The following is a 127,350-nucleotide window of genomic DNA, read 5'->3' as shown; positions in this document are numbered from 1 at the left end:
CCATCTAGATAGATAGATGGATGGATGGATGGATGGATAGATAGATAGATAGATAGATAGATAGATAGATAGATAGATAGATAGATAGATGGATGGATGATACCGTTAGCTCCGAAGATCTGCTGAGAGTGAATCAGTTCTCTCTGTCCTTCAGGTGGGTACGCCCGACCCCCAGGTGACACTTACCTTTATTTCCTTGTTTTTGAGCCCAGCTGATTAGCGCGGCAGAGTGGATTGCTGCGCTCAGCTGTTTTCCATCAACTGCACATGCATGCATGCAAAGTGCGCATGAAGCGAACCGGTTGTTCAACTGGTAGGATGCCACCGGTTTATAGGTATGTTTCCATCCACAGTTTTCACTGCTGGGTAGAATGTTTAAAGCTGTTGATGAGCCGAGGTGGCGCAGTGGTTAGAGTGCTGTACTGCAGCCACTTCAGCTGACTGTTATCTGCAGTTCAGCGGTTCAAATCACACCGGGTCAGGGTTGACTCAGCCTTCCATCCTTCCGAGGTGGGTGAAATGGACCCAGACTGTGGGGGCGATATGCTGACTCTGTAAACCGCTTAGAGAGGGCTGAAAAGCCCTATGAAGCGGTATATAAGTCTAATGCTATTGCTATTGATTACTAAAACACCACCATCCTCTGAATAAGGATTCTCCAATGAAATATTTATTGGCTGCTTGTTTGTATCTTCCCCTTCTGAAGCCATCCCAATTTAATTCTCTAGTTTTGTGATGGTGGTGCAAACATGATTATACTTCTGGATCTGGCCCACTGAGGCAGATGGCATTTAGCATCACAAGACTAGTCTAAGAATATTCCTGAGAGAAGCAATCAAGGATTGAAGCGTTTTATCCTACTGTGCAAACAGCTCTTCGGGGACTTGATTATTGTGTTTGTCTTGGGACAACATGACTGCCAAGAAGACTCAACGAAGCAGATCTTTCCATGGTTGCTTGGTGTGTTGTGACAGATGCCATCTGTGGAGCAGCATCATCATCTTGAGCAACTCCAGAAAGAACTGCCAAGAGACTTACACTGAGAGCCAGAACAGGGAAAAAAAATTAAAGCATTTCCAATTTACTAGCAGAATTTGTAGATGTACATGTTCCTTTTAGAGAGATCTGGCTTGGAATTCTCAGTGATAGTTAAAACTCCTTCCTATGAATATGAATTACTGATTTCCAAATTCAAAAGGAAGGATTGCAAGAAGATGTGTGTTTTCAGTGGAAAACTGTGACAGGCCTTGTCATAGATTAACAGGAAGGATTTTCCATACAGATAGTCCTCGGCTTGTGACTACGTGCTTAATGACCGTTTGAAGTTACTATGGACTCCAAAATAAAGGATTTACAACCCAGGAATCAAAGTTCTGATGTCTGTCGCTGTCCCCCCAGGTGGTCATGTGATCACATTTGGACACTCATCCATATTTAGGGCGTTTGCAAGATCCCAGAGCCTCATGACTGTGACTTACGGCGGTTTTTTTATTGCCAGAAATAAGCATTTACTTCCAATTTCCAGCAAAAAAAATGTCAATTGTGGACAATAGGTTTGCTTAATGATTATGGCTTAATGATTGCGGTCTTTGCTTATAACTGCTGCATCGCTTAAGGGCCACAAAGAAGTGCTCTAAAATTGGCCCATCACACGATGACTTGCTTAATGACTGGCATGAATCATGACTGTAATCCAGTCTCAATTATGGTTGCAATTCAGGGATTACTCAGTGGTGGGATTCAGCTAGCTCGCACTATTCGGGAGAACCGGTTGTAACTTGATAAGCAGTTCGGAGAACCGGTTGTTGGAAGAAATCTTTTGTTTTTCTCACTTACAGGGCTCATCCTGTAAGGAAGGCAGGAAGGAAATATTCTGATGTTGTTTCTAGTTTAATCTTTATTGACCCTGCTTACAGAAACTGCCTCTCCGGTTAACCCTTACTACATTGTAACAACTAAGACGAAGCGCCCATCGACCTGAGTGACCTTGAGTTGGCCACACCCACCCAGTCACATGACCACCGAGCCCCTCCTACCCAGCTGGTCATTAGGGCAGAGAAGGTTGTTAAATTATTTGAATCCCAGCACTGGATTACCTGTACCTGAATGACTTGCTAGTAGCTGGTAGAAAAGTCTCAAATAAGGTCAAAAAATTTTCTGCTTGCAGAGTTTTGCCTGGGAAATAGCATCTGAACTAAAGAGATTTCATGCAATGGAGACCTGAAGCCAAGGAGAGCTGGAATCAGTACAGGAAAGTTGGCATGGAATGGATAGAATTATTTTTTTAATTGTTTGGGGCTGCATCCTCAAATCTGGGTGATTTTATATCGTCCAGTACAAATTCTGTCTCTCTGTTTCCTCAGCTTATTTGGCAGATGGAGTGTTAGATTTGGAGTGCTGATCCCACCTCATTAACTGGTGGCAGTTACACATTGTTTTGTTTTTTGTGTGTGTGCTTTTATGAAAATATATAGCCTTTTCTCTTGATTACTCCAGTGTCTTTTGTAATTTAGCACACATGCACTCCTAAATTACTTGAAGTTACTTGGAAACTGTGATTAAAAGCAAAATGTGAGAGTTGTGATTTTAAAAACTAATTTTCTAATTTTCTGCTTTGTCTCACCAAGAATCCAGGTGAGTAGAGGGCTGCTCCTTGTTTAAGAACAAGTGGTGGCCGTAACACTTCTTAGCTGGGCAAACTCTTTTATCTGGGGAACTGACCATAACAAAGCCTCTGGAATTCAGGTAGAGCAGATATCAAAATGGAGATCCCAAAGAGAGATCTTCTCCGGGTGCCTTCTCCGGGTGCCATCGACTGCACAATGTCGTCTGGCGGCTCCTCGGAGGAGAGCCTTCTCTGTAGCTGCCCCGGCCCTCTGGAACGACCTACCCCTGAAATCTGGATCCTCCCCACTTTCTCGGCCTTCCGGAAGTCTGTTAAGACCTGGCTGTTCCAGCAGGCCTGGGGCTGCTGATCTTGATTGACCTTCAGCCCCACTAAGATCGAGTGCATGTTGTGTCCTTTTTAATTCGTTCTGTCTTATATTTTAAATTTTTAATATCTTCTCTTTTAAACTGTTTTATGTAAGCCGCCCAGAGTCCTCCGGGATTGGGCGGCATACAAATCCATTAAATTGAAATTGAGATGCTCCTAGCACCAGTTTAGCTATCATATTGGGTGGAGTGCTGATCTATGTACCTCATTGGCATTGTAATTGTTTTGTAAATGGAATCAGGTAAAGTAAATTATGGAGCCATTAGTACTATATTTATTTTTTTTATTTATTTTATTTATGATGTTTGTATGTCGCCCACTCCCTAGGGACTCTGGGTGGCTTACAGACAAAATAGGAGACATAAAAATTAAAAATAAGAATACAGTTAATTAAAAAATTCACATCATGCATACGCTTAGCGGCTGGATACTCATCAACAGCCCAGGCCTGCCGGAACAGCCAGGTCTTGTCAGCTTTGCGGAAGGCCGGGAGAGTAGTGAGGGTGGATCTCTACGGGGAGATCGTTCCACAGGGCCAGGGCAGCAACAGAGAAGGCCCTCCCCTGGGGAGTCGCCAACCGACATTGACCAGCCGATGGCACCCGGAGGAGGCCCAATCTGTGCGATCTTATTGGTCTTTGGGAGGTAAATGGCAGGAGGCGGTCTCTCAGGTAGCCAGGTCATACGCAGTTCTGTGTTCTGTGTTCTATACACAGAATCCAAACTCTATAGTTTATTTTCAAATATTGGCTTTAGAGATCTAAACCCAGTGATGGGATTCAAATAATTTAACAAGTTCTCTGCCCTAATGATTTCTTCCAAGCAACTGTTCACCAAACTGCTCGAAAATTAACAACCAATTCTCCCAAGTGGTGCGAACTGACTGAATCCCACCACTGCGTAAAACCCAATCTGAACTCAAAACATTATTAAGAATGCAAATGCTAGAACTTTCCTTGAGGATTTAAAAGACCACCGGCAAAAATAAGAAAGAATACAAACTTAATCTATTTGGCCAATGTTAAAATATTGGACTGTTATTTAGAGGAATCTTGGATAGCTTCTTGATTAGGACCGGATGAAAATGGTTTTATTTCAGGTAATGTTTCTCTTTTTTTTGATGGTGGGGGTGGGTGGGACTGGATTTTGATTATTTCAAAAGAGGAACTGGGCAGAGGGATTTTTTTTTTAAGAAAAGGGGGCTTGAGATTGGGTATAATAAATGTAATTTGTATACTTGTAGTCATTTCTGATAACCCTTTCTGGATTTTGGTTTAATAGGGAGTAAGAAAGTTTTAGAGATGGATTTATAAAAACTGTGGTAAGAAACGAAATGAAGAGATATTTTATTTTATTTTAAGTGGTAAGTTCTTAATGTTGATTATATTTTCTGGAGATGCAAGGGGAAATTTACTCAGAATGTCTTTGGAATTTAAAACAGGCTCAGGGCTATTCTTAGACTAATGCTTTGCAGATTCCCACTTAATGCATGTTTAAATTAAAACACAAAAAAGTATCCATTCCCACCCCAAAATAAATAATATGGAGCAAGAAGCTTGGAAGATGGCATGAGAAGTATATTTTGTGCTCCTAGTTTTTTATATTGCTCCAGCACCATGGAACAAGAGTAATCAAACCCATTTACCATTTTCCTAGACTAACCCAATCTGGATCTATGTTAAAATGACAGAATATAACTATCAATATCAGAAAGTTTTGTTTCTGAGCTGTTTACCTCAGGCAGATCAAGAAGATGAATAGCTACTTGCTCTGACCCCCCTCATCCCACACCAACACACTCCAAGCCAAGATATGTTACAGCATTAAGTAACAGACAGACAGGTCCTGGCAGCAAACTGGCACAGACAAGCTTGGGCAGCAATCAGCACGGATAAGCCCTGCAGCAATCCAGCCTACCAAGCTCACAATACTGTTCATCCAACATTAGTTCCTGCGTTGACTTCTGCAAGAGGGGCGTGTGCACAAGCAGTCTTTTTATAGTCTGGAGAGGAGCCTAATGACCACCAGCTGAGTGCAATTACCTCCTGTAACTGTGCAACTGTTCCTGATGCCTATTAGCCTCCTCGGTGACGGGCATCCAGGAACAACTCACTACTAGTGTCCCGGTTCACTCTCCCTTGTCTCCTACCCACTGGTCCAAGGCTCAGGTGCCTCCTGGTGGCCAACCAGCCTCTCGTGCCCCTGCTCGGAATTGGAACCCTGTCCAGGGTCCTCCACATCCTCCAGAGCCGACTCATAGGGCCCCTCGCTGTTGGAGTCTGGTGGCAGCTCCAACGGCTCCTGCTGGGTGATAACACTACTGAATCTGCTTTGTACCTAGCAAAAGTCTGCTTTCGTTATGCTGTAACTCTTGGTTTTCCATATGAATGTAGTCTACAATTCCTCCTATGTTGCAAGATGTAAAATTGGAGCCAGACATATCACTTTTCTCATGGCTGTGGGTTTCCCTTCCAGAAATATTGGGCACAAATATCATTGACATACCAGGCAAGACATCCTGATAATCAGTTCTCAGAGTCAGTTAGCTTTGGAAAATGCTAGGACCACACCTGGCACAGGGCACTATCCCAGTTTTTGATTCTGAAGTGAAGACTGAATTCTCTAATTTACATGATTAAAAGAACGGGCCATAATCAGGTTTTATGATTAAATTTCAATTGTATTTTATAAAAAATAATTAACTTTCACAGAAGTGAAGAGATACAGGTACACAGTGGCAGACACAATGGTATAAATACAGATCATTGAGAAACTGCTTGCAAGAGATTAAAAACAGACTGTACAGCACCGCATCTGAAATTGTGTAATAGCCAATGGGATTTTTACTCTTTCTACCTTTAAAGTAACCCAATCCATAACAGGTTAATTTTGGAACACTGCTTTAAAAATGCACACCTTTGCCCCAAAGAATTCTTCTCAATTTTCCCTTAGATGATTGCCCAAATATACTTTAACGTTGAGCAATTTATTTATTTATTTTTTAAAAAATGATGATGGTAGAAAAAGACATTCATGCAGTTTTACACCACCGTTAAGTCTCTGATTCTAATATAAGGCAGATCATTAATTTTGTTCGTGTTTCTTAAAACAATGTCTTTCCCCTGAAATAAGCATTTAATACTTCCCATGACAAAGTCACAGCAGGCTTTGTATACTGTTTAGAAAGATACCTGTAGGATGAACTAGGTCATTTTTTTTAAAAGAAAGACTTTGCCATATTCGGAATACATTACATTGTAGAAAAATCCTCCTCCATTCATTTTTACTGAGAAAGAAAGAAAGAAAAAAAGAATTGAAAAGAAACTCGGCAGGATGCTTTTGAGTTCGGCACAATGACACTCTTTCTTGGTGGTCGTGGTGACACCTATGTGTCATCTTCTGTTTTAATAATGTGGAAAAGAGTGACGTTGAATAGGACTTGGTGCCCATTATTCCAGGCATAGAGAGCTCTATCTCTGGAATTGTAGTCAAGCGTGATATATGGAAATACTGATTGTGAAAAGGTATGTCTGTATATTCATACGTGGAGGTTTTTGTCGAGTACGAATAGTAGACCTGGCTCCGGTTAAGTGGGAATTGGTGACGTACAAGGTGCCACAGATCATGAAAGACTCCCCGGCGCTTCGCTTGGGGTACCCGGTGCTCCAGGTTTTCATCACTTCTAAGGTATCCTGGTTCAGCTGACTGATGACAATGTTGCCGGCGTTCTGATTGGTTGCGTAGACAGCCACAGACCTATCTCGTCGGCCATCAGATCGATATCCGAGAAGCCCCCCAGGTGTAAGGGTAGACGTTGTGAAAGCCAGCGTACTCCAGGCTGCGCTGAGCAAGCACCTGCCCATATCAAAGCTTATACTTGATGATGATGTTGCTCTGATACTTGTTGAAATAGAGAGACCGTTGTAGACAACATGATTGGTTCCTGCCCATTGAAAGGGAGATTGTATGTCCTGGACTCTGCGCCGCTGACAAAATCTGCTATGGATTTGTATTCGCGGACAATTTTGTTGTTGGTGTAACTGTCCATATACCAGACCTGAAGTGAGAAGAAAACACGTGCTTTGGAAAAATCAAATCAATACACTATTTTTAAATACATATTACCCATCTCCCTGCCACACATATTTTGACTTATTTCCGTAGCAAAAGAAAGCCAAATTGTTCAAGAATGGATGCAAAAAGTTACCCAACGTTTCAGTCCTTTGTGCTATATGATCAATCCATTTCCATTCTCCCCCTCCTCTCCATCCCATCCATCCATCCATCCATCCATCCATCTATCATCTATCATCTATCTATCATCTATCATCTATCTATCTATCTGTCTGTCTATCTGTCTGTCTATCTATCTATCATCCATCCATCCATCCATCCATCCATCCATCTAACATCTATATATCTATCTATCTATCTATCTATCTATCTATCTATCTATCTATCTATCTATCTATCTATCTATCATCCATCCATCCATCCATCCATCCATCCATCCATCCATCCATCTATCTATCTGTTATATCAAAGCACCTGGTATACTCAAATAGGGAGGGAGCATACTGCTTCCCTTTTGCCTTTCAGCTCCACGCTAGGAGATTTCCAGGCAGGAAACCTTTATTTATTTATCAGCACAAATGCAACACAAAAATGGTTTCCTGCCTGGAAGAAGGCTCCTAGGATATATATATATATACACACACATACATATATATATACACATAGACATACACATACATATACATACATACATACATACATACATACATACATATATATTAGTGTCACAACCCTGGTAAGCCCCAATTATGGGAGGAAGCTAACAGCTTCCATTATCTGTCCATCGGCTCGTCACAAGAGTCCATCACGACAGAACCCAATATTTTTACGGTTGCCTTTGTTACACATTTTGTGTATATTGTGCTGATAAATAAATAAAGGGAGACTAGTATAGATCTATTTCAAGCTTGAAATAGATCTATACTAGTCTCCGCTTATTTATCAGCACAAATATAACACATATATACATATACATATACATATACATATACATATACATATACATATACATATACATATCATACATACATACATACATACATACATACATACATACATACATACATACTATATATATATATATATAGTATATATATATATATATATATATATATATATTATACACACACACACTAATGTAAATTCTCCTTGCTGAAATGGGGTAGTAAGAACTGAACATCACAGGATGTCCATAAATGTCAACTGGAACAGAAAAATGAAGAGACAGAAGGAGAGGTGGACTGATTGAATTCATTATGTATTGTAGAGGAGGCCACGACTGGCTCTTCTACTAAACAGGTCCACTCCAATGAGTAGGTGAGAATATATTGCAATGTTTTCCTGCAGATTTCTACTTTAGCATTCAAAGTTGAAATAAGAAGCCCCTCTCATCTGTCCCCCTCAATCAAGATTCCATTTCCATTTGGCATGATGATTATGGGTGTGAAAACTGCACCCCATTGCTAGACTTACAGATACAGAAAAGATTTATTTCTCTCTGGCAATCAAGCTGCACCGGGAAGGAAAACGAGATTAGATGTAGAAAGCATGCTTTGCATGCAGATGGCCTTAGTTCATCTCCAGTCAAATGGATCTCTGTAACCAGGGTTCGCCCGAGCTTTGGGGAACCTCGCTAGTCAGAATAAACTTTAAGTGTAGCAGGCATTAAAGTTTAAGACAAGCTTATTTGCCTGTTTATTTAAAAACACTTTCACACTGCCATTCATTCTATTTAGAATTTCAGGGATAATAAATCAGCCAGAAGAATCCCTTCACGGCTCCCAGCATGAGAGAATATAAGTCACCTACTCTGTTGTTTTTCTCGGATGCTAATGGATCTGTCATCCAAGCTCCAAATCGGGTTCCAGATGTCTTGACTGTAATGGGACCAGTGATTTTCATCAATTTGCCGCAGGCTGAAAAATATATATATAAAAAAGAAATCATGACATATGCTGACTGCTTCCATCGTCCAGGTGGAAGTGGGGATGGATTAAGAAATCAGTTTTTTTTTTCTTTAAGGGACTTCCACTCACATTTTTGTCCCATGCAAAGCAACACCTTGTTCAGCTTCTCTAAGGAAACAAATATTTATTTATTTATTTATTTATTTATTTATTTATTTATTTATTCATTCATTCATTCATTCATTCATTCATTCATTCATTAGACTTATATACCGCTTTATAGGGCTTTCAGCTCTCTCTAAGCAGTTTACAAATTATTTAGCAAATTGAGTCAGCAACTTGCCCCCACAGTCCAGGTCCTCATTTCACCCACCTCGGAAGGATGGAAGGCTGAGTCGAAATTGAGCCGGTGAGATTTGAACCGCTGAACTGCAGATCACAGTCAGCTAAAGTGGCCTGCAGTACTGCACCCTAACCACTGCGCCACCTCGGCTCATTTTAAATGTAGTCCTTGATTAAGGTTACATTGAGCCTCAAATTTCTGTTGCTAAGAGAGGCAGTTGTTAAGCGAGCTGTGCCTCGTTTTACGACATTTTCCATGATTTTTAAGTCAATCACTGCTGTTGTTAAGGGAATCATGCAGTCGTTAAGCAGATCTGGCTTCCCCCATTGACTTTGTTGGTTGGAAGCCAGCTGGGAAGATTACAAATGGAGATCAAGGGACCCTGAACCATGAAACTATCATAAATGTTAGTTGCAAAGATGCCCAAATTTTGATCAAGTGACCAATGGAGATACCACAAAGGTTTTAAGTGTGAAAACCAGTCTTAAGTCACTGTTTCTAGTGCTGTTGTAACTTTGAACCAGTGGTGGGTTTCAAAATTTTTTAGAACCTCTTCTGTAGGTGTGGCCTGCTTTGTGGGAGTGGCTTGCTGGCCATGTGACCAGGTGGGAGTGGCTTGCCAGCTATGTGACTGGGTGGGAGTGGCCAACTTGTAAACTGTGGTGAAACTCACTTAACAACGCTCTTGCTTAGCAACCAAAATGTTGGCTCAGAAACTCTGGCATTTGAAGCACGCAAGTCTTAAAGCTGTCAAGTTACAAGACCCTTGCACCCCAAACCCTTTAGAAAAAAAACCCGGGGGTGTTCAAACTTGACAGCTTTAAGACTTGTGGACTTCAACTCCCAGAATTCCTCCTCTCGCTCTTCATCTTGATGATGTGCAGAAGGGTGGGGGAGGGAGCGGGAACTGGTTCTAAACAGCACTGTAGATTTGTAGTACCTCTTCTATAGAAGAGGATAGAACTAGCAGGAACCCACCCCTGCTTTGAACGGTTATACAATGAGGACTACCTGTATTTAATCAACATATAAGTAAACTGTGGTCTCTGGATCACCCCTTCCAGAGGTGTTTTTCTTCCATTTTGAGCAGGAAACACAAAATTATAATGTAAACCTTACAAAAGGGATTTTTTTTAAAAAAAAATTGATAGTCCTATCAGAAGGATTGAAGGAAAATACTTATAGCAGAGCTCCCCAACCCTCAGCCTCTACTGGGCCGTGAGTTGTTCAGAACTGGGCTGCCCAAAGCAGTGGGGGGAGTGGGTGTGCATCCCACTTCTGGAATCAGAGGGTGAGCTTGTGGAATGGAATGGAAAATTTATTTATAGGCCGCCCTTTTCCCTGGGGGGACTCAGGGCGGCTTACAATTCATGGGGAGGGGAATACAAACAGTGAGACATAAAACAATACATAATTAAAAATAAAACACAACATTCATCATTCGGGTGGGGACGGATTACAATCTAACCCCAGGCCTGACGGGATAGCCAGATCTTAAGGGCTGTGCGGAAGGTCTGGAGGGTGGTGAGGGTACGGATCTCCACAGGGAGATCATTCCAAAGGGTCGGAGCTACTACTGAGAAGGCTCTCCTCCGCGTAGTCGCCAGTCGACACTGACTGGCAGATGGGATTCGGAGGAGGCCTAATCTGTGTGATCTAATTGGTCGCGAGGAGGTGATTGGCAGGATTGTGCACTCCATTTGCACAAGCCAATGGAGCTGCATGTGCCCGCTTGCCTGCCACTCATGTGGAACTGTTGTGGCCCAGCAGGAGCCATTGGAGCTGCCACCAGACTCAACAGCGAGGGGGCCCTATGAGTCGGCTCTGGAGGATGTGGAGGACCCTGGACAGGGTTCTGACTCTGAGCAGGGTGCAGAGAGGCTGGTTGCCACCAGGAGGCACCTGAGCCTTGGACCAGTGGAGAGGAGCCAAGGGAGTGTGATCCTGAATTCATGCATTGGAGCAGTGGGGAGGAGCCAAGGGAGTTGTTCCTGGATGCCCAGCAATGCCAGGCAGATCGATGTAGAGAGCAGCTATGTAGTTACCAAAGATAATTGGACCCAGGTGATTGTAATTAGGCTCCTCTCAAGATAGTATTTAAAGAGCGACTGGGAAGAGCCTGGTTTTGCAGGATTCAACGTCATTCCTAACGCTGGAGAAGCTGTTATCTGTCGAAGTCTGAGTTGCTGCCAAGGTTCTTATCTGTTTGTTATGCTTGGCTTTCAGCCACCGAGGTTTTGGTTTCTTGCTAATAAAGTGCTGTGACATTCCAGTTAAGCTTGTCTCGGCATTCGTTACTGGACGGAGGAGGGGGTCAGAACAGGAAACATTGCCTCTCCTCCCTCCCGCTGGTCCATAAGACGGAAAGGTTGGGGACTTTTGACCTAAAGTCTTCCGTTGCTCTGCTTCTACATGTTATGCAAAGAGGGTAAGGAGCAGTAGGGGGATTTTTGTTTAAAAAAGAGGAATGCATGTAAAAAGAGGGAAGCTTTGATCATGGAATTGCAGCTGTCATCTTGTGTTTTTTGACTGCTCCCTGAAGATGTCCTTGATCAAATAATCCTGACCTTTGAGGGCCCTTGCCTTTCCTGTGATGAATTTAGCTGTCAGTCACCAAAAGCTGTTCCTGCCTTCTTCCTTCACTCCTTCTGATTGTTTATAGGCAAGCTAAAGGTATGTAAAATGTTGTTTTTTCCGGGACACCTGTGGTGTGATGTATTGCTGGGGATCCTACTATACAAGGACTGTTGGTCCTTTCCTATTATACTGAAACTTGATAATGTGTTGCCTTGTTTACTGCAATTTAATCATGCATAATGGTTTTTGCCTTGCTCTTGGAAACCCTGAGCATCCTTACTTATACCGGATATAAATACTTTAAAGAAAGAAAAGAAAATGTAGTTTTATGCTCTTGTGTGGCTTTACTTGAGAGACCGCCTTCTGCCGATTACCTCCCTCCGACCGATAAGATCGCACAGACTGGGCCTCCTCCGAATCCCATCCGCCAAGTCAATGTCGACTGGCGACTACACGGAGGAGAGCCTTTTCTGTTGCAGCTCCGACCCTGTGGAACGATCTCCCCGTCGAGATACGCACCCTCACCACCGTCCAGGCCTTCCGCACAGCCCTCAAGACCTGGCTATCCCAACAGGCCTGGGGATAAGTCTCTAATTTGCCCCACCCGAGTGTTGAATGTTGAATGCAAGTTGTGTTTTTATTACTCTATTTTGTTCACATATTGTTTATTTTGAATTGCACCCCCTCCCTAATGATTGTGAGCCGCCCTGAGTCCCCTCAGGGAAAAGGGCGGCCTATAAATCCTAATAAAATACTAAAATACTAAATATCACACCCGAGTATATATATGGGTTCTCCAAGTGGAAGGCTTGTATAGAAATCTTATTTTGGGGGGGCTTTTTTTTGTTTGTTTAATGGGATACTTTAAAGAAGATGTGTAAATAGATATAAAAGGACAAGAAAAAGGAGAAACACAAACGAATAAATAAGAAATTTCAAAATATTAAGATTATGGTTTTCTATTACCCCATTATTTAATCATGAATAACCTAACGTATTATTTCATTTTAAAATATTAGAAATGGCTATTAAGCTCTAAGCCAAATATGAATATCAAGAACCATGGTCAACACACTATAAATCATGGAATAAGATTAGGTGCCACATTAAATTCAATTTATCTGATTAAAAAGTCTGTTCTAATTTAGAGAAATTGAAAAAAGGACGCTGGGCATACCGAAACATAAATTTTGAGTGTGGAATGAAGGAATGGTTTCTAGTTAGAATTGTATGATACAGCAGATTTACTTTCAAGACACAAAGTTATACTAAATATAGAAAATATCCCACAATTTAGCATTTCTCCTAATGAGTGGAGCCGAGGTGGCACAGTGGTTAAATGCAGCACTGCAGGCTACTTCAGCTGACTGCAGTTCTGCAGTTCGGCTGTTCAATCTCACTGGCTCAGGGTTGACTCAGCCTTCCATCCTTCCGAGGTGGGTGAAATTAGGACCCAGAATGTGGGGGCAATATGCTGACTCTGTAAACCGCTTAGAGAGGGCTGAAAGCCCTATGAAGTGGTATATAAGTCTAACTGCTATTGCTATTGCTAAATCATGTTTCCGGGAGAAAGCATTTAATATCCTTTCAACAAGTCACATGATTATATTTTGGATGCTCAGCAACTGGCTTGCATTTAAGGTCATTTGCAGTGTCCCATGGTCATGTGACCAAAATTAATCATGTTTTTGGTGAAAACTGCCTTTTACTTTCAGTTTTTGGCAAAAATGTCCTACAGTGAGCAATGGCTTCAATTTAACAACCACAGCGTTGTTTGACGATCACCACACTCACTTTATAACCATCACATTTCTGTAGTGACTATTGCAAAAAAGGCTATAAAATCAGATTGGCCCTGTGGCCATCACGATGTGCAAGTGTAGTGGGCAGCCTCCATTACGGTTCTGAATAGAGAACTACCTGTATATGGTTTTTGTAAAGTTCAGTAAAAATAGTTCAGTTTGAAATGGGAATTAATCTTTTAAGATGGTTGCATTTGAAAGAAACTGTTTTTCCAGAAGTGTTGGGCTTTACAACCTTGCCACCAAATGAAAGCTAATCTGTTATAGCAATAGCAATAGCAGTTAGACTTATATACCGCTTCACAGGGCTTTCAGCCCTCTCTAAGCGGTTTACAGAGTCAGCATATCGCCCCCACAGTCTGGGTCCTCATTTCACCCACCTCGGAAGGATGGAAGGCTGAGTCAACCTTGAGCCGGTGAGATTTGAACCGCCGAACTGCAGATAGCAGTCAGCTGAAGTGGCCTGCAGTACTGCACCCTAACCACTGCGCCACCTCGGCTCTTATCCTTCTTATCTTTTCCACTATCTTCCCCTACTGATATCTTATAATTAGAGTACTTCATTGTTTGTATGCACACTGAGAGCTTATGCACCAGAGACGAATTCCTTGTGTGTCTAGTCACATTTGGCCAATAAAGCTATTTATCTCTTCTCTCCTCTATTCTATTCCTACTATCATTACATTTCCAACGATTTTTGGATAATGAATTTCCAATTAGTTAAGAGAACTGGAGTAGACTGGCAACAATAAAACATCGGCTGAGATTTATTTTTTGTTAATTTAATATTCAGAGTAAATGTAATGTCCTTCTTCAACTGACTTTCCCACTGTTGTGTATCTATTACTCCATTCCAGTTCTGCATTCATTGTTTGATAGTTTTATAACCTGTCATTTATAAGAGATCTACAGCTAAAGCGAGATGAACTCTAGGCAAGAGTTATCCCTATCAGAAACACAGCCAACCTATTGGATGTAAATGAAATATAACACAAGGTTTTCAGTTGTAGAAGCATAAGAACAGAATGCAGCATTAAAAATTGAATTGATTTCTACCTTCATCTGACATCTCTCAAATTAACTATACTCCACAGATGTGGATTTTTGAATCTTCTTTTAAGTGAATGCTATGCTTCTTGTTAATCTTAAGAATGTGTGACTAGTGAAATGTGAAAAGGCCTTGGCTAGCAATGGATTGGCATGAGGTTGTCTGCTTTGGGCATTAAATAAGGCAATATTCTCCCATTTTTCTATTTTAATTTAAATTATTGTGTGATATTGTTTGTTGCCCAGAATCAATTGGATTGAGCTGGATGGTTATAGAAATCGAATACAATAATTAAACAAATATTTCCCCATTCTGCTTTACATTATTGCTATTCTCTTATTTACTCTACACATTTGACAAATTCTATTCAAAGGGAATAAAATATCCAGCTTAATTGGATTTATTTAGCAGTGAGAAATATATACAATTAGATTCAGGTCCAGGATTCATTTCTGACAGCATTTCTCACTACATTCAAATTGGATTTTTAAGAATTTCCATACAGATTGAACAAAATAGGGCTAATATGCCAATTGTAATTTATTACCAATTAGTTTTTAAATCTCCTGCATGTACTGTGTGTGTGTGTTGTGTGTGTGTGTAATTATTGTTTAAAAGGCATGTTTAAAATGCATTAAACTAGTTTTCAAATGAATATCTTGACGTAAATACAGAGGTCTTGCTTTTATATTGCAGATGAAAGTGAAAACCTAAGACAATGAACTCTAAAAATGTTAATCCTGAAACATTAAAGAATGCGTTCTTGGACATTTGCTGCATATATTTTTTAAGCAAGGTACAGTACAGGTTGTGATTATTTTTTCATTTGCTTATTGTACCTCATTATTTTTAGGTTCCCATGCCTAAGGCAGGACTAGAACTCACAGTCCCCTGGTTTTCAGGATGACACCTTAACCACTAAACCAAATGGAACAGATTCTCAATCAGCCATTTTCCTTTACTTACAATGAGAGAAATGCTTTAATAATTTGCCTTAAGACATCCCATTCGTTGCCAGACAAAACAGGTAGGAAATAAGTTGGAACTAAATAGACCTTGGAGATTAAAAATGAGGCAGGCAGGAAGCAAATGTCATGGAATTGTGTATATCATCTTTCCAGAAATGTGTAGCACTGCAAAAGGGACGTGTTTGCTCTAAAAGTATCCCTTCAAATGGCATTCAGAGAAGCGACGCAGAAACAGACAAATTTCCAGCATGCTGGCCCTTTGAGTCCCAAAAGAGATAGGATAGATAGAGGAAAAGTGTTCGGAGACTACAATTGGTCCAGAATGCAGCTGCGCGAGTGATATTGGGTGTACCACCCGGAGGGAGGCCTTCTCGGTGGCTGCTCCGTCCCTTTGGAACGAACTCCCCGTGGAGATTCGGACCCTCACCACCCTCCAATCCTTCCGCGCTGCTGTAAAGATCTGGCTGTCCCGGCTGGCCTGGGGTTAAGATTATAGCCCCACTCAAATGGTGTGATTGTTGCGTTTTTTCTCTTTTAATATGTTGTATTGTTTACTGTTTGTTGTTTCCCCCCTCCCTTTTGAATTGTGAGCCACCCTGAGTCCCCTTAGGGAAAAGGGCGGCATACAAATAAAGGCAAAAGTAAAAGTAAAAGTAAAGTACCAAGGTATACCCACACTACACCTATCCTCCGCGAGCTGCACTGGGTCCCTATTGGTCTCCGAGCACAATTCAAAGTGCTGGTTATTACCTTTAAAAGCCCTACATGGCTCATGACCCGGATATCTACGAGACCGTCTTCTGCCGCACACCTCCCTAAGACTGATAAGATCGCACAGGGTGGGCCTTCTCCAGGTCCCATCAGCTAGACAATGTCGGCTGGCGGCGCCTTGGTGGAGGGCCTTCTCTGTTGCCGCTCTGGCCCTATGGAATGAACTACCCCCAGAGATCCGGACCCTACCCACTCTCATGGCCTTCCGAAAAGCTATCAAAAACTGGCTATTCCGGCAGGCCTGGGGCTGTTGACCTCTTGTCCGAGGTCCAGCTCCGCTTAGACTGGGTGTATGGTGTGTTTCTTTTAATCTGTTTTCTTATGTTTGTCCTTTTACCTTTTTCTTAAATTTTATTTCTGTAAGCCGCCCGGAGTCCTTCGGGATTGGGCGGCCTATAAATTTAATAAATAGAAATAGAATAGAATAGAAATAGGAAGAGACCAGAGTAAGCTATTCACTTTGCCATTAACTCCACTCCCAGAGGGTGTAGTTTCAGCAACAGATTCTGAGGAGTTCAGTGAACTAATTGGATAACGTGTAAGCTTTACGTGAAGCTATGGCAGCGACTGGGATGACCACAGAGTAAAATCCACTATGGCTCCTGGTTCAGTTTTTCAGCTTTGCTTGAAATCCAATAATTCTGGTTTCATGAATACGGTTCTGTTTAGTAATATATTAATATAATATAATATAATTAATATAATATAATATAATATAATATAATATAATATAATATAATATAATATAATATAATATAATATAATATAATATAATATAATATAATATAATATAATATAAATATAATATAATATAATATAATATAATATAATATAATATATATAATATAATATAATATAATATAATATAATATAATTAATATAATATAATATAATATAATATAATATAATATAATATAATATAATATAATATAATATTACATTACATTACATTACATTATAATATATTATAATATAATATAATTATATAATGCTTGATACAAGCAGATGTAATCCACTAGTAAAAGTAAAATGGACAGAAGCGTTAATTTGTGAGTTTGGGGGGTGGGAAAGGGAGAGGGAATGTTAGATATCTTTTTAACAATGCCAGTAGGTGCCTGTGTCCTTAAAACTCTATTAAATGAAAATGGTGGTACAGTGATAGTAAAATAAATACATTCTAAAATGTACAATTTAAACTGAAAGAAATATATGTGATTGTGGAAGAAACGCACGAAATCTACCTGTAACCAATGGATACACTTTCTACAAGATGTAATGAAATATGATTTTTTTTGTGTGTTTTCCTTTAATAAAAACAACAAAAACTTTTTTTAAAAAATGAATGAAAATGAAAATCAACTACATGAATGAAAAAAGTGAATAAGTTAAGAATGCCAATTTAAACTAGTTCGACCAATTGTTATTCTCTGTTTCTTATCTCAGACTTTTATGCTCTTTGGCTTAGTATTTTTCCAAAATCTTCTTCCGCATTCCAAATAATGTTGCATATTTCAAAAGGGAGCAGGGCAATGTGCCCGTGTCTATGAAAAATTATGATTGTTAGCATCACATTAGAAAGCCGGCTGCAAAAATCCATACAACAAATCTAAAAGAAAATCCTTTAAGAAGGTCTTACTAGAGAGTCAGTTTTCATGGAGCAAGCTCATAAGACAATCATGTTTGGCCTAGTGCCTAAGTTGACAGTATGTGCTTAGCTAACCTGTGAACCTGACGAATGGATGCGGACAAGCTTGTTTTGATTATGGTGTGTTTGGGGCCCTGTCTTATATCCATCTGACACATCTTTCTGAGTTTGTACTGATGCTTGGCTGAAAAAGAAAGAGGCTGTAGCAGTCACAATTCAGCACATAAGGGAGGAATAAGCTTCATTAAACCAACAAAGGAGTCAACAGAGTTTGACAGGAGAAGTATCTCACCACAAGGAAAAGACCCAGAGGAACAAATCCAGTGGAAGACAATAATAATGTAAACCTAGAGACACACAAGACATTCTTTTTCATGGTCTCACAGAAGAAACAGTCTCTCTATCTCCAGAACAGTTCCATCAATAAATCTTGACTTCAGCAAGAAGTTGACAAGATATGTCATTAGAGTCCGATTACTAAGTTAATTAAAATATGGGCTGGATGGGGTGGCATTAAACTGATTAGATAGCCAGCTTAAAAACCAGACTAGACAAATTGTAATTTATTTATTACATTTATCGGCCGCCATCTTACCACAGGGTAACTCTGATCCATAACTGCAGGTAAGAATTAGTGAGGCATCACAAGATCCAATCTTTACTCCTATAGCCTTCAACATTTTTACAACAACTTGGATGAAAAGCTGAAAGGAATGCTGAGTAGATCTGAGATGACGTAAATAGGCAATAGCTTATTGCCTAAAATAAAGCAATTAAAAGAAGTTGAGCTTGACAGGGTAGCGTGGAAAGAACTTGCCTATAAAGTCATAAATATGGGATTAAGTGTTTAAAAACAAGGAAACAAAATTGTCTAAAATGAAAAAAATAAAATTCAAAACAATTTGTGGTGGGTTAGAAAATAAGAGTCTGAAGTTTAATGAAAATACCTTGGGAAAATCCCATTGGGGTTAAATGGAAAATCCATTTAGGGTTAAATGAATTCTCAATGAATTCGGAGCAAAATGGACATTGCCAATGGATTCGGAGTACATTGGTATGCTTAGGAGTGCGGTGACTTTTCGAGCCTGCCTTATCTACGTTTTGTAGTAAAATACATGGGAAAATCCCATTGTGGGGGGCAGATGTATTTAGGGTTAGGGTTAGGTCTCCATGAGTTCAGAGAGCAAAATGGAGATAGCAATAGCAGTTAGACTTGTATACCGCTTCATAGGGCTTTCAGCCCTCTCTAAGCGATTTACAGAGTCAGCATATCGCCCCCAACAACAATCCGGGCCCTCATTTTACCCACCTCGGAAGGATGGAAGGCTGAGTCAACCTTGAGCCGGTGAGATTTGAACAGCTGAATTGCAGAACTGAAGTAGCCTGCAGTGCTGCATTTAACCACTGCACCACCTCGGCTCTCCAATGGAGTCACAGCGTATGAGTATGTTTAGGATGGCGATGACTTTTCAATCCTCCCTGCCTGTGGAATGGCATCCCGGCAAAAATAAGATTGACTGTACTTTGACACACTTTCAAAAAGCCCTGAAGGGATGGTTTTTCCAATGGGCCTGGAGATCCCTGGGCAGGGGTGAAATCCAGTAGGTTCTGACAGGTTCTGGAGAACCAGTAGCAGAATTTTTGAGTAGTTCGGAGAACCGGTAGTGGAAATTTTGAGTAGTTCAGAGAACCGGCAAATGCCACCTCTGGCTGGCCCCAGAGTGGGGTGGGAATGGAGATTTTGCAGTATTATTCCCCTGCCATGCCCACCAAACCACACCATGACCCACCAAGCCATGCCCACAGAACCGGTAGCAAAAAATGAATTTCGCCATTGCCCCAGGATGACATGGAACCCATCAAATGATTGGTTTTACTGTTGTCGCCGGGGATAATGGGGATTTCTGATCTTTCGTATTGTGGTTTTATTTCTGTAAGTCACCTGGAGTATCTGGGGTGAGTGAGTTGGGCAGCTTTGTAATTTTTAAATAATGAATGAATAAATAATACATAAATTATAAGCAAATAAAATAAATTTGCCTTTATCTGAAATAGCCTGTCTTTCTGAATGACTGTGAATGTATTGAGGAAATGCCACTGAAGAGAGATCTAGTCGCATTAAGGATGTCTCAGTCCTTCCAGAGGACTGCTAAACGGGTGTCTCTAGTGTTTCCAGAAGTAATGTACAACAAAACCATCACCTTCTGAGATGAACCGCAAACATTAGAAACTATGAATGTGTTCTGGCATTTACTGATAATGCACCTTTGCAGTTTCTAATAAGCGCCCTCTCGCCACTATTTTCATAGTCAAGGATTGTCAGTAAGACAGATGTCTCCACTGCCTCTGTCCATTAAGGATATAATTTGGGATGTGAAGTGACCTGATTGCCAAATACATTTCCTGCAGCAGTGGAGATGGTTGGCAGGCATTCACAGGGGCTGTGTCTGAGCTTTGGGATCAATTTAAGTGCCAATTTAGTCTCAAAGCACACAACAGATCCGTGTTTTATTATCCAGCTAAAGAAGGAAAAGCCCTGCACGCATTTCCCCCAGACAGTGTGAGAATACAACTGATCCCACCTGTCGTTCCCGTCTACCTAGATAGGAGTGGCTATCTGACTGTCACAAGGAGGAGCATCAGAAGAAATAAATTTGATACTTAATTATTCAAGGCTCATACAGTGTTGTCAGGTTTCCGTTTCTGGGTGCGATATTTTCACCTTGAATAACTAGCACCTGCTGGCCATTCAAGGTGCTAGTCGTAACTTATGAAGCCCTTCATGGTATTGGATCTGGGTACTTGAGAGACCGCCTGCTGCCGATTACCTCCCAAAGACCCATTAGATCTCACAGGGTTGGCCTCCTCCGGGTGCCATCTACCAGCCAATGCCACCTGGCTATTACCCGGGGGAGGGCCTTCTCTGTGGCAGCTCCGGCCCTCTGTTATGAACTCCCTGCAGGGATTCGGACCCTCACCTCTCTCCAGGCCTTCCGAAAAGCCGTCAAAACCTGGCTTTGCCGGCAGGCCTGGGGGTGATGAGTTCCCTCCCCTCTCGACATGTATGGTTGTGCGACTGTTGTTTACTTTTACTATTTGTATTTTGTCTTTTTATGTTCCCCTTTTTTCCCCTTGAACTGTTCGCCGCCCTGAGTCCTCCCGGAGAAGGACGGCATACAAATAATAAAATTCAATTCGATTCGATTCGATTATGCTCCCAGATACAAATCCTGATTGCATTTTTAAAAATATGTGGACATGCCTTAGACCACCTACATCTTATTCCATCAATTCTGCATAATTCATACCTGTTGTGACTCAGCAGTTCTGCTGAGAGTTTTTTCGGGATCAAGATTCATTATGCAGCTGGGGCTTGTGGGAGGCAGGTTTGGAGATAAAAGGTCGGATACTGCCACACCCTAGTTGCAGGAGTCAACATACGTTCCTTCGTGCGTGCCTTGGTTTGTACAACACTGTTTGATCATCAGTCGTGGTTTATGTAAGATTCACTTGGATAAGTGCTCTGTATGTCTGTAACCGTGATTCATAGAGACTTTGGGAAGAAGTGTTTTGCTTTCGTTTTGTTCAAATTGAGTTGCCGTAAGAAAGATTTGTTTTCATTACGTTATCTTGTCAAAGACTGGTATTTATGTTATTTCTGGGCTTGAAGCCAGTTTGAACTGTGAACTGATAAAGAAGACTTCCTTTTAAGTTGCCTGCCTGCGTTTGTTAACGAGCCGTGAAGCGGGGGGGGGGGGAACAGAACACATACCCTATAAATTCCTTCAGGGGAAGTTTCATCATTCCCAATAGAATGCCATAAACGTTTCCTCTTATTCCCTCAGTCTCTTTGGCATATTTTTCATCAATGAAATGGAAAGTGATGAAGTATTTCTAGTGATAACTGGAAATTTCTCCAAAGGAAATACCACGTGCATAGATTATTTTTCATTCTGTTCATTTAGCCATAATCCTTAATCTAAATCTGGTTTCAAAGACATGTCAAGGATGTATTATTGAAAAGATAACTGAATCTAAAGGTCCTACTGGATAATTTCCAATTTACTACCTTGTCTTTAGGAAAAATCTTGCATAAATGAAGGGGAAAATATTACAAGGTAACATTTCTGTATTGGTATCCAGAGTTTATGGTTCAGTTTAACATTCAGAAGTCTGTAAAGGATTGGTATAGCTAACGCTGCTAGTTTCCCTTACTGATAAGGGAAGGTATTGCTTATGATTTTGTTGACAGAACTGAAGGATTTTGGTTTTTGAGTTCCCCTTCGTACAACTGTTTTCTATCCAGTTACTTTAGATTATTTGCCTTTTGCCTTTTTAGATGGATATAATTTAAGTAATATTTTCCCCCATTAATGTTTTCACTCCTTATTTAACACAATTCGTGGAAATTAACTACATTCTCTAGTGTACCGGATGTATTCTGAGCACTCTGTGGAAATAAACAAAAGCCACTCTTTCGAAGCTAATGTCAGACAAATGAGAATGAAGATGGTTTAGGGGGGGATGTCCTTAATGCACATACTTATTTGGAAATAGTTCAGGGAGACTTGCTTATAGTTAAGATGTCTGGCATTAGAAAAATGATCCATTACTTGCCTAATGAATGTAAACATTCATAAATTCAGTGAAATACTGTGTGCATTTCAACCGGATTTTTTCTGGTCCCTAGTACTGTAGACTGATTTAAATTTATTTTGTGTGCTTATACATTAACAAAACAACTAATTTGTGTTTTCTCAGAAGGGCAATTTGGCCTGGAATTACCTTTGGAGTGGGGAAAAGAAAGAACTGCTGGCAAAGCACCACTGAATTTATCATCCAGCTGTTTCATTATGCCAATATTTGTTTAGGGATATACTAGAATGGTGTTAACCAAGTCAAGTCTGGCTGTTGCACATGTCCTTCTTATCCCATGTATGTGTGCATGGAACAGAGGGTGGTAAAGCTAAGGATGTGTTGCATAGACTTTTGTATCAAAGACAGATGTTTCTCCTTCATGGTCAGTGGAATATTTCTATTTCTATTTATTAAATTTATAGGCCGCCCAATCCCAAAGGACTCCGGGCGGCTTACAGAAATAAAATTTTAAGAAAAAGGTTAAAAAACAGATAAAAGAAAGCAGATTAAAAAACACATCATGCACCCAGTCTAAGCGGGGCTGGCCCTTGACCAAGGGGTCAACAGCCCCAGGCCTGCCGGAATAGCCAGGTTTTGATAGCTTTTTGGAAGGCCATGAGGGTGGGTAGAGTCCGGATCTCTGGGGGTAGTTCATTCCATAGGGCCGGAGCGGCAACAGAGAAGGCCCTGCTCCGAGGCGCCGCCAACCGACATTGTCTAGCTACCTGAACTCATGGAATGATCCACTAGTATCCTGAAGATCTGGTAGAACATGAATGCCATCCGATTGGCAGACATTCATCTCTGTCAAAATTGATCAAGTTCAAAGCGCCTCCAGCATTTCAGTCATTTTTTTTTTAATATTTATAGTTCGCTTGTTTAACCACTTCCTATAGGACGTCATACATTCACTGACCCTTGTTTAATTTCTTCCATACCCATACTACTTTATCATTCCCTCTCACCCAATCCAAAATTGTTGTGACCCCCTCCTCCATCCTGTAACGAATGCCAAGAGAAGCTTAACTGCAATGTACTTTAATAGCAAGACACCAAAACCTCAGTGGCTGAAAGCCAAGCAGAACAAACAGATAAGGATTTTGGCAGCAATTCAGACAAACTCAGGCAGCAATAAACACAGAAAAGGCTTGGCAGCAATCCAGCCTGCCAAGCTCACAGTACTGTCCTCCGAAATTCAATCCTGCATTGACTTCTGCAAAGAGGGGTGTGTGCATAAGCAGTCTTTTAATAGTCTGGAGAGGAGCCTAATGACCACCAGCTGAGTACAATCACCTCCTGTAATTGCGTAATTGGTCCTGACGCCTAGTAGCTCTTCGATGGCATGCATCCAGGAACAACTCACTACTGGCCTCCGGCTCACTCTCCCTTGTCTCCTCCCCACTGGTCCAAGGCTCAGGCGCCTCCTGGTGGCCAACCAGCCTCTCTGTGCCCTGCTTGGAGTCGGAACCCTGTCCGGGGTCCTCCACATCCTCCAGAGCCGACTCATCGGGCCCCTCACTGTCGGAGTCTGGTGGCAGCTCCAACGGCTCCTGCTGGGCCACAATACAAAATAATCTTCCCTAAAGGCAAAGCTTTTTTTTTTTTTTTTTTTTAAACCAGTCTAGTTTAAAGCCTGGGATTTCCCTAATAAAATTAACCAGATCTGATCTTGTTTAATCTCCCCCCCCCCCACCCCACAAGGTCATTTAGATGTAGCTATCTGTAGCTTTGTAATCCACTTTCGGTATCGTTGAACAAATAAAACAAAATCAGACAAAGAACAATGTATAAATAATGTAGTAATCCTCAGTGGCCATGGCCAGCAACTTTGGGAGAGTGTCAAGATTCTTCCAAAGTTGCTGGGGATACTGTATCCTGATTGTAAAAAGAAAAATTTAAATGCATGATAAGCAATCACATTAACTGTAGTGAGGTAATTAAAATCTAATTACATTCCAATTAAGTTTTTTTTTTTTTTTTGGCTCAGCCCTGTCTGTAGCATGTCATTCAAACACCAAGGGTAGCTCTGTTCAGAAATGATTGTACATGCCTGGTCCAGCTAATGCATTATGAAGCAACACTTTCTAAGGCTGCAGTGAACTGCAATAGTCTAATTACCCCTGCAGATCTACTGCTTAACTGATATGGGTCACAAGAGGTAGCTCTAATTCGTTTTACTAGATCCAGCGTTAGATATAGCTCCTCACATAGTCACTAATTGCAACTATGATTTGGGGAAAGCCAACATAATTTGACATATGTTTATAGAGGCCAAATGGAATGTAACTCAGATTAGTGAGTTGGTCCACTGACTGCCAATTTGATTCAATCTCATAGTTGCTAGAGGATAGAGGCTTCAGAATAAAGTTAAAGGAAAGAAGGAATATCATTGTTATAAGTCCCGTCTATGAAGGAGTGTCATTTGATGTGACCCAGAAAGAAGACTTTTCTGCTGTGGCACCCACTCATTACATTATCCCCCCGGAGCTTAGGGTTGGCCTCAACCCAACTGGCCTTTAGGGAAGTCCTCAAGATATGGCTTTGGCATCGTGCTTGGAGGTCAGAGATCTTCTTTAGAAGTGATACACTGATTTTGATGTACTGACTTATTTGGCCGCTGGTTTTTTTAAAATCTGGTTTTTAATTGACAGTTTTGTAGATCAATTTAGCTTGTTTTCAATGTTGTTTTTAAATTGCCATGATCTGCCCCAAAAGATAAGATGGGTGGCTGTTGTGGCTCAGCAGGAGCCGTTGGAGCTGCCACCAGACTCCGACAGTGAGGGGCCTTATGAGTCGGCCCTGGAGGATGTGGAGGACCCTGGACAGGGTTCCGACTCCGAGCAGGGCGCAGAGAGACTGGTTGGCCACCAAGTGGCGCCTGAGCCTTGGATCAGTGGGGAGGAGACAAGGGAGAGTGATCCAGAAACCAACAGTGAGTTGTTCCGGGATGCATGCCGTCGAAGGACTACTCGGCGTCAAGAACAACTACATAATTACAGGAGATAATTACGCTCAGCTGATGGTCATTAAGCTCCTCTCCAGACTATAAAAAAGACTGCTTGTGCCATGCCCTTCTTGCAGAAGTCAACGCTTGGGCTAAAGAGAAACGAACTTGGCAGGCTGGATTGCTGCCAGAGTTTGTTTGCATTGCTGCCAAGGTTTGTCAGACTTGCTGCCAAGGTCCTTATCTGTTTGTTTACTTGGCTTTCAGCCACTGAGAGTCTGGACTTGCTATTAAAGGACATTCTCATTAAGCTTGTCTCGGCTTTCATTATTGGATAGAGGAGGGGGTCAGAACAGGTGGCCACACAAATCAAATGAATAACATAAAATATAAATTCAGAGGACAAGGGGGCATGGAAGAGTCCCAGGCAAAGCAGATACGAACGAAGCAACGAGGAATGAAAGTGTGAACTTACTTAGTTTTTTCATGCAATCCCGAAGCCTGGTTTCCAAACTGAGGACTCGCTGATGTAGCTCCTCATAATCGTAAGCGCCAATTTCCTCTTGGATTCCAGTAAGTACCGAAGACAGGTTTCTGATCTCCTCTTTGAACTGGGTGATTAACTTGGCATCCGTTTTGTACTGCTCCAGAACTGGTATCAGTGGTAGAAGATCATCCATCTTTTCCTTCAATTCCTGTGAAAAAACAGTTGAGTGGGCATTCAGGAACTCTAAAAAGTGCCCTGTCCTCTAAATTCCTTAATGAGACCTTGTTAGGCTTATCTTCACATCTACTCTTTATTGATCTTGGTATGAAAACGATGATTACTGTCCTGTGAGACAGTTAGGGAGCTAAGAATAAATGGCTTCAAGCTTGGAGTAGTAGAACGTATGAAGTACTCAATTTTCATCTTACTTAAAATAAATCACTTCCTTTTAAATCAAGACTTTCCCACTCCTATAAAATCCAAACCATTTTAAGGACAACTTGCCTGATCAGAAGTAGACCGTTTTGCCTGCTTAATAATTGGCACTGATCCATATATTTGTGTTATATTACTATGACTTTCCTCACATGACGGATTCCTTATGCCAGCATTTATTCTTGAACTAGATTGCAATTGCCATTCTACCGAAGTAAGACAAAAGACAGAAGAACTGCATCTTTTAAACAGCTCACAAGACTATTCCAATGAGAAAAAGCTTTGCAGTCAAGCATGCAGCTTGGTTTACTAATAAAGTATTTCGATTTTTCAATTTTCCGGATTAATTCCTACTTCTCAACTGCCATTAAAAGTAGTCTTCAAAGTATCCCATAGCTATTTTGCTGGTGCTTTGTAATTTGGGGTGTGTTTGTGTGTGGTGGCATTATAAACCTGCATTTAATGAGTTCCATCAATCATTTTGAAACTGTTTTTGTGAAGTGCTTCAGGAATATTCACACTGTTCTGTTTTGGCTCGGTGTAACTAATTCTAAGAGCCAAGGTGGCGCAGTGGCGCAGTGGTTAAATGCAGCACTGCAGGCTACTGCTAGATCAGCAGGTCAGCGGTTCAAATCTCACCGGCTCAGGGTTGACTCAGCCTTCCATCCTTCCGAGGTGGGTAAAATGAGGACCCAGATTGTTGGGGGCAATATGCTGACTCTCTGTAAACCGCTTAGAGAGGCCTGAAAGGCCTATGAAGCGGTATATAAGTCTACTGCTATTGCTATTGCTATTGTCAGCTTCAGCTGCTGTTGTGCTTTTTGAAATCCTATTTGGAATTGAGTTGCTAGAGAATGAGTGTGTTATGAACCTCAGTCCCGGTGCTTTTAGATCTGTCAATGACACTGCTTGCAGTACACATTTTATGGGTGCAAAATTAGCATTGATTAGAAAGACTGCCTTGGGATTACTGAATGAAATCCCTTTATCACTGTTAATATCTATGGAGGATTTTATGAATAGCATCTATAATTAAAGCAGCATCTCTGTGCTGTTGTTATAGTTACAATTTAAGAGAGTGGGAATTGGATGGGATTTCCACAACAGGGTATGTCAGAAGCACGGAAAGTAGCAGAGGTGGGTTCCTACCAGTTTGCACCAGTTCGGTAGAACCGGTTCTTCAAATCTACCCAACCGGTTAGAAGAGGTTCCACCAGTGGACTCTGAAAGCAGGCCACACCTACAGAAGAGGTTCCAATTTTTTTTGAAACCCACCACTGACACACACACACACAGAGAGACTCACACAGAGAGAGAATGAGAAAGAAAGGAAGAAAGAAAAAAAGAAAAAAAGAAAAAAGAAAAAAGAAAAAAAGAAAAAAAGAAAAAAGAAAAAAAGAAAAAAAGAAAAAAGAAAAAAAAGAAAAAAAGAAAAAAAGAAAAAAAGAAAAAAAGAAAAAAAGAAAAAAAGAAAAAAAGAAAAAAGAAAAAAAGAAAAAAGAAAAAAGAAAAGAGAGAGAGATGAAAGAAAAAGGAAAAAGGGACAGAGAGACAAAAGGAAGGAGAGAGAGAGAGAGAGAGAAAGAAAGAAAGAAAGAAAGAAGGAAGGAAAGAAAGAAAGAAAGAAAGAAAAGACATGGCCGGCAAGCCACTCCCACCAGGTCACATGGCTGGCAAGCCACTCCCACAAAGGAGGCCACACCCACAGAGTGGGTTCGAAAAATTTTGAAACCCACCACTGGAAAGTAGCTAAACATTTTGAATGACTTAGTGCTAATGATTTGAGGAGCACTTGAACATCTTTGTTTAGGATAGATGCTGAGATCTCTGAGATACATCTGAAAGAGCAAAACGATAATACGAAATTAGGTAAAACTAGCAAAACGCACACACACTCCTTTATTATGTTCAATTTTGCCATTATTTCATGTAAAGTGTCTGTTGAGGAAAAAGAGTATACCATTTTCAACACGTGTGTTCAAATAAAACACAGAAGTCATGTTTTTGGGGGAGAGGATGAGGAGATGAAGAAACAAATTCCTCCTTTGGCATCCAAATATTTAGAGAGAAATGGGATGGCTCGAGCAGACAGAGGTTGTGATTTTGTGATGGAAGGCCCACCCTTTTTTTCATATGCCTGCCATTTTTACTTTTATTTGCCTCCCTTGTGGTTGCCCCTGAAACAAAAAAGGATATGGGATACAAAGATCAAAACCCACCAGACAAGATTCATTTTTGGCCCCATCACTTGGCATGATGAGGCAGCTACCAGACGCAGTGAGACCTGAATTCTGTCTAATGTGACTTCTCTTACAATTCTTTCAGTCAGAATGCACAACTTTTTTGGTGTTGAGGTCAAAACTGGGCTTAACGTTCAGTAGCAAACCTGAATCTCTACAACAAAGAAGATTGAGATAAAGATGTGGGCAAAATCAGGGGGAAATCGCCCCCCCCCCCAAGTTAGATATGATTGAATTCACTTTTAAATGCCATTAACTAAATCCAGTTGATACCCTATTTCCCCCCAAAATAAGACCTCCCTGGATAATAAGCCCAATCGGGCCTTTGAGCACATGTGCTAAAATAAGCCCTCCCACCAAAATATTGCAACACAATAGCAGCCATGAGGTGACCACGCCTCCTGCACCTCAAAAATAATAAGACCTCCCTGAAAATAAGGCCAAGCACTTATTTCGGGGGTCAAAAGAAAATAAGACCCTGTCTTATTTTCGGGGAAACACGATGGTACTCCGTATGTATTTAAGAATTTGATCATGCTAAAAGTTATCGCTCAATGAGAATATTTAGAAGGGTTTTGGTACAGGCGAACAAGAGTTTTAGCAATAGCAATAGCAATAGCAGTTAGACTTATATACCGCTTCATAGGGCTTTCAGCCCTCTCTAAGCGGTTTACAGAGTCAGCATATCGCCCCCACAGTCTGGGTCCTCATTTCACCCACCTCGGAAGGATGGAAGGCTGAGTCAACCCTGAGCCGGTGAGATTAGAACCGCTGAACTGCAGATAATAGTCAGCTGAAGTGGCCTGCAGTACTGCACCCTAACCACTGAGCCACCTCGGCTCTGTGGGCTAGATGTGGCTGTCCCCCATGAGAACACTCTAAATTATTCTATCATTATGTCTCTGTTAGTCCACCACAGCCATTTAAGTTGTTATTATCAATCCAATGAGCTTTGGTTTATAGCTCAAAAGGCAGCTTGTATTTTGCCTCTCCAGCAAAATGCTGGTTATTGCCCCCCCCCAAAAGAGAAACACAGCCAAAAACCAGTTATTAAAACAGTTAATTCGGTGAGCTGATCTTCCGTTTTCTGCAGGAATAAGCACCCAAGGATTGGCTACAGGATATATGTGATGTTGGGTATCACTTTGTATTACAGATTGAATTCATCTCTTGCCTGCACAAACTTTCACCTAACGAAAGGTGACTTTTATGAAAGAAGCTATGGTATTTTACAGAAACTGTCATGGTAGAGAAAGGAAGAAGGGGAAGGAGGGAGGTGTTCAGTTATTGACTTTCTGCTTCTATATCAGAGACATCCTTGTCATCAAATCATACAGCACCTTGGCGGATTTTGAGTTCTCTTGTTTTGCCCTTATTTCTGTGTGGTTCAGTCTCATTTTTCCAGTCTGCAGCTGTATAATGTCATGTGAGCACATACATAAACTGGATTGCAACCTGCTGGCACTAGCCTAATTCAAAGAACTCTGGAGGCACCATTATTTTCATGGCCTCCTGTCCAATAAGGATAATAGAAAGCTTTATGAGAGAGAAAAAAATGACAATCACTTTCAGCTCAGATTCAGTAAACAGCTGCAGTGATGTGGGGAAAGGCATCAGTATTCCTTACAAAACTCCTTCCCCTTTCCATCTTCAAGGAACTGCTCCTGACAGCCCTAGAAGTTTCTTTCACTGCAAATTCCATCACTGCCTCTTGCCAAATAATGTATATTCCATCCAGGGTCATGAGTTCCATTTTTCCAAATTCTGTCCTAATTTTGAGGAGAAAGTTAAATCAGATTAACTTCGGAATTGGCCATATTGTAGAGATCTCTTTCCAAGGCCCTTAAATTACTTAAATGGCTTTTGCCCACTTTTAAAAGAAGCAGATATTGCCACAGAAGGGAGAAGAAAGATGGGAAGAGAGGGATAGGAGAGAGGGTAAGGGGGGAAGATGGGGAGGATAAGGAGGAGTGGAAGGTAGAGAGAGGAGAAGGAGAAAGGAAGGGGAAGTAGAATAGGAAAGGATGATGGAGGGAAGAAAGGAGGTAGGAGAGAGGTAGAAGAAAGAGGTATATGGAGAGCAGAAGAGCTAATAATGGGTTTTTATCTTTCTGGGCGTTGATGACAAGAGAAACTGATGTAATTACTACATAATACAATAGGATACTGGCTATGTATAGTATACATGTGATTGTATGTTATGAAAATGGAACACACACACACATTAGGCCACAGGCCTAATCCATTATCAGCCGAAGGACAGAGCCGAAGGACAAAGAATGGAAGTAGTGATCTTCCTCCCATATTTGGGCATACCGGGGGTTGTAAAAATCTAATACATACCTTTCATCCTGGCTTGGCTGATAATGGATAAGAGGTCTGCCTAGTATGTAATATAGCCCAGGTTCAAATCCCAGTAAGGGTATGGCTAGCTGATGAGAGCTAAATAGCTTGAAATAGATCTATACTAGTCTCCCTTTATTTATTTATCAGCACAAATACATACATACATACATACATACATACATACATACATACATACATACATACGTGTGTGTGTGTGTGTGTGTGTGTGTATGTATGTATATATTTGTATATATATATATATATATATATATATATATATATATATATATATATATATATATATATATATATATATTTGGCCATATTGTATAGATCTCTTTCCAAGGCCCTTAAATTACTTAAATGGCTTTTGCCCACTTTTAAAATAAGCAGATATTGTAAAATGCATATTGTATTCCCTGAAGAGATTTACCTTGTGAGGGTTGTTAGTACTGCTGCATCATATCGTATACTGATAGCGGTGACTGTATTAAAAGCACATTTAAATTAATTGTATTTACCTCTTTACCTTAATAAAATCTATTTTCTAAAATTCATTTGGGAAACATTAGCATCAGTGGGGAGTCCATAGGTAAAGCTGAAGTGGATGTATTTCACGCACCTAATTTAGAAAGACTGAAATTGCAGTGCTAAATTACAAGCAGAAATGTTATTATAATGAATGCATTAGAGGAAACTGCACTCCCTTTGCAACTTCCAATTTTATACTCACGAGGGGAAAAAAAAAACCATTTACTTTAGCTGCCCAGAAATTTTGAGCAAGAATGGTTTTGAAAGGATGAATTGGGAGAATGTTTTATTAGAGAGAGTATCATAAACTCAGACCTTTGCAAATGGACATTAAATTCTCTTTCTGTTCCATAGAACGTAATTTATGAATGCAGTACCACCGCTACATAAGTCAATGATTTTTCCCCCCAGTGTTGGCTTCAATATGTTTTCAGGATTTTTGTACAGATAAAAGGCAAGATTTATAGATTTTTATCTAATTCTCAGGCTGTTCTTTCTGGAATAAGTTAGGGTATCTCCATACAATAATGTGTTTAATCTTATATCTTTAAAAAAAACTGAACATGAAAGATATGGATCTATTCCTATAGATATTATCCTCGGGTTATAATGGCAATTGGGACCAGAATTTCGATTTCAAATCCCACAGCCCAACATCTGTCGCGCTGCTGCCTGACGTCTGTGGCTGCTCACAACCAGATGCTACATGGGGCATTGTGTCGGTGCCACTGCTTGCGGCAGGACGCCATGTGATGCATTGCGCCGGTGCCACTGCTCACAACAGCACAACACACCATGCAAACTTCTGCCATGAGCGGTGGCACCAGCATAATGAGCCATGCAGCATCCTGCTTTGAGTGGTGGCCCCAGATTGATGCCCCATGTGGCATCTGTCTGTGACCAGCTGCAGAAGTCAGACAGCGGCACGACAGATGTTGGTGCGTGGGAGACCTGGCTGCAGTGGTCCTAAGGTGAGCGGGTTAGACATCCCCCCAAATAAGACCTGGTGCTTATTTTGGGACCCAAAAGAAAATAAGACTGGGTCCTATTTTCTGGGAAACAAGGTATATACTTAAGTGAGTAAATAGATATAGGACTGGGGTGTTTTATTCTTCCTTTTTATTTAGTATAGAAACCAAACTGACTGCTTTCCCCTCCATATGAAGCCCACAATTTCATGAGCTCCTGGAGGAGAAGTGAAGGCTCTTGTATCTGGTTGGAAACAAACAAGCAGCGCAGGCTGGTAATGTTATGATTTTATTTACAAGGTTCAGATCAGTGCTGAGCAACGTTTGCCTCCTGTTGCCAGTAGAGGGACTGCAGTTCCAGTCTTCTAACCCTGCTAAAAAGAACAGCGGCTGATTTGCTGCTGAACTGGCCTCCTTAGTAAGCCAAAAACAAGATGGTGCTGCCTACAGCGCTGCCGGAAGAACCGGTTCGGGTGCATGGCAGGCCTAGCTTACTGCCGGTTCCAGCAACCTAGGCTGCCAAGCTACTACCAGTTTGGCTGAACCGGTAGGAACTCACCACTGGATGCAATGTTGGCTAAACTTGGCTGGTTTCAAAAAAGAGTTGGATCAACTCATGGAAGTCATCGGGATCAATGGCTATTAGCCTTGATGGCAACGTGACTCCCACTTGAAGGCCATTTGATGAGAGACTGGTTGGCTTCTCTGTCCAGCTGTTTGACCATTTCAAGAAAAGACTGCTGGATTAGATAGGCCAAGAATCCAATGCAATACGGTCATATTTATGCTCTTATTTATGAATTCCTAGACAAGATGGTACAAGAATATCCTTTTCTTGAGGAGGAGCCAATGTCGCAATGACACGGATGTGCAGTCTCTATGCTCCGAGACTGCAGCTGATACTTTTGCCGCTGGGTGGTCCAATCGGACCTAAACCATGCTGAAGAGACAGTGAACAGGAAGAATACGTCTTGCTGACCTCAGGGACATCGCCAAGTCCCTGATCGATGCAAGAGAAGTTCTTCAAGACAGCGACAAAAAATCCAGCCAAGGCTGACGAAGTCGGGGCGGCTCCAAAACGGAAGGATACAGAAAGAGAAAGTGTTTCCAGTTGGTGAGGAACTTTTACTGTTTTAAAAAGAGACCGCCTATAAAAAACTTAAAATTAATTTAAATTGGAGAAAAGAAGAATCAAGCAGCGGAATTAAATTAAATTTGGAATGGTTTTGGACAGTGGTTATCTTACTTTTTAAATGCTATCTTCATGGATGGAATTTATGCAAGCCTTATGAAATGGATGGATTAAGTTTCCTTGTTCTATTTTTTCTTTTATTGTTCTCTGTAATCTATGGATTAAAGTTTTCCTCTTTCATTGCTGTGGGTTTTTTTCTAACCCATTTAAAGATTGGACTCTTTTTTCTAATTTGAAATACAAAAAAGATACAAAAGAAATAAGGAAATTTGCAATGGTAACATTGCTGCTCGGCGGCTGGAGGGTTTGTGTATTGGAATTTGTGTATTGGAAATGTAACACTTTTTTCCTTCACTGGTTGTTTTGGCTTGGCACTGCAAGGTCCTATTGCTTGGTTATAGAGAGTGATAAGAAGGGAAGCATACAGATGTCCCTTTGAAGTATATCTCTAACCAGAGAAAAGTGAAAACAAACGTTTTTGTGAATCTATGTTTAATTTTTATTTTGGTTCAAAAGTTTTATTTCTTTTAAAACAAACATTTTATCATTCCTCAATCAGTAAGACATCGAAGTACAATTTTTTGTGTGTCAAAATAGTTCTAGTCTATGTTTAATTTTTTTAACCTTCCAAGCTAGAGCAGCTGTGTTTGTTAACTGGAGAGAATTGCACAATTTCAAAAGCAAACAGAAATCTTGAACTTGCAAAAGATATTTTCAGAAATACAGAAATTATCAAATATATATGAGAGGATAGAGAAGAAGCTGGAAGACTTAGAGCATACAACAGCAAAATATGATGAAGAAGTTGAAGATGTTTATCAAATGCAAAATATGGTGGTTAAAACTCAAAAAATCGAAGTGGAAAATGAATATAAAGAGATTAAATTTGCTGATATTTATGGTGATTGGCTGGTCTCCGAAAATAGGAAGAGTGGAATACTGAAAGAGGAATTAAAGGGAGGGGAAATTTACGCAAGAGGGCAAGATACAGAAGAAGAAAAAACCAAAGAATCTATGGATTTAAAGAGAGACATTTTATTAGCAACAGCATGCCTAACACTACTGACAATCAAAGGTAAGTTGATTAAGGAAACAGAAGAAGGGCATCAAGATTACATGAGAGATCTTATAAGCAAGGAGTTGCTAAGAGGAGTCCATACAAAATTGATCAAGGAGATGATTAGAGGACTGGCACCACAAATGGCAGAAGATACGAGACTGTTTTTCTATTGGAAAGATACAGGTTGATAGATGAAAGACTATAATTTAAAACTAGTTAAACTTAGTGAAATTTATTGACAATAGACATAGTTTAAATAAATAGTTGATAATGTTACTAATGTATACAATGTATGATGAGTATAATTGGATATGAATATTGAATGGTACCCATGTAAGGAAGATTAGAAATTCCTTTGGATTATACATAAAGGTTAATAAAAAAAGGAAACCAACTTAGATACAGTTAAAGTTTTGATTATTAGGGGGAAAATGTTATGATACAGATATAGTCAATTAGGGCTAATCCTGTAAGGAAGGCAGGAAGGAAACACTCTGGTGTTGTTTCTAGCCTAATCTTTGTTGACCTGCTTACAGAAACTGCCTCTCCAGTTAATCCTGATTACATTGTAAGAGCTAAGGCGAAGCACCCATCGACGGGAGTGATGTTGAGTTGTCCACACCTGCCCAGTCACGTGACCACTGAGTCCTCTGACCCAGATGGCCATTAGGGCAGAGAACCGGTTGTTAAATTATTTGAATCCCACCACTGCCAATGTTTCTAGGACTTGCTGCCAAGGTCCTTATCTATTTGTTTATTTGGCTTTCAGCCACCAAGAGTCTGGTCTTGTTATTAAAGGACATTCTCATTAAGCGTGTCTCGGCTTTCGTTACTGGATGGAGTAGGGGGTCAGAACAGTTATCCATCTGAAAGCAGGCTTCCTGTAACACATGCCTAATCCAAAAGGCAAATTAGCCAGGTCCTTTGCCATTTCAGAATGTGCACAGAGAAGGAAAACGTTTGGGGGTATGAAAAAACAAGGAAAACATCTTATTTCACTTTACAGAATCTGGAGAAATAACACCACCTCTCATTGAAAATTTTGTGGAGTCAGTCCGCATGCTTCAATTGCTGGACTATGCCTCCGCTGTGTAATATTCACATTGCCAGTCCTGTGACTGGTGGCTTCATCTACACTTGTTTAAAAAAGGTCAATGAGAGCTGAACCAGAGAAAGTGATAGGAATGAATGAATTCACTGCATTTTAACGGCATCAGTAAATATGGAGCTGTTACGGGATGGAAGGGGGCACTTAGGCATGCAATGCCTGTTTTCCCTCTGTTCCTTTGTCTCAATGCATGAAATACACGGCCTGAATTCTTGCAAATTGCTGCTCTGAAGAGAAGCAGACGGTCCATTATGCTGACCTTTTAAATTACTCAATAGCCTTACCGCCTTGCAATCCCTTTCAAAATGCCACTTGAAGTATCATATCAAATCAGTTAGCCCCGGCCAATCCAAATATCAGGTCTCTAAAAAGGTTACTGTGTTCAAACAGGCAGTTGCCTTGACAGACAGCTAGGACTGAGCAGCTGCTTACTGACATTATGTGCGGTCAATGAAAATATGTGAGCAACCCGGGACAAGTTTGTTATTAAGACCAATGATGATAACAACCACACAGAGCCAGGAGTGACCCTATTACCTATGTGGAGATATTGTGCATTGACACCCATTCTGAACCTTTCTTGAAGAGCTCAAAGGGAGAGTTTCTGGTTAGCTTCCCTTCCTGCGTGAATTAACCTGGTGGTGACCTCAGAGAAGGCTTTCTACTAATACCTGCTCTGGCTGGAGGAAAAGAGGAGGCATAATAAGACTGCCAGATGATCTTCAGGCCCAGGGCAATGATATTTCCTTTTGGGGGTAGAGGTCATATCCAGGGCCGGATTTTCCTATAGGCTAACTAGGCTTCAGCCTAGGGCCTCAAGATCAAGAGGGGCCTACATTCAAATTGTTAGCAAAATTAAAATTACACTATTCCAAAAACAGTGAACACTAAAATATTGAACCGAAAATAAGAAGAAATTCTACGCATATGACTTATAAACAAACATAAAAATGTATTGGTTAAGATCGTTCCAGCGCCATGGCAGTTGGGGAGCCCGCCCACGTTCCTGGCACCGGCGGTCGGGCGAGAGGCGTGGCCGCTCCCAGTAGCCGCCCCGTCGACGCGGAGCCCACCAGCAGCCAGGCAGGTGAGGGCGAGGGGGCCGAGCCGGGCAGCTGAGCGCAGCAGGGGAGGCAGCAGGTGTGGCTGCCTTTGCCTCAGAGCAGAGCCGCCCTCCGTCGGGAGGCCAGCTATATATATTGATATATATTGATATATATCACAGTAATGATGTATTTATTGTCTCTCATGTAATTTTCAAACTTAAAAATGGGAGGTGAAAGGGCCTCATAAGTGGAATAGCCTAGGGCCTCTTTTCATCTAAATCCAGCCCTGGTCCTTTCTATGCTCAGATCTAGTAATTGGAGACTTCTTTCAAGCCTAGGAAGAGGGGAGCATTCTCCCTACATTTGACGGCTTCAGGAGAGCCAAAGAAACACTGACCAGTTTGGTTAGCCAGGCAAGTTTCTCCTCCAGCTCACTCCTCCTCTTGTTTGGTGCCCGAGGCAGCCACAATCCTTTGCCTAAAGCGAGGTCTGGCTCTGCGCATTTGGTCAAAGACGCAGAAAGTGCCAGAGAGGCAGCATCATTCCCTGCTCATCTTTTATGGAACTGAGGCCACAACTGCAGAGTGGAATCAATCGACTGAAGCTCTTACTTTATGAGAAATTGCTATGAAGTTCATTGAGTTCCCTGGGTCAAGAATACATTGTTTCTGTTCTTTATTGTCCGGAATATTTATTTTTCCTCTCTCTTCTAAATTTGATTTCAGAAGAACTTGCCCACATTGCTTATCCCGCTGAAGAGTTGCATCTTGGTGCAATACTGGAAGAAGGAAGATTTGCCTACTATTCAAGAATGGACATTAAAAGTCACAAACCTAGCAGAGATGGCTAAAATATCAACATATCTCAAGGACCATTCCAATGAGAGATATAAACTGGAGGGGAGAAGATGGATTGACTATACTCAAAATAAATACGGGACTAAGACATTCCAGATAGTTTATGACTAAAGAAACAAGGAATGATATAATCTGTTTAGAGCTAGCCTAGCAAAGAGGAGTTAAAGCTCAAATGAAAGATGATATTTTTTTTTTTAAGTTTATCTTAGAATATCTTTGTTAAAGATTTATATACCCTGTATTGGTTCTGGGAAGCCGGGGGGGGGGGGGGGAGGAAGGTTGGGGGGGGGTTGGTGGGGAGGGTAGGGGGAGGGTGGTAAATATTTGTAAAAGTTTTTTTTTTCAAAATTTTCAATAAAAAAAAGAGTTGCATCTTTTTCCCTGTAATTGGTCAACATTTATGTATCTCAATCAATTTACTCTCCTTTGTTCCCCATGTGGATATCATCTTCAATTAACTATAGATGGCTGGCTGGGGAATTCTGGGAGTTGAAGTCCGGACATCTTCAAGTGACCAAGGTTGAGAAACACTGATAGCCTGGACGTCTAGATGCCAAATTAAAAATATTAAGTCAAATAAACCTACTAATAAAAGGGAGGAACCATAATGGGCCATCTTGGATATGCATTAGAATTTACATGAATATCATTCCAATATAATTCTGTTATTTAATGTCCTGAATGATTCAGTTAGCATCAGTGGAATCTGGCCATACATATATGTCCTCCCTCCCTCCCTCTTCTCTCCTGGTGGGAATCCCATCATGTAGGAAGTGGAAGTAAGTAAGTAAGTAAGTAAGTAAGTAAGTAAGTAAGTAAGTAAGTAAAATTTTATTACGGTCAAAGACCAGCAATACACATTAGTTTTTACACTATATTAAAAAAAATACTAACATTAAAATATAATTTAAAAAGTATTGACATTAAAAGTGGACAATAACATAATGGTCCAAAGATTGTTAGAGATATGTCCAGATAATTGGTACAAGATGACAACTATACTTCCGTAGCCAATTTTTTTCTTATGGACATTGTAGCAGCACAGAACTTTGCCACTGCATACGTGGTAACCGGGTTAGTGTCCTGGAGGAGGAAGCCTAGATAAAAATGGTCTGCCCTCCCTGGCAATCTCTCTAATAAATGGAGAATATGTGCAGACCTACAAGCTCTGTATAGCTCGCAGAGTAATAGAACATGTGAATTATCTTCCACTTCTCCTTCACCACATATACTGTATATACTCGAGTATAAGCCTAGTTTTTCAGCCCACTTTTTGGGCTGAAAAAAGCCGCCTCGGCTTATACTCGAGTCAGTGAAAAATTTGCCCGAAATGGAGGAGAAAAAGGGGCGGGGCCATGCCGCTGGGTGACACTCGTGAATGGCCCAGTGCCCCTGTGAGTTTCCCCTCCCTCTGTGTCAGTTTGCTGCGCAGCGCGCACCGCACCATCCCCCCTCCTCACGTTCTAATGTAATGCAGGGCTGTCTTACGATTCCACTTCCTCCCCCTCCTGCCGCTCTGCAACGATGTCCCACCTCCTCCTTGTTATGGCAAGCAGCCACATAGCGATGTCCCACCTCCTCTGGTACAGTGATCCAATGATAGGAATCACTGTGCCATGTGTCATAGGAGGCGGGACATCGCTCCCGCGGCTGCACGGGACATCATCATCACAGCGGGACATCAGCATCATGAGGTGAGTGAAGTATTTCATTGAATACACCGCTAGTTTACTGTTTTTCTTTGAAATAAATATTCAAAAACATTATTGGTATCTATTTTTATTTTTGAAATTTACCGGTAGCTGCTGCATTTCCCACCCTAGGCTTATACTCGAGTCAATAACTTTTCCAGTTTTTTGTGGTAAAATTAGGTGCCTCGGCTTATATTCGGGTCGGCCTATACTCGAGTATATACGGTACAAACCCGTTCTGCTATAGGTGTTCTCTTATACCTGCCCTGGAGGAGTGCTGAAGGAAGAATGTTAAATCAGGCTCTGAAGAAAGCTATTCTTTGTTTTGGGGAGATCAGGTCATTCAGATATCTTGCCGATTCCCACACACCCTGTTTGATTCTGTCCCTACTGTGGAGAGGCAACCTATTTAGTTCTTCTTGGAACTCCATGTCCCTCATTCTATTAATTACTACTTGCTTTGCTTGCTCAAAGCCTAGGAAGGAAGTGGCATAGAATTCCTTCACATTTTTGTTGCAGTAATTAATGACAACTACCGATCAGCATCAAACAGCATAGAGCAGTGATGGCACAGAGTACCCAAATCAGAAGGCTTCGGAAGCCCGATGACCAGCTGGCTGAGGTGGGGTGGTGGTGCATGTGCTCACAGAGAGGGCTCTGCGTGCCATAGGTTTGCCATCACGGGCATAGAGCAAGGACAATCCTTTTCAAAACAAGTGTTCATGAATTTACTAACAAGTATTTTAGGTTGATACAGTGGTGGGTTTCAATTTTTTTCTAGAACCTCTTCTGTAGGTGTGGCCTGCTTTGTGGAAGTGGCTTGCTGGCCATGTGACCAGGTGGGAGTGGCTTGCTGGCTATGTGACTGAGTGGGAGTGGCTTGGTAGTCATGTGACTAGGTGGGGGTGGCCAACTTGTAAAATGTGATGAAACTCACTTAACAACGCTCTTGCTTAGCAACCAAAATGTTGGCTCAGGAACTCTGGCATTTGAAGCACGCAAGTCTTAAAGCTGTCAAGTTACAAGACCCTTGTACCCCTAACCCTTTAGAAAAAAGCCTGCAGGGGTATTCAATCTTGACAGCTTTAAGACTTTAAGGTTTAGATAGGACTCTTAGAGGCGGGCGGGGCGATTGGTGAGCGAGCCAATCAGTGAGCGGTGGGCGGGGCAAGCATGGTGCGGATGGGTGGGGGGAGGGAGCTGGAACCGGTTCTAAACAGCACAGTAGATTTGTGGAACCTCTTCTATAGAAGAGGTTAGAACTGGCAGGAACCCACCCATTGTTTGATACCTAACCCATCTCATGCGGCCTTTTCCAATAGTGCTTCTGTGTCAGTCAGTCAAAACAATTGTTACAGAAAATTAAAAAGATGGGAATGCTTACTTGAAAATGCTTGGTCATTAAGGTCTTCCGGTCATCTTCAATTTGTCGGAACTTAGCCTTCAGTCCTTTCATTTGTGTTTCCATTCTCAAAACATACTGGAAATCCCTCTGAGTCCGTAGATTTAAAACTTCAATGGACTGAGACATATTCTGAACCTGTGAAAGAAGAACACTGCTTGTAACCTCATTTCTAAAAGTGCTCCCATCTTTCTTCTCCAAGACACTTAAATCAAACGCAGAGTGGTAGTTTGGCATGTGTCAGTTCTTGGATTGTTACCCATTTTTAAAGACCTCACCAAAACACTGCATTTCTCAATGCACACGAATCGAGCGTCTGGAGGGCAGATTGGATGCCACTCTCGTTCTTGAACAAATACAGCTTTTCTTCATTCATGAGATGGCGACAGTACTGAATTTGGATCTGTGCCTTTATCTAATAAGCATTACCCTGCTTATATAATCTCACGATGCAAATCAGGAGAATGCTACAATGCAAGCATTGCTTCCCAGGCACAGCTAAATTTCATTTCATTTCATTTCATTTATTGAATTTCTAGGCCGCCCAATCCCGAAGGACTCCGGGCGGCTTACAGAAATGAAAAATTATTAAAAAAAAAAGAATTAAAACAATGGGACACAACAAAGTTAAGAAAAAGCACAACATACACCCAATCAGAGAAGGGCCGGACCTCAATCAAGAGGTCAACGGCCCCAGGCCTGCCGGAAAAGCCAGGTTTTAATAGATTTGCGGAAGGCCATGAGAGTAGGTAGGGCCCGGATCTCTGGGGGCAGCTCATTCCATAGGGCTGGAGCGGCAACAGAGAAGGCCCTACTCCTAAGTGTCACCAGCCGGCATTGTCCCGCTGAAGGCACCCGGAGAAGGCCCATCCTGTGTGATCTTATTGGTCTAAGGGAGGTATGTGGCAGAAGACAGTCTCGCAGGTATCCAGGTCATAGGCCATGTAGGGCTTTAAAGGTGATAACCAGCACCTTGAATCGTGCTCGGAGACCAATGGGAAGCCAGTGCAGCTCGCGGAGGATAGGTGTAGTATGGGTGTACCTTGGTACACCCAATATTGCTCGCGCGGCTGCATTCTGGACTAATTGTAGTCTCCGAACACTTTTCAGGGGCAGCCCCAAGTAGAGCGCATTACAGTAATCCAGTCTTGAGATGACAAGGGCGTGAGTGACGGTCTGAAGTGCAAACAAGGAACATTTAGAAATTTTCTCCACACCATCCACAAAGAGGCACTTCGAGCTGTCGACATAGAACTGGTGGTTGAAAGAGATGAATAGCAATAGCAATTAGACTTATATACCGCTTCATAGGGCTTTCAGCCCTCTCTAAGCGGTTTACAGAGTCAGCATATCGCCCCTACAGTCTGGGTCCTCATTTCACCCACCTCGGAAGGATGGAAGGCTGAGTCAACCCTGAGCCGGTGAGATTTGAACCACTGAACTGCTGATAGCAGTCAGCTGAAGTGGCCTGCAGTGCTGCACTCTAACCACTGCGCCACCTCGGCTCCTTCCTCTGAAGGAATTTAAACAATGGCATGAACAGAATTCACATCTCAAGACACACCACTCAGCAGAATTCCCCCCATAATAGCTTTTTAGATTCTCCACAGTAATCCCACAAGTTCTTTCTATTCTTGTGTGTTTGTTTATCTCTTCCAATTCCCCTTGTCAGGGAGAAAGTCTCCCAGGAAGTCTGATTCAAGAGGGCACAGGCATCTGTGAGGGGTTGTGATAGCAATAGCAATAGCAATAGCAGTTAGACTTATATACCGCTTCACAGGGCTTTCAGCCCTCTCTAAGCGGTTTACAGAGTCAGCATATTGCCCCCAAAAAACAATCCGGGTCCTCATTTTACTCACCTCGGAAGGATGGAAGGCTGAGTCAACCCTGAGCCGGTGAGATTTGAACAGCCCAACTGCAGAACTGCAGTCAGCTGAAGTAGCTTGCCGTGCTGCATCATTTCAAGGAGGCAAGTGATGCAATTTACGTCATTCCCATCATTTGCCCATGTTATGGCACTCAAAATCTCACTTGCCCAGCCCCTCCACACACACACCCTCCCCGGTGATACTCCTACGTGGTCATTTGTTTTGGAGTTGATTCAGACAGGAACACAGATCCACATCAGAGACAGCCTGTTATTAAAATAAGATGTTTTTAAGGATGCTTCATTTTGGGACCTCAAGTTATACCTCTGAGAAAGGAAATGAGAATTGCAATTACAAGAGATTTGTGATTTTATATATGAGCCCTAGTGACAACAAACATCTGGCAAATCTGGTTTGTTCTCATATAACATACAGATGAGTGTCATTTTTTTAAACCGGGGGGGGGGGTGGTAATTTCTGACTTGCTCCTCCTTATGCTTTGCAGAATACAGAATAACAGAATTTGAAGGGACCTTGGAGGTCTTCTAGTCCAACCCCGTGCTCAAACAGGAAACTCGACAACATTTCAGACAAACGATTGTCCAATCTCTTTTGAAAAAGTATTGGGGCACCCACAACTTCTGGAGGCAAGCTGTTCCACTGATTAATTGTTCTAACTCTCAGGAAATTTCTCCTTTGTTTTAGGTTGCTTATCTCCTTGGTTAGTTTTCATCCAAGGAACACACCCAGAAATACTAGTTCCAAATTTATTGTAAAGTTACGTTCACAGAATCTTGCAGGTCTGAGATACATCTTCCTCTCCTTACCTCTGCAGTTCAGGAAATTTGGCAGGGTCCCTTCTGAGATATTTGCCACCCACATTCCACCTGTGAGCTGAGTTGACACTTGTTTGACCCTTGCTTAATCTGTGGCTCTTCCGCTTGTCTCCCAAGGACATTCCCACATACTATTGCAACACCATGCCATTTTGTAATCATGGTAAGGGGTAATTTTGTCACATACTTATATTTCCCGCAAAGGAAAATCAGAAGCTTCTTTTTTCTCTTGCCTTTTCTTTTTTCTTTCTGCACTTTTGCTTCCCCCATCCTCTCCTTTCTCCTTCCTTCCTTCCTTCCTTCCTTCCTTCCTTCCTTCCTTCCTTTCTTTCCAGCTTTTACTCTTCATTAGTTTTGTGTTAGTTTTTATGCTCTTTGTAAAACTTTTAATAAAAATATATATATGAAAATGTCCCATATCACAGCCAAGGTTCTTTCTGAGCTTCAGTAACATGCAGCTTCTTATGAAACAGAAAGAGCTACTTTCCAGATGTGTGGCTGGACCCTTCCTCCGCACACTCTGCTGCCTGCGGAGCCTATGGCATGGCAGCCATTGTGGCTGGCAGTTTCTCCCTTTCATTTTGCTTCCAAATCCACAGGCATCATTTACAAATTGGAAGTGAATTGCCTGCCACATTTTCCGTCTGAGCCACACACCCTTTAAAGACAAACGTAGAATACGAACTTCATATATCAAAAGAAAGCCGGATACCGTTAACATGCTTGCCTGGGGCAGATATCTTTCTACCCTTGAAACGTACTTTTTCATGTTTGTGGTCGAAGATTTTTGCTTCAAAACATCAAAAATCAAAGCTGCAGGGTGGGAGAACGATGGGGAAGCAATGAATAGGTGGGGGCGTGATTTTGGATGGCTATGTCTTGGGTCAATAGTGAGGTTTTATAGGCATCCAGGCTCTCAGAAAAGAGGTTGTGATTAATGGAAAAGATGAGAATGATTTCATCCCATAAAGAGAGTGACCAATGTGTTTCACCACATCACAGAAGTCCTCTGAACCTTCCTATGAGCCATTCAGACTGTACTGGTATAATCCGATGGCAAATCCTATGTTATGGATTCCATGCTGTTTATGGTCATTTCGACAAATGAAGCTTCAAACAGATTTAAAACATTAAATAATATTTGAACTGTCTATCAAAAAGTAAAAATGTGGAAGAATAATAATGAATACTAGCCCTACTGAGATTGGGTTCACCCACAAATGCGCGCTCGACAAAAGCACGCCGACAAAACTGCTGGGAGAAAACCGCGAGTTTGAAATCGTGCCGACGAATGAGCGCAGAAGCGCGCCGACAACAGCGCGCCGACAGAAGTGCGCTTTAAACCTAATCCTAATCCTAAACCTAACCCTAAACCTAACCCTGAACCTAACCCTGAACCTAACCCTAACCCTAACTCTAAGCCTAACCCTTACTCTAACCCTTACCTTAACCGTAATCTCACTTCTGTCGGTGCTGTTTTGTCGGCGTGCCTTTCTGGGCACACTGTCGACATTGCGGTTTTATCACCGCAGTTTTGTCGGCGCACTGTTGTCGGGCGCGCATTTGTCGGGTCACATTGAGATTGACCCTTGATCTTTTAAAAATGTATTTTTTCCCCTAGCTACCACCTTCTCCAATGCTGTCTTCTCTCCTACGGCAATCTCTTGCTATCTGTCCATTAGATGATTCCAAATTGGAATGTTTCCACTAAAAAAACAGAAGTATCACACGGGTAATGTCATATAATAAGTCCAAGCAGCCCAAAACATAGCTGAAATAAAGCCTGAGTTTTTCCAGAAAATGGAGTAATTCTTGCTAAAGCTGAAAAGATAAGGGACCAAGGGAAAGCAAAAATGAGGAAAACCTGTCTCAGAGCGAGTGGGAAAGGGAGAGAGATATCAAGTAACAGCCAGCCAAAATCAGAGTCAGATCTGGGGGAGAGAAAAAACAGGCAATGCTTAAGTGGATAAGGATGAGAGAAAAAAAGAAAAAGAAGAAGAAAACTGAGATATGTATTCCAGTGGTGGGTTTCAAAAAATTTTGGAACCTCTTCTCTAAGTGTGGCCTAATTTCTGGGTGGAATCTCTTCTAACCGGTTCGGTAGATTTGACGAACCGGTCCTACCGAACCGGTGCGAACCGGTAGGAACCCACCTCTGACCCTTTTCATTATCTGGTTCTTATAAAACAGCAGGCTTGCCTGATGGTACTAACCTTGGTGTCTTGTCTATTTGGGGACGTTTTTTGTTTATTTGGACATTGTTGTTTTATTTACTTGTTTATTCCTGCTGGCTTTTGATTTTATGGCCTGTTTTACTTTATTTCGCTTGGTTTAATTATGAGCTTTCAGGGAAAGCCAGGTGATGTGATTGCATTGGCTTGCATTGTAAATAAGACATGTACATCTTGAAAATGGAATGTGCAAAAGATACATTAGCAGCAAGACAAATAAACTTACAATATCAAGTAGAACCAAAAGTTGAGGTCACATGGGCCCTGAAACCTGGGCATCGTGGAGCAGGTAGACAGCATGATATGTCTTCTTGAAGACTCTCTAGAATTTGGCAAAATATCAGAAAAAAAATCTAATGGAAGTTAGACAAGAATTTTTTTTGGGGGGGGGAGAAAGGTTGCTTTGCCTAACGGAATCGCTAACAGAAAATTGCAGGTTCCCGCCAGGCCTGGGGATAGGTTTCTAATTCACCCCGCCCGAGTGTTGAATGCTGAATGAAAGTTGTGTTTTTTACTGTTTTTGTCACATACTGTTTTTGTTTTATATTGCACTTCCCCTTTCCCTACGAATGTAAGTCACCCTGAGTCCCCTCAGGGAAAAGGGCGGCCTATAAATCCCAATAAATACAAATACAAGGTTACGAATAGCAAAGATTACTGAAGACGTCAAGGTCTGGGATCAATTTAGAAAAACGAAACGAAAACCCAATGCATTTGTATGGAGAACTGATTCTCCGATGAAGCCAAAGAGAAGGAGAATGATTTAGTGCTTTTGAATTTGAATGGGTGTGCTTGGATGCCAATGGACAAATTTAGAGCTCTCAAGAACTTATTAATAAATTGTAAAGTTTTTGCATTGCTTGCATTAGCATGGAAAGTAGCATTTACTTCTTATATCGTTAAGAGCTATTTAATAAGAGGCACGGAAGGTCAGTGTGCCCTCTTCTCTGTATTGTTAAGGAGAAGTGGGGAAAGGCGAGCCTCTCAATGCAGCCAGAGTGTGGCTCCAGCAATGTCAATGTTGCTTCTTCAATAGTGAAGAAAGATGGGAGCTGTGCTTCAACAAGACCTGGAAGACTTTTGAGTTGCAATGAGAATGGGAAGACAAAATTAAGCCCTGGAGCGCTTTGAGGGCAATTATAATCTGGAAACAGGGCTGAGGATTCCTTGCTTGAAAAATCCGTAGAGTTCTCGAGAATCAAAGGAAAGAAGGAAATCACACTCAATCCTATTCTTTTGCTTTTTCTTCTCCATTTCAGGAAAGCATGAACAACGGATGGCAGCAAGCTCTCCCCACAGTCGTCTTAGAGAGCCGAGGTGGCGCAGTGGTTAGAGTGCTGTACTGCAGGCCACTTCAGCTGACTGTTATCTGCAGTTCGGCGGTTCAAATCTCACCGGCTCAGGGTTGACTCAGCCTTCCATCCTTCCGAGGTGGGTAAAATGAGGACCCGGATTGTTGTTGGGGGCAATATGCTGACTCTGTAAACCGCTTAGAGAGGGCTGAAAGCCCTATGAAGCGGTACATAAGTCTAACTGCTATTGCTATAGCTATTCGTGTTGAAATATATGATGGGAAGGGACACATTGTGGGTACATGGCGGCTCAGTGGTTAGAATGCAGTATTGCAGGCTACTTCTGCTGATTGCTGGCTGCCAGCAGTTCGATTCTCAAGGTTGATTCAGCTTTCTGTCCTTCTGAGGTCGGCAATATGCTGTAAACTCTGTAAACCGCTTAGAGAGGGCTGTAAAGCACTGTGAAGCGGTATATAATTCTAAGGGCTATTGCTATTGTTAAATTGCAAGCCCACGCTTCAATAGCCTTGTCACCTCAAGGCTGGATTATTGCAATGCACTCTACATGGGGCTACCCTTGAAAAGCGTTTGGAGACTACAGCTAGTCCAGAATGCAGCCACGCGAGCGATTTTGGGTGTACTGAGATACACCCATATTATACCTGTCCTCCACGGGCTGCACTGGCTGCCAATTGGTCTCCGGACGCAATTCAAGGTGTTGGTTATCACCTTTAAAGCCCTACATGGCTCAGGACCAGCGTATCTGTGAGACCGCCTACTGCCACACACCTCCCAATGGCCGATAAGATCCCACAGGGTGGGCCTCCTTCGGATGCCGTCAGCCGGACAATGTCAGTTGGCGGGCCCCCGGAGGAGAGCCTTCTCTGTGGCTGCTCCGACCCTGTGGAACCAGCTACCCCCAGAGGTCCGGACCTTCCCCACTATCATGGCCTTAGGAAAAGCTGTTAAAACCTGGCTGTTCCAGCAGGCCTGGGGCTGTTGACCTTATTGTTAGGTCCAGCCCCGATTAGAAATGTATGCGTGTTGGGAATTTTTAAATTATTCTTTTATTTTGCTTTTCTTTTTTTCTTTCTTTGTAAGCCGCCCGGAGTTCTCTGGGATTGGGCGGCCTAGAAATTTAACAAGCAAACAAACAAACAAACAAACAAACAAACAAATAAATAAAATATGTAGGCAGTATGTATGAGGCTCGGCCCCACCTATTATATTGCCTGTATTCTGAACACACATGGAGGACAACCTTAATAATGGGAAAGTATTTCAATTTCAATCTATAGTCTGGCTGTGTCCTTTGCTTGCTTGAGTTTTCATTTGCAGAATAATGACAAAAGGCAGGATTCCACTGGCAACTTCACTTGATTGCTGCTATTTTTAAACAGCAAATATAGTAATGCAATATTGGGTCATGCCAAGTATTCAAGTGCAAGAAAATCTACTCTACCCAATTTAATTTCTATTTTTTGCCCACTCAAAATCCCCCAGTTCTGCACTAATGAACATTAAATGGGATTTTTAATAGGAAAGAGAAGAAAATGAAGCAAGGACGCTGACCTGGAATTTATTGGTGCTTGCAAAAGACGTGAAACAGTGGACGAACAAAAATTCTTGCTGTTATTCAGACAATAGGCAGTTCTTGGTGATGTTTCACGTGTGAGTGTAGCTTCTCAGAGGTGCACCATCTCTTTGATGGCACAGTTCTGAAATATTTTTTTAAACCATCATTGGCTTCAGGCATTTCTGCCAACATCATGGCAGAACAACTTCATGACTATAAAACCACTACAAAGAAAGTTAGTCCAAAAGGCAAAATAGCTTCTGGGCTTCAAAAATCATTCCACCTCAAAATCACTCCCTTCTTCTGCCAATTTTTAGGCTGCTTTACCAGTCTAAAGATGTTACTAAGTGCAAGGATGAAAAACGGACCTACCGGGCCCAATGAAAGTCAGAAAGCTGTGCGCACATGCGTGGGGAAGTGGGGAGGGTAGTCATGCGTGCATGTGCAGGGGGCACGCCATGGGGGGCATTAAATTAAGGGGGTGGGCATGCAAGCATGTGTGATAGCATGCACACATGTTCTTTTGGCACCTGAGGCCAAAAAAGGTTGCCATCCCTGCCCTAGTACTCATCAATTTGATCTAGTGGTTAAGGCAGCAAGCTAGAAACCATAAGGTTATGAATTCTCTTCATCCCTCTGGAAGGAGCTGCCCCCGGAGCTTCGCATAATCCCCGACCTCCGGTCCTTCCGACACACCCTAAAAAGTTGGCTTTTCCAGCAAGCCGGCCTGGCCTGAACAGAATAAAATAAATGATTAATTTAATTGCTAATTTTAAACTAATTTTAAATTTTTTATTGTTAATATTAATTGGGTTTGTTTTTGGATACTTTATTTAATTTCCTTTTTAACTTTTGTGATATGTGTTTTTTTGTTGTTGTACGCCACCCTGAGTCCTTTGGGAGAAGGGCGGCATATAAATCCAATTAAAATAAAATAAATAAATGTTATTTTTACTCATATGTATATACTTATTTTCATGCATATAATATTTTATATGTATGTTCCCAGTTTAAAGGTTGTAATAAGATTTGTGTTTTTTTTTTCAAAATGAAAGGTGTCTTTACATTTGGCTGACGCACTCACTGAAATGTCAGTTCTTAAGAGAAGGAAAGATTTGAACAAAGCTATTTGTTCAAATAAGAAAAAACCCACAAACCTTCTTTGTCCAGTTATTGGTGAGTTATTAACATATAATGTATTAGGTTTGTTCCCCTTATTAAAATAAAAGCAGAAACATCCAAAAACCATGTGTCAGCTTCTGCTTTGCTATCGCTTCAGCTGCCATGAAACGGGGAGGGAGGGCATGGTATTTAGGAGGGGTTACTCATTGTGCTGGAGGAATGTTCTGGAGTTCACCGGCTGATCAGACTACGCATGCGTGGGTGTTTCCCGCCAGGACTAACGGCACTGACATTCCATCTTCGTGATGCCTTTTGAAATTATCTCACACCTGACACTTGGAAGACTTATGATTGGTCTGGGACTATGATGCCAAGGGGTGGGGAATGGGCTATTCTATATATCAATTGCTTTCGCGCCTAATTAATCAGACTTCGCTACGCTTCGCCTTTTAACCATTCTTAATTAGTAAAAGTACACTTGATTTTCCACACATGGAGTCCGGTGGTCTTTCTTTCCTAGTTAATTAATGGAGAGGAGCTGACACCATGCCAGCGTCTGCAAGTAGTCCAGGTATGGTTTCCAGAACTTTCTAAATTTCTACTTTCTTTGTTCTCTTTGCCCTGATCAATTTGCTGCAATGTTTACACAGTAGGAAACAGGGGTGGGTTCCTGTCAGTTCTAACCTCTTCTATAGAGCCAGTTCCAGCTCCCTCCCCCTGTCCATCCACCCATCATCAAGATGATAGAGAGTGAGAGGAGGAATTCTGGGAGCTGAAGTCCACAAGTCTTAAAGCTGTCAAGTTTGAACACCCCTGGGTTTTTTTTCTAAAAGGTTAGGGGTAAAAGGGTCTTGTAACTTGACAGCTTTAAGACTTGCACACTTCAATGCCAGAGTTCCTGAGCTAATATGACTGGAGGAGGAATTCTGGGTGTTGAAGTCCACAAGTCTTAAAGCTGTCAAGTTTGAACACCCCTGCTTTTTTTTTCCTAAAGGTTTAGGGGTGCAAGAGTCTTGTAACTTGAAAGCTTTAAGACTTGTGTGCTTCAAATGCCAGAGTTTTTGAGCCAACATTTTGGTTGCTAAGCAAGAGCGTTGTTAAGTGAGTTTCACCACATTTTACAAGTTGGCCACACCCACCCAGTCACATGGCTGATAAGCCACTCCCACCCAGTCAGATGGCTGGCAAGCCACTCCCACCCAGTCACATGGCTGGCAAGCCACTCCCACAAACCAGGCCACACCTATAGAAGAGGTTCTAAAATATTTTGAAACCCACCACTGGTAGGAAGAGACCACTTTTAAGGGAGAAATGGGATGTTCCACTTGCTGGATTGCGGGGTGAGGGTGGGGAAGAGTGGCTGCCACATCAACCTCTTTAATCCCATTGGTTATTTGCTAGACCTGAAAGTGAAGTAAGGTTGAGATGGGCAGTAAACGGGAAATATCTGTAGCCATGCCTTCTCTGGGTTTTCTCACCCATTTCTCCCCAAAGAATTATTATATACATTAATACAGGTAGTCCTTGATGTATGGCCACAATCAAGCCCAAAATTTCTGTGAAACACCTGTTAAGTGAGTTCACCCCAATTTACGGCTTTTCTTGCCCAAGTTATTAAGTGAATCACTGCAGTTGTTAAATGAGACAAGCAAATTAGTCAAATTAAGTGAGTCTGGCTTGACTTGGCTGGTCAGAAGGTCACAAAAGGGAATCACATGATCCTGGGAGGCTGCAATCGTCATAAATGTGAGTCAGTTGCCAAGCATCTGAATTTTGATCACAAGACCATGGGGATGCTGCAACAGTCATGTGAAAACTGATCCTAAGTAACTTTTTTCAGCGCTGTTATAACTTTGCATGGTCACTGAACAAACTGTTCTAAATTGAGGGCTATCTGCATGTTAAGCCAGTGGCCCCAAATCTTTTGGACACCAGGGACTAGTTCTGTGGAGAGAAGTCAGCATTGTGGCCCGCCAGTGGAGCTGGCAGCACTTTCGGATATTGAGGAGGCTGGGGAGGAACATGGGCCAGGCCTGGAGTCTGGGGAAGGCTCTGATGAGGCTCTGTGTCAGAGGCAGAGATGGGGCCAGGGCCGTATTCCAGTTATCAGCTGCTTTCAGTGTCAGACATCAGTGAGGCAGACAAACAGCTGGAGCCTGTTCCCAGTGTGCGCAGGCACAGAGTTGCCAGACAAAGGAAACAACCAGTGGTGGGATTCAAATAATTTAACAACCAGTTCTCTGCCCTAATAACTATCTGGGTAGGTGGGGCTCGGTTGATGGATGCTTCGCCTTAGTTGTTACAATGGTAATAAGGGTTAACCAGAGAGGCAGTTTCTGTAATAGAAACTACATAAAGATTAGGCTAGAAACTACATAAAGATTAGGCTAGAAACAACACCAGAATGTTTCCTTCCTGCCTTCCTTACAGGATTAGCCCTGTAAAGTGGGGAAAAAACAAAAGGAGATTCCTTCCAACAACCGGTTCTCCGAACTGCTTAGAAAGTTACCAACCGGTTCTCCCGAATAGGTGCAAACTGGCTGAAACCCACCACTGGAAACAACTAAAGAACAGGGGTCGATTTGGGAATAAGACCAGATGATGAATGGCCCCTCCCAGAGGAAATAAAAGAGGAGCGAAAGGGGAGTGGAGTTTGCAGGAGACAATTAGTTTGCTAATTGATTCGTGACTCTCCAAGACTCCTTGCCAAGTTCTGCAGATATCGGCTTGGCAGCTCTCCAAGCCAGATAAGGTCTGTGACTGTAAATCCTCCCTTGAAAGACTTCGCTGGCTGTGAATAAGCAGAATTCACAGTAAATTAATAAAAGGGGTTTTTGTCGGGACAAGGAGTTGGGAAGTCTTGGGAAGTCTCAATCAGAACAGTATTTCCATGGCCTGGAGGGGAGGGGCATGGTTTCTTGCGCCCCACAAATGGGGCTTCGCTTGTTTGCGTGGCCCGGTTTCTTGCATGCCACAGTCCGGTCCTGGTCCACAGATCGGGGGTTGGGGACCTCTGTGTTTAGCTATACATCAAAAGCAAGGTGTCAGCTCTATGCTCTACTGACTAAAGAATGTTGGTTTCCATTTGCTTAACTCTGTTTCAACTTATTTCAAGGCTAATGGGGATTCTTTGGGGGTGAAAGTGGAGGGGTACCAATTCTCAGGTGTATATCGAACGGATCGTTAATTTCATCCATTTACATTTTTTAGGGTAATTTTTTTTTCCGCAAGAAGAGATAGTGCTTTTGAATATTAATAAGCAAATAGCAATAAATTTCCCTGCCTCCTGAGGGATGTAACAATTCTCCTGGGGGAGCGGAGGTCATAACGGCAGCTGCTGTTGACTTGCTATGGGACATGAAATTAATTCAGGACAAGACAGACCTCTGGCCTAAGCCATCCAAAACATATTTTCAACTTTTTTTCCTGGCCTCTAATTCAGAACCAAGAAATGACATGGAAGGAAGGTCAAAGAATGCACAGAGACCACGTGGTAGATTTGTGTTAGGTTAATCTTGCATCACCCCATCCCTGGTTGAAAACCAAATGAAACACTAAAGTTGACATTTAATCCAAATGCAGATTTGCTATTTATCCGCTTCTTTTTGTAGCTTGTAGCTTGTAGAAACAGAAAAGCCACATTTTTTCCCCCAATTATTCTTGTCAAAATGGAAGTCACGCAAATACAACATCCTCCCCCGCACGGTGAACACAGCTACAACTATTTGTTATGCCACCGCAGGGCGGAATCTGCAATATGGAGTTCTTACGCGCACAAATGTAATTAGCTTAAAATTATTTCACTAGGGCTGAGGTGAATTTATGACAGATTTGGTCATTGGGGTAAAAATTCTAAAACAGCATACAGTTTATGTATAATAAAAATACGCAGGGTGGAAATAATGCCTCAGGTAATCAGGTGATTACAGATACTCCTTGATTTACAACCATTCATTTATACTGGCACTGAAAAAAGTAATTTATGACCGTTTTTCGACCGTTGCAGCATCTCCATGGTCACATGACTATTTATTTATTTATTTATTTATTTATTATTTATTTATTTGTCTTGTATGCCGCCCACTCCCGGAGGACTCCAGGCGGCTCACAAAAGACAAGGGAAAGGTGGAGAACGAGACAAAGACAACATATTAAAAACAAAACCAACATTCACAATTTCCGTGGAGGTAAATGCTTCTCAGCCCCTCCCCCCCCCCCCAGCCTGCTGGAACAGCCAGGACTTGGTGGCTTTGCGGAAGGCCGGGAGGGTAGTAAGGGTCCAGATTTCAACAGGGAGCTCGTTCCAGAGGGCCGGAGCTGCAACAGAGAAGGCTCTCCCCCGGGGAGTCGCCAGCCGACATTGGCTGGCAGATGGAATCCGGAGGAGACCTAACCTGTGCGATCTAATTGGTCTGAGAGAGGTAATCGGCAGGAGGCGGTCTCTCAGGTACCCAGGTCCGATGCCATGTAGGGCTTTATAGGTAGCGACCAGCACCTTGAAGCGGATTCGGAGACTAATAGGTAGCCAGTGCAGCTCACGGAGGATAGGTGTAACGTGGGTGTACCTTGGTGCACCCACAATCGCTCGCGCCGCTGCATTCTGGACTAATTGGAGTCTTCGAACACTCTTCAAGGGCAGCCCCATGTAGAGCGCATTACAATAATAAAATTTGGGTACTTGGCAACTGGCATGTATTTATGACAGTTGCATTACATGGGGTCATGTGATTCCCCCTTTGTAACCTTCCCACCTGACTTTTAACAAACAAAGTCATTGGGGGAAGCCAGATGTGCTTAACAATCACATGATTCACCAGTGATATTAATCCTAAATTTAAGAATTGATGCACAAAAACTTGTAACCAAACGACACGCTTGATGAAATGGAGGAAAGTTGTTTTTTGTTCTTCTCTTGCTTTGTTTTGTATGTGTTGTTTCGTTTAAAAAGAATAAAAAAATATATTAAAAAAAAAGAATGAGAACACAAGATGGTAGGCTCAAGGCTTTCTAGGGGAGTACAAAACAATATTACAAAAAGGTGATATTTACCTCTCAAAATGATTCACCCGTGTGCAAAAAACCAAAATAAGTTAACATCTGAATTAATAGAATGGCCCAGACCCTCTTTTTCTCAGAACACTTGGTTCTTGGACAGTTGTTAAGTGAAACACTGCAGTTGTTAAATTACTAACAGTTGTTAAGTGAATCTGGCTTCCCCATTGACTTACTTTGTCAGAAGGTCACAAAAAGGGATTACATGACACCGGGACACTGCAATTGTCATAAATGTGAGTCAGTTGGCAAGCATCTGAATTTTGATCACGTGACCATGGAGATGCTGCAGCGCTTGTAAGCGTGAAAAGCAGTCACTTTTTTCCAGTGGCGTTGTAACTTCAAACGGTCACTATTGTAACTTGAAGACTATCTGTACTGAAGGCCAGTTTTTGAAAATGTTGTTTTTAGGTAATGAGGAACAGTAATCCTTGTGATATGGTCAGATTTACAATTCTCATTCTCTCTACCATGGGCAAGAAAGCTGGAGCTAATGGAAAGTGGATGTCAACATCTGGTAGTTTTCCCTGTCCTCTAGTCTAGTGTATGGGTGTCGAACTCACGGCATCACATTGCCATCACGTGACATATTGTGACATCTTCCCCCTTCATGGAGCTGGAGTGGGCGTGGCCTGTGCGTCACGCATCCAGCCAGTTTGACATCCCTGCTCTAGTGCAGAGATCACTCGTCCCCGGAAACATTGAGAAGGTACTGAAGGAGATACATTCAGGAGGACTTTATGCTTTTAATACTTTGGGAGGGACTACTTGAGAGACCGCCTGCTGCCAATCACCTCCGCTAGACCGATTAGATCCTACAGATTGGGCCTCCTCCGAATTCCATCCGCCGGCCAGTGTCGACTGGCGACTACCCGGAGGAGAGCCTTCTCTGTGGCTGCTCCGACCCTTTGGAACGAGCTCCCCGTGGAGATTCGAACCCTCACCACCCTCCAGGCCTTCCACAAAGCCCTTAAAACCTGGCTGTTCCGACAGGCCTGGGGCTAAAGAGCTGTTGCCCCCGTCTTGAATGGTATGACTGTTGTGTGTTTTTAAATTATGTATTGTTATGTATCGTTTATTTTTTATTTTTCGTCTGTACCCCCCCCTTCCCTGATTTGATTTGTTAGCCGCCCTGAGTCCCCTTCGGGGGGAAAGGGCGGCATATAAATATAATAAATGAAATGAAATGAAATGAAATGACTACTTCTTTCAAAAGGGCTTCTCTCAAATCAGTTACAGACCCAAACTCATCCCTAAATTTCCTGAACATTTTAGGCCTGTTGTGTGTTAACAAAAATGGATCCAGAAATACAGTACAGTATCAGCATGAAGGACCCCTTTCACCTTGGAAAGATAGCTCCCTTCCCCGTTCAGAAGTTTGCTGATTCTGAAAGGAAGACTGTTTTATTTTATTTTGTATTTTTGCATCCAATAGCCAGTATAAGAGGGGAAACGTCTAGGAACAGTGATGCCAGAAGGCAACTGTTCAGAGAATGTTTGCAGCTACGTGTGCTCATTATGCAACCTACTGAGAGAATGTTCTGTCTCTTTGAGAGCTGAAATTATCCTGGAGATCTCCCTTATTGTAATTTCTTTGCTTGAGGTCAGTCATATTCTAGCCACAACTTTGCTTTCTCTAAGCTTGTTTTCCATTGTTCCTGACGGGACAATAGATCCTCTGTCACGTCTTCTCTACAGCATTTGGGGCGGGGAGGGTTGGAAAGAGGGAGGAAGGAGACCCCTGGAATTTAAGCAGGGGTAGGTTGCTGCTGGCATTACTGTCGGTTCTGCTCTGCGCATGTGAGCATTTGCAAAGAAAAAGGTTATAACAAAACCTTAAAAAATGAAAAACATTTTTTTTTGCACTGAAAATTGTTCTGTGCATCTGCAGAACCGAAAAACAAGATGGTGGCCCCGGAGGAGAACTGGGACGTGGCAGGTCTGGGTCACTGTTAGTTCCAGCGACCCAGACCGCCAAGTTACTACCAGTTCGGCCGAACCGGTCCAAACCCGTAGGAACCCCGCCCTGATCTTAAGATACCCCAGCCTAATTTGGAGGTTCTGTGCTCTAATAAAAGGGAATCAAAACAAAGTCTGTGGTTGATGTTGAAATCATCTTTTATCACAGAGGAATGGGTTACCTATCTATTTATCTTATAAGATGTGGATTATCTCAATCGTTAAGTGCAACAGGTGTATTAAAGCACGTTGTGAACAAATTTGGACAAGGTGACATTGAAGAAGCACCACTGAGAGTTACTAATTAATGCACCTTTACCTGAGCAAATGCTAAGGGGTGCCTATAAGACCAATTACAGTATTCTGGGATTGTAGCATGACTGTTCATCTTCACCACATAAGAAATGACGAGTGTCTTTGGCAGTAGAACCTGGCAGTAGGCCACGCAATGGAAAGGGAGCGATATTGGATTGCCTGTTCGGGGCTGTCAGATTCAGCTTGTCGCTTGTGACAACAGAATGCCCTCCGGTAGATCATCTGTCCAGGCAAGTGGCAGCATCTAGCTAATTCTGATTGATCTTGGAAAGCTCAATCTCATTAGCACTTGGATGGAAGAACGTAATGGACATCTCATTTCTCTCAAGAAAATCTCAGAAGGTAGCGATGGCAAACTATTTCTATACTCTTGCCAAGAAAACAACATTCAAGGATTTCTTCAGGAGTTGAAGGAGCCTTTACTTGGAACAAAAGGTGTGGAGAGTAAGAAAGAGGATTTTGATGGAGATTTGCTTGATCTGTTGCCCAGACCAAGGGGGCTGGAGCATTTTAAAAAATCAACATTATAAGAAGGCTAAAATTAGAGGAGGCTTTGATTGTTGGGCAGATCATTTACTTGGCTTCTCTTAAGGATTCATTGTCATCTTTGCACTTCTATTTCTCCTTCTACATAGATACAATAGATACAAACGCAAATAAACTGCTCCAAACTCGACTGCAGAAAACACAACTTCAGTAACAGAGTGGTCAATGCCTGGAATGCGTGACCCGACAAATGCGCGACCGACAACAGCGTGCTGACAAAATCGTGGTGATAAAACCGCGACATCAACAGCGTGCCCACAAAGGTCGCTGACAAAAGAGCACCGACAGAAGCGCCATTATGGTTAAGGTAAGGGTTAGGGTAAGGGTTAGGGTTAGGGTTAAGGTTAGGTTTAGGTTTAGGTTTAGGGTTAGGGTAAGGGTTAGGGTTAAGGTTAGGTTTAGGTTTAGGTTTAGGTTTAGGTTTAGGTTTAGGGTTAAGTTTAGGGTTAGGGTTAGGTTCAGGGTTAGGTTTAGGGTTACCTTTAGGGTTAGGTTTAGAGCACACTTCTGTCAGCGCGCTGTTGTCGGCGCGCTTCTGTGCTCATTCGTTGGCACGATTTCAAACTCATGCTTTTCTCCCCGCGATTTTGTTGGCACGCTTTTGTCAAGCGCACATTTTTCGGTGAACCCCTGGAATGTACTACCTGACTCTGTTGTTACATCCTCTAACCCGCACAACTTCAACCTTAAACTGTCTAGTGTGGACCTCACCCCTTTCCTAAGAGGTCTGTAGGGGGCGTGCGTAAGCACACTAGTGTGCCTACCGCCCGTCCTACTGTCCCCATTTATTCGTACCCATTTCCTGTGTTCATGTCCATGTTTATATTTATACCTGTTATCTCGCACATTTTTGACAAACTAAACAAACAAACAAAACACTAAAAGCTTTGAGAAAAATCACAACCACCTTTAACGTGCCAAGGTGTTATTTCAGGGAGGAAGCAGTGACTATTTTATAGCAAACATAGCTTGATTGTTGATGCTTTTCGTGATAAAACAAACAATTGCTCTCTTACCATCTTTACTTCATTCCCCCCCTTCCCCGAGAAACATTTGCTTTCTGCAGCTGAAGTCATACAATTTAGAGAGTTATTGAGAAATGGTGGGGGTGGGGTGGGTGGGCACGACAAATTTATATGCAGCAAATGCAAGCTTGGCATGTATGGCATAATCATTCCTGAAAACAAGTGATGGAGTTTAATAGCTTAAGTCTATTCAGCAGATTGAAATAAAAGGGTGATTTGGATTGTATTCCAGCTAACGGTTAAGCTGAGTAGAGAATTGGACCTTTGGATTTTCTGCAGGCATGGGTCAATGAGATGATGACCTTTGAAATAATATTATAAACAAAGATGACACTTTTTAAAAAAAAATTGGAGGAACACATTACCAAATGGGCACTGCATAGCAGCATTTAACAATGCCTGTTGCCCTGGGCAAGACCCAAAAGCATTACTGTAAATAAAGATTCTAAAGATGGACCAGTTTCCCATTTCTTATTTTTAATTACAAGAACCTTACAAAAAATTAAGTTGCCTAACCTTGTTGTAGAAACAAAAGGTGATGATGACAAGAGGTTGCAAATCTGGGTGAGCTTGTCTGGTCTCAGTAACTACATTGGTAGCAGTGGTGGGTTTCAAAAATTGTTGGAACCTACTCTGTGGTTGTGGCCTCCTTTGTGGGAGTGGCTTGCCATCCATGTGACCGGATGGGAGTGGCTTGCTGCCCATGTGACCCGATGGGAGTGGCTTGCCGCCCATGTGACCGGATATGAAATTATGAATTAGTACTTAGGTCGGTCCAAGTAGCTATTCAGAAGTTAGTGGTTAGAAGCAATCGTAAAGCAAGATATGGAATTAAAACCAGAAATATTTTGTTGGCTATTTGAAAGGGATTATAATATATATTTAATTTTACACATGTTAGCAGCTGCTGGAATTGTGTTTGCACAACAGTGGAAAAACAGAGATATGTAAATGAATAAATATTACAATGTGCAGGAATAAATAAATTGACAATTAAAATCAAGAAGGCTTTGAATACTTTTTCACGTGGGATTGGTTTTAGCAATTGGCAACTAACAGAAACAGAAATTAGAAATCCAAAAGTATGAAAGAAAACACCAATTATGTAAGGAAAGGTCCCTAAAATGTATAAGGAAATATTACTAGATCATTATTAATGCGTAGATAACTGCGGGACATTACACACCCACCAGTGGTGGGTTTCAAAAATTTTTGGAATCTCTTCTGTAGGTGTGGCCTGCTTTCCAGGTCCTCTGGTGGAACCTCTTCTAACCGGTTTGGTAGATTTGATGAACTGGTTCTACCGAATAGGTGCGAACTGGTAGGAACCCACCTCTGATTGGTAGGGTCTCCTTAGTACTCAAAGGGAGACTACCTTGAAATAGCAGGACTGGGATGCTGAAGGACTTTTGGGAAGATGGTTAAAGGTAAACCACTTACGTGCACTGGTGAAGAAAACTGCATGGATGTGTCCATGAAATCACTGGAAGCCCAGCTTGATTGGAATAACAAGGAGAACTCAAGGAGTTTAGCATTTATGAGTAAGCATAATTATTTATTTCTTTTCAATGAATTATTCAATGCAGACCTTATGCATTGGTTCAAGCTGAAGTAGCTAATGGAATTTGAAAAGACACGCACGCAGGTTAAAGCAAAATATTAAAAAGGAGTAATGCTAAAACAATTTAACCACTAAAATCCTAGCTGAAGAAACATGTTTAACTGCTCTCCCCGAAAGTGGACAGAATGCAGGTCCGGTGCAAATCTGAAGGGAAAGTATGAAAATCACAGGGTGACAGGCGTCTTCTATTAGCTTCTGTTGCACAAATATCCACACAGTGACTATTTGCATCAAAGTATGACTGAATACATACTGACTATACAGAGGCATAAGTGCATAAAGTGAGTTTTCTGTTCTACCATGGGACACCAACTCTCCAATGAGTTGGCTGAAATTGATAAGAATGTTCTTCTTTCAGCCTGAAGCCATTAACATCTCCTTCTGAGGCTACTAATCAAAGAGAAGAGGACAATTCATGGGACCTGATGGAACACGCTTATTCCAGTGGTGGGATTCAAATAATTTAACAACCGGTTCTTTGCCCTAATGACCTAATGATCTGGGTAGGTGGGGCTTGGTGGTCATGTGACTGGGTGGGTGTGGCCAACTCAAGGTCACTTGGGTCGATGGACGCTTCGCCTTAGCTGTTACAATGTAATAAGGGTTAACCGGAGAGGCAGTTTCTGTAAGCAGAGCAATAAAGATCAGGCTAGAAACAACACTAGAATGTGTCCTTCCTGCCTTCCTTACACAATTAGCCCTGTAAAGTGGGGGAAAAAACAAAATGAGATTTCTTCCAACAATCGGTTCTCTGAACTGCTTAGAAAGTTACCAGCTGGTCCTCCTGAATAGGTGCGAACCGGCTGAATCACACCACTGGCTTATTCCTCCCTGAAGCTTCTGACTCTCCAAAAATCACCTCTATGAGCAGGATGTTGAGGATAAGCTGACAACTTTTTCTCAAAATGGTTTGGGTGGAAAAAAGTCATGTTATTGAATCATCAGTCAGAACTAAGATTGTAATACAGGATGAGCAATGCAGCAGAAAGATTAACTTGGTCCCCAATCCTTGTGTCATAAAGGTAACATCTGAGTCAAGCTGGTGACTTCTTGACCATATCTTTCCATTGTCAACAGTATGACACTGGTTTGATACTGCCTCCTTTTGGGATATTGTTTTTTTTTTAAAAAAATATTGATTTAAGTCCCAGTCCTGGGTATTTCCTTACAAACCAGTGGTGAGATTCAAATAATTTAACAACCGCTTCTCTGCCCTAATGACCATCTCGGTAGGTGGGGCTCGGTAGTCCTGTGACTGGGTGGGTGTGGCCAATTCAACATCACTCACATTGATGGGCGCTTCGCCTTAATTGTTACAATGGTAATAAGGGTTAACCGGAGAGACAGTTTCTGTAAGCAGGTCAATAAAGATGAGGCTAGAAACAACACCAGAATGTTTCCTTCCTGCCTTCCTTACAGGATTAGCCCTTGTAAAGTGGGGAAAAAACAATAGGAGATTTCTTCCAACAATCGGTTCTCTGAACTACCTAGAAAGTTACCAACCGGTTCTCTCGAATAGTTGCGAACTGGCTGAATCCCACCACTGTTACAAACCCCCCACTAATAGGGTCTGACTCATCTTTGCTTTTATAATCAGCCATTACAACCAGTTCATATTGCTCAACAATTGCTTTGCTGGATCACTCCAATGCTTGGTTTAATGTCTTGCTGGATTCATTGGTAAGATGGAATCAGAGCAATGCAGCCAGGAGATGAGAATGTAATACTGTACTAACTGTGTCAGGAATGATTAATGACAAAACACACCAAAGGCAGTGAAGGGCTGATTGGAATTCAGCAAGGCTAGGCAAATGAATCATCCAGAGGTGCAACAAGTAGAGTACTATAGCACAGCCACAGCTACTGTATATCTAACTGAAATTATTTTCCCAAAAGTTCTGGTGGGATTCAGCAGTGGTATTCTGCCACTTCTAACCGGTTCAGGCGAACCTATTGCAGCGGCTTCTGGAGGCTCTGCCCACCCGCCCTGATGTAATATGCAACCTTCTGCACATGTGCAGAAGGTGGTGTGCATGCGTCACCCGACAAAAGGGCGAACGACAAAACCGCGCCCGACAAAACTGCAACGTCATCAGCACGGAGACAACAGCGCGGAGACAACAGCGTGGAGACAGAAGGGCACTTTACAACAGCACGTCGGCAGAAAGCTGATTTAACTTAAGGTAAGGGTTAGATTTAGGGTTAGGTTTAGGGTTAGGTTTAGGGTTAGGTTTAGGGTTAGGTTTAGGGTTAGGTTTAGGGTTAGGTTTAGGATTAGGTTTAGGGTTAGGTTTAGGGTTAGGTTTAGCGTTACATTTAGGGTTAGGTTTAGCGTTAGGTTTAGGGTTAGTTTAGGGTTAGGTTTAGGGTTAGGTTTAGGGTTAGGTTTAGGGTTAGGTTTAAGGTTAGGTTTAGGGTTAGGTTTAGGGTTAGGTTTAGGGTTAGGTTTAGGGTTAGGTTTAGGGTTAGGTTTAGGTTTAGGTTTAGGGTTAGGGTTAGGGTTAGGGTTAGGGTTAGGTTTAGGGTTAGGGTTAGGTTTAGGGTTAGGTTTAGGGTTAGGTTTAGGGTTAGGTTTAGGGTTAGGTTTAGGGTTAGGTTTAGGGTTAGGGTTAGCGTTACGTTTAGGGTTAGGTTTAGCGTTAGGTTTAGCGTTAGTTTAGGGTTAGGTTTAGGGTTAGGTTTAGGGTTAGGTTTAGGGTTAGGTTTAGGGTTAGGTTTAGGGTTAGGTTTAGGGTTAGGTTTAGGGTTAGGTTAGGGTTAGGTTTAGGGTTAGGTTAGGTTAGGTTTAGGGTTAGGTTTAGGGTTAGGTTTAGGGTTAGGTTTAGGGTTAGGGTTAGGTTTAGGGTTAGGTTTAGGGTTAGGTTTAGGGTTAGGTTTAGCGTTACGTTTAGGGTTAGGTTTAGCGTTAGGTTTAGCGTTAGTTTAGGGTTAGGTTTAGGGTTAGGTTTAGGGTTAGGTTTAGCGTTAGTTTAGGGTTAGGTTTAGGGTTAGGTTTAGGGTTAGGTTTAGGGTTAGGTTTAGGGTTAGGTTTAGGGTTAGGTTAGGGTTAGGTTTAGGTTTAGGTTTAGGGTTAGGTTTAGGGTTAGGTTTAGCGTTACTTTTAGGGTTAGGTTTAGCGTTAGGTTTAGGGTTAGTTTAGGGTTAGGTTTAGGGTTAGGTTTAGGGTTAGGTTTAGGGTTAGGTTTAGGGTTAGGTTTAGGGTTAGGTTTAGCGTTAGGTTTAGCGTTAGGTTTAGCGTTAGTTTAGGGTTAGGTTTAGCGTTACGTTTAGGGTTAGGTTTAGGGTTAGGTTTAGCGTTAGGTTTAGGGTTAGGTTTAGCGTTAGGTTTAGGGTTAGGTTTAAGGTTAGGTTTAGGGTTAGGTTTAGGGTTAGGTTTAGGGTTAGGTTTAAGGTTAGGTTTAAGGTTAGGTTTAGGGTTAGGTTTAAGGTTAGGTTTAGGGTTAGGTTTAGGGTTAGCGTTAGCGTTTAGGGTTAGGTTTACGGTTAGGTTTAGTTTTGCAGCGCGCTTCTTTCGCCGCGCTGTTGTCGCTGCGATTCAGCGCTCATTCGTCGGAGCGCTTTAGAACACACGGTTTTGTCACCGCGGTTTAGTCGGGCGCGGTTTTGTCGTTCGCCCTTTTGTCGGTGAACCGTGTGCATGCGCAGAAGGCGGTGCACAAGGATGGTGGCTCATGCGAGTGTACCGAGCGCATGTGTGAGCACGCTTACCTTTGCGAACCAGTAGCGAAGGTAAGCGAATCCCACCACTGTCGGGATTCTTTGGCAATTTTAGGGACTAGTTTCAGGATGCCCTTGCCAATTAAAATGAGGCTTCCTCAAATTGAAGGAATCTGTATACAGTGCAGCAATGCTCTCAGTTAACACCGTGTGTCTGGTTTTCACATCATTAATTGAACAGCTCAACTGTAGACTTTCTTATTAGCCTAGGATTTTAGATCCTGGAAGTTATAATTTAGATTTATGGACTCTTAATGTCCATTACGTTCTGGATATTTCAGGGAACTTCTGATATGGTACAAGTTATAATTCTGAAAAACAGGTGAGTAATTGGACCCTGAATGAGCCCATAAGGATTTAATGAATTAATTTCTTACTGCATGCGAAGATTTATCTCATGGAATTTACTGCAACTATACTGCTTTGAACATTATCATTTTATTTTAGATTACTAAAATTAAACTTGCCTAATCATCATTAGAGTCTTTATTGTCCCATTCCCAGCAATTTCTGTTTTCAGGACAACATAACAAAATAAATTACATCAATGAACCAGAATGTTTTGTTTCTTTGCTTTTCTTTGTAACTGCTTTTTTGCTGCTTACAGAAATATTTTCTTATAAATACTTATTAGAGAGACCGAAAGCACTGCAAGCATGCATTCTCACTTCCCAGAAATTAATGGCAAGCTTGGTGCATAATCATTTTTTGACTTATTATCTTATATATTCTAGAAAGTGCTTATTGTGGCGCGGTTGATTATTACATGGAGAAAGTGGTTAAGGGGAAACTTTTTTTTAAAATTGAAAATACATTATTTGTGTAATGGAAAGACAGTGTTAGTGGGGGAAACAAATCTCCATAAATACCTTAATTTGAGAACGGACTGACTGCAGCTTCAGGCCTGCAAATGAGTCCGGGGTGACATTTTTAAATCCAATATCCCAATATTTTGAGATGGAAAATACACTGAAACGGCAACGAATAGTATTGCTGCAGTTTAGGAAGCAAGGGAAAGTTGACTTCTCAAAAGAGGAGGAAACTATTTTGCACCCAGTTGCTTGCATCTTAATCTGCGTTCTCTTTAAACCAAGGTTTCCGAACCAGCAGCTAGCCAGGGAATTCTGGGAATTGAAGTCCTCATGTCTTAAAGTTGCCATGGTTGGGAAACCCTGCTTTAAATATTGTCTTTTCCAGGGACGTGCAGTCACTAGAGGCAAGGGAGGCGGGGCCTCACCAGTCATGAGGAAAAGGAAAGAATTTTAAAGAATTTTTTAAAAATAATTAAAGCCAAGGTAGTTGCTGCCAGATTCACAGTGACTTGGAACAGTGATTTGTGTTAACCATAGGAGGAAGCCAGAGAACTAGGGGCCTCTTTTGCATAAGGAATTTTTCACCTTTTAAGAGTTAAGCAAGCAAAAAATTCCTTATGCAAATGAGGCACGTATTCTCTCGCCTCCTGTAGAGGGCATTTTTAGAGGCTTTTTAGAGTTCTCTGGGAGCAACTAGCTCAGTCTGACAGAGCTCTGGCTTTTCAAGAGGGGAGGGCAGGGCACGGAGAAGCAGAGTTGAAATCGTCTCTGAAACAGCTGGAAAAGGTGTGTGTGGGGAGGGGGGAGGAATTCAAAAAGTTTGATCGGAAGGCAGCAGGGGAAGGGGGGGTATGGCAGAGGAGCTGCTTTCAAGCCTTTGGAAAATATATCCAATCCAACTTCCGTGTTTGTGTTTGAGATTGAGTGAATGAGAGAGGGATCCACGTTCTCTGTGTGCGTGTGTCTGTTTGAGAGAGGGGGGAGGGAGGGAGAGAGGGAGGAAGGAGGGGGAGGGAGAAGAAAAAGAATGGGAAAACTTATTTTGCAAGGGGGGAAAATGCTGTCGCTTTAAATCGGAACTGAGCATGCCTGGCTGTGGAATTCTGGGAGCTGAAGTCCACAAGTCTAAAAAGTGCCTCACCAGGCCTAAAGCTGACCGCACGTCACTTGTCTTTTCTCTGCATTGCTGAACAGATCAATCAAAGGAACACAATGAGTATGCTCACCTTCTCAAGCAGTTGCCTTAACTGCTTACTTTTAGCATCCCTGGAGCATAAGTTTTGTTCTGGGGCGACCACGGTACAAATGCATCGTCCATCGGGGTCTTGCGCGGAACTATAAACCTGCCACCCTTCCTTGGGACTGATTTGAGTCTGAAAAGAAAACAACAAAGTGTACTAAGTGATGAGCCACTACTGATGAAAATTGAACATTGGCGTGGTCTTTGCAAATGACTTGTCCACCCCCCCCCCAAAAAAAATCAATCACCGTCTTAGAAAATAAAGATGCTTAAGAATGCGTAATTGCTTTAGAAAAGATGCATATGTGTTTGAGTTTGAGTTTGAGTTTAAATTTATTTATAGGCTGCCCTTTTCCCTAGGGGGACTCAGGGCGGCTTACAACATATAGGGAGGGAATACACACAATGACAGTTAAAAGAGAACAACACATAATTAAAAATAAAAAGCAACATTCATTCATCATTCGGGTGGGGACAGATTATAATCTTTAACCCCAGGCCTGACGGGATAGCCAGATCTTGAGGGCTGTGCGGAAGGTCTGGAGGGTGGTGAGGGTACGAATCTCCACGGGGAGATCGTTCCAAAGGGTCAGAGCTACTACTGAAAAGGCTCTCCTCCGCGTAGTTGCCAGTCAGCACTGACTGGAGGATGGAACTCGGAGGAGGCCTAATCTGTGAGATCTAATAGGTCGCAGGGAGGTAATTGGCAGGAGGCGGTCTCTCAAGTACCCAGATCCACTACCATGGAGGGCTTTATAGGTGGTAAGTAGCACCTTGAAGCGCACCCGGAGATCAACAGGTAGCCAGCGCAGCTCGCGGAGGATAGGTGTTATGTGGGCGAACCGAGGTGCACCCACAATCACTCGCGCGATATGGTATCAATAACATCTTATTTATTTATTTTAAATATTGATATATCCGCCTATCTTCCAGCCAACTCTGGGCGGCTCCCAATCAAAGATTTTTTTTAAAAAATCCAACCAAAATCATTTTAAAACTATAAAACGATTAAAGCATGAAACATTCAAAACAACAAAAATCTAATGCCAATCCATGCTAATGTACCATCGTCATGCTTGGTGGTGGTGGTGGGAAGCCGATTCTTTAAGGGTTTACGGAAGACTAAAAGGGTGGAATTGGATTTGCTTAATGATTTGCATGATTTACTTAACAATATGGCTGAACTTCAGAGCACAAGATATTCCGTAAGGCAGGGACTGATATGAAAAAGGAACACTTCCTAGTTCCCGTTAGCTTTCCATCCTTCTGAGGTCTGTAAAATTAGGACCCAGAGTGTTGGGGGCAACACGGTGATTCTGCAAACTGCTTAGAGAGTGCTGTAAAGCACTATGAAGGGGTGTATGTATGTATGTATGTATGTATGTGTATATATGTGTATGTGTGTATGTATGTACGTACGAACACACACACACACACACACACACACACACACACACACACACACACATATATATATATATATATATATATATATATATATATATGCTATTGCAATCCCTGCTGAAAAAAAATCAGAGTTGTTTGTTGCACTTACAGTTTAACTTATCCTATTAGACAAAGTTATTGGGCAAAAAAAGGGGAAAACCAATGTATCTTGCTTTCTATCATTCGGGTTATTTGTACAGTTGTAGCCTAATATCTGGTCCACCAAATATCTGTAACCTCCGAAATTCTTATTAGCCAGTCTATACTGGATTTGTGGGGAAGAATATCTGGATCACTTGAATAACAGTAGCAAAATATGCCCTCTTTAATCGAGAGGTGGCAATGGAAATGGAGGGTAGCTGTACTTTCTTAACTGTTTTAAAATGGCTACCGCAGGCTACATGTGACTGTGATACTTATTTATTTATAACATTTATTGGCCACCTGTTCTGACCCCCCCCTTCCCACACCAACACACTCCGAGTCAAAGATACTTTCCGGAATTGATTAACAGACAGACAGGTCCTTGGCAGCAAGCCGGCACAGATAAGCCGTGGCAGCAATCCAACACAGATAAGTCGTGGCAGCAATCCAGCCTGCCAAGCTCACAATTCCAAGCTCACATTAGTTCCTGCGTTGACTTCTGCAAGAGGGGCGTGTGCACAAGCAGTCTTTTTATAGTCTGGAGAGGAGCCTAATGACCACCAGCTGAGTGCAATTACCTCCTGTACTTACGCAACTGATCCTGACGCCTATTAGCTCTTCGGTGCCGGGCATACAGGAACAACTCACTGCTGGCATCCGGCTCACTCTCCCTTGTCTCCTCCCCACTGGTCCAAGGGTCAGGCACCTCCTGGTGGCCAACCAGCCTCTCTGCGCCCTACTTGGAGTCGGAACCCTGTCCAGGGTCCTCCACATCCTCCAGAGCTGACTCATAGGGTCCCTCGCTGTCGGAGTCTGGTGGCAGCTCCAACAGCTCCTGCTGGGCCACAACAGCCACCCATCTTGCCATATTGCTAGAGGAAATGAGGTGAAATTTCTTACACCCTGCCCAATTTTTTTTTATTTTTTTTAAAAGAGATGTTTTAGGCCTGCTGGAGGATTAATACTCATATTTCATAAATTACTGCAGCAGTAATAGATTCAGCAGCTGCAGTAGTGGTGGCTGCAATACTAGAAGTTAATAGCAACAACAGCAGAATTAAAAATGCTGTTCAGCTGCCAAATCTTGACAATCCTGGGGAGGGGGATTGTGAAGGATTCCACACACCACAAAAGAATAAGTTTGGGGGCACAGTTAAGACTGGGTTCATGGCCACTCTGGCCAAACTCTTCATCTTTATTCTCAAGTAGAGTAAAGTTTAAATAACTACATATTTCTCTGCTCATCCCTTTCATTTTCTTCCTTCATGTGACTCCCTTCCTTTTTTCTGGTTCCAAACATTATCCTCACTAAACTCTTTGCCTCTGTTCTGTCTTCTTTTCTGACAAATTAATGGGCAACCGTTGCCCTTTTATCTTGTAACTGTGCTGTTTCTTCCTCGTTGTTTGTATTTATTGCTGTTTTACCTGTTTTGACTTTTGTAAACCACCTTGAAATCGCTGATAAAAGGCAGACCAATAAACAACATGTCTGTTTTAATTGGAAGCCTCCTCCCCATGGGCCAAGTGGAGGCAGCGACTCCAACGTGGAATTCAGAGCAGTGAATCAATTTGATTTTCCCCTGCACAGACGTGACTTTTGCTTCCTTGCGAGCAAGGAATGTAGGCAGCTCTCTCCATCTAGCTGACATTTACTTAAACAGGAAAGCAAAGGCAAAAACGTCTGCCGTTTCTTTCAGGAGAATACAGTCTAGCTAGCTGGCTCTCAAGAGACCTAGAAACTACTCACTGATCTGTGAAAGAGGACGGAAGCTTCCCTAAAAGTGTTATAGGACACATTTTTCTTACATAAAATCCTTGCTATTACTTTATGTTAGCCATATTCTCTTTCTTCTAGTCTAGATTTGCCTAATTTTGTGGTGGTTCTTCACAATGTTGGTAACGTGTCAGCGTTCCAAATATCATGCAGAATTAAATCAGAGTCCAAGGCAGAGCCATCCTTAAAGTTCCAATTTAATAAGACAGACATGTTGGCATCGTGCTATGGATCCCAATACTGGAAATGACATCAGAATTCCACCCAGTTAAAAGTTCCTGATCTTGTCCCCACACCCACAATCCATCACATGGTCCAATCTTCTTCTTCTACGCTGGCATCCACACCCAGCTGCTTCCGGTCAGGTGTACTGGTGTGGAGACAAAGGATGACCTTGGCTTCTAGTAAAGAATGAAAACAATACATTCCACAATCCTACTCCTGTCTATTCCCCCCTCCCATCGACTATACTAAAGAAACAGCATAATGAAATAAGAGAAAGTGTGGCAGGCCAAAATTCTAAAAGGAATATAATTGCAGGCCTGACATAACGAATATTACCTAATGTTCAGCTCTTCTAGAAATGCCACTTTTTCCCTCTCCCAAACTTTAATAAGGGTCAGATTTATACTGATGCACCTAATCACTAATTGACATAACAATATTATAAGAGACATAATCTCCCCTGATCTTCTCCTCTCCTGCAACTGGAATCTGAAAGCATCCTTGACCAACTCAGAGGTACACTGAATCTCAAATCTAATCACTCAGTACCTTATTATCCATGACTTTATTCAATTGCCTTTTAATGCCATACATACTGATGACTATTGATCACATCTTGTTGTAGCGCAATCCACACAATGCAGGTAGCCTTTGACTTATGACCAGAATTGGGATTCAAATTTCCATTCTTAAGCAAGGCAGTTGTTAAGTGAGTCATGCTTGATTTTATGACTGTTTTTGCCATGGTTTTCAGCTGCAGTTGTTAAGTACTGTAAATAATGCAGTCATTAAGCAAATCCAGATTCCCCCTTTGACTTCTTATTGGAAGCCAGTTGGAAAAGTCGCAAACAGTGACCACATGATCTGTGATGCTGCAATCATCATAGCAATAGCAGTTAGCAATAGCAGTTAGACTTATATACCGCTTCATAGGGCTTTCAGCCCTCTCTAAGCGGTTTACAGAGTCAGCATATTGCCCCCAACAATCCGGGTCCTCATTTTACCCACCTCGGAAGGATGGAAGGCTGAGTCAACCCTGAGCCGGTGAGATCTGAACAGCCGAACTGCAGAACTGCAGTCAGCTGAAGTAGCCTGCAGTGCTGCATTTAACCACTGCGCCACCTCGGCATCATAAATACATGTGAGTTGACAAGCACCAAAATTTTGATCACATGATTGTAGGAATGCTGTGACAGATGTTAACGCGAGTACTGGTTGTAATTTCATTTTATTAGACAGTGCCCAATGTTCAAGTTTGTCAAGATCCTTCTGTATTTTAAGCCTGTCTTCTGGAGTGTTGGCTATTCCTGCCAGCTTGGTGTCAGCTGCAAATTTGATGAGTTCCCCATTTATTCCCTCATCATAATCATTCAGAAAGTTCAGTTGCCTCTTGAAAAAGCACCTTTGGGATAACCATGACCTGGATCCCTGAGAATCCTTATGGACATTTTGGCACATGCAAATCAGAGGTGGCATTCAGCCAGTTCTGACAGGTTCTGGAGAACTGGTAGAGGAAAATTTGAGAGTGGAGAGGGAATGGGGATTTTGCAGTATCCTTCCCCTGCCACGCCCACAAAGCCACGCCTAGAGAACCGGTGATAAATTTTTTTGAATCCCATCACTGATGTAGCCAGTTCAATAAATAGTTTAAGTCAAGATAACTTATGAACTTGTTAAAAGCATTGGCTCTAACGTGGATTCTTGAGTGATCCCACTTCCTACTTTTCTCCATTGGGAACTACTCATTTATTTGTTCCCCTTACTTTCTGTTTTTAACTAGTTAGTAACCCATAAAACAGCAGAACCTCTTATGCCATCATAAAGGAATTTATGCAAGATACTGTCGTAAGAAAGCTAAATTTCTAGGATGTAACAATGGCAGGGTCACCTGAACTCGTGTTAATATTGATATTCTTAAAAAAACACAATTTAAACAGATATTAGGGAAGGATTTATTTTATGGATAAATTCAATTTTTTCCCCCACCATGGGTTATTTCTTTATGTGCTTAGTTATTTGTTCTCTAAATGTTTTCTGTTAATTTCTCCAGAACATATTGGTAAGCTGACCAGTCTATAATTTTCCGATTCTCTTATTATCTTTTTCTTTAAAAATTGGCTTCATCGGCTACTTTCAAATTTCTCTGGTACTGTTTGATTTGATGGACAGGCCACATATTTTTATTAACTCAGCAATTACTCATCTGAGCTCTTTCCAGGGTGCTTGGGTAGAAGGCATTTGAGCTCAACTAGTAGTCAGCAAAGTATCCCAGGATGTGAGGCAGGGGTGGGTTCCTGCCAATTCTAACCTCTTCTATAGAAGAGGTTCCACAAACCTACAGTGCTATTTAGAACCGGTTCCAGCTCCCTCCCCCCTCCCATCTGCACATCATCAAGATGAAGAGCGAGAGGAGGAATTCTGGGAATTGAAGTCCACAAGTCTTAAAGCTATCAAGTTTGAACACCTCTGGTTTTTTTTTCTAAAGCGTTAGGGGTGCAAGGGTCTTGTAACTTGACAGCTTTAAGACTTACGTGCTTCAAATGCCAGAGTTTCTGAGCCAACATTTTGGTTGCTAAGCAAGAACGTTGTTAAGTAAGTTTCACCACATTTTACAAGTTGGCCACCCAGTCACATGGCTGGCAAGCCAATCCCAGCATCACATGGTTGGCAAGCCACTCCCACAAAGCAGGCCACACCTACAGAAGAGGTTCTAAAATTTTTTGAAACCCACCACTGATGTGGAGGGATATTTTAAACCCATGTGGGCTACTGGTTAACTGTTTATCACTCCTTCTTGGTTAAGTGGCACAGTAATTGCAGGATATGAATTTAGATTTATGATTTAGAAGCTTTTGAAAATATTACAGAAATATTTTCCAGAAAACTCCTGCCCTAGAAAAGTTTTCAATAGATTTTTTTTCAATATTCCATTCAAAAACATTGCAGCACAACAATGCACCTACCAAATCAAACATGTCAATGCATCAAAATCAACCCACAATGGCTCCGTAATATATTTCATTCAATCTTCAAACAGATCAGGCACACTTGAATAGATGTGACCTTTTAAGTTATGCTGAAGTTCTTTTTCAAATATGAGTGTTTGATCCCGGGTTAATTTGTTTAATAAAAGACAGAACCATCTGTAGTTGACCAAGGGCGGATCTATAGGAGAGCTCTTTTCATTTCTAAAGTATCATGGCACCAGTAGGTTTTTTTCCCCACATCAAATGTTTGAAAACATATACTATTGAATGCAGCGTAGCATCCTGTACATTTAGAACACGAGCACCACATTTTAATGCAGTGTTGAAACTGAAAGGGAAGTAAACATTTGAAAATTCATATACTGTAGGCCACAACTGTACAATTGTGGAAAAGGTGGAAGATCAGGTAGGTAATTTTATGTTCTTAAAAAAAAAAAAAGCAATAGCAATAGCCAGTTAGACTTATATACCGCTTCATAGGGCTTTCAGCCCTCTCTAAGCGGTTTACAGAGTCAGCATATTGCCCCCACAGTCTGGGTCCTCATTTCACCCACCTCGGAAGGATGGAAGGCTGAGTCAACCTTGAGCTGGTGAGATTTGAACCGCTGAACTGCAGATAGCAGTCAGCTGAAGTGGCCTGCAGTACTGCACCCTAACCACTGCGCCACCTCGGCAGGGAAAGTGCACACACAGCATGGCCTCTGGGATTTGTTCTAATTTCTTTATAGCCACAGGAAATGGGCGTCTTTCTGCTCTCCCCTCTTTTGTAATTGGAAGCCGGTCATTTATAAATTTAAATAATAACAATAATGCATCCCCATATAGTTATATCGATAATTGTATCTGCTCCCTCCCAGAAATGGAGGTGGGGGTTTACTTTAGCAAATCATCAAAGAAAAGTGCATTGGCTGATTAGATAAAAGACAAGGATAAATAAGCATTGATGTAAGTTAAAAATTGGGACTGCTGAATCTTGTTTCCCCAATGTACAAGTCTCCACAACCACTCCACAAATGACGCATGGCGCAACACAGGTGAACAAAGTCACCAGGACAGGATTCAGCAGTGCATCTGCACCTGAAAGACAAGGGGCGCTACTTTGAAGACAAGAAGGTTCGCATTCTGTATAGAGAGGGCCACTGCTTTGAAAGAGGAGTCAAAGTGGGTATCTATGTTAAAATTAAACAGCCCTGGCTCAACAGAGGGGGAGAGATACAACACCACCTACCTCCTGTTTACAAGTCAGTCAGTCTTTCAGCAGTCCCAAGATAGTTAACTGCCGGAAACTGGAAGTTCAGCTTCCTGGCATGCACATGAATGCCTGGGAACTGCTCTTCCAGTTTCTGGTGGTCCCACACAGGCGTGCTAGGGAGCTGCTCTTCCGGTTTCCAGTGCTCCTCTCCCGCATCCGCGCACACTCCCATTTTGGCACTCGTGATGTCATCTCCATTTCTAGCTGAGGGAGCCAGCATTGTCCAAAGATGTTTCCATGGTCATGTGGCCAGCATGACTTTATGCTGAGGTGCACAGAACGCTGTTGCTATCCCATCAAAGTGGTACCTATTTATCTACTCGCATTTGCATGCTTCTGAACTGCTAGGTGGGCAGGGGCTGGGGCAAGTAATGGGAGCTCACTCTGTTGCATGGCGCTCGGGTCTCGAATACAGGCTGTCAGCTTTCCAGTTGAAAAGCGGGAAAGCTGTCAACAGAACTTTAACTGCTGAGCCATTGCGAGCCCCACGGATGTAATAAAGGGGTGCCTAAAATAAAACAAAATGCTCTCCTATGTTCCTAAACCACATAGAGGTCAAAAGTTATAGATCTCTTCATTCCAAACATATTTAAGAAGTGATTTGGAATTATGGAGAATCCACAGACCGCTAAGACGTAACTTGTAAGAAATAATCAGATGAATTGAAATATCAAGAGAATTGTATATCCCAAAAGTGAAACATAAAGCTCAACTTTTCTGCTAAACTTTTTCCACTTAAATAAGGCAGCTGCTTTCAGGATGTTATATGCTGGTAATAGCAATAGCAATAGCAGTAATAGCAGTAGACTTATATACCGCTTCATAGGCCTTTCAGGCCTCTCTAAGCGGTTTACAGAGAGTCAGCATATTGCCCCCAACAATCCGGGTCCTCATTTTACCCACCTCGGAAGGATGGAAGGCTGAGTCAACCCTGAGCCGGTGAGATTTGAACCGCTGACCTGCTGATCTAGCAGTAGCCTGCAGTGCTGCATTTAACCACTGCGCCACCTTGGCTCTTACCAATATTAATGTAATATTTGTAATATTGCAAAGGATATTAGCATTGAACAAACATGACACATTATGGTATCCTTCATAGATGTATACTCTCCTGTGCCTTACAAACCTCTCCAAGCCTGATGAACTCCAAGTTCCTCTCATCAAGAACCTCCTTCTGGTATTCACATGAAATCTACGGTATGTCCCTACAATTTCAATCCCTTGGTCTAGTGCTGTTTTTGGAATCTAAGAGACCAAACCTGCTTTTTCAGGAATTTCAAAATAGAATAGAATGCTGGATACACTCAGTTCCGAGGTGGCACAGTGGTTAGAGTGCAGCACTGCAGGCTACTTCAGCTGACTGCAGTTCAGCAGTTCGGCTGTTCAAATCTCACCAGCTCAGGGTTGACTCAGCCTTCCATCCTTCCGAGGTGGGTAAAATGAGAACCCGGATTGTTGTTGGGGGCGATATGCTGACTCTGTAAACCGCTTAGAGAGGGCTGAAAGCCCTATGAAGCGGTATATAGGTTTAACTGCTATTGCTATTGCTAATTGAAGAACACCTACTCTATCTGATGGGCAGAAAACCTACAGGGAGGGGCAATCTCACAAGTAAGCTGCCAATGTAAGGTTTTAAAGGTAGTAACCAGCACTTTGAATTGTCTGCAAAAGACAATTGAATCAATGCAATTCACATAACAGAGGTATATCATGGAGAAATCTAGAACCCCTCAGCACTGCATGCCACTGTATTTTGGAAACGTTGTAATTTCTGGGTATTCTTCAAGGACAGCTCCATGTTAAGCACATTGTAGCAGTCCACCAACCATGAATGACTGTGAGCAAGGGCTCCTGATCTTGTATAAAAGCTTATGTTGATAGCCCAACATAAGCTTTGTATAATAGGAGGCAGCCACAGACTTGGAGGAACTCCGGATTATTCTGTTGTGCACTAATTTGAATAAAATTGAGATTTATCTATAGTTTGATGGCTGTCCTAATTCTGTAAGCCTGTGAAAATTTAGGAAGTCACAGTGATACAAAGATACACGGAAGCTAGTGATATCTTAGCTAAGTCACCCAAATATCTGATTGCATTATTATTAATTCTATCATTTATTGTAAATCTGGAAAGAAATTTTACAAAAAAAACCCTGCCTATTTAATTCTTTGTCACTCAAAGAAGTGGAGTCTGAGAAGCGATCACATCAAAAAGCAAAATCCCTCAAAAAGAATGAAATTCTGAGAAGGCTCTATCTGAGCTGCTTGTAAGAACATCAAAATATTCCTTTGGGATGCACTTTTGCACATTCCATTTTCAAGATGTACATGTCTTATTTACAATGCAAGCCAGAACATCACATCACCTAGCTTTCCCTGAAAGCTCATAATTAAACCAAGCGAAATAAAGTTAAAACAGGCCATAAAATCAAAAGCCAGCAGAAATAAACAAGTAAATAAAACAACAATGTCCAAATAAACAAAAACCGTCCCCAAATAGACAAGACACCAAGGTTAGTACCATCAGGCAAGCCTGCTGTTTTATAAGAACGGGATAATGATAAGGGTCAGAGGTGGGTTACTACCGGTTCGCACCGGTTCGGTAGAACCAGTTCGTCAAATCTACCGAACCGGTTAGAAGAGGTTCCACCAGTGGATCCGGAAAGCAGGCCACACCTACAGAAGAGGTTCCAAAAATGTTTGAAACCCACCACTGAAAAGGGTCCTCCTTATTTCATGCGGGTATCAAAACAGATGATCTAAAATGGGACTATCTAGAGGCACTCTAGATGGCACTCCCTTTAAATAGCCAGATCTCAGGGCATTTAGGAGTATAACGGCTAAATCCAGGTTTTAACATTGGGCCTGAAATGGAATGTGAAGTGGCTCAAATAAAAAATTAATGGTGTATGCTGTTGAAATTATTGAGTCCTGGGTAGGAACCTCAAAGTTCCCAAGCCATTTTAAAAACTGACTCATGCATAATGTATCACAGCCATCTAAAGTATAAAGCAAAATGTATGGCTGCATCTGAAAGCTAAAATTCCCTGTTGAGTACGTATGGTAGGAAAGTTGCTATGCTATTTATCTCCAAATACAAGGGAGTTGTTTCGCTCCTGAGTGGGAATGAGGGGGGAAAAAAAGATTACTCCTCAATTCTGCTTTCTCGGATCTTTTTTCACTGGAAAGGACAGGGCTTTCTGCATAAGTGCAATGTTTATGTGGAATTTACTCTCCAGATCAACTGTTCAGTAATCAGGTAATGGGACGGATGTGCAGCCTACATCCTAGATAGTTTCCCATCTTGTCCTCGTTCACAATTATATTGTTTCCGCAATAAGGTCTAACCAGCTTGGAAAAGCTGGGCTGTTTATTTATTGATGACACTTCCTGCCACCTTTTTGCCAAGCATTACTAATAACGGCTTAATAATACATCACAAGCTTTTGGTGGAATTGAAAAGCCCACAGAATAAGATACTGGTGATGGCTGCTATTTAGGGAAAACAGAAGAAGCAGCTATTTGAACAATGAAAGGTGTTTCTGCTGCAAATGTAATGAAATCACATTGCCAAAAGATGGATGGGTGAAGATGGATTTTCTCAGAACTCTACTTTAACTACTTGTATTGAACTCTACTTTAACTACTTGTATTGTGTTCTATGTTCCCCTTTTCCCCCTTTGAGTTGTTCGCCGCCCTGAGTCCCTCCCGGAGAAGGGCGGCATACAAATAAAATAAATCTAAATCTAAACTCTCTCTGCCTGCCTGCCTGCCTGCCTGCCTGCCTATCTATCTATCTATCTATCTATCTATCTATCTATCTATCTATCTATCTATCTATCTATCTATCTATCATCCATCATCCATCCATCCATCCATCCATCCATCCATCCATCCATCCATCCATCTATCTATCTATCCAGTGGTGGGATTCAAATAATTTAACAACCGGTTCTCTGTCCTAATGACCAGATGGGTAGGTGGGGCTTAGTGGCCATGTGACCATGTGGGCGTGGCCAACTCAACATTACTCAGGTTGATGGACGCTTTGCCTTAGCTGTTACAATATAATAAGGGTTAACCGGAGAGGCAGTTTCTGTAAGCAGGGCAATAAAGATTAAGCTAGAAACAACACCAGAATGTTTCTTTCCTGCCTTCCTTACAGCATTAGCCCTGTAAAGTTGGAAAAAAACCCAAAAGAAGATTTCTTCCAACAACCGGTTCTCTGAACCTCTTAGAAAGTTAAGAACCGGTTCTCCCGAATAGGTGCGAACTGGCTGAATCCCACCACTGTATCTATCTCTAGTTACTCATCTCACAGAAATGGGCAGTGTACAAAAGAGGATTATAAAGTGTTACTAAAAATGTTTAATGGATCATATGAAACGATCCAGATTCAAAGGGGGAAAGGTGATATGGAGCACACATAAATATGTCACCTTGTCAATAATTCCTTGAGCCAAATGCATTTTTTCCTGAACTGATTTCAGAGCAGTCCAGGACAGCCCCAAAAACCTCTGAAAAAAATGTCCCAACTTCTGTAAGGAGTAACTAATAGATAAGACATGAATATCTCCACATGTCTAACTCATGGCCCATGGCCCCAATGCATCACACGGAGGCCAATCCCCCCCCCCCCAGTTTAGTGAAGGGAAAAAAAGTTGGGATACGTCACGTGACAACAATGGTACGCCGTGAGTTTTACACCCTTGGTCTAAATGTCTAAGACATAAAGTATGTGTTTTAAAAAAACATATACATTTCAATCCGGATTCCAGCACAGTCCTACTAAACAGCAATCGCCCTAATAGTTACTTCAATAGGAAATGATCAAACATTACAAGTAAATTAACGGTAAAAGCAAATGTAGATTTGTCTTGGGCCTGGAGTACATGGATATGAAATCCTACTCAAGTTTACGTCAAGGTAGAATAGAGGCCCCATTTGAAAACTAGATAGAGTTGTGATCTCAGTTATCATAAGGGGGGGGGGGGTCAAATCAGGGCTTGATCCTATCCCTTGTAGGTTTTAAATACAGACCATGGTAACAGATCTGAAAGCACATGTTATTGTTCTAGAGGGTCTTCTACAAAGATTCAGGATGGAGAAATTCTAGCTTTTCAGATATTGTTGGGCTCTGTCTCCTACCAGGCCTGTTGTGGCCCAGCAGGAGCCATTGGAGCTGCCACCAGACTCCGACAGCGAGGGGCCCTATGAGTCGGCTCTGGAGGATGTGGAGGACCCTGGACAGGGTTCCGACTCCGAGCAGGGCGCAGAGAGGCTGGATGGCCACCAGGAGGCGCCTGAGCCTTGGACCAGTGGGGAGGAGACAAGGGAGTGTGATCCTGATGTCAGCAGTGGGGAAGAGCCAAGGGAGTTGTTCCTAGATGCCCAGCACCGGAGAGCTAATAGGCGTAAGGAACAAATACGCAATTACAGGAGGTAATTGCACTCAGCTGGTGGTCAATAGGCTCCTCTCCAGACTATAAAAGAACTGCTTGTGCACAGACCCCTTTTGCAGAAGTCAACGCAGGAACTAATGTCGGAGAACATTATTGTGAGCTTGGCAGGCTAGATTGCTGCCACGGTTTATCTATGCTGGATTGCTGCCCAAGCTTGTCTCTGCCGGTTTGCTGCCAAGGACCTGTCTGTCTGTTAATTAAATGTTAGTTAAATTAACTTATCTTTGGCTTGGAGTGTGTGTTGGTGTGGGACGAGGGAGGTCAGAACACAGGCCTATCAGCATAGACAATGGTTAGATGTGATACGAGCTAGAGTCTTAAAACTTCAAGAGAAGTACAGGGTCCCACCTAGAAAGGTATGTTTCTTCTGAGTTAGCATATGCAAACTGAGAGAAGTGGGACTTTATAATCTAAATTGGTTTAATAAGGGAGCCAAGAAAGGAGAAGAAAGGAAAGAGGAGAGTTATATGGGACTCTTTTCAAACTTTAACAAAACCCAAACCATCCAGGAACTATGCCATGCTAGGAGAGTCCTCAGGTGTTTGCATACCAAATTTGTTCTATTTAATGCTGCCCATTAAAAAGTAATCGCCACAAGATCTTTTCAAATAGCTTTTCCATACATCTGGTGCGTATTTAGAATGAAGAATTTCCCTAGAGAAGCGTTTCGGGATTGGGTGCCCAGGTTTTAGCTGATTGAAAGCATCAGGCTCCATTTAAGTTCCAGTGCTTCAGAGCCTGCTTCGACACTGTTTCCCACAGCTCTGTGATTTTTAGATGGGCTTCTCTTCCTAGGAAAATTGGTTCAGAACAAGTACTTGGGCTGTAACAATATCTCCCACTGTCATTTCTACTGCTGTCAAATTTGAATAAGAGGGGGGAAAATATCAAGGAAGATTTTTTAAAAAAATACCCTTTCTGCAAAGTTAAAAGATTTCCTGGCTCATCTCAGTAAAATGCAGAATTTTACTCTACATGAAACTTCCTTTTTGATGCATCAGATATTAGAAGCCAAAATAAGCAAGCCAATGAACAGGAAAGGAAGTCTAGGGGAGCATTTGATGGGAATTTAGATTTAGAAGGAGGGATGGTGTTAGGGATTCTGCTTTTGATCCAAGTTGCCTTTTTCTTTTTCAAAGCTCTTGCCCAGATTCAGAGTAAATTATAGCAGTAACTTCATCTTGAGCTGAGGAAAAGAATTAGAGGAGGGAGACTTAAAGAATTGGTTTTCTTTTGGATCCCTCTTAAAAGGGTTGCGAAAATAGAGAAGGAGAGAAAAATATATTACTTCTTCTTCTTCTTCTTCTTCTTCTTCTTCTTCTTATTCTTCTACTCCTGCTACTCCTCCTCCTCCTCCTCCTCCTCCTCCTCCCCCTCCTCCTCCATCCTCCTCTTCCTCTTCTCCAATACTGTCCTTAGAGTAGTAGTAACTGGCAAACTCAATTCTTTTGTACTATATCTCCCACAGTTCTTTGCTATTGACCAGGTCAGGTAAGAATGAAAGGCTTAATTGTAAAATATTTGAACGATATCAAGTTATCTTTGAAGTTTACTTTAGAATTTTCAAAAAGAGGCCCTGTGTTCCAGGAATATAAGTTGGCAACAGTGGTGGGTTTCAAAAATTGTTCGAACCTACTCTGTGGGTGTGGCCTCCTTTGTGGGAGTGGCTTGCTGCCCATGTGACCGGATGGGAGTGGCTTGCCGCCCATGTGACCGGATATGAAGATGCCGACGACACTTGTCAGAACCACCTAAAATTATCTCACACACAGCACTGGCATGCATAAGAATATGATGTAAACTTGTTTTTTAAAAGGCATCTTTGGTTTGCATTAAAACAACTTCAACACACGCAATGTTCTGATTGCACCACAAACGCAGTAGTCATCCTTACCTTTCACAGAGGCACTGAGTTTTATAAATATGAGCATGATAGTGTAGAATAATCATATCCAAGGACCAGTGGTGGGCTTCAAAAAGGTTTGGAACCTCTTCTGTAGGTGTGGCCTGCTTTCCGGGTCCACTGGTGGAACCTCTTCTAACCGGTTCGGTAGATTTGACGAACCGGTTCTACCGAATAGGTGTGAACTGGTAGGAACCCACCTCTGGTTGGCAAACTGCAACATTTAACTCACAACTGCTTTTATAATGCTTGTGAATAGTAGGTTAGAGGGCTGCATTCTAAAAAATGGGTGGAGTATAAACTAAAAAATAATAATCTAGGCTTTATTTAATTTCCATTTTATTTTATAAAGTTTGTGGGCCACATAATGACAGCCAGTTTGGTCTAGTGGTTAAGGCACCAGATTGGAAAGCGGGAGATCATGAGTTCAGGTCCCGCCCCAGCCATGAAAGCCATCTGGGTTAATCTCACTCTCTCAGCCCAACTCATCTCATGGAATTGTTTTTGTGGGAGAAACAGGAGGAGGAATATCCATATGTTGAAAATGTTTCCCGCGTTGAATAATTTGTAAAATAATAAAGGTAGGATACAAATAAATAAATGCATTTAAGAATTTCGCCCTGTTGCATTGCACATTATAATTTGATGGAAGATTTCGAGGAACTTCAGGACTGCCCCTTTGGCTTTGAGGGTACATCCCGAGAGGAGATAAAGAGATATTGAATGGGGAAGGCAACAAAGAGAATGGAAGAATAGAAGCTGTTTCTTGTCCGGAGAGCTCAATGGGAGCCAAGCAAGGGCACGGAATTCCATATTTGTCGACTAAAGTTCAACTAGTCAAAGTTGTTCTGCTTGTTAACTACGGTAGCACTTTTCAAGTTTGGTATAAACCAAGTTGGAGAAAAGGAAGAAGATAAATTCACACAGCTTATCCGAGAAAAAGCAAGACAGGTAGGCATTAGGTCCCTGCTTTTATGACGTGATGCAATGAGGTTAATATTTTTATGAAGATTTACACTGAGAGAATGCAAACGTTTCTCCATCATTTGCTTTTTAGTTTGACTGGGGTGACTTCAGCAAGCCAACATTTCATCAGATCTGCTGGGTTGATGCTGCAAGGCAAGTAGAAAAGGAAGTGTAGAAAGTGAGCACCCACCGCTCTTCTGGAAGAATGAAACATTTTGAGAAATATTAAAAAGGCAGAATATTATATTTCCCTGGATGAGAAATGGGGAAACATTTTTTTAGAGGGAGAAAGCAGCCCCCTTTTCTTAATAGCCCACAGCAGATGTCAGCACTTAAAAGATAAAGAGATATATAGCTCTATTCATAAGCAAATACTCTCACCCAAGATCCAACACAGGAAAAAGGCATTAAGCCACAATAGGAATTACCCAACACCCTTTAAGAACATAAGCCCCTTCATTACATCACCCCAAACCTCAACCAAACGTAGCTCAGATAAACACCTAGGACTTGTCCTTTGCCTATAGAGCCAGCTACGACCCCTACATAACCCCTACATGACCCCATGGGAGTTCTGAGAAACACCCAATAAAATACATGTTCTTCCACAGGAACAGGAAGCTGAAGTGCAAAGCCCAAGAGAAGGTATAACCCCCCCGCCACCCCCATGTAGTCAACTGCCCAGAACCACCCATGTGGTTCTGCTTCATCATTAAACCATCTTTCCAATCATCCTCCAGCATCCATTTTGTCTCCAGTCCCTTTCTCCCCACTTGGAACTGAACCAGATGGATATTTCTTCCCACCGAAAGGAGTGTATATCAATTTACCCTGACTTCCATATTCTCTATAACAAACAGAAAATATGCAAAAATGGCCCAATCACATTCTCCTTCTATTTACATAGGTATGGGGGGGGGGAGTTACAATATCTATCTGTTCTGACCCTCTCCTCCATCCAGTAACAAAAGCCGAGACGAGCTTAACTAGAATGTACTTTAATAGCAAGACCAAAATCTTGGTGGCTGAAAGCCAAGCAAACAAACAGATAAGGACCTTGGCAGCAACTCAGACAAACCTTGGCAGCAAGATTTGGCAGCAACTTCCAGCCTGCCAAGTTAGTTACAACAGTTCTCTTTAGTCAATGTGTTGACTTCTGCAAGAGGGCCGTGTGGACAAGCAGTCTTTTTTATAGTCTGGAGAGGAGCCTAATGACCACCAGCTGAGCGCAATTACCTCCTGTAATTGCATAAATTGTTCCTGACGCCTAGTAACTCTTCAATGGTGTGCATCCAGGAACAACTCACTGCTGGCCTCCGGCTCACTCTCCCTTGTCTCCTCCCCACTGGTCCAAGGCTCAGGTGCCTCCTGGTGGCCAACCAGCCTCTCTGCGCCCTGCTCAGAGTCGGAACCCTGTCCAGGGTTCTCCACATCCTCCAGAGCCGACTCATAGGGCCCCCGCTGTCGGAGTCTGGTGGCAGCTCCAACGGCTCCTGCTGGGCCACAACACTATCAAAGAGTTCTGTAGGATTTGGAGAAGGTAGGAGAAAGTAAGGTCTCTATTAGACTTGGGGGCCTGTTCTGAAAGTAGGATTCAGTAGCAACCATATGCAGCTCTCCTTCTCTTTCTCTCTCGCACAAGCAATAGGGTAGTCAACATTTGGTAGTAAATCAGATTTTTTTTTTTAAATTAATAACTATGCATGAGCAGGAGATAAATAATAATATTGTGGTGACTGAAATTTATTTTGATGACTGATTTATTACTTCTGGGATGCTCTGCCTGTATCTCTCTATCTAATTTTTTTTCCTAACATATGGGAAGCACGAGCATTCCCCACAACTGCCATTCTCAAAAGGTTATTCTATGCTTGCTTTATCTACCTATCAATCCATCAAAATATATTGGTATGCATTTTCTCTTTATACGTTTAGCATTTCTCTCATGTTTCTGGCATTTCGCAATAAGGCTAGCAACATATTTTTGAGAAATTCAGATGCCAGGCCTGCAGCCGTTCCTTTAAGAATCTTTGGCCTGCCACACTCTTATTAAGGTGGGGGGGGGGGGGTTAGCAAAGGGTAGAATATGTTGTTTTCAAAATAAAAAATTCCTTCCTACAAGCTCAAGGTCATCTTTTGTCTCCCAAACCTTTACACCTGACCGGAAGCAGTTAGGCGTAGACCAGAGGTGGGTTCCTATCAGTTCGCACCAGTTCGGTAGAACCGGTTTGTCAAATCTACCGAACAGGTTAGAAGAGGTTCCACCAGAAAGCAGGCCACACCTACAGAAGAGGTTCCAAATTTTTTTGAAACCCACCACTGACACACACACACACACATACAGAGAGAGACAGACAGACTCACACAGAGAGAGAAAGAGAAAGAAAGGAAGAAATAAAGAAAGAAAGAAAAAAAAAGAAAGAAAAAGTGAGAGAGAGATGAAAGAAAAAAAGGAAAAAGGGACAGAGAGACAAAAGGAAGGGGAGAGAGAGAGAGACAGAGAGAGAGAGAGAGAGAGAGAGAGAGAGAAAGAAAGAAAGAAAGAAAGAAAGAAAGAAAGAAAGAAAGAAAACACATGGCCGGCAAGACACTCCCACCAGGTCACATGGCCGGCAAGACACTCCCACAAAGGAGGCCACACCCACAGAGTAGGTTCGAAGATTTTTGAAACCCACCGCTGGCGTAGACGCCAGCGTGGAAGTAGAAGATTGGACCATGTGATGGATTATGGGTGTGGGGGCAAGATCATGAACTTTTAACTGGGTGGTATTCTGATGTAACTTCCAGAGTCGGAATCCCATAGCACTATGCCAACATGCCTGCTTTATTAAATTGGAACTTTAAGCATAGTTTTAGCTTTGACTCTGATTTAATTTTACATGGTATTTGGAACGCTAACATCAGATAGACTTGATTTATGTCATACTTTCTATTCTACTTTTCCTTTATTGAGTTATGGAAACGTGATATAGAGAGTAAGAAAAGTAACTTTGACAGAGATAAGCGAGATCTGTTACCAAAACGACAAGGGGAAAAAATGTCCAAAACAAAGTATGCTCAATCAACTCCTCAATTTATAAAGGTATAGAAGGGGGATCAGAAAGGTTGGCAGTTCAGTGGTTCGAATCCCTAGCACTGCATAACGGAGTGAACTCCCGTTACTTGTCCCAGCTTCTGCCAACCTAGCAGTTCAAAAGCATGTAAAAATGCAAGTAGAAAAATAGGAACCACCTTTGGTGGGAAGGTAACAGCGTTCCGTGCGCCTTCGGTGTTTAGTCATGCCGGCCACATGACCATGGAGACATCTTGGGACATCACTGGCTCTTGGGCTTTGAAACGGAGATGAGCACCGCCCTCTAGAGTCAGGAACGACTAGCACATACGTGCAAGGGGAACCTTTAGCTTTAGGCGGGGGATATACAATAGAATAAGACCTGCAAGATTCTGTTATTATAGCCACTCTGAATAATGGCCAACTTCTGTAGAATTGTTTCCTGATCTAACCTACCTGATTAATAAATATTCTAAAGGCTAATAAATATTCTACTCTTATGATGTAAGATGAGTCCAAAGGGAGCTGATGAGATTTATGGCCAATCAAACATCAGAGTGCAGATTTCCCCAGGTGCTATAAAAATCACACAAGTTTCTGGAATTATATAGAATACAAATGCAAGTTTTGGGGTCAATGTGTAGCTTTTACCAATAATTCTATTTGAAAAAGAAGAAGCTTATAATGCTGAATTGTCCCTATCAGATATGACTCCACTCTGATCCATAGTGTTGCATTAGCTCACTCTATGAGAACTAAGAACCCTTTGAGGTCCTTTGGATATTCAGTGAACTCTAAACTTTCCAGAGAGAGCCACAGAGGTTACAAAAGTTGGCTGATGTGAACTTCCTTTCTGATAAATATACAGAAACAACGGCATTTCTGATTGTGGGAAGTTATCATCCAGCCCTCTCCCAGAAAAATGAAATATCCTAGGAAATATTTCTCTGGATGTGAAAAGAAAGAAACATGCTTTAAAAGACAGAATAGTTGCCTGTAGCTTCTTGCCCACCCCCACTTTGTCAATAGCCCTTTAAGAAGGCCAGGCTAGCCCACTTTACATAATAAAGACTTCTCCACTGCAGCTGTAGGGGGAAGGGATATTACTCAACTCTCCACATGGCATCTGAGAACTCATCTATGGATTCAAAACAGCCTAGAGAGTAGCCCCCTGCATGGCACCATGGGAGTCTGACAACCAATCAGAATACATTTCTTACACAGGAACAGGAAACAGAGAGGTGGGACTGAACAGGTTATAAAAAGCCTAGCAAGCCTCTCCCCTCCCTCAGCCCTTCTCTTCTTCTCCACCAACATTGAAGCTTGTGATCACCTTTTCTGTTCAGGGCTCAAGCCATGTGGTCCTGTCCAACAATAAACCATCTTTCCAAACAGCCTCCATGTCTCCAGTGTCTTTTTCCCCCACTTGGAGCTGAACGCAGAAGGACATTTCTTTCAACATGATAAATACTCTGAAATATCAGCCTTAATTCCATCGTCTACACGGAAAGATTTCACAATAGAGTAAAATGAACGGTTCAACGAAGAACACTAAAAAAAATCATGATTCCATTCTCATTTCCTGCCCGCAGGCAATGAACACATTCCACATTGATTAGTAAATGAGACCACGTGTTTAGTTTCCAAGTGGCATTTAGCCCTGAGCTGCTCTTAATCTGATATTTGATTGCAATCACAATGAACAGAGCACAGGTAAGGAGGAACTTTTGGAGCAGGGAAATTCAGTTAAGTGCCTCCTCGTCAAACTTTCATTAGCTCCGTTTCAGCAAATGGCATGGCAAAGGATGCAGAATTCACCCGTTTCATCAAGCTATTAAGACAGCATTAAGACCACAGACAGAGAGGCTTCCTTCTTTAGTACCGAACAAGACTTTTTGGCAGGCATCACACTACATTTCAGCAACAGTAGTACACATAATGGAATCCATCCTGAAAAGTCAGTGGACATCTTTAGCCAATAGCAATCTATAATTTGGCATGCTGCCCTAATCAAATGATTTGAAAGTGTGTTTTCTTTTTGTCTTAAAGTTTTTCTTTCTTTCTTTCTTTCTTTCTTTCTTTCTTTCTTTCTCCCTCCCTCCCTCCATTCCTTCCTTCCTTCCTTCCTTCTTTCCTTCTTTCCTTCCTTCCTTTCTCTCTCTCTTTCTCTCCCCCCCTCCTCTCTGGAAAACTCAAAAAGTCTCGCTTTTTGTTCCGGGACATCCTAAATACGGCATTGAAAACAAAGCAGGAAAAAGGCGGTCATCCTGCTAGGTGCAATGGCTTTGCAAGAAAAGGAAGCAGAACAGCTCGAGTTTAATCATGCTTATTTTTGTATAATCGCAGCAAGGCTTTTCGGAAGTCACAATGCAGAAAGTGGAAAGCGAACAAACAAGAAAGCCTTCGGTGCTTTGAGACTTGTACAAATACCCGTGCCTTAGACAAATATTTTATAAAGCTTTTCTTCTTTTTTTTTAAAAAAAGAAAACCATTCCGTTTCCAGTTGGTAAAGGTTCTTTCCAGCCTGTGAGTCTATAGGTTGCAACATGCATTAACAACTTGAACGAAAGGAAGGTTCTTACTAGAAGCATGCAAAATTCAAATTGCAATCTCTGGGTCACTTGAAAAGAAAAACGCCATAGCAGATTGTCTCTTCCCATCCCTTCCCTCTCAAGCCCACAAAAGCTCTCCAGAGAATGAAGTTACTTACTAGCTTGTTAAAAGTGGACAGCCTGGTGGTATTCAGTCCTACCAGTGACGGGAGCGTTTGGGACATCCAGTTAGAAATCATAGCCATGGTACTAAGGACAGCACCAAGCTTGAGCAGTGAAGGACTCATTGCTGTGGAAGCTAATGAGTTTTCATAGTGAGTGATTATCATCCTAGAGCAGACTGGCAGGGAAAGAGGCGGGCCCGCAACTCACAACATCCATGGCATGAAAAGGGTTCAGCCTCCCTAGATTGAATCATCCTCCAAAATGCACATCCAAGCTGCTTCCCCCACCCCTCCTCCGAGCACTGGGATTGAAGCCTCTTCTCTTTGCACCACATAGCAAGGCAGGTTGGTCACAGGAACGAAAGCCTTTTAATGCTCATATTAATAGTTTTTGCCTGGGCAGGAAGGAAAGAAGACGTGGAGGAGAACAGATGGTCACTTCACCAGGAACGGGCAGCTTGCTGGTTAATGGAGACAGTGGTCCAGGGCCAGAGGTAACAATGTCAACCTGTTACATTTAGCGGGTGGCTAAAGAACAGAATCTTTCAGACTTCATATGGAACATGAATGTGACCTCAAGACTGGATTATTGTAACACGCTCTACATGGGGCTGCCCTTGAAGAGTGTTCGAAGACTCCAGCTGGTCCAGAACGCAGCCGCGCGAGCGATCGTGGGTGCACCCAGGTACACCCACGTCACACCTATCCTCCGCGAGCTGCACTGGTTACCCATTAGTCTCCGGATCCGCTTCAAGGCGCTGGTCGTTACCTATAAAGCCCTTCATGGCATCGGACCTGAGAGACCGCCTCCTGCCGATTACCTCCCATAGACCAATTAGATCACACAGATCCCATCTGCCAGCCAATGTCGGCTGGCGACTCCCCGGGGGAGAGCCTTCTCTGTTGCAGCTCCAGCCCTCTGGAACGATCTCCCCGTGGAGATCTGGACCCTCACTACCCTCCCAGCCTTCCGCAAAGCCGTTAAGTCCTGGCTGCTCCAGGAGGCCAGAGGGCTTTCGAAATATCCAGCCCCTCGGAAATTGTGACTGTTGTATATTTTAATATGTTGTCTTGTGTATTATCCCCCCTCCCTTGTTTTATTGTAAGCCGCCCGGAGTCCTTCGGGAGTGGGCGGCATACAAGCTCAATAAAACAAACAAACAAACAAACAAACAAACATCTGTGGGCATTTTTAAGTAGACTGTGAACATCTTGATATTGTTGCCATTGTCAACAAGTATCACAAAGCTCCGTGTGAATGAAAAATGCAATGCGTTGCGTGGGTGAGAATAAGCCCTGCTGGATTTCATGGGATTTGCTTCTACCGTATTTTCCCGAAAATAAGACAGGGTCTTATTTTCTTTCGACTCCCGAAATAAACACTTGGCCTTATTTTCAGGGAGGTCTTATTATTTTTGCGGTGCAGGAGGCAGTGAACGTGGTCACCTCATGACTGCTGCTGTGTTGCAATATTTTTGGGGAGGGCTTATTTTTGGGAGAGGGCTTATTTTGGCGCATGCACTCAAAAGCCCGATTGGGCTTATTATCCAGGGAGGTCTTATTTTCGGGGAAACAGGGTATGTCAGCATGGATAGTTGTTCTGACCCCCCTCGTCCCACACCAACACACACTCCGAGCCAAAGATAAGTTACGGCATTTAATTAACAGACAGACAAGCCTTGGCAGCAATCCAACAAAGATAAGGCTTGGCAGCAATCCAGCCTACCAAGCTCACAATAATGTTCTCCGACATTAGTTCCTGCGTTGACTTCTGCAAAAGGGCGTGTGCACAAGCAGTCCTTTTATAGTCTGGAGAGGAGCCTAATGACCACCAGCTGAGTGCAATTAAGCATCTATAGTTGTTTGACCATTCTGGTGCTGGGAGTCTTTCATTTCTAGGCCTGAACAGGGTTACCCTACCTCTTTGGGGTCTAGTTTTTGGACTCATAGCTCTCCTGTTTGAACAGCATCTGCCAGTTGTGGCCAGAAGTCCTTGCCTTGTGTCACAGTAGCAGTTATATGGACTATGAGGCTTCTCTAACATGAAGACTTGGTCACTGTATAGCAATAGTTAGACTTATATACCTGGTGGGCGGTAAGATAATTTTTCCATCAAGAAAGATCCATTAGTGGGCGGTAGGTAGAAAAAGGTTGACTACCACTCGTCCAGTGAATGCCTCTGTTCTTGCATATACATTATAAACCAGCAAGTATCAATAATATTTGATACCTTTCCTTTGATGAAGATGTGCATCTGTCTGAGGCTTGAATGAATGTGTAGTTTGGATAGAGATGCACTTTGATAGCAATAGCAATAGCAGTTAGGCTTATATACCGCTTCATAGGGCTTTCAGCCCTCTCTAAGAGGTTTACAGAGTCAGCATATTGCCCCCAACAACAATTCGGGTCCTCATTTTACCCACCTCGGAAGGAGGGAAGGCTGAGTCAACCTTGAGCCTGGTGGGATTTGAACAGCCGAACTGCTGAACTGCAGTCAGCTGAAGTAGCCTGCAGTGCTGCATTTAACCACTGCGCCACCTCGGCTCTTGCAGTAGATGGAATACTACTGCAATGCACTGCATATGGGGGTAGCCTCAAAGCCTCAGTAGGACAGGTCTCGGTTGTGGCACCAACTCTCCAGAACAGCATACCTCCAGGATATATACTGTATATGGCTGCTGTTTATCAGCCTTTAGAAGAGCATTAAGTAGGGCTCTTTACTAGGGCTTTGGGAAGGGAAAGAGTTACTTGATGTTCCTTCTGAATCTGTTAGGTTTTATTTTGATTTATTTTTACTGCATGTATATGCTTGAATGGCTACTCAAGAGACCCTGGAGTTAAGTGGCCTAGAAATTTGTAAAACAAATAAACAAACCAATTAGCTATTCTGTTTACACTGGCATGTTGGAACATGTAGGTGCTTTTGAGGATATTTACGTTGTCCATACAACCTTAAGGAATACTACTCAGCTTCCAGGTCACTGGTAAATTGAGCTATAATTTTAGGAGGATCTACTGCTAGTCCAGTAGATCTTGGTGGCCAATTTGTTTTCCTTTAAGAGAAGAGATACTTAATCATGATTTGTTTATGAGAAATTCTTGTTAGCACAGCAGGAATCATTCTTCCTTAACCCCATGTTTGGATTTTTTTAAAATATTATTTTTATTGAAGAAAATTTTAAGGCGTTAAAAACAACACAAATATTAAAAAAAGAAAGAAAATAAAAAAAATAATGGTGAATAATGGTGGTTATTACCTTTAAAGCCCTACATGGCCTTGGACCTGGATATCTGCGAGACCGCCTCCTGCTACATACCTCCCAACGGCCGATAAGAACTCATAGACTGGGCCTCCTCCAGGTGCCGTCAACCAGACAATGCCGGCTGGTGGCCCCTCGGGGGAGGTCCGTTTCTGTAGCTGCTCCGGCCCTGTGGAACGATCTTCCCGCAGAGATCCGGACCCTTCCCACTCTTGCGGCCTTCCAAAAAGCCACCAAAACATGGCTGTTCCAGCAGGCCTGGGGCTGCTGACCCATGAATGAGGTCCAGCCCCCAGCTAAGTCGAGTGTATGGTGTGTTCCTTTTAAATTGTTCTCGTTTTTCCCCTATTTTTTTTATTTTTGTTTTATCTCTGTATTTGTAAGCCGCCCAGAGTCCTACAGGATTGGGCGGCATATAAGTTTATTAAATTACGAATTAATTACGAATAAGAAAGAAAATAGAAAAAGAAGAAGAAAAGAGAAAAGATTATAAAAGAAGCAGCTTCCAATCTTTTTGATAGCAGTTATAAATGCACTTATATTTTACCTAAGATTTGAATGTTTGAATGTTTATTTCATTTATATGCTGGCCTTTTCCCCCGAAGGGGGACTCAGGTCGGCTCACAACTCAAACCAGGGAAGGGGGGATACAAACAAGTTAAGAACAACACAAAAACAATACATGATTTAAAAACACGCAACAATCATACCATTCGAGACGGGGGCAACGGTTCTTTAGCCCCAGGCCTGTCGGAACAGCCAGGTTTTAAGGGCTTTGCGGAAGGCCTGGAGGGTGGTGAGGGTTCGAATCTCCACAGGGAGCTCGTTCCAGAGGGTCGGAGCAGCCACAGAGAAGGCTCTCCTCCGGGTAGTCGCCAGTTGACACTGGCCGGCGGATGGAATTCGGAGGAGGCCTAGTCTGTGGGATCTAATCGGTCTGGTGGAGGTAATTGGCAGCAGGCGGTCTCTCAAGTACCCAGGTCCAATACCATGAAGGGTTACGTCATAATTTCCTTCTTTCAATAAGCTGCGCTCTTTCTAATCTACATAAATCATAACTTCATTTTTCTTTTCCTTTTTTTAAAGAAAAAAGCCCATAAGGGGTTTCCAGTCACTGTTAAATGTAGTTGTTGATCTTTCTCTAGTTAAACAAGTTAATTTTGCCATCTCTCCTAGTTCTATCACCTTCATTTCCATTGTAGGAATTTCAGAGTCTTTTCATTTTTCAGTATATAATTGTCTTGCAGCAGGGATTTTAGTGAATTTAGTCCTTGTCTAAGCCTTTTTCAACTCCTTTCCTTCTTTGTGCTCTTTAAAATCTCAGAAGATTATCACCATAGGAAAGAGATTACTAATCATAGACATTTATTTATTTATTCAATTTGTATAGCTATTCATCGCAAGCCACTGACTCTGGGCAGTGAACAATCATAAAATGAAATGAATTAACCCTTGATCTTGGTTTTCCTTAACAGGAGTCACATTGCATTTTAATCATGGAGTGTAGATTTAATTTTTTTCCCCACTGCATTCAAAAGGGAAATTGCAAACTTAGTTTTGCGCTGATCCTCAGCAGCACTTATATTGCAACCGTGAAAGATAACTTTCCCCCTACCCTACCCACAATTTTTAGCCAGTGTTATTATAATGATATCTACAAAATGGAAAACTGTATGCAGACAGGAAGTTGTTAGAATTTGAATGACATCTGCAAGAGAGGAAGGGATTATGCATCATATTCATGATTGAGTTCCTTGTAAAATAATGACTTCTGTATGTTCATTGAATAGTTTTATTCAATTTCCAGATACGTAGATGAATGAATGAATCAGTGGTGGGATTCAAATAATTTAACAACTGGTTCTCTGCCATAATGATCAGCAGGGTAGACATAACTCGGTGGTCATGTGACAATGTGGCCATGGCTAGCTCATGTCGATGGGCGCTTCACCTTAGCTGTTACAATATAATAAGGGTTAACCGGAGAGGCAGTTTCTGTAAGCAGAGCAATAAAGATTAGGCTAGAAACAACACCAGAATGATTCCTTCCTGCCTTCCTTATAGGATTAGTCCTGTAAAGTGGGGAAAAAATAAAATAAGATTTCTTCCAACAACCGGTTCTCCGAACTGCTTAGAAATACAGCAGCTTACTGCAGTTTACACATAGCCACTTTTTCAATTATCTCTCTGGACTAGTTCACGCAAAGAGATGAAATTGAAAACTTTTCTCAATCCCATTTGGATTGCAGAAGGAAGGAATCCTAACTGAACACTTTACCATTTAAAGCCACAGCTGCATGAGATCCCTAAATACATACCTCTCCATATCAGAGAGAAAAAATATTACAGTAGCCGAATCATTTTATGGGCAGATTAAAGTTTGGATGTGCAAAATGTCCTTGCTCAGAAGCTAAGCACGAATGGATTTGTTTAGAGACTACCAGGGGATTCCAGAATTGTAGACTGTGGCCTATTGAAAAAAAAAAACCAAATACTTTGAAAGAAATCAATAGCAAATCTTCTCCAGTAGTGTTGCCAAGGAAGTTATCTACTACAGTGTTAGGTAAGCTCCCCGTTGGGAGAACGAGTGCATTCAGAGAAGCGTTGTGAGAGTTGTGTTGGAGAACACACAAACCAGCATACAGAGACACTGCAGTTTAAATAGGCTTTTACTTTCGTGGAAATAGAGGTATCAGAGTCCATCAAACAGTCCAAGTTATACACGGATAAGACAGTTAGTCATCAATGTCTTTCAGTTAAGGGATAATCCAAATAACATAGTCCATAATCATACAAACATGATTTGTATGGTACTGGTACTCAAAGTTTGCTAGCAGTTGCAAAACTTACAATAGCTCATGGCACTTTCTAACAGCCAGGTTCCAAAACACTCAGATCAGATCAGCCCAGTATCTAACAAACATAGAGCTAACAGTCATTCTGGCTCCCTCTTATGGCCGATTGAGGAAACAGCAACCAATCACATTTTAGAGTATGATTTAAAGAAACAGGTATAGCATTGTTACATGATTTATATATTGCCAATCCAACCGTTAGATTATATTCCTAACATTCTCCCCTTTGGGTAAGACAGTACACGTAATTAAAATACACGAAAATCACACAGCCATACCCTACATCACCCTGCCTCTCATTCTAGATCCAAAACTTGAGAGATTGGCATTAATGGGATCTGGCATTCAAATCTAGAAGTAGTACCAAATTCCTCAGCCCATGAAGAAGATTGCATCAGAGGTGGTATTCTGCAGGTTCTGACCAGTTCTGGAGAACCGGTAGCTGAAATTTTGAGTAGTTCGGAGAACCAGTAAATACCACCTGTGAATGGCCCCGCCGTCATCTATTCTCTGCCTCCCGAGTCCCAGCTGATTGGGAGGAAATGAGGATTTTGCAGTAAACTTCCCCTGCCATGCCCACCAAGCCACACCCACAGAACCAGTAGTAGAATATTTTGAATCCCACCCCTGGATTACATGCCTGGCTGGCCATGGCACTTGGACAGTTAATTGCATGAAGCATCCTTTGTTTCTCTTAAATGCTGCTTGTTCAGTTTTGCAAGTTTTATTGCAAGTTCCTATTTGTATATCTTTTCCCCTTTTCTAACTACAGTCCTGAATTTCTCCATTTGCTCTGACAGTTTACAGATCAATGATTATAGCTTGAGCATGTAGATTACAGGATCATGAAGTGGTTGCTAAAGAGGTTCTTGAAAATCCTTTCCTTGTCCTTGTTATCGTTGACTTTATTAAAATAAAGTTGTTTTCTTTCTTATTTCAGCATAGGACCCCATTCTGTAAAAGCAAATTCCTGGGACTGGGGGATTTATTATTTTGCCTTTTCAGACTCTGGGTAAGGGACAGTGGTGGGTTTCAAAAATTGTTCGAACCTACTCTGTGGGTGTGGCCTCCTTGGTGGGAGTGGCTTGCTGCCCATGTGACCGGATGGGAGTGGCTTTCCGCCCATGTGACCGGATATGAAGATGCCGACGACACTTGTCAGAACCACCATAAATTACCTCACACACAGCACTGGCCTGCATAAGAATACGATGTAAACTTGTTTTTTAGAAGGCATCTTTGGTTTGCGTTAAAACAACTTCAACACACGGAATGTTCTGATTGCACCACAAACGCAGTAGTCATCCTCACCTTTCACAGAGGCACTGAGTTTTATAAATAGGAGCATGATAGTGTAGAATAATCATATCCAAGGACCAGTGGTGGGTTTCAAAAAATGTTTGGAGCCTCTTCTGTAGGTGTGGCCTGCTTTCCGGGTCCACTGGTGGAACCTCTTCTAACCGGTTTGGTAGATTTGACGAACCGGTTCTACCGAATAGGTGCGAACTGGTAGGAACCCACCTCTGGTAAGGGAGCATCTCACCATTCCAGAAGGCGTAAGAGAATTAGCAGCATAATTTCAATTTCCTAGCAACTTCTTTAGTTTGGCACATTTTACTCCTTTCTCGTGCAACTTATTTCTATCACATCAATTCCTTATTGTTGTGCCCTGCTGTCCTCAGACAGTGAGGAGGTTGGGGAGGAACATGGGCCAGGCCTGGAGTCTGGGGAAGGCTCTGATGAGGGCTCTGTGTCGGAGGCAGAGATGGGGCCAGGGCCACCTGACAGTTATCAGCTACCTTCGGAGGCAGATATTAGTGGGGCAGAAGAACAGCTGGAGCCTGTTCTCAATGTGCGCATGTGCAGAGCTGTCAGGAGAAAAGGAACAATTAAGGAACAGAGGTCAACTCAGGAGTAAAGGCACAAGTGAATGTTGAATGGCCACTCCCATAGGAAATAAATAGGAGCAAAAGGGGCGGGGTGTTTTCAAGAGACAATTCGTTTGTTTCTTAGTGTGAAGATTTGCTTATCTGACTTATCTGAGTCCATGCCTCAAAGAGACTGCTTGCCAAGTATTTCATTGTGCAGTGTTGCACCTGGAAGCTATCGGCCTGGCAACTATCCAATGACTGATAAAGTCTGTTGTTGCAATTCACCCTTGAAAGACTGTTTGCCGGGACTTTGCTGGATGTGAATGCCAAGAATTCACATTAGCCAAATAAAAAGGGTTTTTTTTTCAGGACAAGGAGTCTCTTTCCTGATTTGGTGAAGCCTAGGTCAGGCTATGAGGAATGAGATAGAGAAGGAAGCTCTGGGTTATTGGTGGCAGAGATTTGAGGAGTGGTGGCCTGGGAATAAAAATAGAATTGCAATTCTTTTCCAAATTGGGTGGATTCGTTCAGTTCTGAAAGTTCCTGTAAGTCACTAAATAACAATCATTTTCACTTGCTGCTGGAAAGATAATACCAATGATTTGGAAGAGGATATATTCAAGAAGGACACTGTCATTGAAACCTTTGTTATTATTAACTGTTCTGACCCCCCTCATCCCACACCAGCACACACTCCGAGCCAAAGATAAGTTACGGCATTTAATTAACAGGCAGACAGGTCCTTGGCAGCAAACTGGCACAGACAAGCTTGGGCAGCAATCCAGCACAGATAAGGCTTGGCAGCAATCCAGCCTGCCAAGCTCACTATAATGTTCTCCAACATTAGTTCCTGCATTAACTTCTGCAAAAGGGGCGTGTGCACAAGCAGTCCTTTTATAGTCTGGAGAAGAGCCTAATGACCACCAGCTGAGTGCAATTATTTATTATTTATTTATTATTAAAAATTACCTCCTGTAATTGCATAATTGTTCCTTACGCCTATTAGTTCTCCGGTGCCGGGCATCTAGGAAGAACTCCCTTGGCTCCTCCCCACTGCTGACGTCCGGATCACACTCCCTTGTCTCCTCCCCACTGGTCCAAGGCTCAGGTGCCTCCTGGTGGCCAACCAGCCTCTCTGCGCCCTGCTTGGAGTCGGAACCCTGTCCAGGGTTCTCCACATCATCCAAAGCCGACTCATAGGGCCCCTCGCTGTCGGAGTCTGGTGGCAGCTCCAATGGCTCCTGCTGGGCCACAACATTCACTTATCTCTGGTGACAAGGGCACTTATTAAAACTGCTCAAGAAAGAAGCAGAAAGAAGCATATAAATGTAATAAATCAATCAATCAATTTTTCTGGGATGGAAGGAGGAGGAGTTAATTTCAAATCTAAGAAAACAGGTGTCTGGAGAAGGAGGATATTTTAACTGCAGTATGAATGACCTGGAAGAGCTAATGGGATTAGTGATCTCAGAATACTCACCTAAGGGTATATTCTGCTAGTCTCTTTTCACATCATTGGGAACAGGAGTGATCTAAATCCCACTCTGACATCAAACTACTCTGTACGTATAATATCTATGGAAGAGAGCTAACCTCATAAAATGTGATTGAAACCTTTCTCATCCAACCCAGTCAGAATGCTGAGGGGAATTAATTAATCAATTTTGGTAAAGACTATTAAAGATGGAAAGAGTCATATATCTGGAGTAACCTGGGGCTATGAGTAGTATGAAGCCAAATTAGAATCCAGGTTTCTTTTACTGAGCGTTAGTTTGAATTGGGGAATTTTGAAAAGTTGCCATAATTCATCTGAAATAGAAGGCCAGCTTCTCTGGATCCTCACCCTGGCAAGGCATTTGTGATAAATCTGAGCCACTCTGAGGAAAAGTTGAAAAATTAGTAACAGCAAATTCTCTCTCTTTCTACACATATGCGCACAACACACATATCCAAATATATAACTTGGCATAACAAGTTCAATCAGTAGCCAGCAGGAGGTCATTCCAACTCGGTGGGATGCAAGTTGCTTTCACAAATCTGCTAATAGTTGTCCATGCATCTGTCCATGGACAAAAATGTCATTGTGTCAAGGAGCAGAACACTCTCAAGCTGAAAATAAAGACATCAAGCCTAAACTGGCGCAGTTCTGATGTGGTAGAACGTAGTATAGAGACGCAGGAGGGAGGGTCACTTTCCCAGATGGCAAAGAGACAATGGAGTTTGAAATGCCTGGAGGAGAGGAAGAGGGCAAGGACAGATCCTTCCTAGCAATCCATACAGTATAATTATTGTTATGCAGAGAATTGCTTTAGTCTGGCAAGATTCTGTCTCTGGGTGAACAACAATAAAACAACTAATCAGAAATAACCCCACTGTAGTTTTCTTGGCAAATTTCCTTGGCAATGGCATGCCTTTTGCTGCTTCCTAGGGCTGAGGGAATATGACTGGCTCAGTGGTGGGTTTCAAAATTTTTTCGAACCTACTCTGTGGGTGTGGCCTCCTTTGTGGGAGTGGCTTGCCGGCCATGTGACCTGGTGGGAGTGGCTTGCCGGCCATGTGTTCTCTCTCTCTCTCTCTCTCCTTCCTTTTGTCTCTCTGTCCCTTTTTCCTTTTTTTCTTTCATCTCTCTCTCACTTTTTCTTTTTTTTCTTTTTTTCTTTATTTTTTTCTTCCTTTCTTTCTCTTTCTTTTTTTTGTGTTCAAAAGTTTTATTTCTTTTAAAACAAACATTTCATCATTCCTCAATCAGTAAGACATCGAAGTACAATTTTTTGTATGTCAAAATAATTCTAGTTTACCACCAAATTCTTGTCTAGCCTAATGCATACCTTTCTTTCTCTTTCTTTTTCTCTCTCGGTGTGAGTCAGTCTGTCTGTCTGTCTGTCCATGTGTGTGTGTGTGTCTGTTTGTGTGTGTGTCTGTGTGTCTGTGTGTGTGTGTGTCAATGGTGGGTTTCCAAAAATTTTGGAACCTCTTCTGTAGGTGTGGCCTGCTTTCCGAACCAGTTCTACCGAATAGGTGCGAACTGGTAGGAACCCCCCTCTGGGGGGCACCAAGATTTGTAAGTGCTTAAGCCACCAGTGAGCCTTAATCCGCCACTGGCTGCAAGGCAAGAAAAAATTGTTCACAAGCCAGTTTGCAACTGAAAATGCTGGAGCTCTGTGGTGTTTGGGGATAAGGCATTTTCCTCTGGAAGGAATCACTGTCTCAACTTTTTTTTCCCCCGGTTCCTTTTTTAAAAATGTTTTTTTTTCCTACAAACACATTGTTGTGTGAACAGTGTTAGATCGGGTAATGGAAAGGCACATAATGCTAAAGGCAACAACAGCTCTTTATTAAGGAACAACAAGTAAGAACAATCCAGCGAAGGTTGAGTCTAACCGAATTCTAAAAAAAATTGAAACCCACCACTGGTGTAACTGGTAGATAAAAATGGTCAACCAGTGGTAAGAATTCCAGATTTGGAAATAAGAACGATTAAAGACAAGTATGGATGACTGCTAGATGGCAGCAAGGGAACAGAGAATATTCTAACTCTGCCATCTGATGGCCAACTATTTTTTTTTTTTTTGCAATTAAGTCCCACCAATCATTCTAGCAAAAAACGTATCTAATTATAGTAAAGGTAAAACATCCCCTCTCTCTATCTGTTTTCCACTTTGATTAGTTTTATAAATAACTCAAGGCAGCAAACATTCCTAATACACTTCCCTCATATTTTCCCCACACCAACAACCCTGTGAGGAGAGTTTATTTATTTATTTATTTATTAGACTTATATACCGCTTCATAGGGCTTTCAGCCCTCTCTAAGCGGATTAAAGATTTTTAGCAAATTGAGTCAGCAAATTGCCCCCACAGTCTGGGTCCTCATTTCACCCACCTCGGAAGGATGGAAGGCTGAGTCAACCTTGAGCCGGTGAGATTTGAACCGCTGAACTGCAGATAACAGTCAGCTGAAGTGGCCTGCAGTACTGCACCTTAACTACTGCGCCACCTTGGCTCTTATAGAGTTGAAATAAAAGTGACAGAAACTCAGTCTCATTCCCTTTTAGCATTGATGTATTCCTTCTGTTATATTTTACAGCAAGCTTTAAAAATGTAATTCAACTTTATATTACTTCTTTCTGGAAGCCACTTGGAAGTTCCACTTCAGATGGATAGGCCACCGATTGAGAAATGTTGATGCAAATATGTTTGCAGAAAAAACTTTTTTTTATCCTGTTCTTCAGTTGGAAAAGCCCACCAGGGTATCTTATATATAATTAACAGATGGAGGCTTATAAGCTAAAAAGATGACACTCAAAGTCAAGGGAAAGGGGAGGGAGAGGAGGAGGAGGAGAAAGGCAAGAAATTTAAGTCATCAATTCCGACAAGTGAATAAAAGTGAATAATAATGTCCTGGGGGAGGAGAACTCCTTGAAGCTGGCCTTTTAGCATAGCTAATAGAACGGCCCTTTCTCCACCTTCTTCTACTTTATTTTGAAGGAACATATGACTTTTAGGAAATGGGACCATTGATCCATAACTGGTACTTGATGCTCGACTTTTTTAACTACACTTTCTGGCGATTGTGTATGTAAAGCAAAGACTTTTTCCTCTGAGCTATTCTTCAAGGATTGGATTACTCAGTTTGGGAAGATTTGCGACTTGTCCGATGCAAAAGGTTGTGCCTTCTTCCCTAACCGCTGAAATCAAAGTGGGCTTTTCTCACAACAGCAACAAGTAAAACGTTTCGATTTTGAATTGTTTTTGAGTTGTTTTCCATTTGAATTTAGGAAATGGGGCCTGTTGCAAGCTTGGAAACATTTCTAAAATGAACAGGATGGATCAAACAGCGGTGGAACACTTTTGCACCGTAGGACCAACGGTTTCAAAACGGAAATAGGGCATTTCAAACTCAAACCATTTTGAATTCGAAACATTTTGCGCACAGATATTTTATACTCATACCACAGTCCAGGCTATATGTTACACTAAGCCAGATTCTTTTAATGTTCCGACTAATTTCAGAATCAATTGTATGTGAGATTATGTGAGATAAATTAGATAGGTAAACAGGCAGGCGGGCAGACAGATGGATAAATATTCTGAGATAGGGGGCTCTATTGTAATTTCTTGAAACATTCAGCTAATAGGAACATCTGCATAAACTGAAGCCCAGCTCGGTGTATGTTTAGCATTACTCTATCATTATATACAAACAGACTATCATGTTGATGAAAATGGATCCTCTTTAGCTCTAAACTCTCCATGTAAAGAGAATACTAGCAAAAAAGGATACCCTGCATCTAAATTAATCTCCATATGGGTTTTAGAGAACTCAACTTTCAATCCAGTTAGAAGAAATTTTTTCAGCCAATAATATCAATCAATACAGATTAGAATACTGTTGTGGCCCAGCAGGAGCCGTTGGAGCTGCCACCAGACTCCGACAGCGAGGGGCCCTATGAGTCGGCTCTGGAGGATGTGGAGGACCCTGGACAGGGTTCCGACTCCAAGCAGGGCGCAGAGAGGCTGGTTGGCCACCAGGAGGCACCTGAGCCTTGGACCAGTGGGGAGGAGACAAGGGAGAGTAAGCCGGAGGCCAGTAGTGAGTTGTTCCTGGATGCACGCCATCGAAGAGCTACTAGGCATCAGGAACAATTATGCAATTACAGGAGGTGATTGTACTCAGCTGGTGGTCATTAGGCTCCTCTCCAGACTATAAAAGGACTGCTTGTACACATGCAGAAGTCAACGCAGGAACTAATATTGGAGAACATTATTGTGAGCTTGGCAGGCTGGATTGCTGCCAAGCCTTATCTGTGTTTATTGCTGCCCAAGCTTGTCTGTGCCGGTTTGCTGCCAAGGACCTATCTGTCTGTTAATTAAATGCTGTAACTTATCTCTGGCTCGGAGTGTGGGTGGGACGAGGAGGGTCAGAACAGAATACTAATTCAATCCAGATTACTTACTGTAGTTTAACATGTTTATTTATCTGCTGATCATAAGCATTTGTAGAAGGAGCAAACATTGCGATGTCACAATGCAAGCCATGTGACATATATACTCAAGTCTAATGATGAGACATAAGGAAGTCCAGGATTTACATCATGGCATTGCTCTATATGTTTTATCCGTGACCCGTCAAAACCGCGGTCCACTAAAGCGTGCTCGATTAAAGCGCGTACGTGACGTCATCAGCAGCGCGACAAATAAAATTAAAAATAAATTAAATTAAAATTAAAATTAAATTAAAGCAAGCCGATTCACATAAAGATAAGGGTTAGGTTTAGGGTTAGGGTTAGGTTAAGGGTTAGGGTTAGTTTTAGGGTTACGTTAAGCGTTAGGGTTAGGTTTAGGGTTAGGTTAAGGGTTAGCGTTAGGTTTAGCGTTAGGTTAAGGGTTAGGTTTAGGGTTAGGTTTAGGGTTAGGTTAAGAGTTAGGCTTAGGGTTAGGTTTAGGGTTAGGTTTGGGGGGGTTAGGTTTAGATTTATGCGTTAATTTTAAATTTACCGCTCACAGCGTGCTGTTTTCGTCACGCTGTGATGACGTCACATACGCGCTTTAGTCGAGCGCGCTTTAGTCTACCGCGGTTTTGTGGTGGAACCGTTTTATCAGGGTTTTTTTTCCTATCATAGTTTGTATCAGGTATTTATGCCCCTGACTTCCTCTTAGACCATTTGGTTAGCCACCTTCCCCCATGCCCTTCTGAATATGAATAAATTAGAACAATTGTATATTCCAATTTCTAATTTGAAGCAATTCTCATTTTCAAGTAAATCTTACTTGGCAAAGTAAAGACAACCTAATGCCTAGTTATGTTGCTGGCACCGAGTAACAGCACACAATATGTGTACATTGTAGAATATCGAATCAGGAATGCATCATCCACCATTCTGTCGTTCTTAGATGTGATGGTCTGTTACAGGGGTGGGTTTCAGGCGGTTTGTGGCAGTCCCCGCGATCCGGTTGGTCGGTGAACCCGGAAGTAAGTAACTTCTGGGAACGCCGAAGGGTCCACCCGCCCGCCCGCATTTCCTACCCGATTTTGACAAGTTCTGTGCTTCCACACATGCGCAGGACGCATACAGCGCCTGCGCGATCCTCCAGGAGCAGCTGGAGCATCGCACAGACACTAGTATGCATGCATGCATTGCACGCGTGCACGAGGACGCCGCCGGCCCCGTTCCAACCGAACCGGTTGGAACGGGGCGAGAAACCCACCCCTGGTCTGTTACAAGTGTTTTCGACCCATACAGCTCCACACTTAACCTGAGTATCGTGCCCCTAAACATGTAGCAATTATTCTTACAATCATTCCAGGGCAAAAGTCCATATCTCATATTATAAAAAGAATGTATGTTTGACGAATTAATCTATTTCCATTGCTAGATGCATCTTTTTTATTGAAGAGTTTTAATAGGTTTTACAAATATTTCCCCTTTTCTTTCTGGCTCCAACCCTCCCCCCCTCCAACCCTTCCTCCCCCCAGCTTCCCAGAGCAAATACAGGGTATAAACATTTAACAATCATACACTAACATAAGCTAACTAACTATAGCATCCTCCCTCCCTCTTGTACTTTAACTCCTCTTTTATTAAGCTAAATTTAGATAAATTATAACATTCCTTGTTCATTCATAAGCTAATTGAAATTTCTTAGTCCGATATTTCTTTTGAATGTAATCAATCCATTTCTCCATTCCAACTTGTATTTCTCATTTGAAAAGTCCTTCAAATATGCTGAGATTTTGGCCATCTCTGCACCATATTTTTATCCAAAACGCTTTAACTTTTTTACCAGTCCACCATACATGATAATACGTAGCGTCAACACAATCACATCTCCAACATTTGGATTGTAAATTTGGATACATACAAGCTAGCTTTTGGGGATCTAGATGCCATCTATAAAACATCTTATAAGCTGGATGTATTTTATCTGCAAATTAAATGTGCACATACAGACACAGAGTATGCACAACGTTTCTTGCGATAAACATTTTCGTATGCAGTTTTGGAGTCAAAAACTGCAGCAAAAATATGCAACGAGTAAGTTAGCTGTGGCCAAACTTGCAAATTAAGTCTTCAAAATGCTGATAAGGTATATCTTTTTTTATATATATAAAAGACATAAAAGTATTCTCATTCTCAGCTTTGCTCTAAAAACAGTATTCCCTGACCTGAACTCTCCAAGGGGCTTAGAGGAAAGCTTCATCGAACACAGTCAAGGACAGCCAAGCAGGGATGATATGAGATGCAGCCCACCATATATGGAGCATGGTTCAGAGGGTAACAACACAGAGTGAGATAAGGGAAGGAAACACACAATATTCTGCCAGTTTAGAAATCTACATGTAGTCGTCAGCATACAAACGTAACGGAACCTGCTCATTACAGTTATAATGGTTATAAAACAGGTGGATCATGTGACAAACCCAGTTTTATGACTCTTTGCAATGATCAAGAGCCGAGGTGGCGGAGTGGTTAGGGTGCAGGCCACTTCAGCTGACTGTTATCTGCAGTTCAGCAGTTCTAATCTCACCGGCTCAAGGTTGACTCAGCCTTCCATCCTTCCGAGGTGGGTGAAATGAGGACCCAGATTGTTGGGGGCAATATGCTGACTCTCTGTAAACCGCTTAGAGAGGGCTGAAAGCCCTATGAAGCGGTATATAAGTCTAACTGCTATTGCTATTGCTGTCATTAAGTGAATCACCACAGTCATAAAGCCAATGCTATGGTTATTGTTGTGGCCCTGCAGGAGCCGTTGGAGCTGGGGTATAAACATTTAACAATCATACACTAAAATAAACTAACTTTAGCATCGTACCTTCACTTATACTTTAACTCCCCTTTTGTAAAGCTAACTTTAGATAAATTGTAACATTCCTTGTTCGTTCATTCATAAGCTAACTGAAATTTCTTAGTCCCATATTTATTTTGAATATAATCAGTCCAACTTCTCCATTCCAACTTGTATTTCTCATCTGAATGGTCCTTGAGGTATGCTGATATTTTAGCCATCTCTGCTAAGTTTGTTACTTTTAATGTCCATTCTTGAATGGTAGGCAATTCTTCCTTCTTCCAGTACTGCGCCACTAACAATCTTGCTGCCGTTGTTAAGTTCAGAATCAAGTTAGTCTCTATAACTGTACAGTCTGTGATTATACCTAACAAGAATAACTGAGGAGTGAACTTTATCCTCTTTTTAAGAATATTTTGAATAATCCACCATATTTTTATCCAAAATGCTTTGACTTTTTTACAAGTCCACCATATATGATAATACGTAGCATCAGCACAATCACATCTCCAGGTTATTAATTTATTAACTGCATTGATTCACTTAACAACTGAGGCAAGAAAGGTCATAAAATGAGGGGAAATTCACTTAACAAATGTCTCACTTAACAACAGAAAGTTTGTGCTTAATTGTGGTCATAAATGGAGGACTACCTGCATTACGTTTCATGTTTCACCTTGTTGCCAGGAGGCATACTTGTAATAACCATTGCTTATTTTTTTAATGTTGTACTGAATTAGAAAAAAATCTGTTCCAATTATTCAATTTATTGTTTTGACCACCAGTTATGGACAGGTAAAAACCTGCAAAATAGCAATAGGAATAGCAGTTAGACTTATACACCGCTTCATAGGGCTTTCAGCCCTCTCTAAGCGGTTTACAGAGTCAGCATATCACCCCCAACAACAATCCGGGTCCTCATTTTACCCACCTCGGAAGGATGGAAGGCTGAGTCAACCCTGAGCCGGTGAGATTTGAACAGCTGAACTGCAGAACTGCAGTCAGCTGAAGTAGCCTGCAGTACTGCACTCTAACCACTGCGCCACCTCGCAGTGGCGCACCCAAAATAAATTAAAATGTACAAAAATAAGTAAAAACATAAAAAATGTTATTAAAGCAATAGAATATTAGAAATCATTGTTTATGTTGTTCCTTGGAAGTATAATGCGTCACAAAATATAAGATAGGCTGTGAAGTGCATAGTTCAGGTTTTGCAAAATTGGGAACTGGTTACAGGGCAGTACAGATAATAAATTTACGTAAATTTAATCAAAACAAAACATGTACTGGCCATTGACTGTGCTGGTTGAGAATCCTAGACAGGACGTATTTTGGGGAAAACAATTTGCAAAGGCAAAATGTCATTAGAAATATTTGAACGATCTTTCTTTTAAGCCCAACATTCCAAGCAAGGCTGTGAGCAGCAAAGATTTCAAAGATTTTTTTTTCTAATGAGAAAAGATCTTTTCTCATTAATGCTCCGTAAATGATACCCAGGATGTTTGCAGCTGGTGGGCATAATGTTAACAAGAGGAATTCTTCCAGCACTTTTATGCCCTAAAGCCTGCAGCCTGAAAAAATGTGCAGTGTGACTGAAATGTCACTTCTCATATGTGTCATGTCCAGAAATATGGATATGTTCCCTTTGATGACCATCATGTCTAGTTTCTCACCTTAGGCAAGTATTTCTCCCCAGCCATTTTCAGCATGGGACAAAAATCAGAAGATACCTTTGGTCTTCCAATTGTTGAATTATCATGTTAATTCTAGCTGGCATAGCTAGAATTCAGAGGAAATGGAGTCCTACAAGACTTTGAGAGCCAATAATTCTACTCTTCGCTCTAGAACAGTGGATCTCAACCTGTTCTTCACCACGTACCCTCTTTAAATAACCTTTGCGGCCATATACCAACAAGACTTAATTCAATCTTTACAGTAAATCATAATATTGCTCCACATCTCTGGGATGACATTGTGCTCCCCCCATCCCAGGGATCCACGGACGACAGGATAAGAGAACCACTGCTCTAGAATATTGTAAATATTACTCCATGATTGTCAGTAGTAATCATTTTGTTTTAGAGCTTTATAAAAAATTAACTATGAAAGAACACACACACACTCTCATTACAATAGGAAAAAGATAAACGCTTTCTGGTATTTTTTGTGGTTTTATACTGTTTTTATAAAGTTTTATTGCCTGTACATCATCCATAGAAATAGTATGCAGAATGCAAGCACAGTATGCGAATAGGTAAGTATGTCCTTAGAAATGGCTGAGTAAATATAAAGGAAAAGCTTTGGTTTTATATTTACTGACTAGTAAGTATAACCGCTTCTAATCCTGATTTCCAAATATGTTGGGATTTTGAGAACTCCCAGAGTTCTCAAACACTATAGTTTTGGAGAACAGCAGGTGTGGGAAAGATAATTCTAGTAGAACATTAACCAGCTGCATTCAGAAATAATATTCAAATACTTTGGGGAAGTAAATCCTAATTTCAGTCTGCAATCTAGTGACCTGTTGTGGCCCAGCAGGAGCCGTTGGAGCTGCCACCAGACTCTGACAGCGAGGGGCCCTATGAGTTGGTTCTGGAGGATGTGGAGGACTCTGGACAGGGTTCCAACTCCGAGCAGGGTGCAGAAAGGCTGGTTGGCCACCAGGAGGCGCCTGAGCCTTGGAGCAGTGGGGAGGAGACAAGGGAGTGTGATCGTGACATCATGCATTGGAGCAGTGGGGAGGAGCCAAGGGAGTTGGTCCTGGATGCCCAGCAACAGAGGGCTAATAGGCATAAAGAACAGTTGCGCAGTTACAGGAGATAATTGAACTCAGCTGGTGGTAATTAGGCTCCTCTCCAGACTATAAAAGGAATGACTTTCCACACGTTTGTCGCAGGAGTAAACATATTTACTAGAGCTGGAGAACTCTCGTGGCTAGCTTGGCAGGTTGGATTGCTGTGCTGGATTGCTGCCAAGATCTGGTCTGTGCTGGATTGCTGCCAAGGGCTAGTCTGTGTGTTAATAAATCCTTGAAGTATCTTTGCCTCGGCGTGCTTTGGTGTGTGAAGAAGGGGGGTCAGAACAGTGACCCTACCTACCACTGTATTTCATCAATCTCAAGTAAGCTTCTTTTAAGAAGTTTCAGAATAACAGGGCTGGAAGTCTTCAGTCCAACCCCCTGCTCAAGGCCCAGGGGCCAGATCCGGCCCACAGGGTGCTTATATCTGGCCCACAGGGCCAACCTAGAAACAGCAAAGGACTGGCCTGTGATGCCACATGAGGCCCTCCCGAGCTCCGTTTTCACTGGCAGAGGGTTGCAGGAGGCCATCGAAGCCAAAAACGGAGCTCAGGAGCCTGTTTTCCCTGGCAGAGTGCTTGGACCACCACAGGCGCCCCTGACACAAGTGATGTTGAGCTGGCCACACCTACCCAGGCCACACCCACCTCAGCCCCCCGAGGTCAAACCCAACCCTGATGCAGCCCTCAATGAAATCAAGATTGACACCTCTGCCCAATACCATTTCAAACAAATGGTTGTCCAATCTCTTCTTGAAATCTTCCACTGATGGAGAATCCACAATTTCTGAAGTCGTTCCACTGATTAATTGTTCTAACTGTCTAACTGAAATTTCTCCTCAGTTGCAGGTTGCATTACAGCAGGAAAAGATTTACAGCAATGCAGTTTTTTGGTTTTGCACATCACTGCTTGAAACCTCAGCAGAAATTTTTTCAATTAACCATTTTTAATTTTTGTTTGTTGTGCAATGCAGAACTTCCAATAAAAATTATGAACACTGGATTGCTGAATTCATGGCTCTTGGGGAGAGAGAGAAATGGTGAGTAAGCAGACTGTTTCAGATTTTGGGAGTACAACATGTCAGTGAAAGAAATTTTTATTTGAACTATTTCAGTAAAACGCATAATCCATTGTGCAAATTAAAAAAAATAATTGCTCCCCATTGTAATTATGTTAGGTTCTTATTTGGGTTATGTAAATTGCATAAGTATGTTAACATTTGAATAATTCAGTGGACATTCACAGCAAAAGGGAAAAAAATCCTTCTGAATAGACTGTGTTACTGTTACATAATAAAGTTTATTTAACACATTCACTTACTAACTCTTTAACAGCCCGCCATGAGATAGAGCACTGGAGCAGAAATATTATGCATAGAAATATGTAGCTTCAATCCTTGAAATAATAACAAAATAATAACAAAAGTTTCCCATATGTATTTTACAAAATTGAACATACAACTCCCAAACATTTTTGTTAAAGATTATTTAGAAAGCATGTTGCTATGCTAGATCAATATACAGAAAAATAAAATCACTGAATCACTGGCATGAGTGGTTTCTACCACTGTATGGAATGAATGCCCACAAAATACTATTGCTGGCTGCATTTGTGCTTCTTTTGAGTCTGTGTTAGACTAGTGAAAATTGGGTAGTGAATTCCCCTTGATCGATCCAGGGAAAATGCAAGAATGCAGAGGCTCAGCTGAGTTAGTTAAGATTTAAGAAATGAGTCAGATACTCCTGGTAAGAATTTGGGGTAAAATGTCACTTAGGGGAACAGTACTAGGGATTGTTATCAAATAAGTCTCAGCATTAAACCCCATTTCCCAAACCCTTAAGTAAAGTATAATTAAAATGATAGCAATAGCAATAGCACTTCATATTTCATAGACTTACATACACTTCACAGTGCTTTACCCCCCTCTCTAAGGGTTGTAAACCCTCTGTAAGACAGAGTCAGCCTATTGGTCCCAACAATCTGGGTCCTCATTTTACTGACTTTGGAAAGATGGAAGGCTAAAGTCAACCATGAACCTGTGAGGACTGAACTCATGGCAGCGAGCAGAGTTAGACTGTAATTGCAATACTGCATTCCAACCACTACATCACCATGGCTCCTTGATATCAAAATGAAATCAAGCCTTACTTGAGGACAGTCTATTGTAAAATATCTTTAAGGTTCAGACATAGACTGGAGGCCATTGGACTTAATCACGGCCCCGTTTTTCCTCTCCATGTACATTGGCCTATGACAAGAATTAGGAAGTCCGTAGTTACGTCTTATTTCTCCATCTGTAATGGAATCAGGGTTGGGTTCGCTCAGGGATGTGCTTTGGGCGTGCACGCTTAATGTGCACTATGCGTGCATGTGCAGTAGTAAAAAATTGCTTCTGAGCGCAAGATAATGGTGCAATCAGCAAGATAATGGTGCCTATGACGCCAATAGAACTGGTTCAGGGGTTACTACCTACTTGGCCGAACTGGTCCAAACCGGTAGGAACCCACCACTGAATGGAATGTGTGAATGACCTTGGGGGAAGAGATGCTGCTTAGGAATCAGAGAAAAATGGTAGAAACCATGATTGGCTCATAAATCAGACACAGACATTTAGGTAGCATCTGCCATAATGGATCAAGCAGAAAAGTTTTTACTTTGAGACATGCAAGACTCTGTTAATTAGCCTTACAATAAAGCAGAATTAATTTCCTTTCAGGTTTACTAGGGAGGGCTGACACCATCCATCTCTCCTTCTGTTCATTCATGCAAATAACTTAATAATAAAAGCAGAATTCTATGCTCCATATTCCTTGCTTCGTGACAGTTTTAAGCAGTAGGGGTATGTGCATGTTTGTTTATTTGGAATGGTAAGGTTTACTTGGGGGTGATGTAGTCTTAGTTTTTCTTTCTCTGCCCTCTTTCTCTCCTTTTAATAATGAGGATGATCCTGCGGCTACCTGGAATTCATCCTCTTCCCAGTATCTCCGATGCAGCATTGATGTAAGGCATTCGGGAGAAATTACCATCATTTGTGGTCTCTGTTGCCTGAGAGTAACATGCAGCGTTATCCTATGCTGAAAATGAAAAAATAGGTTCTAAAAGGATTGTACTGTGCTCTGCATTTGATGATACGCTTGTGTGCTCTTAGATCTGCATTATCAAAAAGAGGATAGACTTGAAGAGTGTTCGAAGACTTCAGCTTGTTCAGAATGCAGCCGCACGAGCGATTGTGGGTGCACCTCGGTACACCCATGTCACACCTATCCTCCGCGAGCTGCACTGGCTGCCTATTGGTCTCCGGACACGCTTCAAGGTGCTAGTCGTTACTTTTAAAAGCCCTACATGGTATCAGACCTGGGTACTTGAGACACCGCCTCCTGCCAATTACCTCCCAAAGACCGGTCAGATCCCACAGACTAGGTCTCCTCCGAATTCCATCTGCCGGCCAATGCCGGCTGGCAACTCCCCGGGGGAGGGCCTTCTCTGCGGCTGCTCCGGCCCTCTGGGACGATCTCCCCGTCGAGATCCGGACCCTTACCACCCTTCTGGCTTTCTGCAAAGCTACTAAGACCTGGCAGGCCTGGGACTGTTGAATCTTCCAGCCCCATTCGAGGTATGAATGTTGCTGTATTTTTAAATTGTCTGTCTTTTTACTTTTATTTTGTACCCCCTTCCCCCCAGATTGTTAGCCGCCCTGAGTCTCTCGGGAATAGGGCAATACAATACAAATTGAATAAACCTTAACCTTAACCTTAAATAAATAAGTAACCCCAGATTTCTACATGCAGATAGTCCTTGTTTAATGATCAATCATTTTACCGCTGTTTGAAGCTACAATGGCTATAAAAGGGGAGCTTTATGACCCATAAAACCGCCTTGGCCATCATAAATGGTTACACTCACCTATCTACCCGTCAATGAACACGTTGAACGGATCAACGTTATGACTTGTGGTGTTTCACAGTCACGTGACCTCAATTCATGATTTTGGGGGTCAGTTTCCAGAAATAAAATGGCCATTCAAATTAATGGATTTACTTACCAATCATGACATTCGCTTAACAACTGCAGTGTCTTTACTTAACTGTGGTGTTCACTTAGCAGCCCTGCCATCAGTGGTGGGATTCAGCCAGTTTGCACCTATTCGGGAGAACCGGTTGGTAACTTTCTAAGTAGTTCGGAGAACTGGTTGTTAGAAGAAATCTCCTTTTGTTTTCCCCCCCACTTTACAGGGCTAATCCTGTAAGGAAGGCAGGAAGGAAACATTCTGGTGTTGTTTCTAGCTTAATCTTTATTGATCTGCTTACAGAAACTGCCTTTCCGGTTAACCCTTATTACATTGTAACAGCTAAGGTGAAGGGCCCATCGACGTGAGTAGCGTTGAGTTGGCCATGCCCACCCAGTCACATGACCACTGAGCCACGCCCATTCAGCCATTTATTAGGGCAGAGGACCGGTTGTTAAATTATTTATTAAATTATTATGACCTTTAAAGCGCTCCATGGCTTAGGCCTAGGGTACCTGTGAGACCACCTACTGCCACTGGTAGCCTCCCACCGTCCAGTGCGATCCCACAGAGTTGGCCTCCTCAGAGTGCCGTCAGCTAGACAGTGTCTGCTAGTGACCCCCAGGGGGAGAGCCTTCTCTGTGGGAGCACCTTCCCTCTGGAATGAGCTGCCCCCAGAGTTTCGTATAATCCCCGACCTCCGGTCCTTCCAACGCACCCTAAAAAGTTGGCTTTTCCAGCAAGCCGGCCTGGCCTGAACAAAACAAAATACAGTATTGATCACTGTTAATTTCAATTCAAATTTTTTTAAAAAAAAATGTATTGTCAATTTTAATTGGGTTGGGATATTCCATTTAATTTTTTTTAACTTTTATATCATGTGTTTCTTTTCATTGTTGTACACTACCCTGAGTCCTTGGGAGAAGGGCGGCATATAAATCTAATAAATCTCTCTCAAATCTCAATTTGAATCCCACCACTGCCTGCCGTTCTCTTAATGACCATGGCATTATTTAATGACTACAGTATTCACTTCATAATTGCCATGTAAAAAGCTGGAAATCGACTTCTGGTCACCTGACTTATGACTGCAATGATTTAATACTGTAATTCCAGGCTCAATTACAGTTGTAAATCTTCTGCTATGAATTATACATGTTTGTGGAAAAGTATGTAATTTCTTGATCTGTAGTTCAGGGCTAAGTCATCTGTGGCATCTGACTTCTCCATTTCTTTAGTTTCCCCAGAATTTAATGTTGCCCTGAAGATTTGGCTCAAAAAAATTGATGGACTATTTCAGCTAGTTGCATTTCCATGTATTTATAGCCTCCTTTCAAAATAAATGTACAAAACATCAATTTTAATGATTGAGTCATTCTGTAATATGGAACCAAGTTGTCTTTCTTGGATTAAAGTTCAATAGTGGATAGAAAAATCTTTTTCTTCTGACATTCAGTGCTCCATAACTCTATTTCTGGAAAAAAAAAAAAGCAACATAATCTTATCTCCAATATGTGGACGATACTCAATTGTATCTTTCTGCCCCGTGCCAGCTCAGTGTAGCGGTAGACATGAGGATGTCTGGAGCCTGGAGGATGTTAGGAACTAGATGGGGGTGAACAAACTTGTGCTCAATCCCGATAAGACTGAGTGGCTTTGGATGTTGCCCCCGAAGGACTGCTTGGACAGTCCATCTTTAACCCTGGGGGTGAAAATTTACGCCCCTCAGAGAGAGCTCGCAATTTGGGAGTCCTCCTGGATTCGCAGCTGAAACTGGAACATCATCTATCGGCTGTGACCAGGGGGCCCTTTGCCCAAGTTTGTCTGGTGCACCAATTGAGGCCCTATTTGGATCGGGAGGCACTTCAAACGGTAACTCACGCCCTTATCACCTCGACGCTGGATTATTGCAACGCACTCTACATGGGGCTATCCTTGAAAAGTGTTCGGAGACTGCAGTTAGTTCAGAATGCGGCCACACGAGCGATATTGGGTGTACCGAGGTACACCCATGTTACACCTGTCCTCCGTGAGCTGCACTAGCTACCAATTGGTCTCCGGACACAATTCAAGGTGTTGGTTATCACCTTTAAAGCCCTACATGACTTAGGGCCAGAGTACCTTTGAGACCGCCTGCTGCCACATACCTCCCAGTGGCCAGTCTGATCGCACAGATTGGCCCTCCTTCAGATGCCGTCAGCCAGACAGTGTCGACTGGCGGGGCCTCGGAGGAGAGCCTTCTCTGTGGCTGCTCCGACTCTCTGGAACCAGCTACCCCCGGAGATCCGGACCATACCCACTCTCATGGCCTTCAGGAAAGCTGTAAAAACATGGCTGTTCTGGCAGGCCTGGGGCTGTTAATCTCGCTGTTGAGGTCCAGCCCCGATTAGAATGAATGTATGAGAGTGTTGCTGTTTTTAAACTGTTTCTTTTCTCGTTACATGTTTTTTTCCTCTTTATTTTTGTAAGCCACCCAGAGTCCTTCGGGATTGGGCGGCATATAAATGTGTTTAATAAATAAATAATAAATAAATCTCCTATAGAATGTTGATTTTTTTGCTGTATTTAAACTTGTGGAGAATTCCTTTTCTTCCCTGAATAATTTTATTGAGGATTATATTAAACAAATAAAACTAATACAACCACCTAATATAAAAATACATTTATATACTGTATATATGAAAAAGTTCAGAAAAACTCAAAAAAAAAAAAAGAGGAAGAAAAAGGAAGGAAAAAATTAGAAGAAACTTCCCCCTTCATTCTCAGCAAGTACAATCAACATTATCACTGGACCTTAAAATGCAACTATTTGCATTTTTAATCCCATATCCCAACCCATTTTCACCCCATATCCCAACCAATTTTCTCTGAATTTGTCTCTAAATCGTCACATCCCCTTATTAATCAGCCAAAGTCTAGACAGAGTTAAATAGCAACTTCAATATTTATATCTCCATAATTAACTTCACAGTCTTTCTTTAATTCAAAATTCCTTTGAACTCTTAATCCATTTAATTTCTTCCCCCTGAAATTAATGCTGTAATCACCCTTTTGCTATATATTGTGAAAAAGAAAATGATGTTCTTTAAACACATAACTTTCTTTCTAAATAGATTGAAGAGCCACTTAGCCAGCAAATACCAAACTTGCGGTTCTGAAGGTTCTTCAATTTTTGGCAAACAATAAATTCCAAAGTGATTAAAAAGCTGAGGTTTACTCAAATATTGAGTTAATAAAAGGCTACATTAACAGCTCAGAGCGCAATGGAATCCTGAAACTCCCAGAAAAAGACTGTAAAACTGTCAATTTTTGCTGTCTACTCACAAAAAAACCACTTGGTTGGAGTACATATGGTTAATCTCAAAATCTCTCTTTAATCCAGAAAGAATTTCCAGAGTCTGTATCCAGTATCCAGTATCCAGTATCCAGTATCCAGTATCCAGTATCCAGTATCCAGTATCCAGTATCCAGTATCCAGCTGCCTTTTTGACAGTAATGTCTCCTGAGGTTCATGGAATGTCAATTCACCATTCCTCACTAGAAATGACTCCAAGTGTAGAATTCCTTGAGAAGAATAATACAGTAGAAATAATGTATATTCTAGTAGTTCATAGCAGCAAATTTGAAGTCAAAGAATATTTTTTCTGCTACAGGACAAACCCTGTATCCTAAAGAGCCAAGGTGGTGCAGTGGTTAGGGTGCAGTACTGCAGGCCACTTCAGCTGACTGCTATCTGCAGTTCGGCGGTTCAAATCTCACCGGCTCAGGCTTGACTCAGCCTTCCATCCTTCTGAGGTGGGTAAAATGAGGACCCAGATTGTGGGGGCAATATGCCGACTTTGTAAACCGCTTAGAGAGGGCTGAAAGCCCTATGAAGCGGTATATAAGTCTAACTGCTATTGCTATTGCTATTAGCGTGCACACAGCATGTAGAAGAAAGAACTGTAAAGCATCGTAACAAAATGTAAGATTTCTTCACACCAACTTTTGAAATGACAAGGCAACCTTTGAGAAGTTGAAAAAAAAACCTATTATTTTTCTGGGCAAAAATAAAGACGTAACACTATGGAAGAAGCTTGTGTGAAATAAGTAAAGAAGTGGCTGTTTTACACTCTTTAAAATTATTTTATTGCACCTCAGAGAAATGATGTTTATAATTCAGAGCAACAAGCAGAAAGCAATAGGACAAGTCTCACAATAGCAATAGCAATAGCAATAGCAGTTAGATTTATATACCGCTTCATAGGGCTTTCAGCCCTCTCTAAGCGGTTTACAGAGTCAGCATATTGCCCCCAACAACAATCTGGGTCCTCATTTTACCCACCTCGGAAGGATGGAAGGCTGAGTCAACCCTGAGCCGGTGAGATTTGAACAGCCGAACTACAGAACTGCAGTCAGCTGAAGTAGCCTGCAGTGCTGCATTTAACCACTGTGCCACCTCGGCACAAGACAGTAAAATTATATTTTCTCTTTCTCTTCTTATCCTCTCCTGGAATACACATGTAATAAACCTTGCTTGCGGTTACCAGATGCTTTTCAGATTTTCAGAAGGATGAAAATGTCATTGTGCTGCATGTGTCTTCTACAATAAATATAATTTCAAATAAATTGATTTTTTTCAATGAGAAAGTTTTAAAAAATCCAGTTTTCCTTCATTGATCTATTATTAGGGAGGGCTTCACATTCTTTTCTCAACTGATCTTTGATTCTGTGAACAGGTAGGGGTCCCTCTTGATTCAATTCTGAATTTATCATTTTTTCGTGAGGAAAATGGAAAAAGCACGTCTGTTTTTCAAGATTTTACTCCCAGCTAATAATATTGACTAACTGTTCTAACTGATGATTTCATACATTTCTCCTAAAGGAAATTCAGTTTTAATTTTATCTGATCCACACCGATTAAATAAGCACCAGTCAGGATAGAAAATTATTAATAATAAAATTAATGAACTCTCTGGTCCTCACCACAAACCATAAAAAGAAGATGAGGTTTTAGATCTGAAATGTGTATTTATTTATTTTATTTATTTATTTTATTAGCCCTTTATTAGCCCTTCATGGTAGTGGATCTGGGTACTTGAGAGACCGCCTCCTGCCAATTACCTCCTCGCGACCTATCAGATCACACAGATTAGGCCTCCTCCGAGTTCCATCCGCCAGTCAGTGTCGACTGGCAACCACGTGGAGGAGAGCCTTTTCAGTAGTAGCTCCGACCCTTTGGAACGATCTCCCCGTGGAGATTCGTACCCTCACCACCCTCCAGACCTTCCGCACAGCCCTCAAGATCTGGCTATCCTGTCAGGCCTGGGGTTAAAGATTGTAATTCGTCCCCACCCGAATTATGAATGTTGTTTCTATTTTTAATTATGTACTGTTTTTATATGTCACTGTCTGTATTCCCTTCCCCACAAGTTGTAAGCCGCCCTGAGTCCCCTCAGGGAAAAGGGCGGCCTATAAATAAACTTACAATTACAATTACAATTACAATTATTAAATATATTTATATGCCGCCCAATCCCGAAGGACTCCGGGCGGCTTACAAAAAAAACACATAAGGATGAAAGAAAATAGTTTAAAAACAGCAACACCTCGTACATTCATGCTAATCGGGGCTGGACCTCAACAGTGAAGTCAACAGCCCAAGGCTTGCCGGAACAGCCAAGTTTTTACAGCTTTCCTGAAGGCCATGAGAGTGGGTATGGTCCGGATCTCCTGGGGTAGCTGGTTCCAAAGAGTCGGAGCAGCCACAGAGAAGGCTCTCCTCCGAGGGCCCGCCAGCTGACACTGTTTGGCTGACGGCATCTGAAGGAGGCCCAATCTGTGGGATCTTACTGGCCGCTGGGAGGTATGTGGCAGTAGGCGGTCTCGAAGGTACCCTGGCTCTAAGCCATGTAGGGCTTTAAAGGTACAATTGCTATTTAATTTGGCAGCAAGAAGCAAGAAAGGTCAATCCCCAATTGAGAAATTTTTCACTCCCAAATGTACCATCCTCTGCTACCAAATGTGATGTCAATCACGTTGGGGTCACCAAATGTGCAGTAACCATCCTCTGCTACCAAATGTGATGTTCCCGTGGGTCGTCCATGAGGCCAATGTTGAGAAAAGACAGGACACGACCTTTCTCGAGATGGAGCGACCCAGATGAGAGTCTGAGAGCCCCTTTTATTGGGATAGAACAAAGGCAGGAGGAGCAATAGCATGTGATTAAAAACAGCCTGTAAAAGTACAATTTCTAATCTACTGCTCAGGGAAGTTCTGTCTATATATGGTCATATCCTGGTCAGGATGTTTTGTTATGGACTATCAGGATGTTATGTTCTGCACTATCAGGATATCAGGATGTTATGGAGTTCTAGGAGTTTGTTTTCTCCTGTGTGATTCAGCGTGGCTCTGCAGGCCCTAGTATGAACTAGGCCATGGAGGACACACGCCTACACAAGGAACTATATTACAACACGCAATGAAGGAGTTGCATAGCCATCAAGAGAGTTTCACTCACTATCTTGGCTTCCATTAAGTTTGCTCTGATTCTTTATGTTGTGTGCGAAGCTGGTGACAAAAGTTATTGTTCCTTGCTCCTATCACAGCTGCATGGTGTCTCATTTATATTAGTGAGCGTGTGCGTCAGAGGTGGGTTCCTACCGGTTTGCACCAGTTCGGTAGAACCGGTTCGTCAAATCTACCAACCCAGTTAGAAGAGGTTCCACCAGTGGACCCGGAAAGCAGGCCACACCTACAGAAGGGATTCCAAAAATTTTTGAAACCCACCATTGATGTATGTAGTACTTAGAATACACTTCAGGGAAGCTTCCCTAAGGTGTGTATTGCTACACATACACAAGGGATGGAACTTGCATTGCAGTGACATAATGCACCTTTTATATTTCGATGAAAGGCTCCAACCCTGAGTCTCTATACTTCTGTGAATCAAAAACCAAACCAAACCAAAATAAAAAACCCAAACCTGAATTCCCAGTCTTCCAGATACCTGCCCCAACACATGATGACACCCAACTGACCAGTGGTGGGATTCAAATAATTTAACAACCAGTTCTCTGCCCTAATGACTATCTGGATAGGTGGGGCTCGGTGGTCATGTGACTGGGTGGGCGTGGCCAACTCAAGGTCACTTGGGTCAATGGGCGCTTCGCCTTAGCTGTTACAATGTACTAAGGGTTAACCGGAGAGGTAGTTTCTGTAAGCAGGGCAATAAAGATGAGGCTAGAAACAACACCAGAATGTTTCTTCCAACAATCGGTTCTCTGAACTACTTAGAAAGTTACCAACCAGTTCTCCCGAATAGGTGCGAACTGGCTGAATCCCACCACTGCAACTGACATTGCCTTGACTTCAAAAACAGGTCAGACTTGCTTTTGCATGGGAGACTGTCAAGATATTCCGATGAGGCAGGTTTTTTTTTTAACACCCAAAAGAAACTAATGTCACTTCCAGTAGATAGACTAAATCAAGAAATCAGCTCTAAGAAAAAGCTAAAACTTCAGCTTTTAATTCAGATTAACTGTAATAACAGAATCTTTCAAATCTATGCAGTATCTCTCCTTTTTTATAGTTCAGCGAATTAGGAATTTCTTCTCTGACTCACTTTCTTTTTTATTATTATTAATTTTTTTTTTAATTTTTAATTTAAAACAAGTACAACATCCTTCTTTACATGCTCTAGAAAGTGTATCAGTCAGTCACAGATAAACTTTCGTACATCTCCTCCACAGTCAACAAACATAACTCATGTTAACTCAAGCATTTTAACTCAGATATTCATACATATCACCATCGTCATATATCCATTTTCATTTGACTGTAATTATTATTTTAAAATATTATTAATAATAATACTCTTAAACAATACATGCCCACACCAATGGGGAAAAAAAAGATCAAAAAAAAAAAAAAAAACCAACAAAAAGAAAAAACAAAAAAGACAAAAAGACTCACTTTCAAATGTTACATGTGTGTGGAGTAGTGGTGGGTTTCAAATTCGTTTAGAACCTTTTCTGTAGGTGTGGTCTGCTTGGTGGGAGTGGCTTGCCAGCCATGTGATGGTGGGAGTGGCTTGCCAGTCATGTGACTGGGTGGGCGTGGCCAACTTGTAAAATGTGGTGAAACTCACTTAACAACACTCTTGCTTAGCAACCAAAATGTTGGCTCAGAAACTCTGGCATTGGAAGCATGCAAGTCTTAAAACTGTCAAGTTACAAGACCCTCGCACCCCTAACCCTTTAGAAAAAACCCCCAGGGATGTTCAAACATGACAGCTTTAAGACTTGTGGACTTGAACTCCCAGAATTCATCCTCTCCCTCTTCATCTTGATAATGTGCGGACCGGTGCGGGGAGGGAGCTGGAACCGGTTCTAAACGGCACGGTAGATTTGTGGAACCTCTTCTATAGAAGAGCTTAGAACTGGCAGGAACCCACCCCTGGTGTGGAGATTCTCTGTTATCCAGGTCATGGTTGTCCCAAAAGTGCTTTTTCAAGAGGCAAGTGGACTTTTCGTTTTTTCTTTGAAGACATTTTGCTTCTCATCCAAGAAGCTTCTTCAGCTCTGTCTGGGTGGTGAGGAATGGAAGGATTTATACCAGCTGTCTGCAAGGACTATAAATCCTTCCATTCCTCACCATCCAGACAGAGCTGAAGAAGCTTCTTGGATGAGAAGCGAAATGTCTTCAAAGAAAAAACAAAAAGTCTACTTGCCTCTTGAAAAAACACCTTTGGGGACTTCCAAATATTATCTGTCTGTTGTGGACTTCAAATATGTTTTACCGCATCACCCTGGGATTGGATCTTATATATATATCTGTCAAGGTCATTTTTCTTCTTCTCTACATCTTACACCAAACTATTTTTTTAAAAAAACAAACTTTTGAGGTCATGTCCATAACACCTTTTATGAGACTTTACCTTATCCTCCTTGTGAACTGTTGAATAAAGATAGGGCTGGGATCTGTTGTGGCCCAGCAGGAGCCATTGGAGCTGCCACCAGACTCCGACAGCGAGGGGCCCTATGAGTCGGCTCTGGAGGATGTGGAGGACCCTGGACAGGGTTCCGACTCCAAGCGGGGCACAGAGAGGCTGGTTGGCCACCAGGAGGCGCCTGAGCCTTGGACCAGTGGGGAGGAGACAAGGTTTTAGGATTACTCCAGGGAGTTCAAGATGCATTGCCATAACAGGGTAAGTGATACAAAATTTATTTTATTTGCAAAGCCAGAATGATTTCACTTGGTTTGAAGCTTAATGTCTCAGCCATTCCAGAAGATATTTGCATAAATGATTACAGTTCATGCAGGCAAGAGCCAAATCAATCAGAAACCCTACATAGAGAGAAGAATTTTGCTGCTTTTTTGCTGCTTTTTTTTAAAGAAAGAAAGGCCTAAATAGAAGCATTATGCATGGAGATTCTTCACTGAGCTTAAGCTCAGAGTGTCTCCATCTCCCCCCCCCCCCCGAGGTGGGTTCCTACCAGTTCGCACCTATTTGGTAGAACCGGTTCGTCAAATCTACCGAACCGGTTAGAAGAGGTTCCACCAGTGGACCCGGAAAGCAGGACACACCTACAGAAGAGGCTCCAAAATTTTTTTGAAACCCACCACTGGTCCTTGGATATGATTATTCTACACTATCATGCTCCTATTTATAAAACTCAGTGCCTCTGTGAAAGGGAAGGATGACTACTGCGTTTGTGGTGCAATCAGAACATTGCGTGTGTTGAAGTTGTTTTAACGCAAACCAAAGATGCCTTTTAAAAAACAAGTTTACATCATATTCTTATGCATGCCAGTGCTGTGTGTGAGGTAATTTAAGGTGGTTCTGACAAGTGTCGTCGGCATCTTCATATCCGGTCACATGGGCGGCCACTCCCATCCGGTCACATGGGTGGCAAGCCACTCCCACAAAGGAGGCCACACCCACAGAGTAGGTTTGAATAATTTTTGAAACCCACCACTGTCCCCCCCCTTAAAAATATATATTACAAATTGCCAATAGATTTTTGCAGGCATTTTGGATGTGATCAAACATTCATTCCATTTTGAGCGGGCTTTATTTATCTGCTATATTTTCATTTTGTCATATTACTGATTTGTGTCCTCGCTCAGTTGTTTTTTCTTGATGTCAGTGTTACGTAGCTAAAAAGTGATTTATCTGTTAAATGTTGTATGGTTAGGTTACGCTCTGCGTGACCAAAACCCTGAATTTTTGCCCATAAACAAACCCCAAATTTCTATTCAAAGTATTTGGCACCACAGCACAATGGCCACTGTCCTTATACTGTATAAGAGCCAAGAAGTGTATATTTTAATATTCTCAGTGTAATGTCTTCCTAAACTTTCAACTACTTTAAATCACAAATGCATCAGTTTTAACTGAAGAAGCTGCAGTAAAATCTTTGTGCTTTTTAAAAAATATGTGCACAAAACACATTAAAATTATATCAGATGGGCTTTCCTTTCAGCGATGCATAGTTAGTGTTACTTTCTTCACTCTCTCAAGGAGATTCTTTTTTTTATAACTTTTGACGTTACCTGCATTTATTCAAATGCAGTCAATTATTGACAAAACAAATGATTAATAAACTCAAAACTTATTTATTCACTTGATTGTCCTCTGAATTAAATATCTTGGCAAGCAGATTCTTTTAGGAAATAGCCCCATGCTTGAAGATTTAATTTAAGCGAAGTCTTATTCAGTTCAATGGCAGTTTATCATGAGTGAGAGTGTTTGTAGAATTGCAGTCTAACTCAGCAGCTAAAAGTAATCAATGATATCTTGCTTCAAATCATCCTAGTGCTGGATAAATCTTTCAGTGTGCTGGCATATCAGTTTTATAAAAAATGAATGTTCAGCCATACCACATTTATCTCTTTCACAATCCCAATCCATCTCTCCCAACTATTTTAAAATATTGGGTCAATTATTTACAGCTGTTTATGGGGTTGAAGCGGCAGATCAAAGACTTCGAACAAAGAATGTCAGTTGCTCAAAATGGACCATTTTTCATCTTTTGGTATTTTCTAAATTTAGATTGGAAAAAATGAGGTGGTGATTGTGGAGCTGCTGGGCTGACTGTAGATGGTCCATTATCCTTTTCACTTTCTGTAGCACTGAGTGATTTGTTCAATCATGGTGGAGGGCATCTTTAGCATGCAAACCTCTGAAGAAATTCACTAATGCCACAGGGAAAGATTCTGCTGCTTATGAGTAATACATTCTAAATAGCTTTAATATGGTTGAATTGTATAAGGCTTAGATGTTGGTTTCATGCTTCTGCTGTTCAATATCCTTTAATATTCTTCTACTCTTAAGGCTGACTACTCTGGGCCAGCAGAATGGAATAGTTATTAATTATTACTTATAAAGCCCTTCATGGTATTGAACCTGGGTGCTTGAGAGACTGCCTGCTGCCAATTACCTCCCAAAGACCCATTAGATCGCACAGGGTCGGCCTCCTCCGGGTTCCATCCACCAGCCAATGCCATCTGGCTACGACCCGGGGGAGAGCCTTCTCTGTTGCAGCTCCGGCCCTTTGGAACGAACTCCCCGCGGAGATTCGGACCTTCACCTCTCTCCTGGATTTCTGAAAAGCCGTTAAAACCTGGCTGTGTTGGCAGGTCTGGGGTTGATGAGCTCCCTTCCCCTCTCGACAGGTGTGGTTGTTGGTCATTTTAAATGTCTGTCTTGTATTTGTATGTGCCCCTTCCCGTTTGAGTTGTTCGCCGCCCTGAGTCCCTTTAGGGAATAGGGCGGCATATAAATAAAATAAAACTTCAAACTTCAATAAATCAGCTAAACACAATATTGTTTGTGCACAAGCGCCCAAAACCATCTTCAGGCACTGGGTACCAAGTAAAATGAAATAAAATTATGGCTGAAATCTCAGTTCATGAGATTTTGATAATTAGGAGAAGCAGCCCCAGTTCCAATGGATAGGCTTAAGTTATTATTAAAACATTCATTTCTCTCTTTCCCCTTCTCATTTTTATGTTTATCTCGTCACAAAAAATGAAAGGGGAAGAGAAAAATATAGGGATTCCAATCCCATGTCAATCTAACCATTGAGTTATATGGTCACACCAGAGGTGGTATTCTGGGGAACCGGTAGAGGAAATTTTGAGTAGTTCCGAGAAACTGTAAATACCACCTCTGACAGGCCGCGCCCGCATCCATTCTCTGCCTCCCGGGTCCCAGCTGATTAGGAGGAAATGGGGATTTTGCAGTAACCTTCCCATGGAGAGGGGAGGGAATGGAGATTTTACAACATTCTTCCTCTGTCACACCCACAAGCCATGCCCACCAAGCCATGCCATGCCACGCCCACCAAGCCCCTGGAAACAAGCAACTGATCACAAGCTGGGCTCTTATGGGCTCTCACCATTATTCTTAATGTCCCTAGGCTTTGAGGAAGCAAAGCAAGTAGTAATTAATAGAATGAGGGACATGGAGTTCCAAGAAGAACTAAATAGGTTGCCTCTCCACAGTAGGGACAGACTCAAACAGGGTGTGTGGGAATCGGCAAGATATTTAAATGACCTGATCTCCCCAAAACCAGAAATAGCTTTCTTCAGAGCCAGGTTTAACATTCTTCCTTCAGCACTCCTCCAGGGCAGGTATAAGAGAACACCTACAGCAGAACGGGTTTGTATATGTGGTGAAGGAGAAATGGAAGATAATTCACATGTTCTATTACACTGCGAGCTATTCAGAGCTTGTAGGTCTGCACATATCCTGCTCTTATTAGAGAGATTGCCAGGGAGGGCAGACCATTTTTATCTAGGCTTTCTCCTCCAGGACACTAACCCGGTTACCACGTATGCAGTGGCAAAGTTCTGTGCTGCTGCAATGTCCATAAGAAAAAAATTGGCTACAGAAGTATAGTACCATCTTGTACCAATTATCTGGACATACCTCTAACAATCTCCGGACCATTATGTTATTATCCACTTTTAATGTCAATACTTTTTAATTATATTTTAATGTTAGTATTTTTTTAATATAGTGTAAAAACTAATGTGTATTGCTGGTCTTTGACCGTAATAAAGATTTTACTTACCAAGCCATGCATACAGAACCGTCAGTAAAAAAAATTGAATCCCACCATTGGGTCACACTGTCCGTATTTTCTATCTTTGTACTATGTGGGGGAAGAGACTATTCAATTTAACCCAGCCATAAATTTTTCTTCTTCAACTATCTGAAAGCAAGTCAGGTGTAAGTTGGTCAAAGTTTTAAATGGAAGCAATGCAACTTTTTAAAATTCTTGATGTAAAAGTCCTCAACAAATAATTTAAGCCAGAATCAGTCAGTACTGGCAAGACATGGCTGGTTCTTTCTCACATCTTATTTGAATCCTTCGCTTCTCCACCACCCTTCATTACATATCAAAATGTATGGAGATGTGGTTCTTTCGATGCTACATATTTTCATATATGGTGGACATGTCGTAATGTTAAGGCATTTTGGATAAAAATTTGGTGGATCCTGCAAAATATCTTCAAAAAAAGGATAAAATTCACTCCCAAACTGTTTTTACTAGGTATATGTACTGACTTCGTAGCAGTAGAGATTAATTTGGTTCTGTACTTAATAACGGCAGCAAGACTTTTGGTGGCGCAATACTGGAAGAAGAAAGACCTGCCTACAATTCAAGAATGGACTTTAAAGGTTACAAACTTAGCCGAAATGGTGAAAATTTCAGCATATCTTAAAGAACATTCAAATGAGAAGTATAAACGAGACTGGAAAAAATGGATTGATTATATACAAAGCAAATACGGGACTAGGAAATTCCAGATAGCTTATGCTTAAAATTAGTAATAACGTAAATTGTTAAAAATTTGGGTAACAGCAAGAAGCTGAGTTCAATGTAGAGATATTTTAGACTGTGATTGTCAAAAGTTATACCATGTATGGGCTCTGGGAAGTCGGGGGGAGGGAAGGGAGGCGGGGATCTAGGGGGAGGGGGGGAGGGGGGAAACATAATATGTGTTAAATTTTAAAGCATGATTGCACTTGTATACTGTGGTTTTTATTAATGTTAGTGTCAAAACAGAACAAACTGAATATATCGGAAAGTAAGAGATACCGAAGGGAGGAGCTGAATGAAAGAAGAAGGAGAGTAGAGAGAGTGAGAGAGAGGAGGAGGAGAAGGAAGGGAGGGAATGGATTAAGAGAGGGAGTGATAGGGTTAGGGTTAGATAGAGGGGGAGGGGAAGTAGGTGTAGAGGGGTATGAGAGAAGGAAGAATGAAAGTTGGAGGGGGATGAAAGGGTGTATGGTGGGCTAAGGCGGTATATTGGGTTTGTATTGTAGGGGGCATTCTCTATAAAAGCGAGGGCTGTGTTTATTACTCAATGTTATATGCCTCGGTTGCACAGTAAACATGTGATTGTATAGAATGAAATGGAAATAAAAAGATTTGTACCGATTACATATCAAAATGGATAGGAAGTCATGGTGTCATTAAGGACTTTGGGAAGTTTGAATATGCATGCAGTAAAACATCACAAAAACTGAGCATCAAAGTCATACCTGAAAGATGTTGGCACAAGTCATGTTTTAAAAGATAAAAGAGCATAAAACTCAGGATGTAAAACATTAACTAAGTTCAATGTCAAAGAAAAGAGCAATGAAGAAAAGAGCCAAGGGTTCTGTGGCCAAAAAAAGTTGACGTGGGGGAGTTATAGCAGATGTAATGGAAGCCCGTGGCTTTGAGACGCGCAGATGGAATCTCATGAACCTCTTCAAGGGAACCCTAAAAACAGCCCTGTGGAGATTGGGTATGCTCAGTGGCAATGGAATGGAAACTGTTTTGGTGCAAATAAACGCACAATGGAAGGAAGTAGAAACTGCAATGTTGTATCCTGGAAGACGGCATGGCAAGCTGTCTGGTGGAAGGCCATGCTGTTTCAAGTCCCACAATACTAATAGGTATGACTGTTGTGTTTTTAAATCATGCATTGTTTTTATGTCGTTTTAAATTCTTGTTTGTACCCCCCTTCCCTGGTTGAGTTGTAAGCCGCCCTGAGTCCCCTTCGGGGGAAAAGGGCGGCATATAAATAAAATCAATCAATCAATCAAGATGTTTCTTACATCAACACTTGTGCCTAACACTTAATGTTGTAGCCCAGCAGGAGCCGTTGGAGCTGCCACCAGACTCCGACAGCGAGGGGCCCTATGAGTCGGCTCTGGAGGATGTGGAGGACCCTGGACAGGGTTCCGACTCCGAGCAGGGCGCAGAGAGGCTGGATGGCCACCAGGAGGTGCCTGAGCCTTGGACCAGTGGGGAGGAGACAAGGGAGAGTGATCCGGACATCAGCAGTGAGTTGTTCCTGGATGCCCGGCACCGAAGAGCTAATAGGCATCAGGAACAGTTGCACAAGTACAGGAGGTAATTGCACTCAGTTGGTGGTCATTAGGCTCCTCTCCAGACTATAATCAGGACTGCTTGTGCACACACCCCTCTTGCAGAAGTCAATGCATTAACTAATGTTTGATGAACATTATTGTGAGCTTGGCAGGCTGCCAGGGCTTATCTGTGCTGGATTGCTGCC

The 127,350-nt window shown here is 42.0% G+C and overlaps 1 protein-coding gene across 1 annotated transcript; it reads right to left on the bottom strand.

The window, feature by feature from the left end:
* Positions 1-6,380: 6,380 nt before the first annotated feature.
* OLFM3 (olfactomedin 3) lies at positions 6,381-88,352 on the bottom strand. The gene is given in 12 exon segments (XM_032218474.1): positions 6,381-6,490; positions 6,493-6,573; positions 6,576-6,743; positions 6,746-6,790; positions 6,793-6,912; positions 6,915-6,947; positions 6,950-7,052; positions 8,879-8,985; positions 26,188-26,407; positions 41,058-41,213; positions 66,274-66,420; positions 88,209-88,352. Coding segments are annotated over 12 exon segments (1,419 nt in total). The 5' UTR covers positions 88,338-88,352.
* Between the last annotated feature and the right edge of the window lie 38,998 nt (positions 88,353-127,350).

Source organism: Thamnophis elegans, chromosome 5, assembly GCF_009769535.1.
Source record: "Thamnophis elegans isolate rThaEle1 chromosome 5, rThaEle1.pri, whole genome shotgun sequence".
Taxonomy (NCBI): Eukaryota; Metazoa; Chordata; class Lepidosauria; order Squamata; family Colubridae; genus Thamnophis; species Thamnophis elegans.
Note: the sequence above shows the minus strand (reverse complement) of the source record. Positions and strands in the feature narration are given on the sequence as shown.